Below are 138,645 nucleotides of genomic sequence, written 5' to 3'. Positions count from 1 at the left end.
TTAGGAGGAGATCCCAAGTCTAGCACCCGACATGTTTATTGATCAACAAAGTCAAAAGAACTCTAGGATGCAGATTCGAGGACAGGATGAACTCCATAAGCCCCCAATTGCTAATAGATGTGAGATATCTCCCTCTCTCTCTCTCTCTCTCTCTAGGGCTTCTTGATCAATGTTAAGTAGTATTTAACTTAAGTGACATCCTCACAATTACACTCTAATAAGAAATTTACTTGTACTCCACGAACGAAAGTTAGGAATTTAGGGTTGGATCTCGATGATGAGATTCTTGTGTCTCTTTAAAAACCAAAGGGATTTAGGGTTAAATCACAAAAAAAATTGGAATATTAGAATGGTCGTCTAAGATCTCATGCGTAGAGGAGGAATACTCTAATAAGAAACCCTAGCTAGCCCTTCTTTGCCTTCATGTGTCAGTCTTCTGTTGAAAAGTACCATGTAAAGCAAAAGGACTTCTCCTTCTCATACGACGTCTATTTATTATTATACAGTTTATTGTCTGCTGATTTGAAATCTCTTACAATTTCTTGGTGGTCGGAATGATGGTGGCCGGAATTGTGGTGGTGGGAAGTTATTCCGGTGAAGGTGATAAAGAGGATGAAGATTAGGGGGCAACGTTTGATCAAGTGAGTTTTTGGACTAAAATAAAATATACCCTTGAGAATATAGAAAAATATATATTGATGGAGACCATCTTCCTATTGGGCCTCACGGCCATGGTGATAGTGGGCCTCACGGTCAAGAAGCTACATTAGCGTAGTTTCTATAATTAAGTATTTAGGGTTTCCATAATTATGAGTCTTAGCAATCAAGGAAAGTATTATTAGTAGTTATCTTATTTCCTTATTTGAGTCTATCTAGGAAAGTACAATCTCTATATAAGAAAAGTCTAGTCTGTCTTTGTTAACCAGATCAGAGAATATTATCAACCAAGTTTATTATTAATCAAGTTTATTGTTTATCGTTATTTTATCAGTTTTATTTCGTTAGTTTAGTTTATTAATAATGGTGGATTCCATTACTTTTACGCTTCCGCAACAATCTACATCAGCTGGTATTCAGAGCTTTAAGAATCTGGGAACAGATAAATTTTTTTTAAATACTTCTCATCTTGAATGTTGGAAAAATCTTTCGCGTTTAGGTTGGGATCCTTTAAGAGATGCACAACAACTCTATGTTGATCGAAAAGATCAAAACAAAATTAATGTCGATTCCAAAATTCCTATGTTTGATTATCAATATCATATAGATTTTTGGATTCAACAGATGGAAGATTGGTTTATAAACCAAGAGGTTCGTGATGAAGATAAGGTTTTTATTTTTGAACAACACTTGTCTACAAGAGTGTATGAAAAATACAACGAGATGCAATGGAGACTCGTTAATGAAGGAAAACCATTCGTAGATGATTGGAATAAAGTGAAAAGTATTTTTCGATATGCTTTTCTCCCTTTACATGAATACTTATCTTTTATAGAATCTCAAATCCAATCGAACAAATTATTATTCGAAATTCCTTCGACTACCATGGTCAATATTATTGAAGGAGAGGTTTTTGATAAAAAAAATCCTAATTTTTCAATAATGGAGGAAGAAAATTTCGATAAGACAGATCAAGAAAAAGAAATTCAACTGACTAACACAAACTCGAATAAGTTGTTTGATCCATATATGATTCCGGGAGACGAATTAGTTGTGTCGAATCATAAAATACTTTCTCCTCCATTGATTTCTTCATGGCTTTCAACTTCAAAGAATCATACAAACCGATCTTCATGGCCATCCATGGTTTTTCCAAGAACAAGACAGGTTGTATATGTGATCTCTTTCGTCAAACTAAAAGACGACGGGCGATGTCGCAATTTACTAGACGTATCTACGTTGGTATTGCTTTTGCGAGTATCTTGGCAATATATGTTTCACATTATAATTGGTGATATTGTCAATATTTTTCTTCTTCGGATTTTCGGCAATTTTCGTGAAAAGGTTTTTCCAAGAACAAGACAGGTTGTATATGTGATCTCTTTCGTCAAACTAAAAGACGACGGGCGATGTCGCAATTTACTAGACGTATCTACGTTGGTATTGCTTTTGCGAGTATCTTGGCAATATATGTTTCACATTATAATTGGTGATATTGTCAATATTTTTCTTCTTCGGATTTTCGGCAATTTTCGTGAAAAGTGGGAACTAAGGATTGCCTTCAAACTCGTCGCCGAAGTTACCTTCAACATCGCTGATATATATCCTCATTACTTGGACGATCCGCTTTATGACAACACCAACTTGAGGGCAAGTTGTTCCGCAGCGGGGGAGTATGATGGAGACCATCTTCCTATTGGGCCTCACGGCCATGGTGATAGTGGGCCTCACGGTCAAGAAGCTACATTAGCGTAGTTTCTATAATTAAGTATTTAGGGTTTCCATAATTATGAGTCTTAGCAATCAAGGAAAGTATTATTAGTAGTTATCTTATTTCCTTATTTGAGTCTATCTAGGAAAGTACAATCTCTATATAAGAGAAGTCTAGTCTGTCTTTGTTAACCAGATCAGAGAATATTATCAACCAAGTTTATTATTAATCAAGTTTATTGTTTATCGTTATTTTATCAGTTTTATTTCGTTAGTTTAGTTTATTAATAATGGTGGATTCCATTACTTTTACGCTTCCGCAACAATCTACATCATATATATTCTCTAGAGAATTTATTCCCCGGATATTATTCTTTATTCCCCAAAACCGCGACCATATTTTAAACCAATAAGAAATTTTTCTTCATATATAATTTATATTATTGAATCAATGAATGACATGTGTATCGAGTAGAGTTTTTTGTTTAAATCTCAATTAGAGACGTGTAAAGTTTAAAGATACTCAATTTAACCACATAAGAAAGAACTCTCATCGTGTCTGTGACGCAGTTATAAGTACAACTCTCACATGTGAGATCTAGTTTGCTTGGTGGACATAAGATGTGGCACTATGAAAACGAAAAATATTTAAACCAACTTACAAAAGTCAAGTTGATGATTTAGTGGATTGTAGTAGTAGACCCGGAAGCTAAACGTTGTTTAGTTGTAGTAGAATTGTAGTTTCAACAGGAGATATTTTCTTTCAAGTGGATTTGAGTTTTTCACATGTGGGTTTTGTTTGAATTATATTCCAAAATAAGTTGGCTTCCATTTGCTATTTATGTTTTTATTTTTTAGAAATCAAATTATTTTTCCTCTTTTCTGTTGGAATCGGAGTCGATTTTGGATCGGTTCAAGTCGTCAAACTCAGAAATGAAGCACACCATTACGTTCGTCTCGTCGAGCTCTTAAGTTTAGACTCAAGAATCACTCAAATCCGATTCCGGATGAATGAGATATTCAAGTTTAAAGTTTGATCGATTTTTGGTTGATTTAGGGACTAAAACCGCAATAAGGAAAAGTTGGTTTGGGGGCTATTTACGCAAAGAGGACACGTCCAGATCAGACGGCCCAAATCCCAGCCGACACGTCTGTTGCTAAAGAAGTGACCCGTCACTTTACTTTCCAACAGATGCGTCCCTAAAACCCAACAGAAGTGTCCCTTATGAATGCATCTATTCGAAACCTATTTATAGGACCCAAATCAACTCCAAATTTCAATCCGTTTTTTCCAGAGTGTCAAGCATTGTTAGAAGATCATATTAGAGTATCTAAGAGAAAGATTTAGCAGAGTTTTCAAGGAGTTTCATAAGCAAGAAGTTTGGTCCATTTGCATTAAGTCAGAGGTTAGTATACTTTCAAGTTCGACTGCTTTCTGATTCGAAGTACCATTGAATCGAAAGGTTAATCGTTGTATCCTGGGAGACAAACGCCGGTAACTGTTTGGTACTATACAGGGCGTCAATTGTCTTAAGGAAAGAGGAATACCTCGCCTCGATTAAAAAAAAAAATTATTCTTCTTCTTATCCTCCGATTTTTCTTTTTCTTTTTAGTTTATCTGATTTCTTAATCAAAGACACTCTGATTTTCCAAATCGGAAGTGTGTTGATTTTTTAAAGTAATAAATCAGTAAACACAGAAGGATACAATTCCTCTTTCCGATCTTAAATCGATAGTGAGATTCGACTACGAATCATCTGTTCTGGATAACAGACATTATCGGTTAGAAATACGAAAGATATTGAGTTGTTCTATTCCTTAGTTTTTCTCCATTAATTTGGAAAGAAAGTGTTTTTGATTGATTTACAAATAAAATCAAAGTAGTAACCAGTTTCACCAGTGATTCGGTTATAGACACGCTGAGTCAACTCGTTGAATCGGTACACCGAAACCAACATTTTCTATGAGTATTGGAAAATATTGTTTGCATATTATCCAAATTTCTACTTATTTCTAATATATACAAATTGAGGAGTCCTATCACATGCCTAAGACTAGATATATACCTAAAGGAATTGGGAAAGAAAAAAAGTTCGTTTGATTCAACATATAATAAGAGTACTTTAAGCGTGCACGAGCTGGGACTCTCAAATTCAAATTTAGAAATCAAGTCGTTGAACTCCCAGATTAAGATTTTGGAGCCTCCGGTCATTGGATTCCCAAAAATTAATGGAGCCGCAGTCGTTTGATTCTCAAATTAAAATTTAAGAGCCCAAGCCGTTGTGGCTCCAGCCAGGGGAGGGCTCCCAGTCCCTAATATGACCGTTGGGTGTTGTCTTTAATGTGCTCCTAAAAAAAGAGATCCACCCATTTTGTATTTTTATTTAACTTTTTATTTTTTAAAATATTTGTAGTGCTCTAAATTTTTTTTTAAAAATTCTCTCTAATTTTTGTCTTATTTTTTAAAATTCTATCTCTCTAGAAGAATATCAAATTTTACATTTAGAACTAATAACTTATAGTTGAAAATTGAAATCGATTACACGTACATAATTTGAGATTAGAAACCCGACGTCGGGAATTGAAAAATCAAGTGTTTCTAAAATTGGGTGCCATAGTCCCATACATTTGGTTTGCGCTAAGAATGTAATATACTCATAATTCTTATAAAACTACGTCTAGACATTCAAGAGAAAAGAAAAAAAGATCTTTCCTATGTACTATTATGTGAATTCTTAATAAAAGATTATACTGAATCTTCTATCTCTAATGAGAATTGAACTTGTCACTTACAAATCTTTTGAATAGGTGTCTGACTTCTGCACCAAAAAATTGTAGATTTATAATTATTTTAGTGAAACCTAAAATAAAATATCTTCTTTAGACCTGATGCAGGGGCACCCGGCGTGGACACTTTTACCGTGGACTTAACGATCACGTAGGCCAACCGGCCATATTGATTAGTTTAGGAAGTCCCAAATTTAGTATGATTCATAAAGAATCTAGGTTTAGGAAATTATATTGTTTTAGTATTTCCAATAATTGGAAAGGTCCAGATTTGAGTCTGACTATTTAGGAAGTTGCAGTCTTTTGATTATTTAGGAAAGTCTAATTCAAGTCTATCTAGGAAAGTCCAAAATCCTATAAAAGGATATCTAGTTTGTCCATTATGCTCATGTTGAAGAGAAAATCCCCTTGAGTTTAATAAAGTTTATCAGTTTTAGAGTTATTTTAATCTTTCTTTTAATCGTTCTTCGTTTATTTTATCGTCCTCTTTATTTCCGCTGCGTTCTACATCATGTGGTATTCAGAGCCACCAAAGTTTTTGGCTAATGATTCTGGAAATTTTTTTCCAGACCAGTTACATCAGTATCAATCGTATTCTATTCGTCAAGATGATTATATTCAATCAAATTATACTCATCAAGAGATGACGAATCAATGCTCATGTTCATCATGTTTATATGCGAATAACGACTCGTACAATTATCATTGGAATCCGGGAGAAATCGAACGAGAAACCCCTCCACAACCGTATTCATCATCACCGTCAGCACCCCCACCATTGTCTTATACAGCTTCACATCCATATTCTTCTTATACACCACCACCGTACTCTTATACACCACCTTCGTACTCCTATACACCACAACCACCACAACAGTCTTCTTTTTTAGAAACGCGTCAATCGAACTATTATACACCACAACTGTCTCCTTGTCATTACCAATCGTCACCACCATCAATATCTTATACACAAACACCTCCATCTTATTACTTCTCCACGTCATATTCACCATCACCTCCATCTTCTTATTATTCTACATCTAAGCAAGTTACTACAACTATCGAAGAACGGGAGAACATTGAAAGAGACCTCTTCCCCGTGCCACAATTGGAACAATCCATCAACAACACAGTTCAACAACTTCCAGAGCTCAACAACAAATTTAACGGTATGCTACATATAAGTGACGAAGAGTATTTATCGCTAAAGTCCGATTTGGATAAAATTCTACAGCTGTGTGACGACACCAAAACAATAATACGTCAACCATCTTCACCTATTTTATCATTCCATCAGGAAAAAGAAAAAGAAGAGTATGAAGAAGTTGAAGAAGATGTTCACGAAGAAGTTGAAGAAGAAGATGAATCTTCCTTAGAGGAAGAAGAAGAAATTCGTAGACAAATCTTTCCACCCAAGTCTTTTCCATTCCAAAACGCAATTACTGGAGGAAACATGATTTCTTCGATATATAGGGCAAATCCGTCGTACTCAAACATGTTGGTTGAAGAAGGTAACATGGTGGAGGATGGAAGATTGACAAAAACAATGGAGAATGGTGCGAAAAAGAAGAAGAATTGGTGTTTTGGTGCGAATAACCAAACTGATTCATCATATGAAATCACAATTAAGGGAACACTTAGTATGTTAATGGGGTCTGTAAAATTTAAAGATGATGAAAGAAGAAGACCCACTACTCCTCTCGGTCATGGTGATCCCTCTACTTCTCCCTGTTTTCGAACTTCGAAAGTTTCTGAAGATTCTATTGTCGATTCTCTTCGTTTTACTATGTTTAACTCTTATGCTCTTACTGTTGGTCCTCTTCCTACAAGAAGAGCAATATCAGGTTTTCTCTCTAATAATCTTCCATAGAAACTACCACCAGATAATGTTTTTATAACTCTTAGTTGTACTCAAGCAATTGAGACTTCGTTCACAGCATTAGATTGTCCTGGTTCAAATATCTTACTTTCTAATCCAGGGTTCCCATTTTATGAATCTGTTTCTGGTTTTACGAATCTTGGAAAGTGTTGGGAAGTTGATCTTGATGTTATTGAAACCCTAGCAGATGAAGATAATGTTGGCGTTGTTCTTATAAACCCTGGAAACCCTTGTGGGACTGTTTACTCGTATCAACAATTGAAGAAGGTTGCGGAAACGGCTAGAAAGCTTGGCATTCGAGTAATCTCTGATGAAGTTTATGGTCCTCTTACTTATGGGAGTAAACCATTTACACCCATGGGAGTCTTTTCATCAAATGTGCCTGTTATTACACTTGTGTCTATATTGATAAGATGGATAGCTTCTGGTTGGCGAATCGGTTGGCTTTTTACTAATGATCCTAATGGTTTTCTGAAAGAAAGAAAGGTTGAGTTTTACTTTGGTGATAGTATTCTTCCCAAAGACGAATTCCTCAAGAAAACGATTAGTGAGAGTAATAGATGGAATTATCGAAAAGATGGAGACCGATTTTACCATTTAAGCAGAGAATCATCATCAATGGCTTCATCACTTGAAATTCATTACTTGCGAAACAGGAAATTGATGCCAAATTGGAGATCGACTTTACCATACAAGAGGACACACATGAGGTTGTTCAATGACGCCCCTCTCATGTTCGATAATAAGCTCCTTAGAAAGATCACGGTGTTCAGTATCCTTGTTAAATTCTCTCTTGCACTACATAAACCTGCGACCGACAAAATTCATTCGTGTGATATGATGGTTCGGAAAGTAACTCTATCTCAGAGTATTGATCGAGTTCGAGTCTATAAACTTCATGAAGATGAATATGGGAAGGTAGATTTTGAGTGTCATATCATCATTACATGTATCAACCTCACACCCATAAGTGAACTTGGTCACGTTTATATTTTGGCGCTTAATGACGAATTTTGGGACGTTGACAAGATGAATATTCTTCCTTCCCTACCGTTAATTTTGAAGGATTCATTGGCATATGGGATCGAGAATGTAGTTGGCGATTTCTCGCAAATTAGTATCCTTCACTTCTCATGCACATTTCGTTCGAAGTGGGAATTACGGATCGCCATGGCGGAATTCACAGTATACGGGTGGCTCACATTGTTTTCTTCATCGAAACGGTTCGGGACGAACCTCGTGGGAGAAGGGGAAGCTGATGCAGGGGCACCCGGCGTGGACACTTTTACCGTGGACCTAACGACCACGTAGGCCAACCGGCCATATTGATTAGTTTAGGAAGTCCCAAATTTAGTATGATTCATAAAGAATCTAGGTTTAGGAAATTATATTGTTTTAGTATTTCCAATAATTGGAAAGGTCCAGATTTGAGTCTGACTATTTAGGAAGTTGCAGTCTTTTGATTATTTAGAAAAGTCTAATTCAAGTCTATCTAGGAAAGTCCAAAATCCTATAAAAGGATATCTAGTTTGTCCATTATGCTCATGTTGAAGAGAAAATCCCCTTGAGTTTAATAAAGTTTATCAGTTTTAGAGTTATTTTAATCTTTCTTTTAATCGTTCTTCGTTTATTTTATCGTCCTCTTTATTTCCGCTGCGTTCTACATCAAGACCTCAAATGAATTTGGTTGAAAATGATTTTACAATCAAAATTTCGAGTCTTAAGTTGCATGAAAAACTTCTAAGAGAGGGTGTTGTTAGATTGGCCATGGGCTAAGCGCATGTTCATTGGAGATTTTAAGAGGGTTTAGTAAAAAAAAAGAGAAATATTAAGGTTGATGTAGATGGAAGCATTAAATGTCACCACATGCAACCATGTTTATTACTTCCCCCTTCTTCTTCACCTTTTGGGAAAAAGTGAGAGATTCTTGATTTCTTCTCTCTCTTCTTTTGTCTCTCCCATGCATTGGGCGTTACATCCACAGATTTATGCACCCACGAGTGGAACTGCACACTTGCACGTTTACATGTACATGACTACGTGTCCATACGCTTTTCAATCTCTAACTAGAGGGCTAGTGGATAGAGACTTCAGATAGACACTCATAGACAAATTTGTTGTAGACATTCATAGACAAAGGTTTTGTAGACATTCATAGAAAATCCTAATCGGTCCTTAGTCGAACTTTTCTTTCAGTGGTTCACCGACATACTCAGAGGAATAGGTGAGTCAATATCTTGGTCGGTTTCTTTTTTAGTTTAAAGAAAAAAGTAAAAAATTAGAAAAGAACTAAACTAAGAAAGTTGTGATTCTCCAAAAAGAAACAAAGCGAAATATTTGAACCTTTTTCTTTTTAGAGGTTTGAAGGCGATGTTGTTAGTTCTGGTGTAACGATAGTCGTTATAGTGTAGTAATGGTGGGGCTCGTGGACTCGTGGTGATGGTTGTGGCCGTAGAGGTGTAGTAATGATGGTGGTGGTTGTGCTAGTGGAGGTATAGCGGCGGTGGTGGTGGTGGTGGAGGTTTAGCGATCATGGTGATGAGGGTGGTGGTAGAAGTCTCGTGGTAATGGAGGTTAATGGTGGTTCTAACAAAGACTAGGCAAAAGACAAAAAAATTAGGTTGAGAAACACTAAAACTTTAAAAGAAAATCGAAATTTTAACTTAATTACAGTAAAAAAAATAGGTCAGCGCTTTGGGGAAAGCTAAATAGTTTCCGGGGTGTAAAATTGTAAAGGGAATATGTAAAATTTTGAAAATTTTCCGGGAAAATATATTTTATGGGGAAATTTTCCACCTCACCTCTCTCTCACCACCTCACCTCTCTCTCTTCTCCGACAAGGTCGCCGACCAGAAATTTTTTCCGGCCGGCGACTATTAAACCTTAAAAAAAAACATTTTGCTCTCTCCTCTCTCTCTCTCTATCTAAAACTCTTTTTTTTTTCTCATCTCTCTAGATCTAGAGATAAAGAGATATGAACAGACCTTGAACATACTTCCTCTCTCTCTCTAGATCTAGAGAGAGAGAGAGAGAGGAAAAAAAGGGTTTTTGAGTGAGAGAGGAGAGAGATTTTTTTTTTTTGAGTTTGAAGGTTGGCGGCCGGGTTTTTTCCGCCGACGAGTTTTGCCGGAGAAGACAATGAGGTGGCGAGAAGGTGAGGTGGCAGAGAGAGTGAGGTGGTGAGAGAAAGGTGAGGTGGAGAGAGAAAGGTGAGGTGGAGAGAGAGAGGTGAGGTGGAGAGAGAGAGAGGTGAGGTGGAGAGAGTGTGAGGTGAGGTGGAGGGAAGTGAGCTGGAGGTTTTTATTTCCCTCTAACAACTTACAAGATAAAATTGTCAAACAAAGTTGACCAATTTTTGACCAAGTCTTCACACCCCGGAAACTATTTTGCTTTCCCCAGAGCGCTGGCCAAAAAATATTGGCATTGCCACACTAATGTTTTGAAATTACTTATTTTTGATTGCCAAACGACACCTAAGTAATGCCAAGAAAAGTAAGATAAAATAGTATAATTCAAGAAAATATTATATATTGTATATATATATATATATATATATATATATATATATATATATATATACATACATATATACATATATACATATTTGTTGTTTGGTCAGTCTAGCATGCCTTCTACCAATTGATTTAAAGTAGACTGTTGTTTCTTAATAATTTCTCTATAAAAATAAATAAAGTGGCCCCTCTTATTTCTTTCTTTCTAATTTCTTTCCTCAAGGTCTTTTGGTTATGGGGTCCGAAGCTAGACTTTGCTCGCTTCGCCCCTAAGGCCGGCCCTATTAAGTAGACACATTATTAAGTGAGTTACGTAGGGTAAATATTAACTGATCGGGCTCGTGTGAGATGCCAGGTAGCACTCAAAACCCGAGCTTGACCCGTTGATTTCACCGTGTCGGTCGAGCTGAACCCGCCACTCAAGGTTCGGGAACCCATGGGCTCTAACGGACTCGGGTGTACATGACGGGTTTCGGGTTCTTGGACTATTTTCCAGCCCTAGAGAAAATGTCTTGTATCGAGTCCAGGAGGCGACTTTCAATTCTTTTTTTCTTCTTCTTTACAACCATGCCAACCCTGAATTCTTCTTCTTCTGATCTAGAGTTGCAGACGGTTTGATGGTCACCAGCGAAGGTTGTCGAGCGACCACCTTAGGTAAGGTGGAAGAGGGAGACATAAAGTGGAGGATAGAAGGGAGATGAGGTGGATATTAATGTTGTATCATTTCTTGTCTTCTTGGGAATCAGTTTCATTTTGGTCTTCAAAGGTATTTTTGGAAAAAGTTGAAATATTTTAGGTCTTGGGACCAAATCGAACTTCCAGACGCTTATGGAGGAGAAACGTCCAATTGATCACAAACTAGAGAGCAAAGCAGAATTATTCAATATATATATATATATATACTCTTTAATACAAGTCAATAAATAACTAATTTCTACCTCTGAGTGTTAAACCCTTGCCTTTTAGATTTTCTGAGGAAATGCAGAACTAATTTGTTGAGCAATTGTTGACCCTTGATCACAAAATAATCTCATTTACTTTCTTTATAAAGATTGGAAACCACACTCCCATTCCCACTGCTTTCATTCTTTCAAAAGGTAATACAGAGCTTGTCTCCTATTTACCGGTCCGGACCCAAAGTAGCCAAAACGCCGCTTTGAGTCCCAACTTGACGGAGGACCTGAGGGTTTGGATTTTTGTGTCAGTTTGTCAAACAATAATAACATTCTAAACTATTCTATAACACATATTGAGTTGTAGCTCAATTGATAAGCCGATAAGGCTTCTTATTATGTATAAGAAGACAAGGGTTCGATTCCACTTGTAAGTATTTTTCTCAAAACAATTTCAAAGCGTATAAGGCCCCAGTTTTTAACGCCACTTGGGGCCTCCAAAATGTTTGGGCTGGCCCTTTTACCCTCAAATGGTAAACCCTATATCTCACGGTTCTCACCATTAAATGATATTTGACTGCAACAATCTTCAAATTTAGAAATTGAAGACAAGGGTTCGATTCCACTTGTAAGTATTTTTTTTCAAAACAATTTCAAACCGTATAAGTCCCCAGTTTTTAACGCCACTTGGGGCCTCCAAAATGTTTGGGCTAGCCCTTTTAACGCCACTTGTAATTATTTTTTTCAAAACAATTTCAAAGCGTATAAGGCCCCAGTTTTTAACGCTACCTGGGGACTCCAAAATGTTTGGGCTGGCCCTTTTACCCTCAAATGGTAAACCCTATATCTCACGGTTCTCACCATAAAATGATATTTGAATGCAACAATCTTCAAATTTAGAAATTGAAGTCCTACCAAATGTCCATGGACAATTCCAAAAAGAATGAAGCAAGGTTAATAATTTCTTGTTTTTTCCTCCTTACATGTGACCATCTGAGGCTGAAGTTAAATTACTATATTTCAAGATCGATTAAGTGAGACCATCATCCCAGACAGTCAAAACTTGAAGTTGGTCTATCTTAAGAAGTTTAAAAAAGTGTATATAAGTAGAGGGATCCACCTGAACCCTTCATGCATGTGTTGTAAACTTGTAATTAATATAAAGAAAAGATCAATAAATTAACCTAAACCCTAAGGCAGCAAGAAGGCGCCAATGAGATTATGTATATAGTCCCTACTTGTCTGTACAGTAAGAAACTAGTTTTGAAGTCTAAACTAAGAACTTCCTTTTACCCATTCATATTTGAGTAATTCAGAATAAAGTATATTTTATTCTTTTTAAAAGAATAGATGGAGAACCCCTGATATTCTATTTGTATTTTCACTTCACTTAAAATTTAAATGTAAACAAAATTAGTTTCTCACTAATATATAGTTTAGTAAAAATTTCCAATTAAAATATAATTTGAATATGGAAAGATGAATCGTTATAAGTTTCATCAAACAATATTTCAGAACTATCACAAGGTGTTGCAAGCTTGCAAAGTTATTGCAAATTAAAAAGTGACTAGGAGGCTGAAGACTTATAGAAAGATTTTGCAAAGAAACAAAAAATTTATATGGGTTTTGACCAAATTTTTCTTATTAAAAAGAACCATAACAAGAATTTTAAAAGGAACGATTCTCATAGGGAAAAACCGTGAAGTGTTGACTAAAAGTTGTTATTTTGTATTTTTATACCAATAAGACGTTAGACCATTCCACTATCATTTATTGTACAAAGTTTTATAGCAAATATATAACAAATGAATTCGGAATTGTAATCAAGCGTCGTACTCAGATTCATAAGTGAAAAGCTTCCCTTGCCTTCGCTAGTCGGTGCCAAAACTTCACAAATTAGAAATTCCAAATAGGAATAAGACTTCATGATATTAGAAATGCCTAGAAAACATCATATTCATGAAGCTGAAACGTAGATGCACTCCCGGTACTCTTAGGAATGTGGGAAATATAACGAAGTGGTCAATTCGAATGGAAAAGTGAATTCCTCTGTTGTTTAGCCAAAATACCAATGATTTTTATTTAACCACCCAGTTGTTTTTTGGATGTAGGTCATGTCTTGTTCCAAAATTCATGTAGTGGAATCCTATTTCCACTTGCTTCAATTCTATTTCGATATATAATCCTCAATAAGATAATGACCTATATATTATGATGTTTAGAGCATCTCCAATACAACACTAAGTCTTAAACTTAAGAGTTCCTCATCAAAAAAAAAATAAAGTCTTAAACTTAGAGTGGTATATAACATTTTTTTTAGTTATTTTGTAAAAGAACAAATATAAGTACCAAGCGATGAATTTGAAGCATGAAGATGTTCTTTTTTGAATTTGGGGCATGATCTAATTTCGACTAACTTTATCATCCAAAATAATGATGTCTAACAAACATTAACGATAGTTAACTCTAGTAAAAAAACAAAAGATGGTCCAAACACTAATTTTTTCGAACTTTTATACACTAAATATTAATTTCTTAAATGGGTTATTTCCCAAATAGCCCCCAACTTTGTGACCAGCTTCCTGCCTAGCCCCCTACTTTATCAAAAATATCCAGATGGCCCCCTTTTTGAGTTACCGTTATAACACCGTTAACTAGTCATCACTCTCTCTCCTCCATCTCATCACCTCTCTCTGCCACATCATCTATTACGCCACATCGTCGTCTTCACTGGCGAAGGTCGCCGGCCGGTCAAATTTCCGGTCGGCGACCTTCAAACTTTTTTTTCTCTCTCCTCTCTCAAAATTTTTTTTTCTCTCATCTCTCTCTCTCTAAACACTCCGGCGAAGGGAAACCCTTCGTCGGAGTTCGGTCTGTTCAAGAAAAGACCTGATCTGTTCTTGAACAAACCGAATTCCGGCGAAGGGTTTCCCATCGTCGAAGTGTTTAGAGAGAGAACAAAATTTTGAAGGTTGCCGGCTGAAAAATTGGCCGGCCGGTGACCTTCGCCGGTGAAGATGATGAGGTGGCGAGAAGATGAGGTGGCAGAGAGAGGTGATGAGATTGAGGAAAGAGAGTGATGACTAGTTAACGGAGTTATAACGGTAATTCAAAAAGGGGGCCATCTGGGTATTTTTGATAAAGTTGGGGGTTAGGTAAGAAGCTGGTCACAAAGTTGGGGGCTATTTGGGAAATAACCCTTCTTAAAATTAGACCCCCGAACAATAGTTTACAAGTTTTTACAAATACTCAAAATAAAGATGAAAACTTAATTTTCATCAATAAAATATATTTAGATAAATGAACGAATGAAACCTTCTTCGAATCAAACGAGTAAAAAAGGTTTCAGGTGAAAATTTCATAAATGGTTTCGCTTGAAATTTTAAAACTCTCGAGAGTTTTGAAACCTTGATTGCGGGCTCTGAATTTTTTGTTAGTCAAAAGACATGTGATCTCTCAAATAATAATTTTCTTAAACTTTTGATGCCCCAAACACAAATTTCTTAAATACAGATGCCCCCAACATTAGTCTTGTGATTTAAAAAAAAAGGATCAAAAGAAGTGAATAGTATGATGCCGTTTCTAATAATAACATTTTGTTTAAGGAGAATTCAAAATTTTGGTAAGGAAAAATCTTTGATGCCCACCGTTGTCACTATTTCTTATCACTACTCCGACAAAAGGGAGGGTTGTCCTTCGTCCCCATCGTATGAGATGAAGGGGAGAGGTTTCAAGGGAACCCTCCTCGAGAGTTATCAGAGTTTTAAAGTTTTAAGCGAAATCGCTTTCCTTCGTCTCAAATGAAGGAGGTTTTGGCTAAGCGACGTAAAACCGTGAGAGGAAAGACAGATAGAGAAGGGGAGAGAGTAAGAGCGAGACTCGTGGGGGTTTATAAGGAAATTATCCTCGAGATTTTTAGCTCCCCGATCAAGGATTTCAGAACACACGATAATTGTAAAGCTTCAAGGAAAACCATATATGAGATTTTGACTTGAAACCCTTTCTACTCGTTTTATAACAAGGCGGTTTCATCCGCCGGTATATGTTAATAAATTTTTCATTTTTATTTTGAATATTAATGAAAAAAATTACAAAACTGTTGTTAAGGGGCTTAATTTAAGAAAGTTTCAGAACACTCGAGAATTTTAAATCTTCAAGGAATACCATTTATGAGATTTTGACTTGAAACCTTTTCCATTCGTTTAATATGAAGACGATTTCATTTGCCAGTATGTGTAACAAAATTTGATTTATGTAAATAAACTTTTATTTTTATTTGGATTAGTAATGAAAAGAATTTACAAAACGATTCTAAAGGGTCTAACTTAAATAAAGTTGTATTTGGGGCATAAAAGTTCAAAAAAAATAGTGTTTGGGACATCTTACATTTTTAACTAGAGTTAAATTTTATTTATGTAAATAAATTTTTCATTTTATTTTGAATATTAATGAAAAGAATATATAAAACTATCGTTAGGGGGTCTAAATTTAAGAAAGTTGTATTTAGAGCATAAAAGTTCGAAAAGAATTAATGTTTGGGGCATCTTCCTGTTTTTTACTAGAGTTAACTAAAGAACGTTTGCTAGACTTAATTATTTTTGGATGGTAAAGTTAGATTGTGTCCTAAATTAAAAAAAAACATCTTTACGTGTCAAACTCATTACCCGGGTACTTACTTTTGTTCCTTTCGCAAAAAAACTTTTTTTCTTTTGGAGTTTTTCTTTAAAAAATCATCTCCAGTGTAGAGTATCCTCTTGAAGATCTCTTATTAGTGTCATCTAAGCAATTCAATCAATGTTATAGTCAACATATATGTTTTGGAGTTTTTTCAGTGTCGCATAGAGGTACTTTCTAATAAAATATCTCTAAATAACTAAGTAGGAAATAGACTATTTTAAAAATTCATTTTTCACACTTTGATGTTTCAAATGTTTTGAATTTTACTAGCCCTCCTCTTGGACAAATATATATTTTCAAAATTTAAAGTCAAAATTCACAATGAGGTACACTAAAACAAGAACTTAATGGTGGTGGTCATAATTCTATAACATTATTTAACGGCCATAACTACCTTTTATTGAACTAAGATTGATGGTGATGGCTAGACAGGCTAGTTGGCCTTTTTCTTGGACTCTTGTTATTGATATCTGCACATGCACTCCTTGACCAAATTTAGCTACAAATTATTCACAAAATATCATACTTCAATCATAATAACCAAATATCTCTTCGTACACTTTCTCTGGATTCTTCATTTTCAAATCTTCATTTGTCAAGAAAAAGAACAAGAAAATATCTATAATTATGATATTTTTCTCAACACAATAAGCATCTTCAAACCTCTATAAAGAATATAAAGAAGCCAAGGAGTTCAATTTTTTTTTTTTGTTTGGGTTGGTTTATGTACTTAATTACACTTAGCAATGAAAATCTATTGCAATGAAAGTTTATATTTGGTGTGACTGGCCTATTCTCCCACAGATATCTTGAGTTGGGGTACTGTTTGTTATAGAAAGAGTCTTATAACGACCGGCAACTTCACTCAATCCATTCACGATTAAATTCATTGGTTGAAAAAAAAAAATATCGTAGTTGAAAACAAACATGAGGTTAAACTTAGGTCACATCGGCTTATTAAGTCAAACCGTGAAGATTGTCCCAATTTTTTTTAGCTAGTGTTTTTGACTAATCTGAAGAGGTCCCTTACTTTCAAATATCCTTGATATTATAGACTTCAAAGAAGAGTATTAGGTCCACCAAATGAATGGTTCTAATTTTAGTGATGATAAGTCATGTCAACTTTAGTGAACTAGGACCGAGTAGACTACGTTGATCTCTTTCATATTTTCAACAAAAAGACCTCTTGTTTTGTTTTCTCGTGATTTGAATATGGTTCAACATAATCCGACTTATCAAAATTTGAGTGGGTCGCGTATCACTTATTTTGGTTGTTGTGTCACATGATGGTGTTTGACTTACTCATTCTATGTTTTGTTTGAATAAACTTAAAACTAGTTTAACTAAACTGTCTATTTGACTCAAACTCACAACTCAAAAATTTCAAAGAAATAGAAAAACTTTATTTTATTTTGGCCCCCTAAAGATAACTATCTCACTAAATTGGTGTCCTAGAGGTGACTAATTTCCAACGTGGTTACTTTTTCTTCTTTTATGCTAGTGCCCATATAATAAGTTGTACAATCAATGCCCTAACTATTATCCACAATATCAACGCTTAAAAGGAGTCCCGTGGGAAGCTTATACCCGTTTTGGGTTGCTTATAGACTAAAGCTTTATAGTACTATAACAGCAGGAAGTTTTAGTCAGCTAAGTGAACAATTGTTATTCAGTCTATACAAATCAAGCCAGTTAAGCCTTTATAGTGCTAGTTTTTGGCGTCGATATTGGTGATGGTATAGTATTTTAGTTCTATTTTGAAATGTCTAATTTTGTCTGACTCGATTACTTCCTTTTGAGAACCGAACCCGAGACTTGCAGAATTTTAGAGTTTATATCAATATTATCCACCACTTAGACTACCAGAATGTTGACAAAAAGAAGAAAAAAAAACACACGCTTAGTTATATAATCCTAAACCACAATCCAAAGAATAAGGAAAAAAGAGGTATAAAGACTAAAAGTTAGTGAAGAGGAGAGAAGAGACAAACGTATGGAATTTATGGTGAGAAGGTAAAAGAATTGAAAGAACATGAAGTTATGGGGAGTGTTAATGGACGGTGGTGGGGGTTTTATGTACGTGAATGGAAAAACAAAATGTGCAGTTGGTAGTTTGTCGGCCCCTTCCTTGTAGCTAGGAATTTCTTCTCTCTTTTTTCCCTCGATTTTCTTACTTCAAGTTATTTATTTGTTCTTGGAGTTTCACTTGTTTATTTATTGTGGAACAAACAAAAAACTGTAGTACCAAACTAAAGTGAGAAAACTTACAATTCGCAATTAATACATCAATAATTCAAACGGAAATGCTATAGTACTAAGACAGTTACTCATTGGATGACATGTACAATCATCGAGTGAGTTGGTTGGGAGTTGAGTATTTGATCAAATGTGGTCGTTCAATCTTGAACAACAAGATTTAAGATCGAAATACCCTCAGATAAACTGATCGAAGAACTCAGCCAGTAGACAGCAAGTTCCCTTCCCCCTCGGTTTCTTTTTTCCCCTCCATCTCTCCCTAATGCCGGCCCGGAAAAGTGCGAGGCCCAAAGCGGAATTAAAATATGGGACCTTGTATAGTGTTTGTTAGAAAAAATAAATAAAGTTCTAATGATGCTTAGAGGTGGATTCATTCTCTTAACCTCTCTTACGAAATCTAAGCTCTTGAACAACTAAGCCATAACTTGATGTCATCAATCCGTTTAAAAAACAATAATTATTCTGCAAATAACATACATTATTCGATATATAAGGCCCTTGACTAGGTCGGGCCCAAAGCGACCGCTTTGGTTGCTTTGGGCCGAGACCGCCGCTCCCGCATCTCTATCTCTAACTCACCATATTGGTCCGTTCAAGATTTTAAATTTTGAAACTCAATTTTCTCCCTAATGGCATCATCGTTATTCTCTCTCCTCTAATTAGCTCCATGGCCTTGCAAAAGAATCCTTGTGGTTTTAGTGAAGTAGTTCTTCTGTAACACACCTTGATCGAATGACCCAGATTCAAGGGTATTTCGATTTTAAATGTTGGTCTTTCAAGATTGAACGGCCAGATTTGGTCAAATATTCAACCCCCAACCAATTCCCTTGATGACGGTACATATCATCCAATGAGTAACCCTCCGAGTACCTATAGTATTTCCCCAATCCAAATTCTTCCTGATTTTATGGTATGTTCCATTAGAGCATCTCCAATGGGACATTCTAACAAAAACTCTAAAGTCTAGTTGTCAAGTGTCAAGTAAAGATTCTCTTTCCTAAGTGTCAATATAAAGACACTCTAAATTTTTTTGGTCTCAAATGGAAATCTCTAAAATCTCTCTACTTATTACAATTGCCACTCTTAAAATTGAATATGGAAAAAAGTAGTTGAAAAAAGAGGTTTCTAATGGTTTAAATTTTCAAGTGACACTTAGAGAGTCCCAAAAAAACACTCTAGTTTTAGAGTTTATCTCTCTAGACACTGTATAAAAAATGTGTCCACCTCATAATTGAGTGTCTAACAAAGTGTTCCATTGGAGATGATTTTTTAACAAAAACTCCAAAAAGTCATATGTGGCACTCTAAGTGTTAGAGATTGAGTGTCCCATTGGAGATGTTCTTAATACGGGTCAAAGTATCGAAGTGGTAAAGGCGTCTCCCAATAGTGTTATTAGCACCTCTTTGTTATTGATGTTCCTATACTATAGAAAATGGTTAAAAATGCCCCATCTCAAAATAGACACTCTCCCTTTTCTCGTGGACTTAAAATTGGTGAACTCGAGCCATTTGGTTACAAGCGGCTAAAGTCTACCGATTCTAAATATGGTTGGTTAAAATCGATTTTTTGGTTGAACAATGTGAATTTGAGAAAACGAAGATTGTCCAACAAATTTAGCATCAGAGAAGAGAATTTGAGAACGATGTGAATCATAACAAGCTCGTTCACGAGGATAAGAGAGAACTTCGAAAACGTTGAGGAGCCATTGGAAGGCGGCGGTTGCTTCTTCTTCATAAACTCCAATTTTGATTAAAGCAGAACAGATTTCTTCAGGAGGACAATCTTTGTTTAAAACTAGAACTTCTTAGAGGCATCTCTTCTCTGGTACGCCATTGTTTCATCAATTTGTAACTTTGCCCAATTTTAGGGCTTCATCAAACAAGTGACTGGTGTTCGGACGAACCGGAACAAATGGAGAAAGTGAGAATGTTAGTAAGAGAGATAGTGGGAAGAAGAGAGAGTGTGGGGTGAGGAGAAAGGAAGGAAAGAGGAAGGGGGAAAAGAATTGAAGGATGGTGGTGGTGGTCGGAGATGAGGAAGAAGAAGATGTGTTTGTTTCCCTTTAAAATTTTGTACCCCAGAAAATGTAACAAAATTCACAATTTTCTTTTAAGATTTTGTACTTGTATGGACAAATATTCGTCCGACGAGGTGCCTTTAAAATAATGAAACAACTGCTTCGTAAGGGTAAAATCCGCGAGGCTCGATAACAAGGCTCGACAATGGCCCAAGTCGCTACTCTAGCCGTTGAATCCATACCCGCTTGATATTAAGCATATCCGACACGTGTCACACGATAGCCACCCACAAGTACTAAGCTATCCTACAGCTACAGGGTTATTGCGCGACCCATATCCACACTGGCCACAAATATTTCGTATCTACTACTCAAAGACAGACGTTACCGACCAGTAGCTTATCGCACACGCGATAACATCCTAGCCGTCCCTAAAAGATATCCTAACACTCATCTGTTGGTCAATCCATCAGATCCCTTATCTCTTGATCTCCTCCCACGAGCAACGTTACGAAGCAAATGCTTCCGTTACCAGCTGGTCGTCATCAAGTCGACCTCCTCTCTAACACTATAAAAGGAGGAAGCCACATACCAATCAGATCATCCAATACTCGGCAATAACAGTCTAGCCTACTCCATCTTCTCTTTACTCGCCTACTCTCTAATAAGCATCTCAAAGAGCTCCTCATTCTCCCAAAGTCTCTGACTTATCATCTTAGAAGTTGGGAGATAAGAGCTTGGTAGCCTCAAATCTAGTAGTAACAAGCTAGCCGTATCAACACCATCCTTATACGACCACCACCTTACTGCATCATATAGCTTTCAGGCCTAATCCATCTCTCATGTAGCAGTAACGGGCTAACCGTATCAACACCATTCTTATACGACCAGAACCTTACTGCGAGATCTATTTACGACCAGAACCTTACTGCGAGATCTATTTACGACCAGAAGCTTATTGCAAAACCCACTTACGGCCAGGAGGTTATCGCCACGATACCATTACCATCACCCTCTTCATCCTCATTACAGTAAGCGTATCATTACCGTAGAAATCTGTTCCGACAACTCTACGAGCCGAAGCACCTAAGTACTCTGACGATGGTTACTCCTCTATTGTTTTCTTTGACTTTCTTATTTTATTTTACCGAGTATCTGACTTCACCGTCGAAGCACCCTTAGGCCGGCTTCATCCCGGTGTCTCAGTGGTTTCACGATCTTTTGTCTCTTTTTGTGTGCAGGTTCTTTTCAACACGTAGCCGGTTCCCGCAGCATCCAACCCGATCCGACAAAACTTCTGACCGTCAACCCGTTGACTGTTGGACTTTCCGACCCGTAGACTTTTTACTACCTACAGTATTTCAGAAACTTTTTTTGTTTTCCCAAAGCGCTGTCTATAATACATTCGTCTAATTTATTAAACACATCAGATAACAAAAATCCGTAACTTCGCTTAGGATTTTTCTTTATGGCTAGCAAAGATTTTATGGAGTTTAAGTTATAAACCCAACTCCAACCCAAGAGGGGCTTAGGCTTAAAAAATTACTTTTGGTGCCCAAAATTAAATAAAGGGGCTAAACCTCAAAAGTCAACTCTAATCCAACAGTGGCTCAGTCCTAAAATTTGTGCACTTGCTTAACACATGTGGGGTTATTGTAGGTATGCAAAAAACGTGTGTGATCTTATGTATGTAAGAAACTATTTCTAATCCATATGGCCCGAAAGACTCATACTTCGACAAAAAACAAGAGTCGGTTAGTAAAGATGTTGAACGAGCTTTTGGTGTACTGCAAGCTTGTTAGGCAATTATTCGGGGACCAACACGTTGGCGTTATATAAAGACAATGAGTAAGAGCAACTCCAACCCCAGTCTGTCTTAAGCCGAAAAAATCACTTTTTTGCCCAAAATTTTCAGCCTTAGCTCAGCCTAAAAAATTTAACTCCAACCTCGGGCCGAAAATTTGTGCATGTGGGAAACGCGTATATGGGCTTTTTGTGGGTGTGTGAAAAACGTGTGTGATCTTGTGTATGAGCGAAACATGTATTTGAACTATTTTCGAAATAATGTTTTTCCAAAGTCGAAGAATTATACAGAAATCGGCACGTTGGTGTGATGAATTTTAATTGTTAATGTGTAGAGTTTAAAAAAAATGTTTAAAATAATTAAAATTATATAAAAAAAGATCTAGCCGTTGGATTTGATCCAACGACTATGATCAATCCCAACATGACCATTGGGTTGGGGAACTTCAGTCGACCCTAATCTTAGGGTCCACTAAAGTGGTCGGTTGGGGTCCAGCCCTAACCAATCGTGATTGGAGTGTTCGGCTGAGGCTAAAAATTCAAATTTTTGGGCTCAACCAGGCACAAGTTGGAGCTCTGATATCATGAAGTTATCATAATGCACAACATGATTGTTGAAGATGAAAGACCAAATGCTACAACGAATGTTAAGAGATGTGAAAGAGGCCTGACATATCGTGGAGAAATTTTAAGGGACGAAGTGCTTGAGCGTCTTGCATCGAGTTAGAAGCCAAAAAGTTCATACTTGATTAAAGGCAGATCTTATTGAACACTTGTGGAACACGAGGCCTATCGACGACACCGAATAAATTTCTAAGAGTTTAATTATTAATGTACTAATTAACTAAATATGAGTTTATTTATTAACGTACATTAGATAATTAATGTAATAATTGTAAATATTAAGACAAATTTTGGTCGTCGGATTGCCCCCAAGGGGCCAGCTTTGAGTGTTAGGCTGAGGCCCAAATCATTTCTTTTTTTTTTGTTGAAACTACTGAGGCTCAAAATTTGACTATAAAACTCTCTGGTCAACCCATATAATACTCTATTTTCTCTTTCTCACTTTCAGTTTGTTCTTCTCTTACCAAAGATGGCCTAAGAGCTAGAATAGACTAAAATTTTCCTTTTATGAGACTCATGTGTCTTGCGGTATATATTTAATCAAAAAGATTTTGTATTTTTAGATTAGTAGTTGACACTGAGGCGGGTCGACGCAAACACAAGAACCCTAGCATTGATTAACAACAATAGATTCTTGATCATTATTGTCATATAAATTACACAATATCAATTGAGTTGATAAATTAAAGCTAACGGAGATGTTCATGGATCCCACTGCTTCTTAGTCATTCCGACCTCTATGAAGTAGAAGTTCCGAAATATTTAATCAAGTTGAAGGTAACAAAATTATGAAAATTTTAACCTTCTGAGTTAATACTTGCATGGAAAATTCAATCGGGGTACTTGAGTATCTTTTTCAACGTTTTTAGGACCAAATGGCCAATTTAAAAAATATGCGATTTATGGTAATCATCATGTAATATACTCAATTAAGCGAGTTATCAAAAGGTGCAACTTTAATACGTTAAATTAAATAACTTGGAAAGATAGTACTTTCCTTTGCGCGCGAGTCTACAAGGTAAAAGATTCAACACGAAACCTATCACTTAAAATTAATATATAACATTACGTTGAATGAGAATGCAAATGAGAAAGAAGACATTATTATAGCAACACTGGTTTATTACATGAAGCATTATGAGAAGATAGACATAGTCAAAATCCATTACCATCAATCGAATCTAAAAGCACCTAAGAGCTAAGAAATGTTACATGTTGGAGTATACAGAAATTTCAAAGGAAATGCACAGTGATCTGTTTATGGGAATTTGTTTTCCAACTGAAATCATTCAAGAAGAATGAAGTAGCCATAATATATCCAGCTTCACCATGACCGGTTGGTCAAAGATTGCTACCTGCAACCAAGTGATGATGAAGCTAACATTTTCAGCTTGGTACGTGACCAGTTGGTTAAATGTTGCTACCTGCAACCATGTGAAAATGAATAAACACACATGAGAGGATTTTGAGTTGTAGAAAGGTTGAGAGAATTAGAGAACCATGAAAGGGTAAATTACAATGGCTGAGAGATACTTAGAAATTATAAACAAAAACTAAGAACAAATAAGAGACTAACAAAACCAAACAAGTCCAACAGGTACAACGTATTGTTCTTGGTGAAGACTCCACGAGCTTACCCAGAAGACTATGGCATTACTAAGTTTGAGCGTACACCTATAGTCCAGTGTCTAGACTTTTTCGCGAGCGATGTGGGACTTCACAATCCCCTATCCTCGGGGACGAGCCACTCTCGGCTCTGAATTGTGATACCCCAAAGTCTCAGCAGGCATCAATATTGTTCCCAACTAAGACCATCAGGCCCAAGCCAGGCAGAATGGAATTTTGTTCTAGGCAAAAGCTCCATGAGTTTGCCTAAAAGACCGAATCAGTTACTAAGCTTAAACGTACACTTATAGTCCAATCTCCAGACTCTCTCGTGACCGATGTAGAACAAGTACAATTTAGTAGCTAGAGAATAGAGATTACTTACGATGTCGGGTAATTGTCTCCAACACTCGCAATGAGATTTGAGTTCCCCAAGCCGATGCATGAGAGGCTAAATTTGAGAGTGAAAGTCATAATGATTGATAATTTATTCCTGCAAAAGTAGATCTTTGTTTTGAATAAATAGGAACAACTAGAAGAACAAAGAAAAGTGTGTGTGTGTGCGTGTGTGGGTCTGTGTGTGTATATATATTATATACTTCTATATTACTCTTCGAAAAGGAAGAACAAACAAATCTAAACCCTCAAAAAAAATGAAAAGAAAGAACAAACAAATCTAAATTACCAGAAAGATTTAGACTGATTGAAGGTCCCATCATCTTTCATTCGGTTGGAATCAACAAGTGTTCTGTGAGCCGAGCCGCCTAATTGGTCATAGAAACTCATTGATCCAACATTGTTGTTAATCATCTCACTATCCAATGCTCCTACACAGTTTACCCTTAGTAATTGTGTGGACAAATAGATTGAGAAAAAACAACTAGTCGTGCCATGAACAATTGAATACAAAATTGAAGAAATTCTGCAGACCATATCTTGGAGGAGACATTTGGCTTCATATATTTATAGGGTGAGAACCGAGAACGGAAGTCTTGTCTCTCTGGTTTTGCGAGGAATTATGAAAACCTTAGACCAAAAATGGCAAGGAGATTTATTGGATTTAATGATGATTTTGTGAGCAATAGTTATCTTACATTTTAAATTATTTTCGTTTTAGAGATAAGTAAATCTTCTAGAAAGAATAATTTAAGTTAAGGGAGATTTGTTGTTTAGGAATATATTTCAAATTCTAACATATTAAGAAGAGAAAATAAAATCAACCGTGACAGAATGCCCAGACACAATCCCAGTCGGGGTACATGACAAGTTGATATTTAGAGAAAGAAAGTCACATACCCCGGCCGGGATTGGGCCGGTATTATGGCTAGGCATTGTTTCATTTTCCAAATCAAATACTATACTGGATATGCTTATTATTTGGTGAATAATTATTAATGCTCTTGCCTATTAAGTTTCAAATGGAGTATTTCAACTTTCAAAGATATAGTTGGGGCCTTTGTGTACGAGGACATAATATAACTCTTTTGTTTTTCCATATCTTCTAATTAATTATACAAATATATATACATAATCCTAACTAAATGTAAAAAAAATCAAATTACAAAATCGCCATTATTTGATAGATTTAGGTTATCCAAGTTCTTCATGATGCCCATTGCTCCTTCCAGTGCCTAGTCATTTAGGTTAAATGGAGGTCCCGGCCCCCAAAAACCTGTCACCAGCCAGATGCTCTAAATCACAGTAGCCATAATATTTTTAAGTTTCTTGGCCAGAACATGTCTCACTAGTTCTTTTTTTTTTATCATCTTGTGATAATATGTGAATTAGCTAAACCATCTAGCAGGATGAACAATTCAAAAGATAAAGAAAGTATCGTCAATTTCGTTCCGAACTCGAACTACCATTTCTACAACTAAGAATGTCTTTCCTTGCACGCATGGTTTCTTCTTCATATAGATTGGTATGGAATTTATGGGACAGTTAATTAGAAGTACATTTTGTGCAACAACCCTTCGTATCCGATAGAAAAAAGATCCTGGAATACAGTGATCCTAAATCGATCTTACCTGGAATCGCAAATCCCAAGTTTGTCTATGAAGAGCAAATCAATTGCATTAGTATCTAGAATGGATTTGTTTTGGATGTAATACTAATTGATAGAGCCTCATTTGTAAGTACTACAAGATCTCGTGCATTGGAAACCATGATTATGGACCCGAGATTAGTATGGAACATTTTCTTTCCAATTAAAATCTTCTAATACGTGAAAGAGTGAAAAAATAATTTCGTTGGGGCGGAAAATGAAGTCTTCGTATTTTAATGCATGTATTCAATTTTTCCGAAGCTATTAAGGCATAACCAACGTGGGTGGGGGTTGGGCTGCCAATTCAAATTTGGGAGCCCCGGGGCTGGGCTCCCGGTAGGGCTGGGAGCCCGGGCTGGGCCTCCCAGCCCCAAAATATGGTCGTTGGGCTGCCTCAATGGTCATATTTGGGGTGGATCCCCTAAAAAGGAGATACACCCCACTTCTTTTTAAGTTTCTTTATTTTCTTGTCAATTGATTTTTTTTAATCTTCTTAAAATGTTTTGAACTACTTCTTTTTTTTTTTCTCTTTTTTTGGGTATTTATCTTTTTGAAATTATCACTCTCAAATAATATCACATTTTAATTTATGGTCGAAATCTAATAATTCATAGTCGAAATCTGAAATGTGATATTATCCGAGATAGATAATTTCAAAAAGATAAACACAAAAAAATAATAATAAATAAATAAGTAGTTCAAAACATTTTAAGAAAATTTTAAAAAATCAATTGAAAAAAACAATAAAATAAATAAAATATAAGTGTGGTGATCCCCTTTTTGGGGGATCCGCCCCATTTGTTACCGATGGGTACTCCCAACAGTAACAATTGGGGTTGGGAGCCCGAACTCCATACACTGGATTTGCTCTTAGAAAGAGATCTACTTTTTGGAGAATATAAGTCGAAACAATAACAAAAATATTTCTATATATTGGAGTATCTGTATCGCTCACAATTCTTGTGGACATAGTTCACTAATAGCTGGAAGGTTTAGTAGTTTGATTCATTCACATGCAGATCATAAATGTTTGAAATCCATATTATACAAGGAGACATTGCTTTTGGTGCTCATGCTCTTTTTCTTACTATTTTTTCCGTTTTATGAAGGTAATAAGTATATAACCACTCCGGCCACGTGGTGTTGATATACGATGAATATATTTTAATATTTTAACATTTAAGTTGTCCTCACGTTGTAAGTTTATTATGAACATAAATACTTGAGGATCGAAAAATGACTAATTAGCAATGATAGAAAAACCCTACGCATATGAAACTTCTGTTCTTGCGTGTGGGATTGTTCTAACAAATAATATCACCATATACTAATGTTGAATTTACATTCATCCAAATAGTAAATGAGTGAAGCTACTTAAGGGAAAAAAAAAAACCAAAAGACCCACTATATAAAACTTAATGAAATGAAAACTATGCCATTATATATCCTTAACCAATAAGATGCAATTAAAAGCACAAGTATGTAAGGATAGTGAAAGGCAACTTTGGCCGACTAGATTGAAGGAAAATATTTATTGAGGTTATATGGAAGTGAATAAAACTCGGCGCTTCTTGTATCTGTCTTAAAATATACGAACTTTTCCCACCATATCAATCCACAGTCTCTTCGAATTACAGTATCTCTTCGCCAGAGTGTCAAGTCTAAGAAAAAAGCAACAATGGCAGCTACCGTTGCAGGGGATAAAAAGATCACGTTCACTACGTCGTTGAACTGAAAAGGGTAGAAACTTTGATTAAGTCGAAAAGTTGCTAAAGAAAAGCACTAAAGATTATTTGAAAAGGCTTACCGCTAAAGAACGGGTATGAACAGGCCCATAACCAGCAACCAAGTAATATTCGCGAAAGTATTGTTGCACGGAAAGGCCCATGAAAAGAGAGAAGCCCAGTATGAATTTTGTTCTGAAACTGTTGAGGTTGCAGAACTGAAGCAGACCAATACCAGCAGAAGCTGTTTACACCATAAAAAGAGAACCCATAATTAGAAAGCATTCAGCTTCATTAAATTTTCCTTGTATTCTTAGATTTTATAGTGAGAGATATACCGACATACGCAAACATAATGCAATATAATGCTGCGACGATTGGTAGCGGAATAGACGCAAAAAATGCTCCGAATTTTCCTTATTTAAAACATAAAGTACGGAAAAATTATCAACTTAAGAGTACAGAAATGTAATTTAATATAATATACCAAAGAGTGATCAACTAATGAATAAGTAGTTCATCTAACCGATGAAAATAAATTCTAATACGAAGTTGTTTTGTTTTTTCCAAGTCAAATCTGAATTTTGACTTGTGATGTCTGGGTCGTTTCAATGAAAGATTTGATTTGATTTTAGGTCCATTCGAGTCAGATGAGTGAGAAAAAAAAAACTTAGGTACATTGTTGTACCTAATACAGAAAAGAAGATCATGAATGCCGCTGCTATTTGAACGACTCTTCTACTTCCAACTTGTGTCAAAGCCAATAAACCCGCATTTTCGCTATCAAACATAACAAAATAGCAATAAGATATCCGTTATAGGTAAAAAAGAGGAGCCCTTAATTGGTTTGGACGTCAGTCTACCACATGAATATGTTCAACTGTGCCAAACTCTAGTCTTGGTACTAATGGCCCATAAGAGGGTCCAAGATATGGTATAGCACAGTTAACGTTTTTGGACTTCGGGAAGTGGTATGTCGATATCCTCACAAAGTGACTAAAAAACAAAACAGCTGAGTAACTTCTCTAGATGTTGGCATTACACTGATGCAGCGGAACCCGTTAATGTGCCAAAAAGCCCGTTTAGTAAAATGCCTATACCCTGAAACGAAAAAAAATGTTGTATTAGCCCGAGAAGCAACACCGTAGAGTCCATGGGATCTCAAAGACAGTAAGTAAATCCCTACCTGCCATCCAACTCCACGACTAAGAACCGATGCTGGTATATGTGTGGCACTCCCATATCTTGATATTGCGATAAATGTACCTGTAGACTGTAAACAACAAAGATACAAAGTTGGAACTTCTTAAAGAAGTATTGAGAAATAGGCGTTAACTCCATCAGGTATTTGATAAACATGGAAGACATGCCAAGTTCCGAAAAAGCAAACCTCAATAAGGGAAGCAAAAGAAGCAGCCATCATAGCAAAAGCTTCTCCTGCTTTAAAAGTTGGAGGTCCCCATTGAAATGGATATGGAACTCTTATCCTTAAATGCAAGAAATATAATCAAGAAAGTCAACTTAATGGGTTTTAGAAGACGAATGAAATAACAGCAACAAGCTTTCAAACACGGATAATAGCAATCTTTTACATTGAGCAAGAGAAGGGATAGCCGTGGAAAGAAGGACCTTACCATGGAGAAGCTTTAAGGAGTCCAGACCGATCAGTACGACAACTAAATTGTGTATTTGGAGATCGATGCTTATATGCACCACTTGCTGTCAAAATAAATGCAAATAGCCATATAATTGCCACTGTAAACAACACGGCATAGCGGTCAAATACTGCTCTCTTTATCAAGATCGTACGAGGGAGATACTGCAAAAGAATAGAACCCAAAGATTACTCATTTCCACTACCATCAACTACAAAAAACAATGAACAAGAATCTACAAATTGAAGTGACGAATGTTAAAAATTTGTTCTTTTAAAGGATTTGAGTTGCATAGACAAGGATACCACTTACCTGTGAAAGCAAGATCAGCATAATTAACGCCGGGAGACCAATTTCAACACAACTAGCCAGCTGTCAGTATCAGAGCAACATGGATTCAGGACCCAGATTGATAACACTTCAAACGACCCGAAAAGTTTTAAATACAAACGGATCTACATAACATGGACATCTATACGGGTCACAAACATTAGTATGAGGTATGAGATACTGAAAAAAATATATCAATACTGTGAGTAGAAAAGGCCGTGCACGTATTTCCTTGTCTTAGTTATTAGGTTAGTTTTTTTAACTTCTGGATAAACCACTATCACACAAACAATATCGAATAAAACATCGAAAACTATAAGAAAATAACTTGATTCCAAATCATCTTACTTGTGGGAAACCAAACTGATAGAGACCAAGTCCAACAAGAGTTACAAGAGGAGCTGCTGAGAGAGGACTCAAAAACCTAAATCAACAAAAGAAGTAAGCCGAAAATGAAATTCATAATACGTGTTGCCTATAATAATAACTACACCATTATCTCTCTGAAATCCGAAGAATTTCTCACCGAACTACATTTCTCCAAAACCCTAAGAATCCAATGACCATCTGAAAAAGAGAAGCTGCAATAAGAGCACCTTGTATTCCCCTCATCGTTAAAACGAATCTCTGATTAATAACATAAGAGAAATAAGATTTCGAAAAGAAACTAACTAGAATTATATTGAACAATATGTGAAAGCCATGAATAGAGGAGAAACAAACCAAATGTGGATCTGCAATGAAGCTATATCTATTTGATAAGACAATTGCAAGTGTAGGAAGGATATAAGTGAAAGAACCACCCATCACGGCCGGAAGTCGGGTTCCTAATAAGGATTGTAATAGTGTGTTAATTCCAGCAACAAAGAGGAAAGTCTGAATCACTCTGGCCTTCTCCTCCTGCCAATCACAATGATATTATAAAAACATCAAGCAAGCCATAGATAGAGATAGAGAGAGTAACAAGAAAGTGACTTAGAAAGACATGAAGATATCTTACATCACCACCACCCATTTGAGGTACAATGATGCTAGAGATTAGAACAATAGTGCCAAGCATTACTAAGTAATGTTGAAAAGCTAGAATTGTCGCCTCGTCTGAATTATAAACAAAATTAGATTACTGAAGAACACTTAAATTGCACAGAATAATGACTATAGTAGTGTTTCTTTTTTTTAAGTCAGATCTGAAATCTGAAATTATTTATAAAACAGAGGAAATGCTATAATACCCAATTTAGATCATAAAACCAAAAACCCAAAAGAGAAATCTGAAATCAAGATCAGTAAGATAGTGATTCATCAATTTTAACTGAAGTTGAACAAAACCCAAAATTAATTGCTAGAAATGGAAGCAAAAAAAGAAGAAATTTAAGTAATAATATGATCTTTTAACTGTAATCTTTAACTAAGAAACAGGACTAAAAAAACGCGGGAAAAGAAAGAAAGAAACTGAAAAGGTTGAAGAAAAAGAGAGGAAGAAGAAGATTAATAGAAACTCACACCAATAAGGGTGACTAGTAACACAATATTCAATTCCATGTAGTTGTTCTTTCACCGGATGAGGTCCAAAATCTTCAACCTTTGGAGGTCCTGTCATTCTCTTTCTATCTCTCTGTTATTTCTCTCTCTCTCTCTCTCTAACTTGTGTTTAAAATCCTGTGAAGAAGGAGATACAAATGAGAGAGTGACAGACGTCGTCTTCCCTGCCTGACTAATAATAATACAGAGAGCACAGAGAACCAACAAGACGTTACCCCAAAATACTCAAATAAGCACTTGGAAAAGGAAGCTCAAGTGCTCAAAGTTATAGAGAGAGAGAGTGAGAGAGAAGTGACATATATTGTGTGATTTTTTTCTTTCTTGTATACGTTTGATTATATTCTGAAATAGTGGGTAACTCTTAATTTTAAAGAGAAAGGAAGTTGGATGGATTTTACTCTATATTACTATTATTTGCAGTAGGAATTAAATTTGGATCACCATTTTCTTTACTTTTATCCAAATTAAGGGTAGATTTGTCAAATAATTTTTGGATACACCATTGATTACTAAAGCACCCATGTAACATCCTTGGTCATAAACTCATAATGATCTTTGGGTCTTAGAGTCATGAGAAAGTAGATGCAAAGAACTCTTTCGATTTTAGCTCAGTTTTTCTTTATCTATATAAATTAGATGAAATTTATAGCAAAGTCATTTGACATTTTAATAGAAAATATCACACGTCTGTATGTAGGTGTCGTTTGGCAACCAAAAGTAGAAGTACTTTTGCTTGTAGTAGAAGTTCTTTTGCTTTAAAAAAGTAAAAAAATTTCAGAAGTATATTTGGCAAAAATGTTACTTATAAGTAAAAAAGTCAAAAAGTTAGTTTGGTAACTCAATTTACTTTTGATAATTTTATTTTTCTTTTTCATAGAAATACTTGATTTCAATTGAATTTATTTATAATTTCCACAATTACTCGTGTATGCGAAGTAGTGGTAATACTGGTGGTAGTGGTGGTGGAGGTATGATGGTGGCGATGGTAGTGGAAGTATGGCGGTGGTGGAAGTACGGTGGTGGTGATGGTGGAGATACGGTGGTGGTTGGGATACGGTGGTGGTGGTGGTGGTGGTGGATAAAGTATGTAAGTGATAGTGACAAAGTTATGGTGGAGGTGGTACGGTGATGGATAAGGTATGCAGGTGGTAACGATGGAGGTATGATGGTGGTGGTGAAGGTATGTTGGTGGTGGTGGTGGTGGCGGTGGCTGTGAAGGTACGGTGGTGGTGGTGGTGGTGGCGGTGGCGGTGAAGGTAAGGTGGTGGTAGTGAAGGTACGGTGATGGTGGTAGTGGTGGAGCTACAAAGTGGTTATTGTCGAGGTGTGGTGGTGTATGGTGGTGGTGGTGGTGGTACGAAGGTGGTGGTGGTGGTGGTAGTTGAGGTAGGGAGGTGGGGGAGGTGCAATGCGTGTTGTGGTGGTGGTGAGGGTAGAATGTATGGTAGAAGTTTAGTTGGGTAGTGGAGCGGAGATAGACAAAAAAATAATTCGTCAAGTAAAATTCATGCATGTCTCAAAGAAAAGTTACTTTACTTTGAAGTCAAAAGCTAAAAATTTTAACTTCAAGAAAAAGTCAAATTTTAACTTAAATGAAGTCGGTAATTTTTGCGTACCAAACTAACTTTTTGACTTTTCTACTCAAATAAGTAAAAAAGTAACTTATTTTAGTGTTGCCAAACGACACCGTAGGGATTAACATCTATACAGTCGGATGCTGAAAAACTGAGGTGAAACTAGTTGCTAGATATCTGAGCGGTCTCACCGTTGGGTATGTAAATAGATTATGTCAAATAAGATATGTTTATGAGGTGATCTTTACATTTCCATAGGAGAAAAAAATAGGACAATGATGTTCGTAGTGTCAAATGACCATGGCACCCTTAAAAGTGTCCCATATTTCCTCAATAAATTACTTATCATATGAGCAAGGTAGGTAAGGAGGTTTAACCTATGAAACTTTTTGGTATCATGACAATTGAGCTAGATTTGTCGTTTCATTTAGAAAAGAATATTGCTCTATTCTCTGCCCATCAAGAATGGACATTAAATCAGCTGATGGGTGGCTAGCCAACCTTTGAAATGAGCTCCTTGTTTGCTTTAAAAAATTAAGCCAACTTCCCCTTTTTTTAATTCTCTTTTTCAAAACAGAATATCTCATGGACTCTGTGGATCATGGATGATGTCTGTATTATTTTCCATGGATAAAAGAGTTAAACTACTCATAACAATTTCACCAAGATGGTAGAGTAGGTAACCAATTGAAATAAGAAAAACAACAAAAGAAAAATATTGCATCAAAATAAGAAAGTCTACATCGTTTGCTCAACCGAATTGCAATAGTATTATCCGTACTAACAAAAACATTTCTACCAAAGAGTTGAGATCTATTTGTATGTAATCCGAACTAATTGTTCCGCGCGACTGGTCCTACATGGCTACATCTCACTTGTTATAGATCTCTTAGTGTATTACTAACATGGACTACTGTCTTACTTGCACGTGGATTAACCAAATTTACAGCCCTTACATATAAATTCTTTTGTTGTTTCATGTTATATTTTGTTGAGTGGTTTGTGTATGCTTTTCCTACTTTTTTTTTTTGATGAAATATGCTTTTCCTACTTGAAATACTACTTTTACAAAAAAAAAAAAGTTATATTGAAAATAGATTAAGTGACACCGTGGAAATACACATAAACCATCAGAACAAGATGGTAAACTGCAATGCCTATGAATCAAACTCACAACCTCTCAGTAAGTGTAGAAGGGTGCTCAACATATTAAATTAGGTCGCGGCTTTAGAGAAATAAATCATATTAGGGGTACAAATGTTTATGTAAATGTTAAAACCACTGATACCATTTTGCTTAAATATGGCCATCTACCACTAGGAAATATCACGAAAGAAAAATAAGACTTTAATTTTGTTGTCATTTGATTAATGATCAACAAAACAAATATTTTAAACTTCTATGAATCACTTTTGACATTTTGCGGTAAAACTGCGTGAAGATTCAAATATTTGAAAGTCTTACATCTTAGGATTGTATTTTGCGGCTAACTAATGATAAACAAAAAATATTATGTGGTGCAATTATCATCTAAAAAGATTATCCAGATTTTTAATGGAAAAATCAATATATAGATTCAAACAAATAAAAATCGTGGTGAAAACATCAAGCTCTAATTGTATGTAAACCCCCTTATAATTTCATATTCTAATTCCGCCTCTATGTCTGGATTCCTCCCTTGAAGCCTGAAGGGAACTGCAAAGGCGCCTCTCGCGGCAAACTCAAGAGAAAGTTTATGAAGGAAGGAGGTAACCGTATAACACTTACGAGATGCGCCTGTAAAGCTTGCCATCCCAAAGAGGTTTTGTTATTGCTCGAAGGGAAACATCAACTTGGAATTATCATTGCATCTGCAATATAATGAGAGAAGAGGTGTAAAATCGGATTTGGTAAAAAGAAAGAATCATATTACCCGTACAGGGGGCTGAAGTTTTGAGCGGAATATCACGCCTACTCAGAATGTGGAAATTAGGTATCCAAAATGATTCCAATGTACTACGTAACCGTCATTTTCTTTGAAAGCAAAGAGGGGAAGGAGATCGTGAGAGATTGATTCTTGCTCGGAAAAAAAAGCTAAAATAGGTAGTAATTATTTGCCTTGAGAAACAAAAGCCTCTCACTAAAATGTACGTTTCTTCTACAATTCTAATAAAAGGTTATAAAGTTGTTCCACCCATGGGATCAGAGATGTGGGAGCTGATTCTAATTGTAGTTCTCTTGAGGTGATCAATACATTCAATAAAATAAATTGTACAATGTTCAATAGAGTCAAATTATTATCGGGACATTAATATGCTATATTGTAAATGTTCAATTGAGTCAAACTATTATCGGGACATTAATCTGCTATCTTGTAGGAGTTCGATTTTTTTAATTTAAGCATTTTTTTCTCTTTTCTTCCATTACTTATTGTTTCTTCTTATTCATTACTAGCTACTTAATTTTTAGAGAGATGGAGAGCTTGTTGACTAAATTTTCTCCACTACTACAACTAAAAATCTAAAAAAACCAAGTTGCCAAATTTCGTGACGACTTTCATTTCGAATGACTAAATTTTCGTGGTATTTCATCAAAACTTTTTTATGTTGAAAATATTCAATTAAAACTTGTCCATTCAAAATGGAAGTCGTGGAACTTTGCTTCCGAATCGATAAAGTGATAATTTCACCCCTTTGGGCTTCATGCTCCAGTAGAAACCAATTTTCTCACGAAAAAAAATAGGTATTTGCCGTACCATAGGCAGAATTAACTAAGAAAATTGAAATCCCTGCAAGAATCAATAACACCAAAGATAGCTGAACTTTTACGTCCCATTTAATAATACCCATAGCAAAAAATTCTAATATTTAGTCATATACGTTTATTTATAAGAATATATGATTGGGTGAATTGGGGGAACAACATTTGAACTTGCTCACTACAAAAATGATTAAATCAGTAAAGGGTAGACTAATTAGTATTTCCTTACAAAGTGAGAGTGGTTAAAACAGGTGCATCCAACAATGTTTTTCTTTTGTTTTCTTTAGTTGATTCTAGGCCATATCTATTTAAGTAAAGATATGAAACAATTCATATTAGCATCTACACCAATTTATTCCTTTGGCACTTAAGCAGTTGTATTGTACAAAAATATACAATATTAGTGGATAAATAATTCAAATCTTAATAATGTGACAATCAAAAATATTTTGAACGATGGACTCAATTGTCATATAATAAGGATGCTACTATATGCAACTTCAGTTTTGCTAAGGACAACTATTAGACAAAAATAACTAAATAAAACTAACTAAAATTGTGTCCTAAATTGCTAACCAACACCAACACCAAAAATCAAGTATAATCGAATCTCTCTTCCATTATTACACAAAAGAACTCTAAAAAAATTATTACACAAAAGAACTAAACAAAATTAATTGAATTTTATCTTAAATTGCTAAATCCAACACTAAAAGAAAAAAAAAATCAAATATAATCAAATTTTTTCTCAAAATTCAAATTTCTATTACCATAATTAATTATTCATAAATAAAATGTATTCGAACATTAAACTAAAAAGTTAACCAAATATTAACAAATAACAAAAAAATATTATATTCCAATCAGAGCATTCCAACTATAATTTGAGGTAGAATCCAAAGAAAAAAAAATCAAATATAACCGAATTTTTTCTCAAAAAATATTGGGTTCAAAGAGGTAGAGATAGTATCTTTTATAATCCTAATAACTATGACTTAGTCAAGCTTAGTTTAAATTTTGGTTCCTCATCAACGGGTATATTTTCAACAAAAAAAGAGTCCCAGTGGATATTCATTCATAAAATCACCAAGTATCTTCTATAACCCTAACTACTATGACCTAGTCAAGCTTAGTTTATAATAGTGTATATTTCATTAAATCAAATCGTGTTTATAGATTAGAATTTTGGTTTATCAAGTCTAACGGATATTGTTCAACAAAAAAAAAATCTAACGGATATATTTTCAACAAAAAAAAAATCGCATGGGATATTCATAAAATCATACAACATAAAGTCACTATGTATATTTTTTAAGCTTAGTTTAAACTTTAATAATGTATATTTCATAAAATCATACTGCATATAAATAATGTATATTTTTTTAAAACCTATAACAAGTTTAAGTATTTTTTAAAAATATTAGATAACACTAATACAAGTATACAACCAATTTTATTTTTGTTGGATAATTTAATAAAAGAAAAAATTGTGTCTAGTAAATAATTTTGGGAAGTTAAAACATAGTTATATTTAGCAATCTAAGATTCAAAAAATTATTTGCTAGATAAAACCAATAAATCGATCTTTAGTGTTGTTTAGCAATTTAGTAAAAAATAAATGGTTGTGTCTAGCAAATAGCTTTATGAAGCAATTATGCAGCTTCGTTTAGCATTTGTCTATAATAATTAGGGTTAATTCTGTTTTAACCTCCCAAAGATGACCAACTCACTAAAATGACTCTCCTAAAGATTATTAACTTCTAATCTAGGGTTCTTTCCATTTTTTCGTCCATTAGTCATTTAGATGTTAGTAAACTGACATTTTTTTACCACAAATATCCCAACTCGTATATTCTTGTCAGCCCAAAATGTCTCGAAAATCATTCTAACATGTCAAATTAATTTACTCTTTTCAATTTTCAAAATTTAATTTTTCCCTCACACATCAATACTTTAAATTTATAGTTTTCTACCAAAGTTTTAACTCTCATTACTTCGACCACTCCAAAACCACCAAAAACTTCACAGTGATTTTAATGGAGGGTTTGGAGTTGATTTCATTATAAGGAAAGACTTTGAAATGGATATTAAACATTTAAAAGTGACCCTTGTACATGGATTGTAAAAATCTTATAATCTCATCATACTTTTACATCAATTGGTAAGTATATATAAATTGTAAGGTATTTGTGTAGGAAAATACCCTAAAAAAGCTATCCTAAGCAATCTTATAACCATCTCGATTACCTTTGTTGGAGAAAGAGTTCCAAAGGCACCTGCCTCCAGACAAATGTGGAGGAAGAAAAAAAAAATAATTTTATCAACAATATCCCAATTCTCGTTAATGAGGTGAGTGTTCTTCGTTAATGAGATTTTTATTTCGATTGCAAGAAATAGGTTGGCGCAAATTATTTAGGGATATTTAGTGTTTGGGTCAAGGATAAGTACCGGTTTTAGTGTTTAGGTCACAAGTTTGTCCGTTATAGGGTCTGGGTCACGGACTAACAGTTGACCCCTTGACTAATGACGATAGCTAACTACCGTCATTAGTCAACATGGTTAGTCCGTGACCCAGACCCTAAAGCCGGTATTTATCCTTGACCCAAACACTAAACACGAGCTGATGTGAGCCGTTCTAAGTCCCATTTGTTGCTGCCATGAAAACCGAGTTAGTCCCTTGAAATCCCAAACTCGAGGGTGCTTCCATGAACGTCCAAGCTGCTGCCACCTTCCATGAGCCGAGCTCAACTCCTTCCCGTGTCGGCGTAAGCATTGGCCGGTCGGCCAAGCTTTTGCCGGTCATCTCTCTCTCTTTCCCTATTTTCAAGCTCTCTTAAACCCTAACTCTCAAGAACCCTGGAAAACCCCAAACTTCAGAAAACCCTAGCATTTCCCCCCTTTTCATAATAAAAGGTGAAGATCTGTTCATTTACTCATCTAACAACTTTCGATACAATTGCCATGGATTCACATCTAAAAAACAAGGTAAAATCAGATCTAGAATCTTTTATTAAATTAAAACAATTTTATCATCAATTACGTCTTGTTTGGAAACAAAGCTATCTTCTTCGGTCTTTCATAAACTGGAAAATCATCATTCGTTTCCGCCATGGCTAAATTCCAGAACTACGATATAAATATATCAAATGTTACTGATGATTCTGACCTAAAAATGCTTCTTCTTCAACCAACAAAACGATTAGTTACTTTTATTAAAGATTTAGATCTATATTTGAATGAGAAATCAACATCTATAAGTTTATCAGCAATTTTGAATTTCACGGACGAAATTTTCTCTACTTGGTTGAAGAAAGAATCATGGTGATTACTATGAACAACAAAGACCAAATTGATCCATCAATTTTAAGACCTGAAAGAATTGATGTTCAAATCCTTTTTGTGATTTTAATGGGTTCAAATTTATTTCCGTCTTTGGAACGGCTCACAGCAACGCTATTTAGTGTTTGGGTCAAGGATAAGTACCGACTTTAGGGTCTGGGTCACGGACTAACCATTGACCCGTTGACTAATGACGCTAGTTAACTGCGTCATTAGTCAACGTGGTCAATGGTTAGTCCGTGACCCAGACCCTATAACGGACAAACTTGTGACCTAAACACTAAAACCAGTACTTATCCTTGACCCAAACGCTAAATATCCCAATTATTTATATATTTTCAACAAAATAAATTATTTATTTTATTTATTCTCACCCAGATCGTTTACATGTTTCCCCATAAAAGTCCAAGTATGGTCTTTTATATAACTAAAGTTTTAAAACCTATATAGTGTTTTTTTTTTTTGTTGAAACACCTATATAGTGTTTTTTCTTAATATTCTCTATAAGTTTCTAATTGATTTTCCGAAAGTGAGACAGGGATACATGGAGAAAGAGGGGGACGGATAAAAAAATAAAGGAGGGACTGAGGGAGCGATGAAGGAGAGGAGTGAGACAGAAAGGAAGGGAGATATAGAGAGATGTGTGTCTGACTCGCTGACTAAGAGCATCTCTAATGGGACACTCAAACTCTAAAACTTAGAGTGCCAATTAGGATTTACTCCTTGAGACTCTCTAAGTGTCACTTAGAATTCTAACCAATAGACACCCTTGTTTTTTAACTACTTTTTATCTATTGAATTGAAGAGTGACATATGCATTAAGTAGAGGTATTTTAGAAATCTCAACAAGAATTAGAGTGTCTCTATATTGACACTTGACCGTTAGGATTTTTAGAGTGTTTTGAGTGTCCATTGGAGATGCCCAAATACATGAAGGAGAATTCCTACACACAGAGACCCATACTTCAAGTACTCATGTGTGTGTGTATGGTGACTTGAAGTCTCGGCCTTACCAGTTACAACTATAATCAGTGAAAGTAATGTTTTATGACAAGAATGAACTCCATCTAAATCTCAAATAAGGATCGAAATTGAGATCCAATCCCTTCCAAAGATAGAAGTTGAAATTACCACACACCCTTTCTAAATTTCATAGTTCCAAGTCTGACAGAGTCTGAACTGGATCCACAAAAGAAGTGCTATAATCTTGTGAGTGAGTTTATTTTTGTTGTTGAAATTGTGCATGAATTTACTCAAACAAATATCACTAAATACGATTACTCTCTTAAAAAAAAGAGAAACAGTTTTATCCAAGAAATGATCCAAGTATCCAACTATCTATAGTCATTTTGCACAAGCCTCTAATGTTATAGGCTCGAAAGAGCACGGTGCCTACAACCTACACGATCAGGTCCGATTGACCAAGTATTTTCTCTACCCTTGTTGTTTAGGTACCACGTCCCCGAGTCTGTCTCGAAGGATTTGAATATGATATGTCAAACGAAAAAAAAAAAAACATTTGAATATGAGATTATAAGAAAAAAGTATAATGTCATTATCCTGATAATGGATAATTACCCTACTGATTGGTTCAATTGTTAAACCCAATATAACTCCTTTCAACAAAAAAAAAGAAGTATCACTCTCCTTCCCAAAAAACAATTATTATAACTTGAAAGAAACAAATGGTGAAAGAAAGAAATAAAAAGTTCAATAAGGAGTTCAGTTATGAAAACCTGTTAAAATCATTATTGTCGTTGATCTGATAACTCGCCGGAGATATCATCTTTCCTGACCCATATAGCACCAGCTGCTCCCAATCGCTTTCTTCTGTAACCAGATTTCCTAAAATCCATCCTCTTCTGATAAACCCCATTATTCTTATTATTTGTTGATTTCTTTATATCATCATTAATAGTAAGATCCCCAATTTTTTGCTCAATCTCCACCGTTGGATTTGATAAAACCATGACCTGCTCCTTTAGTGGTTTTCTCTCCCATCGTCCGATTCCATTTCGAGTTGTCTTCTTTCTTTCGACTTTTCCATGGATTTTGTTCACTTCAATCGAGGTTGATTTTTCGATTCCTTGAGGTTCTCGTTCAATCTCCACCGTTTGGTTAATCGGAATCTTAGCTTGTTTAGTTGACGAGTTTTTCTTTCTTCCATCGATTCCATTTTGAGTTTTCAATTTTCCAGTAGCTTGTTCGTCGATTGCCTCTTTCAGATTCACTGCTAATTGCGGCGATTTTCCGATCAAGTCTTCAGTTTTCTTTTCAATTTCAACCTTCAGATTCATCGGAGCCTCAACATTTTTAGATTTCAATTGTTTCTCCCGCTGCCGCCTTCTAATTCTTCTGCTATTCTTCTTCTCCACACCTTTTTCATGAATTTTCTCATCTGTAACGATCCCTAATGGCGGCGAAGTTTCCGATACTCCAATCTCCACCTTCGATTTCATCGAAATCTCAACTAATTCAGACGGCGATCCTTCATTTTGATCGACGATCGTAGTTTCTCCCGAGTTCAGTTTCTTCGATTTCTTAATCCTCAATTTCTTCTTCTTTTTCTGCTTCAATTCACCACGATTCTCATCTGTTACTGTATCAGGAATCTCATCTTGAAGATCCACAACAAGCTTTGGATCTTGTTTCATCAATACTTGATGATTATCATTCTTTTCTTTAATCCGATAACATTTCTCAGAAAATCTCTGGAAATTTCTTCTATATGGACGACGATCGAGAGAAACCCCTAATTTTTTCTCGCCTTGTTGAGATTTAGATAAAATCTGAAGCCTTAATCTCTCTTCTTCCTTTTCCTTTTGCTCTTTCTCTTGCTCTTCTTTTATTCTTTCTTCTTCGATCCTTCTCTCTTCTTCTTCTTTCTCTCTCTTCTCTTCCTGTTCGATCCTTCTTTCTTCTTCTTCTTTCTCTCTTTTCTCTTCCTGTTCTTTCTTAAGCTTCTGCTCTCTGCGCTCCTTGAGTTGTAGCAATGTTACATAGTTTTTTGGGCGAGGGAAAGTCATCGCCGGTTGTGGAAGTGAGGTTCCGATGAGGGTTTTACCTAGAGAAGATTTTCTAGATAGAAAAAAAAGAGTTATGGCTCACCTGAGAGTTCAGACCTAGACGAAATCAATGGTCTATATTTTTTAGTCTAACTCTATTTCTCTCTCTTGATTGATATTTTCACTCTTTATAGATGGTTGATTTCTATTTAAGTCTAAAACACGTCTACTTTTATAGTCTTTCCCATCCTTTTCCGAAAAAAAAAGATTTACCGCAACACAAAGGTAGTGTGGCAGACCGATACTTGTCGGGCTTCTAGAGAGAAAAGTGGTCCAACTAATGTGGGCTAACTGCATCTACTTCGTGTTATGGTCGGACATTTTTTTCGAGTCATTTTGCATTGTTCGGGTTATATTGTGTCTTTGGTCTTCCGAATGAATTTGAAATATTATAAAAGACCTTGTTACCCTCAAATATCTTTAACTATCACGAAATGGTCATACATGTACGCCTCTATCTTGTATATAAGGCAGGGGCGTGGGAGAGGGGGTGCAACCGCCAACCGGTGCCGTCGCACCGGCCCCCCTCTACTAAGGGGCCCCGCACTTCCTCAGGTTAAGGAGTTAGTTTATACCTATAACTTTACTGTCGTAACACCTCAGAGATAATTAAGTAGCTTAGTTGGTGAGAAACCCTAACTAGAACACGGGTTCGAATCTCTTCATCATGAACCTATCCTTTTTTATTCTTTATAGGGTTTAATTGTTAAGGGCCCCCACCAACATATAAAGCCCAGTCTTTCTTAATTTCATGACCTTATATATTCTAAGGCATATTCTAAAGGCCCCATCCATCTCTCTTTCTCTATTGTTTGTTGTTCACTTTTGTAGTTCTCTTTTCTTTTATCTCCCTCTTAGGTACTAATTACAATAGAGTTGCATGTCCTCTTCTTCTAAATGCATATTTTTTCTAATTTTCTTATTAATTTCTTCTACCAAATTATTCATTTTAACAAGATTTTCCAAATCACGTCTTTAAACCATTCAGTTAAATTATTTGTTTAGATTTATTTAATTACATCAAATATACATTAAATATTCTTTCTAGTTACTAATATCATGTAATCATTTTTTTTTTAGATGAAACGAGGCGAATGCCTAAATTTATTAGCTACTTGAGCGAGAAATTATATTGGTTACATCTGCCGCCAACTGGCTTACAAGATAAGAAGGAGAATCATAGATCTCCAATGTTTGCTCTAAATTGGAATTAAAATATTGTTTCGCCAATAAGTGAGCTACAGAATTTGCACTCCTAATACAGTGGTTGAACTTTATGTCCCGAAGTTTTTCCTTTCCCTTTTGTATTTCTCTCATAGTAGTTCGAATTCGCCAAGGAATTTCTTCTAAATTCTTCGAACACGCACTTATGACCGTTTGTGAGTCTCCTTCAACTATACACACATACTCTGGTAACCTGTTTGCTGTCTCAATGGCCAATTTAACTGCTTGAGCTTCAGCTTCAACTGCTGTCGAGATGGGGCACTTCCTGACAAAGGCCATAACGAATTCTCCTTGTGCATTTCGACATACTGCTGCTACCGACGCCCTTCCATCTGCAAACGCTGCATCACAATTTATCTTAAGTTCTGTATCTCCTGGTGGGACCCAATAGGAGCTATGCTCCAATGCTTCTACAGTTGTGTGTTCAATATTCAAGAGAGTGCCCGAGTACTCCTTTTGTAATGTAACAGCTTCCTGTAAAATTCGATAAGGATTTGGAATAACATGCTCGAACACACATTTATTTCGTGATTTCCATAGACACCAAGCTACATAAAACCGAAGCTCTGTGGCTTCTCCATTTCCAATATCCATAATCCATTTGCAGAGTAATTGTGTAAAATCCTCTTCTCCATCCACCCTAAGATGTAATGGGTAGTTCATCCATGTTTCTCTTGCAACTCTACAGGTTCTAAATAAGTGATCAATATCTTCATTCTCTTCTTTACACATATCGCATATTTTCGGAACATGTAGATTAAACTTTAGTGATTTTACCTTTGTTGGTAATGCATCATGCAATATTCTCCAAACAAAGGTTTTGACTCTTGGCATGAGATTATATTTTTTCCATATCTTTGTCCAAGATAAGCCATTCGGTAGCTCCATGTGAGTGGACGAGCTCGGTTGTTCCTTCAAGATAGTGGTATAAAGCGACTTAGTGGAGAAATTTCCTTTTTCCGTGTATACCCAAATTAGTTTATCCTCTTCTTCCTCGTTGTCCAATGGAATTTGTAGAATTGCCCTTTTTGAGAGATCATCAAAAAGTTTGTCTAGCAACCTCCCATTCCATCTTCCTCCATAAGATCTTTCACTAAGAAAATATTTGGTACTTCTTCTTCCAACTCTTTCTTATGAGGTTTGAAACCCCTTATGTTCGGCACCCACGGGTCCTCCCAAATTCGAATATTTTTTCCATTACCTACCATGTAGTACATCCCCTGTTTTATATATGCCCGCATCTCCAGTAAACTTCTCCATGTTGAAGTGGAAGTCGTTTTTACCTTGTAAGTCCAGAAATTTGATGATTTTAAATATTTAGCTTTCAGCAATCTCACCCAAAGAGCATCCGGTTCCGTTATGAATCTCCATGTGAGTTTCCCAACTAGTGCTTGATTGACAAGACCCATATCACGAATTCCCAATCCCCCTTCTTTAATACTCGCTTGCATCTTCTTCCAGTTCAAATAATGTAACTTTTTTGCCTCTGAACTATGTCCCCACCAAAAATCTCTTTGGCGCTTTTCTATTTTCTCAACCACCCCCTTCGGAACTATGTTCGTAGAAAGAAAATAAATGGGAATCGAAGCTAATTCACTCTTTAGTAGGATCGTTCTACCAGCATGCGATAATGAAGACCTTTTCCACCCCGATAGCTTTCTCTCTATCTTGTCGATAATAAACTCATAAGAGTTAATTTTGTGCTTCGGTTTCAACAGGAAGTTCCCAAATAAATATCATTAACCTTCATTTCTTTAACCCGTAACAAGTCCAGAATACTCTTCCTTTTCGCCATCGCACAATTTTTACTAAAGTGAATAGAAGATTTTTGATAATTGATTGACTGACCTGAGCAACTCGCATATAAATCTAGATTAATTTTTAGTTGCTCTATATTATATTCTGAGGTTGTTCCGAAGAAGAACAAATCATCTGCAAACATAAGGTGACTCACACTTGGAGCATATCTATTTATACGAAGTCCATTATATAAACCATTGTTTTCTGCATGACTTACCAGCTTAGTAAGTATTTCTGAGCACAAAATAAATAAATACGGGCTAAGCGGACAACCCTGTCGAAGTCCTCTTTTGCTATAGAAATACCCTTTCGGTCTCCCATTTATCAATAACGAGAAAGAAGCCGTCGAGACACAATTCATAATGAGGAGATGGGTGTTGTCCAGAAAACCATACCTTCGAAGAACCTCACTCAAGAAATTCCAATCAACTCGGTCATATGCTTTTGCCATGTCAACCTTAAGAGCGAAAGACCCTTCTTTTGTCGTAGAATTAGCAATCGAATGAAATAGTTCTTGCGCAACAATTATATTATCAGCAATCTGTCTACCTGGCACAAAAGCATTCTGAGTAGGTGATATCAGTGAATTTAGTAATGGCCGAATCCTATTAGTGAGGATTTTTGTGACTATCTTGTATAGGACATTACAAAGTGAAATGGGTCGATAATCAATTGGAGATTCTGGGACTTGCACGTTAGGAATTAATGCAAGATAAGTATGGTTCATATTACTTGGCAATGTACCTGATTCAAAGATACTCCTTATTTGGTCAGTTACCTCATCTCCTATAATTTCCCAACACTTCTTATAGAAAATAGCAGAGTACCCGTCTGGTCCCGGAGCTTTGCATGACTTCATTTTTTTAATAGTTTGCCATATTTCTTCTTTAGAAGGTACCACACTAATATCTTTATTTTCCACTGAATCAATGGGACTTGTAGGTAATGTTACCTCTTCTGGAAAGTTTGTAATATACTCCGCTCTTGAAGCCCTGTAGAAATGAGACAAAAAAACGTTAGTAATAACAGTAGGGTCCGAAGACCAGCTCTGATCCTCCAATTTTACTGCCATAATGTTGTTCTTCCTCCTCCTATTCAATACGGAAAGGTGAAAAATTTTTGTATTCTTATCATTATCTTCTACCCAATGTTTTTTTGCCCGTTGCCTCCAAAAAATCTCTTCATACTTTCTCAATTCCTCCAACTTCTTTGTAATTAGCTGTTCTTGTTCAATACTCTCACTTGATGGAGGTCTTTGCTGAACTACTAATAATTCCTCCTCTGCTAATTTTATTTGTGAGAATAGTTGACCTACACGGTCCTTGCTCCATCTCGACAATCTTTTCGACAATTGGCCTAATCGGTCATTAAGAGTACCATTAGTTCGTTCCCATCCTTCTTTCACTGTATGTTCAAATTCTTCATGAGCTATCCAATGAGCTTCAAATCTAAAGGGGAGTACACCTTTAATTTTAGCTTTTATAGTATTTAGAATAATCGGTGCATGATCACTGTTCAACCTAGGGAGGTGTTTAACTAGTGCATCTGGGAATCGAGTTCTCCAATCCGGACTGACTAGAACTCTATCTAGTCTTTCTCTGATATGATGTTCTAGTCCTCTTCCATTTACCCAAGTATACGCCGGACCCGAGAACCCTAAGTCAATCAAATTGCAATCCGTTATCATATTACGAAACTGTTCTGCTGCTTTCTTGTTTAAGTCTTTGCCTCCCCATTTTTCTATTTCTCCTGTTATAGAATTAAAATCGCCCATGGCACACCATGGCTCCCTCATCATTGCGCCTAAACTCCTAAGAACCTCCCAAAACTCATCTCTCTCGTTGCTATTTGGAGGTCCATAAACCAAAACTAAGCTCCATTTCTCAACCCTTCCTACTTCTTTAATCCTCGAATGAATGTAGTTTTTAGAAAAAGAAATAATTTCAATGTCTATCTCATCATCCCATAGTAACCAAAGACCTCCACTGAGTCCATTTGCCGGTATAATGTGATAATTCTTATAAATTAATTTCTGTATCCAAATCTCCGACGATCTTTGTGATAATTTAGTTTCCGACAAGAACATAATAGACGGTTTAACCGCCCGTAGGAATGCATTCAAGTGCAGAATTGTCGGGTCATTCCCAGCCCCCCGACAATTCCAACTTTGTACTATCATTGGGTTTGCGGCCTTAATGGGCTGGCCGCCTTAACCCTTTCAACTAAGTTCTCTTCTCCCACTATTTTCCTCTTCTTTTCAGCTTCACCATCTTCATAATCCTCCACTTCTCTATCTGATCTGCCTCTCTTCGTAGTAGATGTTCTAGAATTTTCCACTGTTTTAGGTTGTTTATGTATTTCTCTAGCCGCTTTCCTCCACGAGCCTGAGTTATTTTCTACTACAATTCTATCTTCTTGTGTAACCACCTGTCCCTTCTCACCTCTAATATGAATATTTTCTTCTTTCAGTTGTCCACATTTTTCAATTTCACCTGTATTCACAACAATCTTCCGTCTCATTCCACTGTCCAAATCAAGGTCTTTCAATACCACCTTCTCTGCTCCCTCAATACTATTTCCTGTTCCCTTTGTATCTTTCTGTAATAAGGTTGAGGAATTTAATTTTCCATCTATATTCTTTCCTGCCATAACCTTCATTATACTAGTATTTTCTTTCCTCTTTGAAGTGTCCTTGCTAATATTCAATCGTTTCAATTTTTGTAACTCGGGCAACTTCGGTTCTTCCCTATCTATCAACTTTGTATCTTCTATATCATCGACATTTCTTGTAGTTTGAAAAGGCGACACCATTATTGCTGTGATAGAATCTTCATCAAGTCCTGTAGCCCCCTTTGAGTTCATTGCTTTTGATTGTTCAAAAGTGAATATCCTTGTGGAATCTGAATTGAACTTCAAGATAGGAGACTTTGTATTGGCACTAGTTTCCTTTTCTTTTGTTGAATCATTTTGAGCATTCTCATTACCTATTTTTTCCTTAGTTCCACCTCCTCTTGATGTTCCTGGTAACCGAGCATTGTCGTCCCCTTCTTGCCTTTTTGATCGCTCAACATATGATTTAGTATCATCTTTACTAAGTTTTAACCTTCTAGTCTCTTCTCTTCCCATCAAACTTCCCATCAAGTTAACTATATTATCTAGTTCTTTCTCCATCTTTAAACAGCAACAAAAACCCCTCCACCACAATCACACTCTTCAAATCTCTGTTGATATTAAGATACCGATCAACTGAACCCTAGTTTCAATTTACGGCAAGAACCGATGTTCTTAGAAAAGTCGCCCTAATTGGCGGTCAAAAAAAGTCGCCCTACCTTGTTGTCCAGACTAGTTGGTTGTTTAGTTCTTTCTCCAAACAAGAACATATCATGTAATCATTTAATACATTAATAATTTTGCATATGATAATATTTACTTTAGTTTTTTGGATTATTATCTAATACGTCGCATATAAATATTATTTTCAGTTTTCATATACGAAGGGGCCCAAATAAATTTTTCGCACGGTGCCCCTTAAATCTCAGCCACACCATTGATATAAGGGTGAGGGAAAAGTCGTAAGTTTGAATCTGATACGTTTACAAAGTCCGACTATGTTCATACTCATGAAATTATTTTTGCGATCTATCCTGTATATAGGGTGAGAGGAAAGTCGTAAGTTTGAGGTCTGATACATTTACAGAGTCTGGCTATGTTCGTATCGGTGAAATACATTTGGGATTTAATTAATAGCAATCACATGACAAAATCGTACCAAATAATTTTTTTTCAATACAAAGTACGTTGAACTTTGACTTGTTATAGGTAGAAGTAATTTATAATTTGACATTGCCTCGGGATCTTAATGGCTGCCTAGAATATATCGATTTTATTGTTTGACTGAAAAACATTGAAATCTCTATCGTAAAGAAATTTGAACTTTCACTTGAAAAAAATACAGTAGGAAAAACTTTGTAACTGGGCAGGAGCTTTTGTGGCATCGTTCTACAACAAAAAGAAAGCTTTTGTGGCACAAATGTATGGAAACTGATAATTACTTTTAGAAATATATTAGTATCACATCTCCTTTGTTAAAGTTTGAAGAAGTAAGAACAACTCCAATGCGGGGGGCTCCCAATCCCAAATATGGCCGTTGGGGGTCTCCCAACGGCCATATTTGGGTGGATCCCCTAAAAAGGGATCCACCCCACTTCTTTTTATTTTTTTTTAAACTAATTTTTTTTTCAAAAAATATAAATTGTTTTAAATTTGTTTTTCCAATCATTTCTCTAATTTTTTCTTTTTTTCGTCTTTTCAAAATTCCTTCTCTCTCTAACATAATATTAAATTTCAATTTTATATTTGAAATTAATAATTTATAGTTGAAAATTGAAATTAAAAGTCCGCACACGTACATTACACACGTACATCAATAGATTTGGGAACCCCTGTTAGGAGCCCGACGTTGGAATTGAAAAAAGCCCCGAGGCTCCTAAAAATCAAGGGCTCCCAAAATTGGGAGCCCGAGCCCCACATTGGACTTGCCCTTAGGATGGTTAAACATGTGCTCTTACAGTACATGTTAAGTCATAAGTTGTTGGCCACTCTTGGAGCACCTTCAGTGCGACACTCAAACTCCACCTCTTAGCATGCTACATATAACTTTTTGGGTATTGAAAAGTCTTCTCCAATGAAACAATTTGTTCGACACATTATGATGGGGATGTATTTATTATAGAGAGTCTCAAGAGAGACACTCTAAAATTATACCATCTCCAATAGGGCACTCAAACTGACTTAAGAGTGTCACATATGATTTTGTGGAGTTTTTATTAAAAAACCTTCTCTAGTGGGACACTTTGTTAGATAACCTATTATGAGGTGGATACATGTATTATAAGAGTCTCAAGAAACACACTCTAAAATTAGAGTGTCTACTTGAGATTCTCTAAGTGTCACCTAAGAGCATCTCCAATGGGACGCTCAATCTCTAACAGTGTCATATATGATTTTTTGGAGTTTTTGTTAAAAACATCTTCAAATGGGCACTTTGTTAGTTTGTTAGACACTCTATTATGAAGTGGACACATTTATTATAGTGTCTAGAGAGAGAAACTCTAAAACTAGAGTGTCTCTTCGAGACTTTCTAAGTGTCACTTTAAAATTTAAACTAGAGTGTCTCTTCGAGACTCTCTAAGTGTCACTTTAAAATTTAAATCAATAGAAACCTTTTATTTTCAATTACTTTTTCCATATTCAATTTAACAGTGACATGTATGTTAAGTAGAGAGATTTTAGAGATCTCCATTGGAGACAAAAAAGAATTAGAGTGTCTCTATATTGACACTTAAGAAAGAGAATCTTTATTCGACACTTGACAACTAGACTCTAGAATTTTTGTTAGAGCGTCCCATCAGGGCCCGCCCTGGGCCTAGGCGACCCAGGCGGCCGCCTAGGGCCCCCAAAATTAGAGGGCCTCCGATTTTAGTAACATTATATGTCTTATTTTATGCACATGTACATCACATATGTTTGGATAGTAGCAAGGGCGGAGCTGTTAGTAGGCTAACCTGGGTTGCATCCCGGGTCAACCTACTGACTATTTAACTAAGTTAGTCAATTAGTTTATCAAAAGCAAGAATTGGTATGATGGGCAGATGTCCACCTCACCTTGTTGGCACAAGATCAAGTCCCAGCACCTACATTTTAGTCTTTCTTTTTAGGGTTATTTCCCTAATGGCCCCCTACTTTGTGACCAGCTTCCCGCCTGGCCGCCTATTTTACGAGAAATACCCATATGGCCCCCTTCCGTTATAACACCGTCACTCTCTCTCCTCCATCATGTTTTCTCTCTCTGCCAACTCACGCCACATCATCTGTTACGCCACCTCATCACCTTCTCCGGCATAGGTCGCCGGCCGGCCAAATTTCCGGCCGGCGACCTTCAAACTAAAAAAAAATAATTTTTTATTTTTTTTCTCTCTTCCTCTCTCTCTCTCTAAAATTACTCCGGCGAAGGTCTTCAAGAACAGACCACTCCGGCGAAGGTCTCCCTTCACCAGAGTAATTTTAGAGAGAGAGAGAGGAAGAGAGAAAAAAAAATAAATTATTTTTTTTTAGTTTGAAGGTCGTCGGCCGGAAATTTGGCCGGCCGGCGACCTATGCCGGAGAAGGTGATGAGGTGGCGTAACAGATGATGTGGCGTGAGTTGGCAGAGAGAGAAACACATGATGGAGGAGAGAGAGTGACGGTGTTATAACGGAAGGGGCCATATGGGTATTTCTCGTAAAGTAGGGGGCCAGGCGGGAAGCTGGTCACAAAGTAGGGGGCCATTAGGGAAATAACCCTTCTTTTTACAAACCAACAATACAAGTAGTTTTTTTTCTTTACAAACCAACAACATAAGGGCCTGTTTGGTTCTTTTTTTCTTTATTTGTTGTCGACGTTAAACTTTTAGCCCGGGCTTGCGCTAATTTCTGACTCCGCCACTGGATAGTAGAGTTGGCAGAGTAGTTTATTAGTGAACCTAAGGTCAGGGGTTCGACTCTCACAACTTGCAATTATATTTTAGCTTTTATATTTTTTCGACAAAGTGTAGGGGTCCCGTCGATACGTTCGCCTAGGGCCCCCTAAAAGTCAGGGTCGGTACTGTGTCCCATTAGAGATGCTCTAAATATTTACTTTAAAATCATGACCTTTAAAGTATCCACATTGAAGAAGATTTTCTACTAGAATGTCTCTAAACGATCACATAGGAAAGAGATACTTTAGAGATTTATTATTAAAACTTGATGCCTAGAATTTTTATAATTTTTCTTGAATGTCCCATTGAAGATGCTCTTAGGATGTGTTTTAAGGGCGGCTTATTAGTTTTGAATTCCTTAAACTTTCAAAGAGTCAAGGTTCAATTTCCTCGCTCATAATTTTATTGCAATATCATTTACTATAATTGAAATATTCATAATTTATGATTCAACATGTGCACTCAAACCTATGTTTGAGGCTGTTCAACAAAAAAAGAACCAATGTTTGACGCTTGAAAATTGATTTTAAGATAGTGTTTGGTTTTTTTTTTCTGTTGAAGGTAGTACTTGGTTATTTGGCACTCAATAAATTATGAATCGAGGGGGGAAATATAAAAGTGAATTTGACATTGATTTTCAATTAGCCATCTAATCCTGAATTATTGGTCCAATTATACGGCTTCCTTCAGAAAAAGACAGAAAGTTCAAAAGGTGAAGTCAAATCAAACAAAAAGCTGAACGAGTCGAATCTTAAACGGGTCGCCGCAAATTGCGCCATTTGCAAAAACTTTGACCCACTTGTGAAGCTGCTGATTGTCACCACCCATGAAGTGATAACAATTCCTTTATACCGTTTGGTCCCTAAATTGTGTCCAACTCTTCTATTAGCCCCTGATCATATAGCCTCCTTTTTAGGGCTTTCGTCCATCCAATGTCTAACATAATTGATTTACTCATTCAGATTGTTTCTTTTTTCTGTTGAATACTGATTCAGAATGTTAGAAAAGGGAAATAACCAAACCACTTTTTTTCCCGAGGTTGATTTGAGTGAGAATTTCAAATAAACGATTGAGATTGATTCGTCATTTTCTTCTTTATTTGTGTCTAGGATCACGAGAAAATCTCAAATCACAGATTTCTTCCCAAATCAGCCTGCAATTTCAATAGCTCTCACTAATCGCTAGATTCTTTTGACAATTTCAGTGTCTGCAATAAGAAGGTTGTTTGGAGGGAGGAGATCTTACTTGAGTTATTTCATTAAGATATACATTCTCATACGTTTTAAGAGTAATGATATAAGTGTTCTACAATTACTAAATACTTGTTTTTATTTTGTTTATGAAACAAATAAAAATTGAAGCAAGATAGTTGATATACTTCATCTTCTCGATTGAACCAACATAAAAACATATAAATAAAAGTTTCGTAACTAATTAGAGAACGTAATCCCGTTTTCCACGAACGAACCAAGCATATCGAAATCGATTGCCATTTCGTTCTGGAGAAAATTGAATCTGGTCTTATTAAGACGACTCGCCTTCGCTCCGCCGACCAGATAGTTGACATCTTTACGAAACCACTTGGTTCTGATCCATTTCATCGGTTACTCTCCAAGTTGGGCTTGATTCAGATTCCTTCCCCTGCTCCAACTTGCGGGGGTATTGAAGTATATTGAAGACAAGGAAGATATCCAGAAGATATCTCTCCAAGATAGAAAGAAATAAATATTACAGCAATTGTAATTTAATTATTTCCTCTTTGTATTGTTTCCTTATTTATTATTTCTCTACAAACCCTAATGTATACTCTATAAATATGTATCAATTCTATCGATGAAAGCACCTTTGATAATTATATCTCTTGTGTCTTCTTCAATTTAATATTTTAAGTATCCAAATATATATTGAAATACATTACCTCTATGGAATAATTATTTTGCTCACGACTTCTTTTTGAAATGACCCATAAAATATAGAGAAATTCTTTTTTATGGAAAAGACTTACTCTCAATTTGGCTCAAAAGCTAATTTGTTTCTGTTAGACCCTATACTTTTATTAGTTGCTTTCGAAAATATAACTAACGACTTATTCTAGTAGAATTAAACTTGTGTTATCATTACCCACCACAGAGGTGGGTTAAATACTTGAATCTTTTTCTTTCCCAACTTGCTAATACTATTTAACTTTTCTTTTTTCCCACGTGTCTTCTAACTCCAAAGACACCCTCAAAATCGTCTCTTTTCCTCTCTCTCTCTCTCTCTCTCTCTCTCTTTCCCTCTCTTCTTTCTTTCTCTATCTCTATAGTCACTCCGGCTCCTCCGCACAACAATGGCGGCTTCTTCAAGTTCAAACCCATGGATATCAACTCAAAACCCTAGAGAAACCTTCGGTTTGATCAAGAAGAAGCCGATTCAGAACAGTACATTGAGGTTACCCATAAGTACCGAAATGGGTAGGAGAATCGGGAAGTTTTCAATGATAAAATCTTCCCCTTGTTTGCTTCAAAATGGGTTTAAGAAAAACATGCAGTTTTCTCTTAATTGCAAATTTCATAGTGAAATGAACTCTTCTTCTGGTATGGATGATGAAACTAATTTAGCTAGTAAAGAAGAAGATGAGATGTTTGTAAGGTGGTTTCGTGAAGCTTGGCCTTATTTTCGAGCTCATCGTGGTAGCACTTTTGTTGTCATTATTTCTGGAGAAATTGTTGCTAGTCCTTTTTTAGATGCAATTTTGAAGGTATACCCATTTCTTTTTCAAGTTCATATTTTTATTGGGTTGATTTTATTTTCCTAGTTTATTGGGTTTATTTTTGTGATTAATGGTATAAATAATCTAAGTCTAGTTCAAATTCCTAATGAGATTGAAGAAAAGTATGAGAAATTGTCATATATTCGAAAAATTAGTGTTTGTTCGATTTTTTTTGATAATCAGAGAAGTAAAATTACTACATGCATGGATTCAAGTTTAATTTTCTCTTTGGTGTAAATTGTAGTTCTGTTCTATCTCAGTTTTGAGATGGGGAGATTAATTGAGTTTAGTCATTAACATAGGTACATTATTATTATGCAGGATATCTCTCTTCTTCATGGTTTAGGGATTAGGTTTGTTCTTGTCCCTGGTACACATGTGCAAATTGACAAGCTTTTGGATGAAAGAGGTGAGGAAATCCGTTTCGTTTGTGTTTTTTATTTCATCATTCTTTGCATGTCAAAGCACAAATTTTGTGTAACGATGCCCTAATAGTTACACAGCTTTTTAAAATATTTGTGTTGACATTTGAACGATGCCCGAATTGACAAGCTTTTGGATGAAAGAGGTGAGGAAATCCGTTTCGTTTGTGTTTTTTATTTTCATCATTCTTTGCATGTCAAAGCACAATTTTTGTGTAACGATGCCCAAATAGTTACACAGCTTTTTAAAATATTTGTGTTGACATTTGAACGGATCAAATTGTCATTCTTCATGCTATATGTTCTCAATTTCAAAGCATTTTAGCGAAGTCGATTAAGAAGATTGGGTCACTTGTTGGATTGGCATATCTTTCCTATAGTTTCATCTATGCAGTACGACTCGGCCGAGTCAGCCGAGTGACTCGGGACTCGGCTCGGACTCGGACATACACCGAGCCGAGTCCTGACTCGGATCTGACTCGGGTCGTTACTAGTATATGCCAATTCTTTTTCCTTTATTTGTCACATATTAATTCTGTTTTTGAAAATATTCTAGAAATACCAAAATTTTCCGTTTCATTTCAAAAGATTATTAGTAGTAAGTTGCAATTACAAAGTTTATTAGTAGTAAGTATTTAAACCTTTGGAATAGCAAAAGATTTTCTAGAAATATACCAAAACATAGTTATAGAAAGTTGCAATTTAGTAGTAAGTATTTAAAATCTTTAGAATACCAAAAGATTTTTTAGACATAAAAAGAAAAATTTATTAGTAGTAAGTATTCAAAATATACCAAAGGATTTTCTGAATAAAATATTTAAACTACCAAAACATAGTTTTAGAAAGTTGCAGATTAGTTGTTAATTTTCAGTTTTGAAGTTTGAACATGATTATATTTTGAATTGTCGTATTAATCATATTATATGGAGTACATACATTAGTAACTACTTATGGGAAGCAATGAGATCGACTCTGGCTGACTCGGCCGAGTGACTCGGCTGACTCGCCCCCTGACTCGCCCCCTGACTCGGACTCGGATCTTGGCCGAGCCGAGTCCGAGTCCGAGTCGTACTACTTAGAGTTTCATTTGACATGCTAAGTCCTGTTAATATTGTCATTGAGACATTTATACATCTTTAAAAATCTCTTTGTCAGGTAATAAGGCCAAGTATGTTGGTCAATACCGAATAACTGACTCTGATTCTCTAGAAGCAGCAATGGAAGCCGCTGGTAGAATCCGAATCATGATAGAAGCAAAGCTTTCTCCCGGGCCCTCTATATGGAGTATTCGTCGCCATGGTGACAATAGTCGTTGGCATGACGTTGGTGTGACTGTTGCAAGTGGTAATTTTCTCGCCGCGAAGGTGAGCTCTTATTACTTAAGTAATACTAAGATTTGAGTGATTTTCGGTGGGTATAGCCGTATAGGTCAATTTTATCGATTTAAATGAGATTAAGTTGTTTTTTTCCCTCTTTTTATTTATTTTTTCAGAAAAGAGGAGTCGTTGAAGGTATTGATTATGGAGCAACTGGTGAAGTGAAGAAAATAGACGTTTCTCGAATGCGTGAAAGGCTTGATGGAGACTGTATAGTAATCTTAAGTAATCTTGGCTATTCCAGTACCGGAGAAGTCTTAAATTGCAAGTATGCCATATAGCTTGTTAGGTACAATCGACTTGTTTTCTTGTAGGTTGTCCAATGCTCCTAGTAGTTCGCACAGTGATGAAAGTAATTCACTTTGTGCACTATGAAGTGTAAGCAAAACCCATGTTATTCATTAATCATTAAAGTGTCCTAGCGGTTCACCAAGCAAAAAAGCCATATGGGAGCTAACTTTCTTAGCTATCACATGGCTCGTGTGGAAGCAAAAGAACTCCAAAATCTTTAGAGGTTGGGCAGTGTCAGAAATCAGATCTTTATATATAAAATCAACCGTCTAACTCTAGTTCTAAAGAATTAGCAGGCTTTACTCGTCATATCTTTGTATCTAACTAGATGCGTTGTCAGCATGGGTTCTATTTTCTAATCAAAATGGGGTAGTCTTCTGCCTAGTGGGTGTATGGACATATGTTCTCCATTTGTTATTTGTTGCCTTCGGGCTTATAATAATAATAATAATAATAATAATCACAATAGTTTGTGTTTTTTCAAAAGAAAATAAAAGTTGTTCATGTCACTGAAGAGTCTAGAGCGAGGAAGACATAGGGGAACAATTTAGCTGCATTTTTATTCATGAGTACTCCCCAGCATAAGTTCTTTGGAGTATCAAAACATCTCCTATTTCTTCATTTTCTCATTAGAGAACTAAGGTGAGTATAAGCGGTTAGTATTTGAAGAATGATATATCTATATACTCTTTGCAGTACGTATGAAGTTGCTACTGCTTGTGCATTAGCTATTGGAGCAGAAAAGCTAATATGCATTGTAGATGGTCCAATACTAGATGAATCAGGACGTCTTATCCGTTTCATGACCCTTCAAGATGCTGACTTGTTGATCCGGGAGCGAGCAAAACAAAGTGAGATAGCAGCACACTATGTCAAGGCGGTCGATGAAGAAGATGTCTCTTGTTCTGAATACTTGGATTCAGATAGAATTAGTCATTCTCCTCAGAGTGCTAAAGGCTTTGGAGAAACTTATAATGCAACATTTCATAACGGTGTTGGTTTTGATAATGGAAATGGACTGTGGTCGGGTGAGCATGGATTTGCCATAGGAGGCGAGGAACGACTCAGCAGACTAAATGGTTACCTCTCGGAATTGGCTGCTGCAGCTTTTGTTTGCAGAGTAAGCTCCCAATAACATCACAATATATGGGTTAATTTAGGGTTATATGAATTAATGCCTATCCGTCAAAGATCAAGATTTGTTTGAAATGATCCTGGTTTGTCTCCCTTTAAATGGAACGTTATCCATTCCGGAGAATGAAGTTTTAGTTACTAACTATTGTATATTCGTACAGGGAGGCGTGCAAAGAGTTCATCTATTAGATGGAACAAATGGTGGTGCTTTGTTATTAGAGTTATTTAAAAGAGATGGAGTGGGAACCATGGTGGCTAGGTAAGTACTTCGTCATGAGCTGTTCATTTTTTCGAAAAGAAAAGCAATGTAGTTTGTTCTACTTGCCACTAATTCAGATTTTAGCTTTGGTAAACAAGGCACTAGGTATAGCTTATGCTTCTGTTGATTGCATTACCTTAGCATATCGATGAGAGTAATGAGCCGATACTATTTCATTTAGTTATCTTTGACTCCCAAACTTCCAAGATATTTCAATATGTTCACTATTCTAAGTGCCCTTTTCTTTCAGTGATGTTTATGAAGGAACCCGCATGGCTAAGAATGCAGATCTCTCTGGAATAAAACAACTTATAAAACCTTTAGAAGAATCCGGCACATTGGTCAAAAGGACCGATGAAGAGGTTTACATTCTTTTCCTTCTCTACTTTCTTTATTAGTTCTATTTTTTTCTCTGCATATATTAGAAGTATTTAATTCTCACTATCTTTGTCGCTAACATATCCACTGAGAATGGGTAGAGTCAGTAGACTAATTCGAGTGTGAGTCTGTATCTGTATTTCTTTTGTACTTTATATGAGTCGCTACCTTAACTTTTACGTTCTTCTGTTATCAGCTACTCAAAGCATTAGATTCATTCGTTGTTGTTGAGAGAGATGGTTCAATCATAGCTTGTGCTGCTCTTTTTCCGTTCTTCAAAGAAAAGAGTGGAGAAGTTGCTGCTATTGCAGTATCTCCTGAATGTCGTGGTCATGGACAAGGAGACAAATTGCTCGGTATGATTCATTACGAACTCTTATTTTCTCAAACTGGGATATGCTTTCAACAAGTTGCAATGACGGTTTGAAATGACTGAATTTCAGGTCAAATATAACGGCAATATTGTTATCGTAAAACTGATTTCTTGGTCTATTTCATCTTTTATTTATACGTTTTTGTTTCTAGATTACATTGAGAAAAAAGCAGCATTTATTGGTTTGGAGAAGCTTTTTCTGCTTACCACCCGAACTGCGGATTGGTATGCCCTATGCTCTCTCTCACACACAATTGATATCGTGTTTATTGTTTTCATCATTTTCATCGAATGGTCTGGTCAGGAAAATTGTTTTTCTATAGCATGTTTCAAGCGTTTGATTGAAAAAGTCAGAAAAGTATGTATGCTTGATTAGTTGCATGAACATCGCGCAAGATATGGCCCGTGGACTTCTGCAAATCAAGTAAGTTTTGAAATTGATGAAACAGGTTTGTGAGACGAGGCTTCTCTGAATGTTCAATTGAAGACATTCCAGAGGCACGGAGGAAAAGGATCAATCTGTCCCGTAAATCGAAGTATTACATGAAGCACCTGCAACCAGATCGCAGTGGTATTATAGTCGATAGTGTCAACTCGAAAAGGTAATATTTTTTCGAGTGCACCTATTTAAATTGAGCTTTCATTACTAAACTCTATGTTTTCATAGAATTGCCAAAAGAACTAGTCGTATTAATCTTCTTTCTATATAAATCACATACACGACCCATTTGTTTTGAACAATACTAAAACTTCTCGCACACAAACCCAAATAGGCCATTGGATTTCCCCATTGGCCATTGCTAGGTCGTTAATATTGTCCTTTTGTCAAGACTTAAGCGACTTTGATTTTGATACTACATGATACTTCTTGAAGAGCTTGTTTAATTAATAAACTAATCCAATCAACATTCACGTCAAACGTAGTTTGAGGAGATTAAACTATTTATCCCTGTTTCTTGATGTAGGTTATCGATGATCAACCAGATTTGGAATTGAATAAAGGCTGGTTTATCAATAAATTTCATTTAGAAAGTTGGTTGTTGTATATAAATAGGTTCCTTGTTTTGAATGTTAGTACGAAATTAGACCCAAAAAGATAATCTGTTGTTCTTAATTCCTTCATTGGTTGCAACCAAGGAACTAGATTTTATTTTCAGGTAAGATTGAAGAGAAGAAGGAAATAGCTGAGATAGACCCTTTGATGCCACACAAAACAGCTTTCCTTCCTTGCTTATGATTCAAGTTTACACAGCTTGACCTAATGAGGAATCGGTGGCATCTTTCAACAAAAGAAAAGAGAGTAATAGGTCGTGTCAACTCACGACATCCAAACTTGGGTGTGGTCTTGAGCCTTATTTGCGTTCAAGTAGTTTCAGCCTTATCTTACTCCGAAAGATAGCTCAAGACAGTCAATTCTGCATTGGAACTCAACCTCGTAAATGTGAAAAAAAAAAAAAAAAAAAAAAAAAACCTCGTAAATGTGATTCTTAAACTCAATGTGGGATATTTGAAGGACAAATACTTCCGCTACCGAAAGTCAAAGTCGAGTTGAGAGAGAAATCGAGACCATCGACTTACTTTAATGGTCAACGTAATCATCGACTCACGATAATGGTCAACGTAATCGGGACTATAGACTTAGGTTTCTATCCCCCAATATTCCGTTACTCTAGCAACGCTCTATTTGAAGTCAAACTTGCTCCTAAATGCACCCTATAATGTTGTTTGTCATTTAGCTGTGTTAAGTCTTTTAGGATTTGACACAACTCTGACACTGGTTGTAATTAGCTATGGACATTTGTCATGGGGTGAACACTCTAACCTTTTTCTGAATTTTCCACAATTTGTCTTTTCCAAAAAAAAAAAAAAACATCCATCCTATGTAAACTGTCACCCTTCTATAATTACGTTACAGATGAGTATACCACCAACTTCTCAAGCATGCATTATGCACCTGCAAATACCAACCCTAGCCACGCATGTCCTTTTTTTTTTTCATGATGTGGATATGGTTCAACCGGAATGGGTACATGGGTTTTAGTTGTCCATGTAGATCAACTTGGATCTAACCGATTGGGTGTTTCATTTTTTTTGAATATTGATTATAATGGTCATTACAAAGACATGATACATTGATGCGATGTGAAACACGATAACTGTCGAATTACTACTGGTCTAAAGCTCAAAGACACTAATGATCTAATGTTCGACCAAATCAATGGCCTAAAGTCCAAAAATATTACTCTATTTATACCCAAGTTCAATACTCTTGGATTTTCCATTTCTACAAAATCGAACCTCAGACCTTCGTATTATGGAACACATGCACTTAAGAATTGAGCTAATGTTGGGCGATTGGGTTTTTCATTGACCCACGTTAGATGAAGGTTATATTAAGAAGATTCGATCAAACGTCGGTAAGTAAAATGAGTAATGAGAAGTGAGGGGGGACAGAACACCATTATGGTGGAGAAACCAATCCTCTTATGTGTAATCTCGCATGGTGTTGATATCCACACGTGTAGATAAAGAAACTTATTTTCTTCTTTGGTGTTGATGCCACCCCCCACCCTCAGACCAACACACCAATTCATCTCCCCTCTCCCTCCCTCTCTACAGGCCACTAGTCGGTCACTCTCTCTCTCTCTCTAAAAGTCTCTCAACCTATCACGGCATAGACAGACAGAAGATTTTAAAAGTTAATTCAAGGAGGGAGGGATCCTCCTATCCCAAAAAACCAAATTCCTCAACATCTGCCCTTGTACGTGTCTACCCCATCAAACCTCTACTACACGTACCCACCACACAAACCCCACTTGTCAGTTTTTCCTTCTCTCCTCTTCATCTCTTCCTCATTGGTAATGCATATTTATACTTCCATTACTCACCTCCAAACAACTTCCCTCTTGTTCTCCATTTTACACAACCCATTAAACCCATCTAGAACAAGAAACCACCATGATTCTCAACACTATCAACCCTCATTCTTCCTCCAAGCTTGATCAAATCATGTCAAGATACAGACCCATTGCTCCTAAACCTCAGATACCCTTAAACCCTGAATTGGGTGATCCTCACACACCTCCACCACCAACTCATCAAATCACTACTACAACCAACCTTCTCCAAAGCAAGAGAGGTAGAAAGAGAGGTAGATATGGAATCTCATCTTATGCTACTCGTAAGAGAGGAAAAACCACACTTCCCCATGTTGGATCTTCTTCTTCTTCTTATGGTTTTGATTCTCTAGCCACCACAACAAATACCCATCTTGGTCTTTCTTTACAGAATTTTAACCATGCTTATACTCATCATTTCCCACTCTTAAATCCTTCTTCTGTAAGTGATTCCAATTCGGAAAAACACCCTTTGAATTTTCTCTCTCTTCCTCCTCTTGTTCCATATACTTCCTCCCCACTTCCTTCTCCTCAAGGAATTCATGGGAACCAGTTCATGGACTTGAATCACTCCACATCTGAAACTACTCCAAAGGAAATGGATCTCTTGCAAAATCTGCATGCATCATCTGTTTCAGGCCCCCCTCCTTCAAACATTATAGCTCCTCAGCCAGTCAGACCAATTGGGTCAAGCATCAGTGTGGGTTGCATTAGTGAAGACCCAAGTTCAAACTCAAATGCATGTTTATCCAAGAAAAAACCTGAAGAAGTTGAAGCAGAGGCCGAGTCAGATGCATTACCTGTGGTTGTATCTGACTCAAATAACAAAGTCAGATTGGCAAATTCAGCTTTCAAAGAGATGGTTGGACAACCAGAATGTCTGTGGCTAGATTCCATGGAAACCTGCAAAGAACAGACAAGAAGAGGCAGTGCATGCAAGAGGATAAGTGGGGAAGTGATGTTAGATCTATCGAATAATCGGGTACCTGTTTGGTCCAATGGGTTTTCTTGTAGAGTGAGAATAGAGTGGGGAAACAATGGACAGAAGAGCTCAATTAGTGCTCCTTGTAATGTGATGAAATTGTTGTGTGAGTCTAAGGATTATCTCTTTACATGGAGAATTCATACCAGAGAGGCTTCTGAGACTAATGCCAGAGCTTAAACCCTATTCTTCTTCTCCTTTTTTCCTTATCTTGTATAATTTTCATATGATGTTAATATATATATGCAACTTTTACTGTCCATCTTATAAACTAAAGAAAGCTCATTTATTTTATTTTTTTGAACGGCAGCGGACACGGTGTCTCAAACCTTAACGGCACGACTCGGTGTCTCAAACCTTAACGGCAGGACTCGGTGTCTCGAACCTTAACGGCATTAACGGCACGACTCGGTGTCTCGAACCTTAACGGCACGACTCGGTGTCTCGAACCTTAACGGCACGACTCGGTGTCTCGAACCTTAACGGCACGACTCGGTGTCTCGAACCTTAACGTCGCCGAAGGCACGCGGGACCCCGCGTCTCAAACCTTGATGGCACGACTCCGTGTCTCTCGGCACGACTCCGTGTCTCTCCTGTCTCTATCCGAGCATGACTCCACTCCGTGTCTCCTGTCTCTATCCGGGCCGGGCACGACTCCTGTCTCTATCCGGGTATGACTCAGGTGTCTCAAACTTTTGCCCTAACCTTCGATTTAGGGACCGTTGATACCAACATGGTAACCCTTCCAATCCAAACGTGGTGGAAGATATCTCAGTTTTAAGAAGTGTTTTAGAAAGAAATTGGCTGGCAAGTTATGAAGTTTGGGGGATTCCCAAGTTTAAGCTCTAAACAGTGGCACAGTTTGATTTTTCAGAGAAAAGAATTGGGCTAAAATGGAGTCTAATCTATCTATCAATCTTAATCCTAACTATCTAATTTTAAGAAGATATAAATATCTTGTTGGATGAAAATATAGAGTTTCAATTCCAAATTGAGCCCACATTTCAACTTCAATTAATCAATTAGGATGAAATCAGCCCTATATTGCGATTCTTCCAAAAACCCTGGCAATCTTATTCTCTAATTGAACTGTAATTACTGTTTTTTTTTTTTGTTAACTGTAATTACTGTTAACAAAGAACAGTAATACCTAATTTTTTTCGTTAAAGTTTAATTCAAAAATTTGATCAGAAGTTTGCCTCAGGTGCTGTTTGTTTTTTATTTATTTTCAGATCTGAAATCTGAATTGGGACTAATTCAGATTTCAGATGTTTGTTTTTCTTTTTTAGAAAATCTGAAATGTTATCTGAATTAACTCAATGTCTGAATTGGCTGAAAAAAAAAACAACATTTTTCAGACTTTAAAACAAGTCTGAAAAATAAACTCAATTTCTGAAATGGGCGACATGACGCTTGTGCCCTCTATTTTAGAAAAAGTTTCCCCCTACCCAGATTTCTACCACCAAAGACCACCACCACCACAACAAAGACCACCACCACCACCACCAAAAACAAGATCGCACCACCACAACAAAGACCACCACTACCACCACCAAAAACAAGATCGCACCACCACAACAAAGACCACCACCACCACCAAAAACAAGATCGCACCACCACAACAAAGACCACCACCACCAAAACAAGATCGCACCACCACATATCAGACTACAACCACCACAAATCAAAACCACCATCACCACTACAAACCAGTAAAAATAGTATTGGTAGAAGTCGAATCCGACGAAAACCTTCGTCGGATCTATGAACCCTAAAATCTTAACAAGAAGTTCTTAGCCCTCGTTGGATATGGAAAGGGTCGTCTTCTGATCTGCGAGAAAACAAAAACTTCTGATCTTCGACAAAGAGAGATAGCTTTTGATCTTCGAGAGAGAAGAGACAGAGATAGGTTCTAATCTTTGAGAGTGAGGGAGAGATCGTCTGCTGGGGTTTAGGGTTTTCATTTTCTTCTACTCGAGAGAGAGCAGCAGTTGGAGAGAGAGAGAGACAGAGAGGGAAAAATAGATGGGGAATATAGGGTTTTCATTTTCTTCTATTCAGAGAGAGAGAGCAGCAGTTGGAGAGAGACTGGACAGAGAGACAGAGAGGGAAAAATAGATGGGGAATATAGGGTTTTCATTTTCTTCTATTCAGAGAGAGAGAGCAGCAGTTGGAGAGAGACTGGACAGAGAGAGAGAGAGAGAGGTTGAGAGGGAGAAAGAGATGGAGAATTTAGGGTTTTCATTTTCTTCCATTCAGAGAGAGAGATCAGTAGTTGGAGAGAGACTGGACAGAGAGGGAGAGAGAGAGGCCGAGAGGGAGAAAGAGATGGGAATTTTAGGGTTTTTATTTTCTTATTAGAGATAAGGAGTCTAGGGTTTTGGTCCAAAATATCAATTAGGGGTATAAAAGTCAAAATTTTAATTCAGATCTTATCATTCAGATTCAGAAAACAAACATCAACTTGTAAAAAAATTCAGCCAATTCAGATTCAGCCAATTCAGTTCAGCCAATTCAGATTCAGCCAATTCAGATTCAGACATAAATAAAAAAACAAACAGCACCTTAATGTGACGTTTTGGGGGATTTTAATGGAGACAATTTGATTACCTCTCGCCGGAGATGTTCTTACTGAAATCTGGAAACGATCCCAATCTGACTGTCTCCGCCATGGAATCTGCTAGGAACAACCTCGAGTCCTCGACCAAGAAAACGAAGAGCGAAATAGGAACTCACACCATTCCAATCTCAAGCCATGACAACAAAAGCTCTAGTAGACACAAGAATCAACAGAGCCCATATTACTAAGCTTGTCATCCAGGCCCAATCTCAATGCGCACATAGAGCCTTATTCTTGGGGAAGAATCGGTGAGCCCACCACCCTTAAAGCCCATTACTGAGCTTGAGTTTGCACCCAAGCCCTAGCCGTTAGTGATATTGTTCCGCCTGCGCCACCAAGACCCAAAACAAACAACTACTTAATTTTGTTGTTGGAGAGTGACTTTGTGGTTGTGTTGGCGTACGGGAATGGAATGTGATTCCTGGGAATCACATTCCCGTAGTTGGATGTTTGGTTTGACCAGGAATGAGAATTTGATTCCTAACATATTCCTAATTAGGTGTTTGGTTCGCACAGGAATATGAATGTAAATATTTGTAAAAGTTTCACTTTTACCCTTACTTTAACTACATAGAATACACATCAACTTTGTTAAATATTAAAATGAGTATTATTTATTCAAATTTGTAGATATGAAATAATAACACGATACACCAAAAGGTTAGAATTTAAAGATCTATTATATAAAACAGAAGGGAAAACGATGACTGGGACAAACATTCTTTTTTAATAAGGGATATTGTTTAGAAGTCCTTCTCAAAAGAAAAGAAAACAATAATTGTTTCCTTCTTAGAAATAAAATAACCAATTTAATAACAAAAAAGAAACAAAATAAATTTCAAGGTTTAAAAAAAGAAATTAAAATATTTCTCTCTCTCTCTCTCTCTTTCAATAAACTAATAACTAACTTAAGAGAAAAAAACAAAACAATTAATACAATAAAATAATAACTAATAAAAATCTCTCTCTCCCTCTCAATAAATATAACAATAAGAAAAACAGAAATTAAAATCTCTCTCTCAATAAAATAATAACTAATTTAAGAGAAAATAAACAAAATAATAATAACTAATAAAAATCTCTCCCTCTCAATAAAATAATAACTAATTAAAATCTCCCTCCCAAGTGTTCGTGCCCTATGGCACGGGATATACCCTAGAGGCCCTTCTCAAAATTTAAAATAGAGTGCTTAAAAATAAAATAATTTATTTAAAAAATATGTGTCTTTCTTAGAAATAAAATAAATAATTAAAAAAAAGAAACAAAATGACCTATTTGAAGAAAAAAAATAACTGTGTACTTAGAAAAAATAACTAATTTAAAAAAAAATATATATATCAAGGGTTGAAAAAAGAAATTAAAATCTCTCTCAATAAAATAATAAATAATTTAAGAAAAGGAAACAAACGAAAATAATACCCTAGAACAATATTTAATATAGAAAGTTACATGTTTGGAGAGAGCACCTAAAATAATACCATGGGGCGACTCTACAAACACTTGGTTAGAATTTCGTCACATTGTTGTCCGTGCCCTGGGGCACGGGATATTGTCTAGAAGTCCTTCTCAAAATTTAAAATATAGTCATTCGTAGAAATAAAATTACCTATTTAAAAAACAAGAATCCTTTCCTTCTTAAAAATAAAATAACTAATTTAAGGAAAAAAAAAAAAGAAACAAAATAAATTTCAAGGGTTAAAAAAATATTAAAATATCTCTCAATAAAATAATAACTAATCTAGGAGAAAAGAAACAAAAAAATAATAACTAATAAAAATCTCTCTCTCTCAATAAAATATAACAATAAATTTCGTAACATTTGATTGATACAAGTGTCCGTGTCCTAGGGCACGCGATATACGCTAGTAATAAATAAAGATCTAAAAAAAATTATCTAAAATAAAATTATGTTTGTAAACCTAAATAGAAATTTATTTAAAAATTAAATTTTGTTTATAAACTTAATTAAATACTTATTAATACCAAATCCCACAAGACCTTACTTCCATTATTGCACTAACGAAAGAGAGAGAAAAGGCGAGAAGGCGTGTGGTGGTTTGGGTTTAAAACCCTAGTTTAATCTTGATTTATAAATCACAAGATAATTTAAAAATTGGCAATTCAATATTTTGTTAAGGATATATTTGTCAATAAATATTAATATATGTGATTATGGGAGAAATGAGAATCACAAACCCACCTCGCTCTTGAGTTTGCTATTCCCGGACCCGCGCCATTCCCACAAGCCAAACAATGACCTGGAATTTGATTCTCGGGAATCACATCCCATTCGCACGCGCCAACACATGGCCTGTGAGTTTGAGTTCGTATCTATAACCCAAGGTATAGTACAATTATTCTCTGGATTTTAGTATCGGTGAATATCCTCCTTAACCGAAAACAGGAATACGATATGCACAAATAGTACTTTCCCTTATTATTTTATATATGATTTCAATTCTATACATCTTCTCTCCATCTCTTTTTTATAACACTCTTTACTATAATGTATAGGGAAGTTTTATAGGGCCCTCCTATTTTTGTTAAAAGGCCTTCCCATGAATTCATTGACTTGGTAAAAGTCATTGACCTTGTTTCGTTAAAGGATCCCCATGCAATAGTTTAAAAGCACCCACTTTAAGGGTGTATATCACCCACAGTAGCAATCTACATATCTCAACCTAAATCTCTCCAAAACTCAAATCCCTAAACATTCTTCTCCTTCCACTTAGGTGATAATTCAAAATACTAAACCTAGGGTTTGAGGAAGATGAAAGAGGAAGAGATGGAGATGAAAAGAAGGAGAGCGAAAGAGATAACGAGAGAGAGAGAACGGGAGATAAACTGAGAAAGAATGAGGGGAAGATGAAGGTGAAAATGGCAACAATGATAAATGTGATAGATTTTACAGAGAGAAAGAGAAGATAAACGGAAGAAGAAGATGAAACAGAGCTACTGGCTACTGGCCCAATTTTTGGTGGACTCAGGCCGAATTATGCAACATTTTACGGTGGGCTCAGGGCGAATTATGCAACATTTTACGGTGGGCTCAAGCCTATTATGCAACATTTATGGTTCGACCCACCGTATTTGCCACAAGTAGCTTTTCGGGTTGGTGCAACCAGAAAGCTCACTTGAGGGTTTTCTTTCTCTCTCGATTTTCACCCACTTTCAGACGAAATGCTTCCAAATAAGGTTTGCAAATCTTCTTCCTTGTGTTGCTAACCAGTAGATTCAAGTATTCAAACAATGTAGTTGGAAAATCGAAAAAAAACTAAACCTAGGATTATGAGGAAGATGAGAGAGGAAGAGATGAAGATGAAAAGAGGGAGGGAGAGAGAGAACGAAAGAGAAACCGAAAGAGAATGAGGGAGAGATGAAGATGAAAATGGCGGTAGTTATAGAGGTGATAGATTTTACAGAGAGAGTGAAGATAAACTAAACAAGAAGAAGATGAAACAGAGGTTACGAGGAAGATGAAAGAGGGGTGCGCTTTTGATCTGTCCAGGGAGTTTTTATTGGTTTGAATAATTTTGACCTAACGACGTTAACTTTACCTTTATGTCAAACTAGAAAAGGGAGAACACATTTTTCTTGAAGTACTTTTCTAACCAAAATGAGAGATTTGGGGAGCGTTTTTAAAGGAGCGGCCTTTTTAACAAAAATGGACGCCCCTATCAAATCTTCGTAATGTATAAGGAGGTAAATGATTTTCTCCACCCAAACCAAAATTTAATATGCTTTAATGTGGTGAGGTCACTCGGATATTTAATTGGCAATAGTTGCTGCAGCCATGTAAGTATAAAGGAGAGATTAATGAAATTGTGTTTTTTTTGAGAAATCGATTGCGATCTACGTTAGTCGTTACAAGGCAAGATGTGATGAGCACGATAACCGTTTAATTTAAACCATAACGAAAGAGGCCTAAAGCCCGAAAAATTATTATATTATTTACTATATATATTGTCTAAATTACATGAGATCATTCTTGATGGCAAATTGCTTCCACCGAGACTCGATCCACGACCTCATGGGCTTAAGACGTTTGTTTTTTCAAAGCATTTAGGCATGGTTGAGTGAAATATTTGTGGGGTGCGAAATAATTCAATCGAAATATACACAACCTTCAGAAATTGCCTATACATGTTAGTTTTTGCTATTATATAGTCTGACGAAATTTTAGACTAGTCCTAAATAGTTCAAATCCTGACTTCCCCCTACTTACATAGGCATCGAAACTACTAGCATAAAACCAGTCTAAATACTTTATTTATACTCACGTTTAATAATTCTGCATTTGTATTTCCATGAGATCGAACCTGAGGTCTTCTACTGGGGAGAAGATGCACGATCGACTAACTACCAATTGTTGCATAGAATAATATGGGAGACTATCCAATGACCTCTGGGCTGGGGTCTTTGAGTTCGGAGAGATGAACCACCAGTTGAAGTACAACCACATGTGTCAATCGTGCATGCTTAAAGTTTAACCGGTGTCTTACGCCGTAGAAATCAGGAACCACGTCCAGATAGAAAGAGAAAAAAAGAACAGATAAAGTGTGACGATATTAAGAGAAGAGGGAGAGACGTTTGGCCTGAAAGACCGACCTTTTTGCTTCTCAATAACATTCCCATCTACCAAGGTAAGTTCTGGAGCTAATTCAAAACCTATCTTTCTATTCTGTATCTTGTTTGATTTCTTGGCTTATTAATTTCTTCCTGCCTTTTAATTTAGTGGTTAATTAGATTGTTAGGAATCAGTTTGTCATTAATCAATCGAACAGTTCCATATGTATGATTATTGTCGCATCGTTGTCTTATGGATCTCACAATTATTGGTTTTAGGGTTTCGTATATTCTTATTTGGGGAAGTTGTATTTATGATATGTAAATTAGGGTTGTCGATTTTTTTAGCATCTGGAATTAATTGAACTTAACTGGGTAGCTGCTCTTTTTGTATATAAATAACCTAAAAATTAGTACTTTATATATCTTACTTGTGGGTTTTGCCCCTTTTTCTTATTTTTGGTTATTATCTTTCACTGAATTCATAAACTTGTTCATTTGCTCATGTTTTGAAAATTTGCTGATAAAAAAGTTAAGAGGATTTGATTTTTTTTGTTTGTGATTTATTTGGGGGTTGATGAGCACTGACATGAACTTGGTTTGGCTTCAGATTTTTTTTGCTGAGCTTTGTTAATGGGTGCTCCTAAGCAGAAGTGGTCAAATGAAGAAGAATCTGCCCTGAAAGCTGGAGTTGTTAAACACGGTGCAGGCAAATGGCGTACTATACTGAAAGACCCGGAATTTAGTGGTGTATTGTATTTGCGTTCTAATGTCGATCTCAAGGTTAGTTACTCATAGTTTCTTTGGGTTGAAAGCTAAACATGATTGGGGTAGATGCCTAGATGTTTTAGGGAGTTAGTAAAATATGTTTAGATGGACCTCAATGCAAAAATTTCATGTAACATGATGCTCTTCCATGATTCAAATAAAAGTATTCTATTCTTTGTTTTTACAAATTCAAAACACCTTCTACTTATAGCATCCTAGTTTATCTTCAAAATCTGAAACTCAAGCCCACTAGTTCTTTGAGTCGAGATGCTCATCGTTATTTTTTATCTTTGATTTCTTTGAAAACTCTTCTTCAAATCGCTTTTGTCTTTTCACCCTTCAAAGATTCTTTTGTTCTTCTATATCTAGATTTTCCATGGAATAGAAAAACATAGTAATCTCAATTTAGTAGATCGTTATTCGTACTATCCATGTTGAATTTTGCCTGCTAAAAGCTGTCTTCGGTACTCTATATCCTATAGATGGTGGGTACTTATGCTACCGTGTTTCACTTTGGGGTAGGATAAATGGAGGAACATGAGTGTGACTGCCAATGGTTGGGGGTCAAGGGAGAAGGCTAGGTTAGCATTCAAAAGGAGTCAACAGATGTATAGACATGGCGACAACAGGTTGACCCTTGGGGATATGGTTCAGAGTGATGAAGAAATTGTGGATGCTAGACCACTTGCTGTGTCTAATGAAACGTTGCAGATCACTGGCCCGCAAAAGTCAATTTCAGGGTAAGTTTTTTGTGAATAACTTTGGGTATTGCATGTTTTTTTCCGAGTTAGTGTGACAGTATGACTGATAAGCTGTGGAATTGTACTTTTAAATATTTTCTTGCATATAGTGCAATTTGCACCTCATCTTTTCTTTCAGAGTTGTGTTTTTTTTTTATATATTTAAGGGACAAACGTAACTATGTATATTTAAGGAATAGAACTAGCATTTACTCTTTTGTATATTCTTTTCCTCTTAATTACTTAAACTTTTCAAAAAAAAAAAAAGGTTTTTGGCAGTTCTCTTTTTTGCAAATTCAATTTATCTACTGAATCTTTGGACAGTCAATGTGGTTGAGAGTTAGTTCTTGACCCAAATCCCACACGAGGCCATATTACCCCCCTAAATTAAAACTTTGGTCTCAGGTAATTGATATGTATATTTTATACCATCTGAGTTATGAGCATGCCTAGGTTCTAAAATTTTCTTTCCCTTTCCAATTGCCGTTTTTTTCATGTCAGTTTACTTCTTTCACATCATGTATGGCTTATAGAAGTTCACAGCTAAATAATTCTCAATTTGTCCTGACCTTCTTCATAGGTTGAGGAATCTCATACTTGAAGCTATAAGCAATCTGAAGGAGCCTACTGGGTCTAGCAAGGCTGATATTTGCGAATTTATCGAGGTATTTTTCTTTTGTCTGACTTAGTTAAGCCCTAAGAACGCTCACTTTAAATAAGCTACCCATTAAAATGTTCTACATGGGTTATTCGTCGGCATTATTCCTTTTAAGTGACACATTTTCCATTTTTTCAGATTTAAGGTTTTAATTGATATTGGTTAAACTGTATCAACGTTGTAATGTTCTCTTTATGCAGGATCAGTATGATGCACCTGAAAACTTTGAAAGAATCTTGTCAGCAAAATTAAAGTCTATGACGGCAAATGGAAAATTGATTAGGGTAATAACTTTTATACTTAAGGATGATGAATGGTGGATTGTTTTGAGATATCTATATTGCAATTTGTTACATATTATACTTAATTACTTATCATAGTGCAAGATACATCTTTAACAAAGTTAGGCTAGATGTTTTGTTTGTTAAATTTAGCGAAGATTTTACGGAAAAGGTAAATGCTTGATGACAATCTAATATTGATTACAAGGGGAGTTGTTCTGATATCCTGGAAGTATTAATAGTTCCCTGTTTTGGCGTTTTGCCACTCATTTTTCCTACAACTTTATAATGGTTTTCGATACCGATACCCATATCTAGTGGCCATGTTACATAGGTTTCTATCGCTCTACTGCCTCTTGTGGCAAATGGTTATCTTCGTTCCTTTGCTCGAGGTATTCTTACTCTCCGTTTTCTGTTCTGGTGGTGGAATCTTTCAATAGGTAAATCGGAAGTACAGGATTGCCCCTAGATCGAGGTACTCAGATAGGAGAAACTCGACTATGCATTATCCTGAAGGATGGCAAGCAGAGTCTCCCAGAGTTGAAAAGCCAGATTCCAGGATACTTATGGAATTCCTGAGTGATGCTGAGCTGGCGAAGATTATAAACATGACTGAAGAAGAAGCGTCTGCAGCTGCTGCTCGAGCAGTTGCAGAGGCAGAAGCTGCCATTGCAGAAGCTGAAGAAGCAGCAAGAGAGGCAGATGCGGCAGACGCTGATGCAGAAGCAACACAAGCTTTTGCTGAAGCTGCGGCTACGACTTTGAGAAACCGAAATGCATCAGAGCTGGTATAAATCTATTCCTCCAATTATTATCTTTGCATTTTCTGCTTCTCTTGGATTTGGGTATATCTAATACATGTATATATATACCCTTTTCGTTAGTTTTATTTAGTGTTTTTACTGGAATATGCTATTAATACTTCCAAATTTAAGAGAAGTACCAAATGAGGTATATTGCGTAAGTCAGATGACGTTATATCGACCATTGTAATTATTAACATTTTGTGTGATCATCCGAAAATGCTCTCTTAGTGACCATTGGCTCATCATTGCTCACTGGTACTGACTGTCCTTATTGAATTCTTTGTCAATGGTCAGAGAAGGGACACAATGGTGGAAGTTCCAAGTGAAGTTCAAATAAGATGAATATGCTCGTTCTTTTTAAGAGATCTAGGTTGAACTGTTTGGTGGTACTTTAGCAAATACATGGCGATGAAAACTACTTGAGCAGATTTTCTGCAGCTAAGAACACAATGATCGTTAACCCTTTCTCCGTTTCAACTTCTAAATGCCTCTTCAGATGTCCTAATATTTCGGGGCATATGAAGGTTTTATCGTCGTGCAGATAACCCTTGGAACTATTTGATTTTGTTACAGCTCCTGGATATTTATTATAAGACTCGGCAGTAGAAATAACGGCTTCTTCCCTTTCTAATCTATGTCTCTTGAATACTTTAGGTAGGATTTCATATTGGGATGTGTTGTAAACTGAAATGTACTATAAAGTTGTTGGTTTCCTAGGATTTATTTATCTAAGATTCTATGTTATTAAAGACTCATGGTTCGACCAAGATATTTTCGTGGTGATGTAATTTTCATGCTTAAGTATAACATTTTTAAAACCAGAAAGGAACTGGGAAGTGTATAATTAGATGTTTTCAATGGGAGATGGTTGATGATATCTTCTCAAGATGTTGCTTGTCAAGCATGTACGATTCTGCATCAGAGAAATATATGGTGCCAGTGATTTGCAGGATTTCAAGGCAATATCCATAACAGGGTATCACGCAAGAAGACCCAATCCCATGTTGGTCTTGGTTTGAGAAACATGTCATTAGATTTCTGTCTTTTGTGCAAACTAATACTAATCTATGCTGATCTCAAACAAGGAATAAAATTTCGATTTTTATGGAATTTCGGAGAGTCTCAAAATGGAAATATTTTGTAGAAATATTTTGATTAGTGTGGAAATTTGATTAACTTCTTGACAATAACACCCGGAAGATAACATTCTTATTGTTAATAGTTTGAGAAGGTATTGTTATTTCATAGTTATATTAGGTGTGTTACTAAGATATAATTAATTTCAACAGTTAAGCCAGTGTGCAAATCATTCAAAATTAGGAGATATCTATTAGAAATGAAGAAGAAAATGAAGATTAAAAAGAGAAAGGAAGAGATACGTTTTTAGGTTTAGTTTCTCCGAATTTTTAGCTAGATTTCCATTATGTCCAATTGTCGATTGAATTTTCCATCACGTAAGTAGAAATTTCGATATTTTCAACAATTTTGGTCAAAATTCCCCTCAAGTCGGTGGAAACTATGCTGGAAATAGGTGTAAGTGTGATTTCGTGCACCTAATCTTAATTTAGAAAATATTTCGCGATTCATTTTCCAAAATTTCATTTCTTGATCTCAAACATATGTAAATCAAACAAAATTTTTACACTTCGTAACAAAAAAAAGCAAAATTTCACACCTTTCAAAGTGCTAAATATTTTACTCTCCTATATTTTGGAGACCAAAAACTTTAAGGATTCTAATGTAATTTCTAAGATCATATACTTCTTTCTGCAAAAACATCCCTCGAGGTTCTTTTTAAGTGACAGGGAGTATGTGTGGTCATCCAACGCAAAACCCATTAACAGTAAGCGAAGAATACCTAAACAATATATTATTGGTTGCTAAATATCTCTTCTCTCATGTGAGATTAAATATCCCTTCTCCCGTGCGAGACTATTCAGTGGGGGTTATTCGTTCAGACCTTTTAACAGATCCTCAAAGTTCTTAAGACTTTTGAAGTTTGGCGTTATTGGTTTCAGCCTTTTTTTAAGAGCTTCGAAGTTTTGTGTTATTGGTTCAGACCTTTATTTAAGAACTTTAAAGTTTTGTGTTATTGGTTCATATCTTTTTTTAAGAATTTTAAAAGAATGCGTTATTCATTTTTTATGAATAATTAAGAACTTTTCATCAAAGATCTAGCCCAAGGACTTTTCGAGACAAATTTACTCATAAATTAGTCAAATTCAAAGATCCACCTAAACAGGTGGATCTTTGAATTCCTACTTTGGGTGTACCTAAAAATGTTTTTTTTTCTTATCTCTTTAATGTTGTTGATTTCTCCTTATCTCAAATCTCTCTCCCCCCCCCTTCCCTCGAACTCCTAATATAATTTGTTTGTCTCCATAACATCCCCCCCCCCCCCCCCCTTCCCTCGAACTCCTAATATAATTTGTTTGTCTCCATAACATCCCCCCCCTTCCCTCGAACTCCTAATATAATTTGTTTGTCTCCATAACATCCCCTTCTTATAAAAAAAAATTATTTTTTTATATAAGCAAATGATTTTTTTTTACTTTTATTCTTTTTACGCGAGTCGAAGACGTCTATATGTTTAGTATTTATTTTGGGAGCCACCTTTTTATTTTCTTCTTAAATTCTAAAATAATCTATTATACAAAACAGATCAATATGACTGGGACAAAATGAATGCACTTACATGCTGACTAGATTGCCACGTAGACTTATGACTGGGACAAACTCTACAAGGACAACATTAATCTATTATACAAAACAGATCAATATGACTGGGACAAAATGAATGCACTTACATGCTGACTAGATTGCCACGTAGACTTATGACTGGGACAAACTCTACAAGGACAACATTAATGACCGTCTATTAAATGAAACTCGATCCTTTAGTTAATCCAACGGTCCAGATTTTACCCGTTTGTCTTCCTCACCTTATCACCTCTCTTTCTTTATTAGCCGAAAGACCAAAAACGCTCCACTCTCATGGAGATTGGTTCATTGAATCTCTCTTTCATTGAATCTGTACTGTTATTGAATATTTTTTTTCACCACCATCATTCCAAGAAAACCTAATTTCATTCATTGATTTATGTCCATGTTCATTGAAAAATTATTTTGCAGAGTTCATCTTTTGCTAAGAAGGATAGTATGATATCAAGGTCCATGTGATTTGAAATTGAAATTGAAGATGATATGATGCTCCATGTGATTTCTTTATGGTTGGAAGAGGTATTTACAAATTTAGATTTCTAATTCTTCCTTTACTGAAATCTTAAATCTTCTATCAATCATTTAAGTCCTCTTTTCCTCTTCTTATTTAAGGTTTATAATTGGTATAAATCATTATAGCTTTGATCCTTTTCGTTGAATTTGGAGTATATGTTTGTGTCTTACATCATATCTAGAAGAAAAATTGAAATGTTTTCGATAGAGAAATGACAGCCTATTTTAATCTGGTATTGCAGAAAACTATGCTATTTGACCGACTACATTAACATGTTTTTCATAAATTTTGGATACCTGATCCCAGTATGGTGGCATTTTTTTTAATTTTTTTTAAAAATGATTGTCCGAATCGGATTCAGCTAACTCAAGATCAAAGATCGCACCAAATTAGTCATTCAAATGACGGAGTCAGACAAAATTTCTTTTGAAATCTGACTTGATTGAACTGACAACTCACATGCACATATTAGCATATGTTTTTTTCGTTAATGTTAAAATGAAAAAAAAATTATATGTCGTGCTTGTTGTTTGAGATGACGTTCTTATTCTCATGAAACTTTTCGTATGCAGGTAGGTGCCTAAGAGAGCGGTTAGAAGATGCTATCATGGAGGCTTGATCTAAAACTCATGCGCGGTATGGACTATGATAACAATTTTCTTACCCAACTTATTTAACTTTTTTTCCTTAGTTGTTTCTGTACATCTTTAATGTTATGCAGATCTTAGAATCATCCTGTCATAATCCATTCTACTCATGGAAAGGTATAGCTCGAATCCTTGTGACATCTTTTTTTGCTTTCACTTACTAAAACAAGATGATTGGAATCTATTTTTGAATATGAACATCATCAAACAAGTTGTGTGGTTGGTTTCTATGGAAATTGGAGAAATGGTGCTTGCTTTCAGTGTTCAAAGAGCACCATTTTTTTTTTGAATCCTTGTAACATCTTTCTTTTCTTTCACTTCTTAAAATTTAAACAAAATACAATATGATTAGAATCTATTTTTAAATATGAACATCATCCAACAAGTTGTGTCCTTGGTTTCTATGGAAATTGGAGAAATGGTGCTTGCTTTCAGTGATCAAATACCACCATTTTTTGTTGGTGCCCAGTAAGCGATATCTCACCTTTTATTAATACCTTTATACTATTATTTGCCAGCATGTCACGCATAATCGAAGATAATTGTTTTATAAATAAGAGATTGTGCACAAAAAATGTATACATTCTAGCTACCCTGCATTTAAACAAAATGACTTTTTTGCTTTTTTTAGGAAAATTTTAGATGTTATAATTTTCTGATTATTATAAGCGTAAATGTATACATTCTCTAATTAAATAGGTCATACGAACAATCTCACCACCAAATTTTAGCCATTTTATTTGTTTGTGACCTAATTTTGTTTACATAGTGTCCATAAACTTTGATTCATTACTGAAGTATTAAAGTTTTTTATTCATGTCAATGACCTAATTTTGTTGATGTTTATGACCTTGCAGCCCTTCAGGCTTGGGACAACAGGTCAAAGCTTCATGAACAAACAACTAAAAGTGGACAAACAACTTCAGTTTAGTATCTGGGCACTTATACAGGTAAATTTTCGTCTTGATCACCAGTGTTGCAGTTGTTAGTAATACGTTCCAACAATAATTTCATGTTCATAGTAGGTTAACCTTGCTTTCAACCTTTATAAAGTTTCAGTTATTGCTTATCTTGCTGAATGGAGGAAGATATATTGAGTGCTAATATCTGGACCGCCTACTCAACAGTTGGTCGGAATGTTGCTTATCGATGGTGACACTTGTTTATTAATGACATTTAAGACTATATTTTTGGGAATATGTTTATAGTAATTTTGTATTTGATCAGTTTTTTTCATCTTTAATCTGTGGGTATAGGTGAATATATTGACACACACTGCTGAAGTTGTTCCAACCGAAGAGCAGCTTTCTGTGATAGACATATTGAAAAGGAAATATGTTGAACATGACACAAGGGAAAATCTAATTCTACCACCATTGAGTGAAGATTGTGCAGCTAACAAAATTTATAATCCTGAGAATGGGGTTGCGACAGATGATGATATCTTAGGTACCAATTTCCCTGGACTTGCCTCTAGATGAAGATGAGGAATCCGGTGCTGCTTTATGGGATATTTTTAGGATAAGAGATGTACCTAAGCTTCAAAAGTACCTCAGAAAGCATTCAAAAGAATTTAGGCACACAATTTGTTCTCCAGTTGATAAGGTAAGAGCTGACTTCAATTTCGTATTGAGTGATTCAGTGCAAACAGAGTTCAACAAATAATTTCGATGCTTTTGTACCCAGGTAGTTCATCCGATTTATGATCAAGCTTTCTACTTGACTGTAGCGCATAAAAGGAAGCTAAAAGAGGAATTTGGTATGTTTCATAGTGCTCTTTAGAGTTTTCAAGTCCCTTCTCTCAAGGGCCATCCGCTCAATCTGGTGTAACTTCATTCGACAAAATTTCTGACCCATCTTCCAGGTATTGAACCGTGGACATTTGAGCAAAAACGTGGGGAGTCGGTTTTTATTCCTGCAGGGTGTCCACATCAAGTCAGAAACCTTAAGGTGGTTATTGGTCCCATCCCCCTCGCATCTATTATTTAAAATTTGGTGAGCCTACCAATATAGGGGAATCTTCTGTACATACCGTAACCCATGGGCAATATTGGCTTATACAAGTTGAGAGATGCAAACTTTTCAACAATTTAACTCTTTTTTATTTGTTATCACAGACGTGTACAAAGGTTGCGCTAGACTTCGTCTCCCCTGAAAATAGTGGCGAATGTTTCCGCTCGACAGAGGAGTTCCGACAACTGCCAAAGAACCATAGAGTTAGGGAAGATAAGCTCGAGGTAAGTTAATCGCAGTTTACAAGTTTCATAACTTCTACTATCTGAACCTTATTTGAAGTGTTTCTTTCTCAAATCAAATAAATAAAGAAAATGACTCTTCATGATATCAACCAAGCTCTAAAGGATTTGGAAGATCTCACTACACTTGCAAGAGATTAGCCGACACACGTCAGTGTCGATGGAGATATGGATCTTCCTTGGAACAACATTAGAGAAGCGCCTGCTATTATCAGTTTTGGAGTTATGTATTTATTGGGAGTAATTAACCTTGCCTTTATCTGTTGTTTGCTATTCAGCCCTGTAGTTATGGATAGAAGACGTAAATAACCTAAGAAAAGTTAGTTTCTTCGTGCGGCATTAGGTATATGAGTAGGTGTAAACACTTTATGCGTCACAAAATCATGGAGGATGAGATTAGCTAACACATTTTTCCTCATAGGCGTAATGGGATTGCATTATTAGTTGAAATTTGGACAAAATTAATGTTAGTATATGGTGACCGGACAGCTGCGCAGGCACATGTCTAGGACAAACATTTCTCATTCAAATCCAATTGTCCATTTCTTTTTCAGATTAAACTTAATTGTCCATGTACACTTCATTTTCCCTTTAATTATCTCTTCATTGTCTCTTCAATTACCTCATTCCCTTACTAAACATGGAACCCCCCCCCCCAACCCACCCCCATTTTCTTTTCCCCTCTTCGAACTCCATTCTTTCTCTCTGAAAATCTAGCCCTTTGAATTGCCAACTTGAGTTAAATATGGACCCCTACATTCTCTTAGGACCCTTCTTACTCTCTTAGGACCCCTTCATTCTCCTCTCTCTCTATCCCATTACAGATGCGTTCAATCGGTTCATTTCTCTCACCATACTTCTTTTGGTTTTTTATCCTGAACATTTGCATTCTTTCAAAAGGTTAGCTTTATCTCTCTCTCTCATTACGTCATTTTCTATCATCTCTCACTACAACTTTGTATGTCTGTCCCATTACACCGGTTTAGGACGATCAATTTTAGAGCTTTCATCTTAATTTTGTTAAAACTTCCAAGCTCAGGGTACGAAGGTTTACAGGTTTCTAATCCATTCTTTATACTTCTAATGAAACAGATTTAGGGGTTATGTGATTTTATAAACATAATTTTCATAAATAGGGTTTATGAGTTGTTGGGTTCTTTGGTGATGTAAGTAGTTTTTCTTTAAATATGGTTCTTATGGGTTTTAGAGTGTCCATTTTGATATCAGTCAAAAGGCTAGAGGTAATTCTTGAGTTCGCTCACTTTGGTAATCTTTTCACCTACCATCTCTTTAGGTTCGATTTAGATGTTTACTAACTAGTTTTTGTATCAAAACCGATTCCTTAGGAAACATTTAGATGTTCATTTTAGGCTGAATGGAATCAGATTTTTGGTTAATTGTTTATATCATTTCCTTGACATCTTTTTATTTTGGTTTAGATGCTTTAACCAAACTAACTATGTTTTGGTAATTTACTAACTGTATTTTGTACCAAACTGATTTCTTTGTTTCTCATGTACTTATGTATAGTACATACATATCTATCTAAGCGTAGAGGTTGATTATAAACTACCCGATTGTATTATACTACAACTGGACGCTAGGTTGGTTGGTATTTTTCGTTCGCAGTCAACAACTAAAAATGTGTGGATAAGGTAAATTTTGAGCTTCTACAATAAATAGTTGTTAATTTTAATTTTGTGCAAATGTAGATTGGTGCAAGATTGTATTGTAATTATAGTTTTATTTTAGGTTCAATTTTTTTATAGAATTTTCTTCTGGCCAAGTTGTTTGGTGATTTTTAGGTCAGAAGATGAAAATCTAAGTTTTATTCCCATTACGTCAGAGTATACGAATATATGACACGGTGTTTCATGTGTACAACTAATTTAAAGAGATGTTTATGAGCATACGAAGTCATGCATATCATGTTGTAGCATAAAAGTGATTTGGTTCGTTCTTTCACCACTATTTGCCTTTATCGTTTTTTTAGCTCTTGCCCACAATCTTCCTTCTTTTTCTTACTTTATGTGTTATGCCATTACTTTGGTTATTTACTTGAAGATTTTACAGGTTGACAATAATTATTTTGTTATTGGTTGGATTTAATATGACCTATTTGTACTGTCTCCAGACGTATAACATGTATGTAGCTAAAAGGAACAAAAAGAAGTATAAAGAATGAATAAGCATTGAAATTGATCACCCCAAAGGGATTTGAATTCGTCAATCATGAGAAAGTTGGCATATATGTAGTTAAAAGAAACAGCACCCAAAGGTATAATACGAGCATATTATTTGATTTATTTTCTTTATGTTATCATTCTTTATTTGAATATTCATTCGAATACAAAGCACAGTTGAATAAAATTAAATTCGTATGAATGTTTGTCTTTAAGGCTTATGGAAGGTAAGATGTCGAGTCGATTTTGAAGAAGAACGTGTCATACCGATCCCTTCGGGTTTACATTCTTTTTTCAATCAATCCCAGAGTCTGATCGAGTTCAGTTAGCCGCAGCCCCATCCCTGATGACATATGGACAGTAATTCAAAACATGGGCTCATTTAAATCGCCCGAACCGGATGGTTATCCAGTATTGTTTTATAAAAAATGTTGGGCATTAATTGGTTCAGATATATGTAATTACATTAGTAACATCTTTATTACTGCTTCTTTACCTCCATCTTTGAATCATACCTACATCACTTCATTCCAAAAAAAACTACCCGGAGAAGGAAACAGATTTTAGACCGATTTCGTTATGCAATGTAATTTATAGGGTCATAACTAAAATAATTGCAAATCGAATTAGACCTTTTTAGAGGAAAGAATCTCTGAGTTTCAAAATGCATTTGTGTCATCACGACAAATCTCTGATAGTCTCATTATAGCAATAAAATTAATTCATTCAATGAAATTATCAAAGCATAAGGTTGGGGCATTCGCATTAAAGATGGATACGGAGAAAGCGTATGATAGGGTGAATTGGGTTTTCTTGAGTTTCACCCTTACATGCTTCGGATTGTCAGGCACAATTCATGATTTAATTATGAATTGTGTTACATCTCCCTCATTTCAGATTATCTGTAATGGAGTTCCTCAAGCAAAATTCATAAGTGGTAGAGGGCTAAGACAAGGTTACGTATCTTATATATGACTATATTCATCACATTGCAATTTACATGTACTAACTGTCGTTAAATCGAGTTTGAAGAAGTACTAAATGTTTTGTCTATAGTTGAATTACAATTCGAATGTCAATCTCTTAGATAATCCCATTCTTTTCTTCGCCGATCAAACTACACGATTTCACTTAAATGACGAGGATTATTGATAATGGTCTTGCATAAGAAATTGGTGTGATTTTTGCCTTCTAACATATTCATGTGAAAAGAAAGCTTTGACACGTGAAACTCAGGGCAGACTTGTCTGTGTTATTTTGTAAGGTAATTTTCTTTGAAGTGTTTTTGATGAATTCATCATTTTATAGTTTATGATATGAAAATTCAGTATTTCTTTTTTGTTTAAGATGTTAATCTTACATGTATAGAACAATATATATACGACTTTTGGTAAAAAAAAATTGTTTCTCTCACATGGGTTTGTTTCAGTTTGGTGCTTTTGGTTTAATTTTGTTTTTCTTATCTAGGCTATAGTTACGGAGATGCTACTTTACGTCGCAAAAACATTTGACATTTATTTGTACCTTTGGCTGAATTTACACTCTCTAAGTTACTTAGTACCATTGCAAGAACCAATGTGGGGTTATTAGATGGACAGGGTGCTATTGGACATTCTGCCTTGCTTTTGGTATTAATTCATGTGTTGATTTATCATGGTCGAGCTCCTAGAGCATTGATGTGCTTTAAACTCAATTAAACAGCTGGTAAGTTTCACTGTTCATGGTTCTCATTTCCGACACTACATTTGTTTCAAGACAACAATAAATTGGTACATATCATAGAAAACGTTTACCATGAGGCGGTATACTTCCCATCCCAAATGAGGAGGCATTTACTTAACCCGTCTATTTATAACCATGCATCAAGGTACGTGTCTTCAGTGTAAATATGTGAATCTGAAAATTTACATTCATCTATTGTATTCGGTAATAGGAAAAAACACACGACATGATCAGTTCACACTCCATGACATCTGTATGTCACTATGGGAGTATGCAAACGGTCAATTGTCATTCACAAAATAGGTTTAATCAACTCCAGTTGAGCTATTTATTTTAGCACATCCTGCATGGCAATTGTTGTATTGTTTTAAATGATTGAATCAATCATTAACTCTATGTGTTTTTTTGTGTTTGTGTAACTGGAATGGTTGATATGGTATGTAGGTGTGTTGATGTTGTTCATAGTAAAAAATTGCAAGTGGACATGCAAATGAGGCATGGTACGTCTTGACTTGTGAATGTTTTATGTCAACTTACAGAGAAGAGTCATGCTAGATTTGTTCAATCAATGATTGAGTATCCTGTCAAACAACAAAAATAGACAGGAAGAAGAACCAAATGAACAGTCTCGAGATGAGATATGCAAATTCTTTTCGCCTCAAGTTAGTATTTTTTATCCTCGGATCTCATTTAATTCACTCATTCCTCATTTTTGTTGGATTCTCAGTTAGGATTTTCACGAAATTTACAAGTAGTTTCAGGGGAGCAGGAAAAAGGCCAAGACAATAAGGATCAAGACAATTCTTTATTTGTTGTATTCTTAATGAGGATTTTTTTTTTTTTACTCTACTTGAAGTTATTTTTAGTTATTTGTTTCTTAGTCTTTATTAAAGAACATTAAGTGATTTTTTTCCATTTGTGTAGGATGAGGAAGTGAGAAACAACAAGGCTTGGAGATGGTTGGTAGAAAATCCAAGATGAACTACACTACCTAACATACACAAGAATTGTGTCTCACAATTGTGAAGATCTTGAACAAACATTGACACAATAGTGAAGATTTTAGGCAAATGTTCTGGATGTCTTCTTTTAAAACTTCTTTTCATTTATCATTGAATGGTATTTCTATGAATTTCTTGATTAACATAACGGTTTGTTTTTATTTAGGTCATTACTTGATTCAATAATCGTTAATTAAATTATTCTAAAAACTTTTTAGGTAGTTCTTAAGTTAACTTCTTCGCGCTGCGTAAAGGGCATTTCCCCGCCCGTAGGGCGGGGATTATGCCTATACTTTGTACATAGAAATTAAATTTTATTTATTGGAATATTATAGCCAGTAATATGGGAACGTCCTGAGCTTTCATTCTAAAATCAAGTTTAGCTCTTAAAATAATATAACGTTCATTGTAATATCAAACATTAGTTTGGACGACTAAGATTTGAAATAATTTTATTTTGTTTTAACAAAAAAATTCCTGATTTTCAAAGTTTTTAATGAAAAGGTTTCCGAACTTAATGATTAAAAATTTTTAATGTCCCGGACTTTTAAAAGTTTCAAACTTTAAAGTTTCTGAACCTTTAAAGTTTTGAACATTTATGTGCCAGAACACTTAGAAGTTATGAGATCTTTGGAAGTCCGGAACAAAAAAAATCTAGTAAAAAGGTCTGAACGAATAACAGGCCCTTCAGACACACCATGTGATCGCAAGTTTGCAAGAGCAACTACAAGGCAGGAAAGTCAGCGGAAGTCTGTCCCAAAGAAAAAAAACACACAAAACCCGTACCACTGGCTAGGGGTGGGAATCGGTCCGGACCGGTCGGTATCGGACTCTAACTTCATCGAACCGGTCGACTCGGACATAAACTGTTGGTGACCACCTATTTACTCGGGCGGACTCGGACGGTCACTCTCAAGAATTCTTTGTCCATTGACCGTCCAAGACCGTTTATTTTACCGGTCCAGTCGGACACCGGACGGTCTCGGTCCGGACTTTCCAATAAATTTACTTAATTGAGAACTTTATTTTTATTACCACAAACAAAATTACTTACAAATGAAGATGTTTAGCCAAGAAATCAAAATTAAATATAAAAAAGAAAAAACACAGTTGATCATCATTTGACAAGATATAATTAAGCCATTCACTAATGTTTGGTCTTCCAGAGGACTATATGACTATAGCCAACGATCATCATATATTTATATGTCTATAAAATTCAACGGTCAACTTGTAAAAATGAGGACAGTTTAGTCGGTTAACCTATTCGGTCACTCGTACCGGTCGGTCCTTCGAGATAAAATTTTGACCGTGACCGTCCGCCAATTCTTTCGGGCCGGTCGGACACTGACCGTTATGACCATCGGGTGTCCATGGACACTTTTTATCTCGGTCGAACGGGTCGGATAGCGGTCTTCCGGATCTTTTTCCCACCCCTACCACTGGCTGTTAGTTTTTTTTTTTTTTTTGTTTGTTGGGAGTGTTTGGGTGTGTTAGTTTTTTTTTTTTTTGTTGAAAGGTTTGGGTGTGTTAGTTGGTAGTAAATCAAACATCTCAATTTCATCGCTGCTGCTAGCCTGCTAGTATTAAAAAGGGAACGAAACGAATCTCCCGCAACAAACGCAAATATCAAGAGAGAGAAAGAAGTATGAATAACATTAACACATATTCCATCTTCTTCTTCTTCCCATCCTCTCTCGCAGCTTTCATCCTAAACAATCCTCATATCCAAAATGAATCTTATACTAGTTGCTAATCCTCCCGATTTATCATTACAACTTCTTTCTGATTTCTCTCACTCTCAGGTAACTTCTCTATTACTTCGCATCCAATTTTTTTTTCTCTCATAGTTCGTAGATCTTCTCTTGATTTTGCTCCCGAATCGACTTTTAGGGTTTCATTTATTGTAGTTTAGGTAAATTTTGTTTACGGAAACAAATACGCCTTCGAGTTTAATAGCTGCAATTTGTAACCTTAAGTTTTGAATTCATTAGAAATATAAGCGTGAATTTGACTCAATTATCACTATGTTATTTGATTTGTATTTCAGTCATGGAAAAAAGAACAATAAATGATAATGCATCCTTGATTCATCGTATTCAACAAGTGGAACGAGGTATGCTATTCAAATTTTGTAATCAAAACTCTGAAAGGTTTTAACATATTTCCTGATTGATTTGATTGTGATTTCAATCCAATGTTTTAAAATACGTTTTTACACCTCAAGGTGGTTTTGCTCTCACAAGGTGAGGCTCCATGCTGAAAAGGTGTAAACTTTTTGTCTTTGTTTTTTAATCACTGTTCTGTTCGTAGAGCGTGATGAGCTGCGAAAAGATATTGAGCAACTGTGTTTGCAGCAATCTGGTCCGAGCTATCTAGCTGCAGCTACTCGATTGCATTTTCAAAGGTTCAATTTGCAGTCTTATCCGTCTCTGATTTTCATGAACAAGTGAGATGAAATTCTCAGTAGTTTAATTCAAACCGTATTACCTATTAGGACAGCTGGTCTGGAGCAGGAGATTGAGATCTTGAAGAAGAAGCTCGCTGCTTTCACAAGAGATAATCATAACCTTCAGGAGGAACTTTCAGAAGTTTATCAAATCAAAGTAGGGTTTCCAACTCTGCATTTAGAGACTTCTATAAAAGCACAACCACATGCAAAGACATGTTGTATATGTAACTGTTCATGTTCTATTTCTGTGAACAGAGCAAGCTGGCAGATCTACATAGTGCAGAAGCATCAAAGGTAATTGATTACATTTACGTTTATTCTTTTGTAAAAAATTTGTTCTATCAATGATTATATTAGTTCCTCACTGACACTCTCATTGTTTTTTTTTGAGAGACACTGATACTTTCATTGTTATTGCAGAATCTGGAAGCTGAAAAGCAGCTTAAATTTTTTCAAGGTTGCGTTGCTTCGGCGTTTGCTGAACGTGATAATTCGCTGATGGAGGTTTGATACTCAATCTCTAACTGAGTTGTCCATACAAATGTGAGTGTGGTCTATGGGTCTTACTTGCCCCCAAATGGTCTCGTGTCTAATCTCACAACTCTCGCCCCAGAAGCTAGCTTAAGATGCGAGGCTTTCCCTCACACTTAAGTGAGCACCACTCCTCCCATAGCCAATGTGGGACTAAGACCAACAATCTTTTCCTTCACATATTGAACCTAGAAGACTTTCTTCCCTTCCACAATGGACCTAATATACTTTGGTAGAACTAGGCTCTGATACTATTTGTGGGTGTGGTCTGTGGGCCTTACTTGCTCCCAAGTGGTCTTGGGCTTATTATCTCACCCCGAAAGTTATTTCAAGAGGTGAAGTTTTCCCTCTCACTTATAAGGTGACCAACCCTCCCACAACCAATGTGAGACTAACACCAACGATAAAATCATCAAAATTTTCAATCTATGTAAAAGCTTTTGCATACTCACTTCCAGAAAGGTTTTAAGAAGTTCTTGTTTTCTTATGCTTCTTGTGACAACAGGCTGAAAGGGCAAAGGAAAGAGAGGAAGTTATGTCAGAGAGAATGAATGACCTTCAGAATAGGTATTTGTCTGCCAGGGTAAAGTTCTTGAATTGATTATGCAGATAACTGTTATAGGAGCATATTTTATTTAAAAAGGGAGTCTGGTTTGCCAGATGATGTTACAGTTTTTGTTAGTCACTGAAAAATGTTGGGGACACCAGCTTTCAGTTTCAGGTTTAAGAACTTCACTAACTAATCTAAATGGAGGACTTAGGGATCACATATACACATAGTATCTTGTACATATTTACATAGCTCCAAGCCTCCAATGACATATTCTCGGAGAATGTTCATGAAACTATCCCGACTGTATCATTTGAAGGGGGTTTTCTCATTGTTCATATTTGTATATTGTTATTACTTTTTATTTGAGTGGAATTCGTAAGCGTTTGAAAGTTTTTGAACTCCACTTACTTCCATAATAATACATTCAAGCCTTCCAATTGATTTCTTCTGTAAGCCATGCATTGGACGGTAGCTAACATATCAAGGTAAAGTGACACCTATGGTAATGATTGTTGCTACTAGGGGTTCAAAAGTACTTTGGCATCTGAGGCATTCACATAATATATGCCCGGGATCTGCTTCAATAGGTAGGGTTGCAATATTTAATAGGTATTTGATGTTCGAGGAAATAGCCAATACAACTGTTGATTACAGTGTAAACAGTAAAATGTGATGCTTTTCTAGCATACATGTGTAACTACTTGATTTCTTAGGCTGTATCATTTTATGCATGGGTCTCTTCTTGTTCTCGCAGTCTTATTAAGTGGAGATTGTATTTCAGACCTGGAATGTTGTTACTCTAGTCACTTCTTTGTACATAATTGTTACCTTACTAATTGTGGATATTCAAATATTTTTTATAGAGTACAGGAGCTTACGTCGAGTTATGTGGAAGAAAAGACACTAAATGCCAACCTGCAACTTGAGTTGGGGAAGCTAAAAAACCATAATGAACTTTTCGAAAAGGTAATTGTTTTGTTTTCTCTTAGCTTAAATTTTAAAGGCCACCGCTTTGGGGAAACAAGAAAGTTTTCCGGTGTACAAATTTTTGGGTGGAAAGTGGCCAAATTTCTTTGTTTCTCCAAACCCCCTACCGTCATTTCTTCTCCACGCTGGTAAGGGTTACCCACAAACTGCCACTGCCAGCGACCTTTAATATTTTTCTTCAGTCTCTCTCTCCTCCTTTGACCACCACCATTTCCTCTCTCTCTCTCTCCGTCTCTCTCTCTCTCTCTCTCTCTCTCTCTCTCTCTCTCTCTCTCTCTATCTCTCTCTCTCTCTCTCTCTCTCTCTCTCTCTCTCCGTCTCTCTCTCTCTCTCTCTCTCTCTCTCTCTCTCTCTCTCCGTCTCTCCCTTTCTTCTTCCTCTCCCCCTCCATTGCTCTCTCCTCGTCACTCCCTCTCTAACCCAAAGGCAGCCGGAGTTCTGGCAAAGGGGCCCTCCCCTTCTTCGGAACAAATAGAGAGAGAGAGGAGGACATAGAGCGAAAAAGATGAAGGAGATGAGAGAAAGAGGGGAAGGAGGAGAGAGAAATGATGGGGGTGGCCAGAATGGTGGTTGGAGATGGGGGGAGATGAGGAGGAAGATGAAGTTTTGTTGCCCCGGAAAATTTGACAAAATCCATCATTTCTCTTTAAAGTTTTGTACCCGGGAAATTTCTCGTTTCCCCAAAGCGCCGACCATCTAAAATGCAGCAAATGATCGTTACTGTGCTAATCTGGTACTCCATTTAATTGCAAGTTGCAATACCTTGAGGACCTAAAAATATGTTCAATATTTTTCAGGTTATTTCGAAGTTTTATGAGATTAGGCAAAGCTCTCTTGGTCTTGGTGATATTAAAGATTGTAACTGGGAAGATAAGTGTGAATCTCTTCTGCGAGATGATTCAGAAGTGTGGAGTTTTGATAGTGATAAGGAAACTTCAACCTCTAAGTACATAGTAAGTTTGTAAAATATTATATGACATGGTTTATGTGGTTGTTTTGCTTTTCTTATTTGTCAATTTTAGTTAACATGAAAGGGTATGACAGTGGTGTCTTGTTATCTCTGTGCCTATTGTTGCCATGTGGCATCCCAAGTTTGAGGTTTTCTGACGTATTCGTGCTCCATGAGTCATTGTTTAATTTTATCTAGAGCTTTTTGTTTTTCCTTTTTATGATTAGGGAGCCTTTTGTTCTGTCTCAACTACTTAGAGCCCACGCCTTCCTGTATTTTCATGCTGCCTCAGCCAACATGTGAAACTCTTAAGCCCTCAAATTGTGAAGATGTGCTCATAGTCACTTAAATGATTTACTCAAAGCCTCAAACTAATTTAAACAACTTCGAGTAGTTATCCCTAATTGGACATTTATTCTTTGTCCTAAATTTGTATCTTCCTGGAACTGTTTCACTCAACCAAGTTGGCCAAATATGCAGATTTTATTTTATATCCTATCATAGCTTGCTGGCGGTCAAACCTATAGTGTTGCTGGAAGAACTACATTAAGATTTATGTGACTTGTCGAACAAGCTGAATTAGAAGCTGCTCTTTTCTTTGGTTCAAGCTTTCTTTTCATAGATTTGATGATGTTTCGTAATCTTAGGTTGCGTTAGAAAGAGAGCTTAAGGCGTTGAAAAACTCTGTCAATAATCTTAGAGAACAAGCTGCAGTGGTAAGAGTTCATCATTCACAGTGTACAAGTTCTATTGAGTACTTTTTTTTCTTTCTGGGGCTTACTAATTAAGAATCGCATTTTTGAGTACAGGGATTGCAAATTGAAGATCATCTGAAAAAGAACATTTTTGAATTGGAAAGAGAGAAGGCAAGAATATATGTTCTAAGAAGTTAAAGTGGGGCTTTCAGCATTTGTATTCACTCTCTCTATCAACCTTATTGCAGGTTCTTTCGTATGATCTGATTAAAGATAGGATATCGGATTTGCGTCATTTCCACATGCAGAACAGATGCGAAATCACGAGTTTCCTTGAGCAAGAGAAGATTCAGTTCAAAATAATGCTTGATGAGGTACAAGAAAGGATTGGACAGCTCCATGTAAACATGGCAAACACCTCTGAGTCCCTGCAGATTGATGCAAAGTACGACGACATTGAATGTTGTGACGTTCATATTACTACAATTCCAGATCAGAGTTTGACACAACAGGTTTCTTTTCAATATCCTTTTCCACGGGTCCTTTTCCCATACTTGGGTGCAGTCTTCTTGGAGCCTTTTTTAATTTGAGATTTTTTGTTTTACTACAGAGGAACGATCCTCCCTCATTAGAAACTATGGCTTTTGAAGCAAGGGATACTTCAAAAGCGCTTACCCAAGCATTACAAGAGAAGGTGTTGCACATTTTCTAGACCTTATATTTTTCTGTCTTTGGATCTATATGTTCAACATTATGAAAAGCAACTACTGTAATGTATGTATTGGTAATCTTAAATGAAGTTTCGTTTGTAAGTGATTACATTCCCATTCAAAACTTGTGAGAGCTAACCCCATCAGAAGTATATATTGCAAATGAACAGCAGAAAAGTTGCCTAAAATTTTGCATTTATTACGAATTTCTTAGGCTGATTTTAAGTTTGAAGATACAGATGGTGATGAGATCATCCTAGTATGGGTAGTCGGAGTGCGATCATGCACTTCTTATATTACATTACATGTGGTTGACTATTATATTTTCCAGGTTTCTGCGCTGTTGCTCCTGTCACAAGAAGAAGAAAGGCACTTATTAGAGAGAAATGTCAATGCAGCTCTTCAGAAAAAGATCGAGGAGCTGAAGAGGAACTTACTGCAGGTAGCTTCCTGCTATATCATGAAGTCATTGTGGTTTTTTTCCTTCTATTCTTTTTTGAATGTATATATGAATGTATTCTGAACAATTAGCTTCAGATGTAGCTCCAATAATACAAGATTTTATGTGCTATTGCATACTGGGTTTTTGTATATTTCTTTCCTTCATGTTGTTCACATCGAGATAAAAAAATTCAGTCATTCTCTCAAAGCTTACGAAAGACTTTCATCCTCTATTCTTGCAATGCAGCAAAATACTGTTTTTGTTTGTTACTTTTGACGGTGGAATAGGATACATTTTGAAAATCCCTAAGGCGTGTCTGAGAGATAACTCCCTATTGTCGGGGAGAACCTTGGGGTGGATTCATAATGATAAATATATAGCTATAGTATTTAATAATTAGATTGCTTATTTGTTGTTCCTTGGGCAAACAGGCCATCACATCAACTTTCGCTAATTAAGATGTTCTGGATCTGACTATAAAAATGTAATTAAATTGGATTAGGTGACAAATGAGAAGGTGAAAGCTCTTTTGGAGTTGGCACAAATACGGCAAGAGAATCAAGTGCTGCGAGAGTATATTATCTTATCTCTAAGAAAATGAATATGATCTTTTGTGGTTAAGATTATTTTTACCCCTCGACGTCATTGTAGTGTAATTTATGATGTGATTGTATTTTATTCAGAAACATTAGTCATGGGATGACGCAAGCAAATGTACCTGCCAATACTGGAGACAAAAGCATTACTCATGAACGAGAGGAGGGGAAATTGAAAAACCTGCTAAAGAAAACATACCTTAGTCGTTGGGTTGGAAAATCAGATCAAAGTGGAAATGAGGCTGGCAGACAAACGAATAATAGTGAAGGAGCCAATCTGCCGAGCAATACGGCCAACTACTCCATGGATTTCGCAAGGTCTGTGGAACTATAGATTCCAGAAAACTGCATTTTGTGAGGTTATTCTTTTCCTATCATGACCATATTAAGGCCTGAGAAACTGCTACAGAACTTTAGTGATAGGCCCTTTTCAATCTTCAGACTCTTCGCCAACTTCACATCCCTAGCCATTTGGAGATATACTAACAGAAATGGACTGATGTTTCTTCGACATGATAATTGTTATATACCTTTTTGCCAAAAATGCCTATTAGTCTTTTACTCATTTTGTATGCACTTTGGTGCTTTTTGGTCATGTGATTTAATTTGGGGTGCATAATGATACCTTAAGCTTGTCCTTTTTCGTCACTGGTGTTCCTATTACTCGAAACTCAAAAGATGTTTCTTGACAGTACCTTTTTATGATTTTGCTGCTCTCTACTTTGTATGTGTTGCAGGATGAGAGTAGAAAATGCAACTCTTAAAGAAAGCATAGAAAGTTTGGAGCATTTAACATCTTCCGTTCACAGGCTTCATTTATCCCTTGTAAAGGTTAGTCTCTTGCACCAGTTTTCATACTACATTTTCCATCAGTGAATTTTGGTTTCATTTCCAAAAAACCAGCTTCTCTTTTTTTTTTTGAAGGTAACACCGTCGATAGGCCATTCTCATGTTACATACTTTTTTGTTATGGGCATGATGATTTAGCTACTACATCCTTAGAAAGTACTTGGTGTATAGTCTATTGTGGAGGAACGAGGGTCATCTAAGCCAAGACGCTCATGTGATATGCCTCTAGTCTCGCATTGCCTTGGAAGACCTTCTAGGCATGGGTTATAAGACAACAATTTGTTGTACATATCGCCTAGGGCTTTTCGGCATGTTTGGCGTCTAGGCTGGTTAGGTGCAGGAGCCTGGCATAGGCTGGGACAGGTACCTGGCAAGGAACGGTCATGTGCCATGTGGAATTGGGGTGATGGGCCTTGGCCGAGGAGCCTAGTCATGCCTATATTGGATACAGTGGTCTAGTATTGAAAATTGAGATGGATGGTCCATATGAGGGTCCCGATGTTCCTCTTGTAATTTATATAAGCTTTTCCGGTGCTGTCATAGTCAAACTCGGTTTTATATCAATAGCCATCTTTCACTTAGATCTTGCTTACTCGTGTTTGCTTTTAACTTGCCCAACAACAGGCTAAAGACTCAGCAACATCATCAGACCAGGGAACAATTATTATTCAAGCTCTAAACGATATCATTAATGAAGCCATGCTTATCAAAACAGCTCTTGGAAGTTCTCTTCCGGTGAGCTTGTCACCTGAAGCTGAAACTGTATCTTTAGGTGGTGGAGTTGAGGAATCAGAATCGGGCGAGGCTTCAACTAATGAGAAAGTCGACTTTGTCTCTGCTTCAGGGTTGGAGATGGTTGAGCTTCTGATACTAGCAGCTCAAATTCTGGAAGAGAAGATAATGGAGAAGAATCTAAAGGATGACGATAACTGATTTGAGGGATTGGTACTTATGTTATTTTTTATTATGTTCTCTCTCTCTCTAATCTCTATATGTGTGTGCGCGTGTGTTTTTGCCGTTGTAAAGAGAAGAATGAATCAAAAGTTTACTTATTATTATGGAGGGTGTAATTTTTTTCTTCAACTTTCTCTTCTGCTTGATTAATACATAGCTGCCCATCTCCAATTCTTGTCCAACGATTTTAACTACCTAGTAATCTAGAGTGAGATTAACTACAAACCTAAGAAATGGCGGTGGTTGTTATGATTAACTATCGAAATAGGATTAATTTTGTTTTAGAAGGATACAAAGCAAAAAACATATAGTATTACTGTATTATTATATTAATAATAAACGATACGTTTTATTGGAAAAATCACTAATTCATTAGTATTACTTTCTAATTGTAAAAGTGTAAAACAGTTGTTGTACTAATAATAATAAACGATACGTTCTATTGGAAAAAACGGACGTTATCTTACTGCTGATCTGAAATAACGGGAATACTATTATGAATGTCAAAATGAAGAATCAGAACAATTCCCTTCTGATCCCAGGTATCTTCTTCTACTCTTATTACTTCGATACTTCTATCTCTCTCTCTCTCTCTAAAATCTCATACATCTTTCTCTCTCTAAAATCACTTCTTCAAGCGTTCTTCACCAAAGTTATTCAATTTTCAGTTCACCTTCTCTGAACGAAATGGCGAATTTGAATAATCAATGTTCTAGAAATGAAGAAGAAAGTTTATCAGTTGAAGCAGCAATTTCGTTCACAGATTTCCCTGAAGACGTTCAATTCTGCATCCTCTCATTCTTATCACCATCTGAGATTACTTCCTTCTCTTGTACTTCCAAACGATTCTCTTCCCTTTGTGATTCAAATAGCAAGCTCTGGTTCTCCATGTGTGATAGAAGATGGGGTTCTAAGACTCAAATCAAAAGATGGGGAAGTGGGTTGATTCAATTCAAGCTCCTTTATAAAACCCTAGATCGTTGGGAAAATTTGATTGGTTTTTGGCGTCGAAGTGGGCAAGGCACTGTTGGTGTTGTTTCACCTCCCTTGGTTTTCTTCGAATGGGGCGAAACTTTTATTACTGGTTCTAGGGTTTCTCCTTCCAAGTCAGGTACTTATCAGATTACAAAGACACCATTTTTATGGATGGGTATCTCTTCTCAAGGCGAATCTTTGAATTTTCTCGACCCAGAATGCCGGTTTGAATCAGCCAACGATTTTATCAAAGCAGCAGAATTGGGGGTTTCCTCAGATGCTGATCTACTCCATGTGAGTATTAGTTTTATGGGCAAAAATCATGTTATTGTGGAAGAAAGTCATAATTTTGCTGCATCATATTCTCCAGAAAGCCGGAATCTAGGGTTTCAAAGGAGTCCCAATGGGGATGATTTAGGGATTAGGGAGGATTTAATTGGTTTGTTGAGTACATCTCCAGGGAGTTTACCAGAACATCAGACATCAGAAATTTATCAATACTTTGCAAATAGGACAAGTCCTATCAGAGATAAAGCTTCAAGGAGGCAAAGGAAGAAGGACAGAGAAAGGAATGGAAAGCAAAAATGGGAAGCTCAGCATTTCGTGAAGATCGTAAACTGTTGTCCGACGAATTTGCGCCCTTTACAGGGACTCTGGAAGGTATTGATAGTTATCTGCTTCTGTTTTCGTGTTTTGCTTCGTAAGGATTTCTGTATATATGATGGTTTATTGGAACTTCCCACATTTGTAGAGATTATTTGGGAATCTAGATTTAGGAATTAGATGGCTTTAATAATCATATTTGTGTATCTAACTGGTATGGGGGTCTAGCATGACCATTGTCTTCTAACCCCATTGGGGTATATCTTCGGCTGGCGGATGTGTGAAAAATCTGGTTCCACTTGTTCGTTGTATTCGTGCTTTCCAATTTGCCTTCCTAAAAGAATAGGCATCACGAGATAAAACATGAGTTTTGTTTATGATCGTTTTAAGGATAATTTGCAGGATTTTCTTGGTTGATTCTATGGTTAGGAAGGCTTTTAATAGATTGTAGAGTTAAACAAGTTATAACCTTTTTGAGGTGAATATCATGTTTCCAGGAGCCAGAAGGCATTAGTGTGTCATGTACAACAGTGATAATTCATTTACGAGAAGTGTTGTAGCTTCACGGCTTACTTGTCCTTAATTGTGAAAGTCTACCTTCATCTCCGCAGCTCTAAGTGTTCAGGGATGGCCATGCATATCCGATATTTGCTTATGTATTTATTGTTGAAGATGTTTCCATAGGCTTTCTAGGTGGCCTTGCTTCATATAGCTGCTCCTGGCTTGTTATTATGGAGTTCTTTTCTCACTCAATGTCCATACAAGTAATCAAGAGGTCGAGGCTGTAAAGAAAAACAGTCCCATATCCTTACTAAGCAGTGGGATATGTGAACGTCTTCTTCTTAGATCCTTACCGTATTTATAGACTTGACCTAGTACAAGAGCCGGATCTTCAGTGGGTCAGCTCAGCGCTGCCCAAACTCAGTGGCTCGGAGGGTAGCAGATCCATGCCTTCTACTTCTTAGATCCTTACCCTATTTATAGCAACTGATCTAGTACAACAAGGTCCACACATAGATCTTTGTGAATGAGGTCAGATTAACATGTACTCCATATTTCATACCAGTCATTATCATTAGTTTATCTACTATTCGTAGTTTAAGTATGACCACCAAACAAATGTTGGTTCGCAGTGGACCTTTATTTTGTTGTGATTGTTATAGGTTTCTCTCCATTATATTCTCTCTATGAATTTTTCCTCGTGATGTTATCTGAAGGGTCTGAGAGTCTTGAAGTTGGGATAGTAAGATATGCTTTGATGATCTCTAAATCTCTTTGTCCCATGTTCAGGGCATTTGTGATGACATGAGCTTGGAATTTTATCTTGTGGCATACGATGACATTGGAGGCATAACTTGCCGAAGGGTGGGGGAAACCATGGAACCTTTGTCTGGTTATTCTCCAGTTTTCTGGACCTCAAGCACTACATTTATCGAGTCCCCGTTATCTGTTGAAGAAGAAGATTTATATGATAGTCGAATGCATCTCCATCCACTTACTATTAATGCAACTCATGGGCACTCTTCTTTCACCGATAATGAAAAAGTCATGCGGATTCTGAACATCAATTCAAGTTATGATCTTGTTATTCCTGATCTTACAGGATCAACAATGAACAACCGGCACGTGGAGGGTAGGATTTGGCAGTATGAAAGCGGAGAGTTTGGATTCGGGTTTCTTCGAAACAATTTTATCGTCGACTTGAAGAAAATCGCTTTGAATGGCCATCTTCTTGATACAGGAGAAGATTGTAAGTGATATTCCAGTCAAATTCCTTCTTTGTACAATACATTGTATGTTTTATTTATGTACCAATGTCATCATGTTTTATGGTGTACATCTTTCAATGAGTATCTTTGAAAGGTTAAATACCATTAACCTGTATCAACTTCCAATTTGTTTTATATGTTCACAATTCGATTCTTGGCACTAATAAAACATATATTATCATGACATATCATCTTTGTCTGATCATTGGCGGTTCTTTTGACGTGTTTAGTTTTTGTCGTATGATCGTATCGACATTTGTTATATTATACATAGAACTATATATAAGACGTTCATTTAAATGTATATTTATGGTCCTAAAAACGATTATGTGCAATTACATTCTAGATTAGATGCAAGATCTTTGCATAATCTAAATTGTCATAAAAAGGTTGAATATAGAAGAGTTACTTGTTCAGGTTGGTGGAATTCTAGAGAGATCTGATTAATTTAACCACTAATATCATAATTTAAAGTGGAGATCTAGTGAGTGGTCACTCCCAACTCTTTCAAGATTAAAGAATCTTCTCCACGAGTTATGTTGGATCTGTTTCAGGCTACCTGCCCTTTCTCTCTCAAACAACCTACTAAAACCAGTGGAGAGTACAAAATACATGAAATAGAGAAATTCACTCAGTTTATTCAGAAAATTGAACCAAACAAAAGTAAGAACTAAACACTGCAGAGAATGAAGAGAATCTTAGCTGAATTCACCATAGAGTTGATAGAAGCCAACAGAGAAAAACAACTGATCCACAAATATAACTCAGAAACATCCATACTTCAATCTTATAATCGAAAGTCAGAAATCCATTATCAAAACAATAAGCTCATAAGAAAATCTTTAGGAAACCACAACATCATGAAGAGTGAAGAAAGAAATCGTTTTCCCATTTGACTTATGACTCGGTAGTGACTTCTGTTGCATTCCTCATAATTTCGCTGTCTCCTTCAAGTTGACTGTAGTTTCCTTTCTCCTTGAACAATTGGATATGGTGGTGCTTGCAGTAGAGTTTCCCTTCATGTGCAATGTAATTTGATGGGCTTATAGTACATCCGCCTCGTGTACATTTGAAACAACTCTTGTGATAAATCGTTCCGTCTACTGCAACCTATAAACACATATAAGTGCTGTTAGTAAATATATGTTTCGGCATCTTTTAGAGGTGAGATGGATATGGGTAGATCGTTTAAAAGGAGAAGGATTCGACCCATTTCTTACCTTTTCAATTGGATAAACAGTCTTCTTACAGCCTAGACACTTATCTCGGGTACCACCGAACATGTTAGCAACTTTGTTCTGTTCAACAATTTTATGATTAGGAGATTCATCAACTTATTTTGCATAGTATAAGATTGAAATATTTCTATAGAGTTAATGGAATTTACCTCAGTTTCAACAGTTTTTTCTGGTTTTACTACCTTGGGTGTTCCTAAAAGAAATGGAAGAAATAAAACATACTAAGTTACGAGTACGAAGAACTGCCTATATACAAGTAACAAGTAAAATGAAATCTTGATATGTTACCTTCGAAACTCTTGTCCAGACTACCAGTTCTTTTGAAAGTTTGATCAAAATGGGGCCTGCAATATAAGACTCCTTCAAATGAATTGAAATTTCCAAGCTGCAAACAGAAACATTTCATCAGTAAGTTATTGTGTATGAAATCATTGAGGTTATGTCTCAATTTTGAGACAAACAGGAGAACTGTAAACGACCCGTGTTTTATAAGTAGGCATGATCGCCGCCTGGCACTCACGGACGATACTTAAATCCGACAGTACCTATCCTGTAAATCAGACTAGTTGCACCTGTAAAATTGTGATGACGTTCTCATCCTGCTCTTATACCCAATACAGAATTCTAGAAAGAAGGTCAATTCCATGATGATAAAAACAGAGATACCCATATAAGGAATGAATGAGTACTGAGTGATAAGAAGATTAATATGAATTGCAAAATACCCATAAATGGAATTTAAGAGATGAAAGGAAGAAGAGTATACCTTGAGAGTGCCTTTACAGTGATGGCATCGGAAGCAGGCTTTGTGATAGATTCGATTATCAGCTGTAAGCTTATCAACAAGATATACAGTTTTATCACAGGCTTGGCACTTCTGGGTTGTTCCTGCAAATGCCATTTTTTCTTCCCACAAACTCAATATCTTCTTTCTCTCTCTCTCTCTAAGAATAACTTGTAAAAGCTACAGAAGAAAAAGGGAAGTGGGAGGAGGAGAAAAAATAGAGAGAAGTGAAAGGAGGGGGAAAAAAGGTATAGAGAGAGAGAGAGGAAACGTGGATTACAGAGAATTGCGGAGCCCAAAGGCAAATAATAGATGATTTGAAGTGGTGGGTATTTCCCCCAATCTTGTCCTCCAATTCTTAAACACCAACTCCCATCCAACCTAATGCCTCAATCTATTATCTGTCTACCATTTTTTGTTCTCTCTCTTTTGGAGTAGTTAAAAAAGAAATTAGTTGGAAATTAACTGTTTCATCTCCTATGGTTAGTTATTTCACTTTCCCATACATCCCATTGTACTTGTACTATATGGCTACTGGATTCTTGCACATTTTAGAAGTGGGTGCATGGAGCAAGAACATGATTTTGTCATATTAGTTCAAGAAAATGATTTTGACCTAGTGTGGGTTGAGATGGTATATTTTCTCAGTTTATATTTCGTCTAGTTACGTCTTAGTAGCTTAGGAAGTCACGATTTCAACACATGTAGCCAGTGTGTTCAAGAATTATTTCTTTTGTTTGATCGATTACTAGACCAAGGTAACATTCCATGAGAAAAAAAAAAACCTATAGAAAATCTTTCTGTATTAAAAAAAAAGTGAAGGCAGAAAAACCCATCCACATTGTGGGGCAAGGGGGTTAGATCGCCAGCATTCATGGTCCACCAAAAAGGTGGATTTTCCAACTCCACTTTAGACAACTATACATCACCTTTATCTACACACATTGATGTAACAGATCTATTGGATAAATGGTTTCATGGATCCATAATGATATGAAAGAAACATCTAATTGAATTTAAAAAAGTTTATGACTTTAGATGGTGTGTTTATATACCATATTCTTCTTATTCTTTAGATTTTAGCACAAAATATAAGAAATAAATTTAGTTGAATCCTAATATTAAAATGAATCTTCGTCATCACAACAAATTCTACTTATTAAGTTTTTATTTAAATGCAATTTTAATTTCATTAGAATACAATTTTATGCAAAATTATTGCTATTAATGGTTATTCTATCTTCCTCAATCTCCTTTTATGCTTATTAGTATTTAGTAACGATCTTGACATTGCAATGACCGACTACTTAAAAAGACTTCTTGGGCATCAAAATGACAGGTTATTGAAGATATGATGACAAATATGACTCTAGAAGATATTTTGATGCTAGAAGTTTGGAGTATAGTGGAAGGAAACAATTTCAATTCTACTCCATCATGATGGGACATTGGAAATCAATACCCAACTCAAATATATATCTCTCTCTCCAAAGCCGCCTCTCGAATTTGCTATACTTAGAGATCTTACGGGAATAGGGATTACCGTATAAGAAACTTATTTGTCCACCTAATGGCCGCCGTTTTTCTATCAATTTATATCATTATCACTACCTCTAGTGTTCAGTATTTAACACTAGCACATTTTTTAGTATATTACAGAACTATTCGTAGTAAATCATTACAACCCAAATTTTGTTGGTTACACCATCTTCCTCTTCATTCCTCTCTGAAAAGATCCACTTTCATGATTAGGATGAGTAGCCAAGAAGTTTACAGAAAAAATAAAGATTTCGATAGAGAAGGAAAGTGGAGTTGTAGAGATAGAACAAGAAAAGTGGTAGCTAGAAAAGAAAATACTCCGTATCATCTATTCACTTGTAAACTGATATCTTTAATTTGACATTCCCCGGTGGAAGGTAGTCCCCAACACTTATTTTTGGTATTCTATTTTGATTAATTTGTATGCTCTATTTTGTTTTTCTGCTCTTGTAATTTGTGTATGCCATGCTTTTGGCTAATTTATTGTCATCTTAAATATCATCCGCATATAAGAAGTTCAGCACACAAAGCTGACAACAAGGGCATTTGGTCTAGTGGTATGATTCTCGCTTTGGGTGCGAGAGGTCCCGAGTTCGATTCTCGGAATGCCCCCTTTAACTTTTTATTTCTCTTATTTTACTCTCTGTCTCTTGTTGCTGTGTTTATTTGAAGGATGCATGCACGTTATAATACGTTTTGGCCTAGTCAGGGTCTTGCTCTTTTAAACTAGTTATGACATATATATAGTCAATTTGACACATTACAACCGATAAAACTTAAATAAGACTAGTTTTAAACCATACCACACTCACACAATACAAGCACAATATGATAAACATACTAACATAAATTTGTAGACTCTAGTCATGTTCTCATTGTAGAAACGTCACTATATTTTGTGCATTTTATCTTCTGGATTACAATATAAAGATTGTCAATAAGTTCTAATACCGTTAAAAAAGGTATTTAAATGTACAAAACGAACAACCAATCTGTACACTTACACCATCATATGAAGGTATGAGTTGGAGGGTTGGGTTTAGTCTAACCCGTAAACCCTGCTATCCATGCCAGGGTATAACCGTCTAGTCGTGTCGGGGCTTCTATACAATAAGTATATCTCCTTAAAAAAATAAGTATATTTCCTTTAAAAAATGAATGACTTTGAATAAGTCATCAGAGTGTTTCTTAGTTGACAAGTAAACATCTTCAAACCCACAATCATAATCACATCACTATAATAATCTTATACTTAGATTATGATATTAATTAGACAATCATATGTAATGACCTCATTAAGCATACAAATCCTGAAAAATTCAACTTCCTACATCATGAAATGGGATAAACAATCTATTGTGAAATCTCCTTGACTATGTCTAGGATTTAGGAAATTTACTAATTAACTATAAAGTAAAAGCTCGCAAAGACTAATAACAAAACTTAATGCAAAACTAACAACCTGTAAACTATAGTAACTTAAGAAATAAATATGTTCTCTTTTTCCAAAGTGAAACCTGATATATAGGACTCCACAGTCTAATGATAGAAAGAATTGTGGATTGACACCGTGACACGAACCTCAACAAGTCATCAATCTGATGTTGTTTTCACTTGCCCTCATATTTCTGTTAAGACATAGATTTCAACTCATTCTTAAGAAAATGTCTTTGCAGGGAATCTCTAATTAGTAATGGTCAACCAAAGATGAAATCTAATATTCCTAGATTTCTTTGTATTTTTCTTCAATTTCCATCAACTTGGAAGGTTCTTTTCCATCGCCACTTACAAGATCATCACAAAGCTGCTTGCTACGAGATTGAGGCCACTTATGGAGGGAAATGTTAGTTGGAACCAGAGTGCTTTCGTACCAAGAAGACAAATTACTGACAATTTGGTTATAGCACATGAGAGCCTACATTCAATGAAACTAACAAAATCGCAAAAAGGTGCGTTTGCTTTGAAAATTGACATGGCTAAAGCCTATGACAGGGTAAATTGGAGTTTTCTGAAATCAATTTTATATTCGGTTGGTATTCCAGAATCTATTGTTTCCCTAATAATGACATGTGTCTCAACTCCAACTTTTAGCATACTTATAAATGGGAAACAGTACGACCAATTCAGATCATCTAGGGGACTACGACAGGGATGCCCCCTATCCCCATTTCTCTTTATACTTTCCTCACAGGTTCTATCTATTCTTATGGACAAGTATGAACGTGAGTCTCTCTTTGAAGGGTATAGGGTCAATCGATATGCGCCTAGAGTATCACACTTGCTTTTTGCAGATGACCTACTTATCCTTGGTGATGCAACAACGAAAAACCTGGAAGCAGTCAAACATATAATGCAAGACTATACTGGATGGTCAGGGCAGACAGTTAATTTTCACAAGTCATCACTCCATTTCAGCACAGAAGTGTCTCCAGAGGTTAGAAATCTATTTCAAACTCAACTAGACACATCCATTATGCAGGATACCGATAAATATCTGGGCACATTTCTATTGAAACCTAAGTATCGGATTCAATCACATGAGTTCCTAGTTGAGAAGTTCAAAACAACGCTAGCTGGTTGGAAGAAAAGATTGATGTCTCAGGCAGGGAGAACCACTCTTATCAAAGCAGCACTCAACCCCATTTGTACATACTTTCTCAGTCTATCTTTTATCCCAAAAGGGACCATTACTAAACTCGAAAAACTTGAAAGAGACTTCTGGTGGAATCAGGAGGAAGGTCAGCACCAAATGCACTTTTTACCCTGGGAAGTCATTCAAAAACCTAAGGATCTAGGTGGATTGGGGATTAGGTCATTGGCCAAAGTAAATGAATCTCTCGTGGCTACATTAGTCTGGAGATTTCTAACACAACCACAATTACTATGGGCTAGAGTTCTACGAGCTAAATATTACAACATGGAAGATTATTGGACTACTAGGAAAAAACAGAACTCATCATCTATCTGGGTTTCAATGCTTTCGGTCAGAGATACCATCAGAAAAAACTTTTGTTGGGAGGTGGGAGAAGGAACTTCAATTCGAATTGAAACTGATCCCTGGGTACCTACCATAGAAGGGTTCATTCCAAATGTTAAACATCACAGAACAGGACAAAAATACTATGTATCGGAACTTATTATCAACAATACATGGAATGTGAGTCTCATCAACAACTATTTTGAGGAATCATCATCAGCAGCAATATTAAAAATCGAGTTGGATCCACAACGTGCAGAAGATAGACTTATTTGGACCCCCCACACTAAAGGAAAGTTTTCGGCAAAATCATATTACAGAGGGATAATAAACAACCAGCAAAGTCCGAGAGCTTCGACAGACTTCCCATGGAGTAAACTTTGGAAATTCAAAACATTGAGCCAAAAGTAAGTTTATTCCTATGGAGATTAGCAAGTAATGGGTTACCTCTCAAAGCCAATATCAGCAACAGGATTATGCAAATCGACCCAAAGTGTGTATTATGCAACAGTGATGACGATGAAACCTCAACCCATTTGTTCCACCGCTGTCCTCAGTTCAGAGAACTCTGTAGATTAGCCTCCTTATTTGAAACTCCACCACCACATGTGAATGAAATACAGTTGGTAAAAGATCTTATAAATGATGATAAGAACGAAAGAAGAACAGTATTCTATAGTTACCTTCTATGGGAGTTCTGGAAAGGCAGAAACAATAAGGTGTTCCGAAATCAAAGAATAGATTTGAGTTATATGGTGTACCAATCGAAGCTAAAAGCAAACCAACTGGTCAATCGAGGTTCAACAAGCAGGGAAGCCACAAATCTACACTTGGAATGGATTCCACCACCGGAAAACACTCTGAAAATCAATTACGATGGAGCTTTTAAAGACAACAGGGCAGCCATAGGTGTGGTGGTAAGGAATCACAACGAGGAAATCATCATCAGTGAAGGCAAGAGAATCCTAGCTCAGTCAGCCATGGAGAGTGAGATTCAAGCAAGCTTGCTAGCTTTAGAACTCGTTACGACATCAACATATTATATATGAAGGAGACAGCCAATTGGTCGTTTGCTTGTTAACCGACGGTCAAGAGGATCCCCCCTGGAGAATCAGAAGGAGTGTTCTAGAGCCAGAGGGTACCTTGAAGCTCAACCCAACAACGAATTTAAGCACTGCCGAAGAGAAGCTAACGAGGCGGCCCACTCGAAAGCCCAACAGTTTATGTATGATTGATTTTCGGCACCTCTAGTTGGAATGTAATCTTTGTTTTTTAACTTCTTGAGTATGTAATTCACCTGCTGTCTCATCAGCCTCATCAATGAAGTTAATTTTCCAAAAAAAAAAAAAAAAAACAAATATAAAAGATAGTTATTAAAAATAAATAAATAAATTTGTTGATTTATTTTTGTTAGCGGGACTTTTTTCAACAAATTTTGATACTATTAGAAAAACAATAATTTAAACATGTAGAATAACTTTATCTAATAAATAAATATGTTGTTGTCGTGTATAGGTTTCAATTAAATGTGATTGACGGTTGAGATTGGAAGATAAGCTCATGGCCTATAGTTTTGTGTGGTAAGGATTGAATCAACAGTATCATTTGTGGGGCACGCACTTTCATACCTATGAATTTTCAACCTCGTGTGCCTTAAAACAGTCCCATCAATCAGTTAATACGTCAGTCTTGTCTAATTTAAATCTTGAGATATGTACATGTTTAATCCAACGGCCACAAATTTACGCGTAAATACCAATCAGACAAAACGTACGACAAACTTGACATAATCTATTCCGGAAAGACCGTTGACCGCCTATCCTTCTGACCATTATAATCAGATTTCTACCCAAATGAGATCTGTGGGTAAGATAATCAAAGAGGTGATAGTAAGGGTTTTTTTTTTTTTTTTAGCCTACCCCTCAACACTAATTAGTAATAAAGTTTACCCCTTCAGTAATTGGTAGTCGAGTTTACCCCATTGAATTTAGAATTTTTTTCGAAATTATTAAGGACGTGTTTTGCATGTGATAATAAAATCGTAAATTCAATAATGTAAAAAAAAAAATATTTACTGATTATATTCACGATCAAATAAAACAATAAAGAAGGTGGAATAACTAATAGGAATCATATTGAAGAATAATTGTTCTTGGTAGTCATAATTATTTCATATATGCCAAACACAAACTTTGTATTTTTGTCAAAAATAATAAATCTAAGGGGGTAATCTCAACTGCCCATCATTGAGGGGGTAAACTCAATTACCAATTAGTGACGACGGGTAAGCTCAAAAAACCCTTTGTAATATATATGGCTATTTACATTTATTTTCGAAATACTCAACAATTTCCTAATTGTAATATGGCCAGCGCTTTGGGGAAAGCTAAATAGTTTCCGGGGTGTGAAATTTTAAAGGGAATATGTATAATTTTAGAGATTTTCCGGGGAAATAAATTTTAAGGGGAAATAAAAAAAAAACACTCCACCTCACCTCACTCTCTCTCCACCTCACCTCACTCTATCTCCACCTCACCTCACCTCTTTGTCTTCTCGGATTTGGTCGCCGGCCGGAAAATTTTCCGGCCGGCGACCATTAAAAAAAAAAAAAAAAAATTTTTTTCACTCTCTCTCTCTCTAAACTCCGGCGAAGGGGTTTCCCTTCGCCGGAGTCCCGGTCTGTTGAAGAACAGACCGGAACTGGTCTGTTCTTCAACAGACCGATCTGGCCTGTTGAAGAACAGACCAGATCTGGTCTGTTCTTCAACAGACCAGATCGGGTCTGTTGAAGAACAGACCAGATCGGGTCTGTTGAAGAACAGACCAGATCGGTCTGTTCTTCAACAGACCGGAAGTGGTCTGTTGAAGAACAGACAAGTCCGGTCTGTTCTTCAACAGATCCGGCCTGTTGAAGACCGGATCTGTTGAAGAACAGACCGGACTGGTCTGTTCTTCAACAGACCACTTCCGGTCTGTTGAAGAACAGACCGATCTGGTCTGTTGAAGAACAGACCAGTTCCGGTCTGTTCTTCAACAGACCGGAACTCCGGCGAAGGGAAACCCCTTCGCCGGAGTTTCTAGAGAGAGAGAGAGTGAAAATTTTTATTTTTTTTTTTAATGGTCGCCGGCCGGAAAATTTTCCGGCCGGCGACCTAATCGGAGAAGATAGAGGTGAGGTGGAGAGAGAGAAGTGAGGTGGAGAGAGAGAGAGAGATGAGGTGGAGAAGCTATTTTGCTTTCCCCTAAATAAAATTGTCAAACCAATTTGACCAATTTTTGACCAAGTCTTCACACCCCGGAAACTTTTTAGCTTTCCCCAAAGCGCTGGCCTTGTAATATATGTGTTTTTGTTTGTAACTTTTTCACTCATTAATAATTGTATAATTGTCCCTAACATTTATCTAGACTTACTTTCATGGAATTTTTTTGATTGAGTGATATAGATTTACATTGATTGACCAATCGAGTTGGAACACTATCATCTTTGTTTCACTAATTTTATTTGTTTCTTGACCTTCAAATAAAAAGGAAAACAATAAATCATGTTTGATTTTTTTTTTTTTTTTGTTGAAACAAGATCTTGGTACATTGTTTCAACAACAAAAAAGAAGATCTTGGTACATAGTAAAGGAACCTTTCTAGATTAACTTATCTAATTTAATTTACAAGTCAACCAACATGTATCCACATGTAGAACCTTCCATAACATGTCTTTATTATTCAAACCCTCTTTAGATCTTGACTTGTAAAACACTCCCTCTCTAGCTCCTTTATCTCTAGATTTCTTCTCTCTCTATAAAAAGCTCAAATAGTCCAATTCTCACAATCAATAAGAAACAAAGGGCTTGTTTAATTTAACTAACTAGATGTTGAATCACTTCATTTGTGGCAGTAATAGTTTCAAACATCAAGATCAAGAACAAGATGAATATGTGTCATGGAATATTAAATCTTCATCACCAAAGAAATCATCAACAAGAAAGATATGTAGATTTAAGAACAATAAATCAAAGAACAAGAACCCATATTCAAGTCGTGGGCTCGATAAATTTGCAACAGTCTTAGAAGATCTTGAAGATAAAAGAAGGAAGATCATTGAACAAATGGGTAGTACTCAAGATATCTCAGCTTTGGTTAGATTTGGTTACTCTTATACAAATAGTAGTTGGATTCCAATTGTGATTAAGTTGAAAACCCAAAAACAACATAAACCTAATCTTATTGGTTCCAAGTTTAACCCAAGATCAGTACCAAAGGATAATTTAGAGTTACAAATAGTAGAGAAGTCTAATAAGATTGAGAAGACATCGATATCGAAAGAAATCGAAGAAATACCAAAGAAAAATGGTTTGGGTAATGGAAAAATATTGATAAAGAAGAAAAGTTTGTTAGATAGAAGTGTAAGTTTAGAAAGGTGTAGGGTTCCTTATTATTGGGGTGTTATTATAATCTTAATCTTGTTTTGTTTGGCAATTTACGGGCGATCTTTTGCCATTATTTGCACTTCCATCTTTTGGTATTTGATGCCTAAGATTATGAAGAATAACAAGAACTTGAATATTTGGAGATCAACAATGAAGAAGAATGAGTCTTTTGTGAAGAAGATGAGTGAAAATAAGTCTATGGGTAGTAATGGATTTACATCATTTAAGACCAAGAATGTGAGTACCATGGATAGATGATCATGAAAATTCCATTCAAAAATCATACTTTGATTTTCTTTTTCCTTTTTGTTTTCAAATTTTCATACTTTTGATGGACTTGTACATGTAATTTATTTATTTTTCCTTCTTTTATTTCTTTTGTTTATCTTTATTCATGTTAAGCTGGGTTGGAATTCAAACTCTTGACATGTTCATTAATGTAAATAATGTGGGATTAGGTTAGAAATCATCAATTAAATTTGAATAGTACATATTACAGGTACTCTCAGTTTCTCACTCACCTTTTTCGTTTTATGACTCTTTTTACAGCTTTCTATGTAATGTTTGTGTATCATAGTGAATTTTTATCAGTTATGTAACAAATAAATCAATGAAGTAAAAATATAAAATCAGAAAGAGATACTCTTATCTAGGATTATATTTTCGAAGTCGAATAAATGAAGGAAGCACACACACATTAAAATGGGTTAATTTTAATTTGGCCATCAATCTGTGACCAACCGGAAAATTTGGCCTCCATATTTGTCCAACATTTCAATTTGACCGTAAAATTATGTTTCACTCACAGAGAGAAGTAGAGAGACGAAGGGAGAAAAAAAGTAGAAAAAGAGAGAAAAATTGTGGTGGTTTTGATAGTAGTAGGGATGAACAAAAGGCTTTCAACGAAAAAAAAAAAAGTAATGAACAAATGGAAGAAGAAGAATATTCAACAACAAAAAAAATGGAAGAAGAAGAAAGTTTAATTTTAGTATTTTTATGTTTAAGGTTGTCGTCAATAGCCATCGACAACCTATTGGTGATTTTTCCTGCAACTCTTAAAAAAGAATATGATAAAGAAATAAAGACTTTTGAAATAGACACTAAAAAAAGTCTGACAACCAACTGTGACTGACAAACAGAGGCATGAGAGAGGAGGTGCTATAGGTGCGATGCCAACATACCTCCACAAGAAATAGTTGAAGATTGAGAATGTAACATGAGTTGTATGTTTCTGGGCTAAGGATTTACGAAACTTACAATTCATGTTACATTTTCATTTTATTTTTAGGTGTTGATTCTTAAATGTTTTTTTTTATATTGTAAGTGTGCCTCGAATCCTTGACTTATAAGGTGAAAGACTAAGCTTCTTGCCGCTCCAACCAAGGTTGTAGGTTGTTGGCATTCCTAAACATGTTATTTATATAAAATTATAATTTAATATTTTCTCGTGAAAAAATGTAAGTCGGTTAGTTAATTATTTTGTCGATAGTATTTTGAAGCACCAAATATATAGTTAATTACAATGATCATTAACATTCACTTGAAATATAACACAAACATTATGTAACCCAAGTGGAAGTGTTTTTGTTTATTATAATGTATAAGAATATTTCGTCCTATATAATTGAAGGGGCCCGAGCAAAATTTTGTTGTAGTCCTTTTTTTTTCAACAACACTATTGTTTGGGTCCAGATTGAAACACTAGATGATATAAAAGCCAAACCCAAATTAAGACTAACTCAATAAATGTGAAAAAAATATACTCCATTTTGAGGACCAAATTGAAACACATATGTCCCAAACCCAAATTAGGGTTAACTCAATAAATGCTCAAAGAATACCATCTAATGCCCCAACCAATGGCGGGGGATAAGGCATGTTAAATGGAGGAGAGTGTATGAACTCATTATTTCTCAATTTCATGTTATTATCACTCTCATTTATTATCATACCAAACTTCTAGAAGCATCATGTACCATATTATAGTTAGTTTTTTTTATGTTAAAGAACTATTGTCAGTCCTCACACCCCAATGTATAAGTAATAGAAGTGATGCAATATGAGCCATGCATGAGATTTGGTCAGTCTCATTAATGCACAAAAGGCATTCATACAATCTCTATCATTACTTCTATCTCCTTACTTTCTATTATCCTTCTACCAAACTACATTGGTTGTATGCCTAAACTCAACACTAAAATTCAAAAAAATCTTAACTGTCTAACAAGTGAAATTTTAGTTGAGATTTTTACTTTTAAGAACGTATCCGATTGAAAACAAAAAAACTCTAACTACATTAGTTTTATACGTTAAGTCTCAATTAAGATTTTCATTCTTATGTTGCAAAATAGATTTTTGTTTAGAGATTATTTTTTTTGAATTGTTTATTGAGTCCATGGGTATATAGACCAAAATCATTTTCATAATAGGTATATAGACCAATCTTCCTAAAATATGGACATTTAGTCCTTTTACAATAAGGGCATAAATAACTCATACTTTATTGATAAATACCCTCCATGTCCCTCGTCTAAAAAATCCGGGGTTTTTAAATTTCGGAATGAATCCGGAAAGTTTCTCAAACCAGGAGGCGTGATTTGGGGGAGATCTTTAGGTTATAAACTGAAAAGATTTAATAGGAAGTAACGGATCAAGGATATTTTCCAAAACAAATTTTCCAAAACAAATTTTTCAAAACAGATTTGGAAAACGGATATTTTACAAAACAGATTTTCTCTCTCGTCCTTTCAGATTTGGAAACCAAATCTATATATCACTTTCTCTCACTTAATTTTCAGATTTGGAATGAGTATATTTTCTGAGATCAATTAGCGTGATTTGGGGGTTAATATTCAAAACATATATATCAACTTTCTCTCACTTAACTTTCAATTTTTACTCATACATAAACACACAGCGAATACAAATTATGAAACAAGTTCGTAAATTATGTGTTATTTATGACGAGGAAATCATCATTTGTCATGTATACAACGTAATTTATCATATGTGTGTGTGTCATCCATTATGTACCATTGAATACTTAGATTATTTTCTGACATAAATTACTTGTTTTTTACGCGTACATGTCCATTATTTACCATAAATTATAGTAACTTGTTAGGAAATGTAAATCTGAAATCATGTTTTTTGTTATAAAGTATGTGATTTATCATAAATTATGTATACTGTATAGTAAATAACACAACCTTTGTACGACTGAAACAAAATTTTATTGAACAATAATCTGTGTTTTATTGTAAATGAAAAGAACATAGTAGACTAGGTAACTTAAAAACAAACTCCGTCAGAATGTTGCCCGAGCTCTCGATCCTTACTGTCTTTGGTCTTCCAGGTTTACGGCGAATAAAACATGGTAGTGTTTTTTGACTCTTCATTAAATGTACAAGGTTCATCAAAGTTAGGGCCAGGGTTTATATGTTCCTTGTAGGTCTTCACGTAAGACTCCGTTGTCCGAAAAGGATCATAGAAACAATCTTCTTCATCGTAATTTATACTTCTATAGTTTATGTGATGATTCTGTAAGAAATTCCATCAGTGCTGGTTTACTACAAGAAAAAAAACATATATATTAGTTAAAAAAATTTCTAATCAACAAGAAGATTAAAAAAAAAAAACAGGAAGGGAGAGAGAAAACGGTTATTCATTGGTGAAGAAAAATACAAACTTCATCACCGTTTATTGTGTTGGTCTTTAGGACATTTGTGTGTGTTTTTGTTTGCTTTGATTTTGTGCTCTACTCCTAGTTTCCGTCTCTGTTACCGTTTATCTCTTCTTCACCAAACCAGTCAAGATGGAATCAAGAGATACAGATTTTCTGGAACAACTTGCAGCTTTATCAACAGAGGAACCAGAGATTCAAGTGGTACAAGGTACACAAGAGGAGATAGAAACCTTCGACTACAAACGACACTGTGTAATCAAGGTACTATCTTATAAATCCTTTTCACTTGAACTTCTAAAGAGAAGACTAAATGGAATATGGAATCTCCCATTCCCTTTCGAATTCAGTGACATTACCACAAACACCTTTTTAGCAAAGTTCGGAACCACAGGGGAGGTCGATTACATCCTCGCAAAAGCTCCATGGATCATCAAAGAGGACATTTTCCTCGTGGAACGTTGCGTAAAGGAAAAATCGCCTTTTGAACATAAGTTTGAAAAAGCATGGTTTATGATACAATTTCATGATCTTCCTCATTATCTTCTAAATGCAAAAACCATAAACATGCTAGCTAAAGGAATGGGGGCTTTTGTGCCGGCGACGGCAGAGGAGGCCCAATCGTGGAAAACCTATGGAAGAGCAAAGATTGAGGTATCAATCAATCAACCTTTACCCAAGACAGTCGTATTGCAAATTGTTGGTGGTACTACCAAACAAGTTTCATTAAGATTTGAGAGACTAGGCAAATTTTGCTTTTTTTGTGGATTCTTAGGGCATATGATGGGTTTTTGTCCAAAGAGATTGAAACTACTGGACTTCATGAAAGACACTGAATCACAAGAGAAAAAAGAAATTATTTTGGATAAAGCCAAAGCAAAGTACCCAGATAATTTCAAAGTTTCTCAAGCATGGGGCGACAGAGCTCGAAAATCCATTACCAGTGGTACAGATCTCCCACAGTGGGAAGACACGGATGAACCAGAAGAGGCGGCGCACCACCAGACAGGCGGCGAATTCAGTTCAAATATCACCCCACCTTTGTTTCAGGAAACGGTTCCAAATTCTCCCTCACCTCTAGTGGGTGGGGCCCTCAAAGGTATAGGAGAACTGTGCCTAGACCACTTCCCCACTACAGGCTGGCCCCACAACATGTTACCTCCCAAAATGCCAAGGAAATTTAAACCGGCGTCCTCTAGTGGGTCAGATACACCACTCATGATAGGTGACGTGGAACCTCCATTTCAAGTTGAATCTTCCAAGGTAAATCTGAAAAGGATCGATAGAGGCCAAGGTAATGCGGAACCACATAATACTAAAGTACTTAAAAACAACATCCAGGATGTGAAAAGCAATGAACGGGTCGTGGCGGCTGCTCCCAAAGAGCCGCAAGGACGATGTTAGTTCTATCTTGGAATTGTCAGGGATTGGGGAACTCTCTGACTAGCCACACACTTCATCAGTTCCTCCAGTCAGTCAAACCAAATATATTATTTCTGGCTGAAACTAGACTTCAGGTAAACTCCGCGGTATTTAATCTTGATCGATTCAATTTATCAAACAAAATTATTGTTCCTTCTCTGGGCCGTAGTGGCGGCTTAGCATTGTTCTGGACAAATGAGGTAAATCTGGCTTTGGTAAATCAGGACCCAAATCTTATCCACATGCAATTTCACAATCCGGAAGGTGAGCACGTGTGGGACTTATTATGCATTTACGGACCACCAAGACTGGAACATCGACAATCTTTTTGGAATGGTATACAAGAGAAAATTTTGTCTCTCCAAACCCCATATTGTTGTATTGGGGATCTGAATGCAATCAGAATTTCGGCGGAGAAATTTGGGGGATCATCTTCCATTACTTTTTTGAATCAATTCAACTCCTTTATGAACAACTCAGGACTTGTGGACTTGGGCTTTAATGGACCTGCTTATACCTGGTCGAATAATCGTCAAAATGGTGCCTTGGTGCGAGAAAGACTAGACAGAGTCCTCTCTTCGGTAAACTGGTTAGATCTATATCCAAACTTGGGTGTTTTCCATTTACCTAGATATAATAGCAATCACTGTCCAATTCTACTCAAAACAGAACTACAAGGTCCAGGTCATAGAGGAGACAGTAAATTCGAGGCATTATGGCTCAAACACAATGACTACAAGGAACAGTTGAGTATGCACTGGTTACAAGATGAATTAGACATTACAGATCGACTGAAAGGGGTCAAAAACAAACTCAGACAGTGGGGTAAAGACTCCTTTGGGAATCTGGACAGAAGAATTGCTATACTCCGCTTCAGACTCAAAAATGTGCAAACCCAACCTATTACTAACTGGACTTTATTGCAGGAGTCAAAAATACAGGAGGATTTGTTACACCTCGAAGAAATCCAAAGGACAAAGTTAGAACAACGGACTCGGCAGTTCTGGGCCTTAAACGGTGACCGGAACACTAAAGCATTTCATGTAGCGGTTTCTAATCGAAGAAGGAAAAACCGGATCCAATACCTAGTGAAGCCAGACGAATCCAGAGTTACAACGGAGGAAGGGATTTCCGAGATGCTGATTGCTCACTTTCAGAACCTTTTTACTGCAGAAAGGGTAAACTCTCCACCTCCTGATGTTTTAGCTTATGTGAAACAATTTCAAGTCGATAGTCTACCGGCCATTTCGATGGTCCCGACGGCTGAAGAGATTAAACAAGTAGTTTTCAATATGGGGGCACTTAAGAGCCCTGGACCAGATGGCCTTCCATGTCTCTTTTACCAAAATGGCTGGAATATTGTGGGACCTGAAATCATACAGTTTATCCAAGAAACCTTCACTCATGGTCACTTCCCTCAAGAACTCAATGATACTAATCTTGTTTTAATCCCCAAAACCGAGCATCCTTCGAAGGCGGCCGACTATAGGCCAATTGCTTTATGTAACACTCTTTACAAGTTCATCACCAAGATCATAGCAAACAGACTCAGACCCTTCCTGGATTCATGTATTAGTTGGCATCAGAATGCGTTTGTTCCAAACAGACAAATAATTGATAACATTATAATAGTTCAGGAGTCTATGCATTCTATGAAGCAGTCCAAAGCAAAATCAGGTGCGCTTATGTTAAAGCTTGATATGGCAAAAGCCTACGATCGAGTTGATTGGGGTTTCCTCAAACAGGTCCTTATGTATATGGGCATCTCGGGCCCGTTGCTGAATTTGATTATGTGTTGTATAACAACCCCAACATTCAGTGTGTTGATAAATGGAAAAAGAAGAGGGAATTTCAGATCAACGAGAGGGTTGAGGCAGGGGTGTCCCCTCTCGCCTTATTTATTTATCTTGGTATCGCAAGGCCTTTCTATTCTTATCGAGAAATATGAGCGGGAATCTTTGTTCGATGGATATCGTGTTAACAGAAAAGTTCCTCGTGTATCTCATCTCCTCTTTGCAGATGATCTTATTCTAATGGGTGAGGCTTTTCGCAAAAATCTCAATGCAATTAAAGCAATTATGGAATGCTACACCAGATTTTCGGGTCAGGTAGTAAACTTTTCCAAATCCTCTCTATTTTTCAGCTCTGGTGTCACTGCTGAGATCAAAGACCTTTTTGCAAATGATCTCAACGCCCCACTCATGGCCGACTCAGAGAAATATCTGGGATCTCTTATTCTTAAACCAAATGCTCGTATTCAATCCCATGATTATCTAGTGCAAAAATTCATAAACAAACTTGCAGGGTGGAAGAGGAAATTCATTTCCCAGGCAGGTTGGACAATGTTGATTAAGGCTTCCTTGAGCCCTATATGCACATATTTCATGGGCCTATCACTACTACCTCAAGGAACCATAAACCAACTAGAGAGGCTAGAAAGAAACTTTTGGTGGAATCAAGAAGAAGGGATGCATAAAATGCACTTTCTCCCATGGGAAGTGATCCAAACTCCGAAAGAGCTAGGTGGGCTTGGTATTAGGGCTTTGGCCAAGGTCAATCAGTCTCTGGTGGCTAAGATAGCGTGGAGACTACTAATCCAACCTAATACTACATGGGCCAAGATCATTATAGCTAAGTATTACAACACAAATTCTTTTTGGAATGAAGAAAAGAAAAGAAATTCAACTCCTTTGTGGTCGGCTTTAATGAAGGTGAAGGATGACCTCCAAAAACAGTGTTGCTGGAAGGTGGGTGATGGTTCTTCGTTGAGTATTACTGAAGACCCATGGATCCCTGACGTTCTAGGTTTCAAACCTCATTTCACTGCCCCCTTACCTGCAAATATTCATTGGGTGTCAGATCTGATCGATACTACGAACATGGTATGGAAAACTGAAATATTAACTCAGTATTTTGAGAATACTACAGTAACGGCAATTCACCAAATCAAGTTATCAAGATTTACTCCTCTAGATCGACTTATATGGATCCCTACAGCAAATGGTGTTTTCTCTTCTAAGTCCTTCTTCAAACAAATCACATCAAATCACCCTAACACAAGGGCTGGTGGGGAGTTTCCATGGTCAAACTTATGGAAGATAAACTTTATTGATCCTAAGGTTATCTTATTTATATGTAAATTAGTAAATAATGGCTTACCAGTATTAACCAACATCGTCAAAGGCAACATCCACATCAATATTGAGTGTGGCTTATGCAACCAGGGACCCGAGTCAACCAAGCATCTCTTCAGCGACTGCCTAAAATTCACAGAGCTATGGTCACTTGCACAGGCTCATGAACCACTCGCAAAAGAAGAACCAGAGATGTTAATAAGAAACCTGATCAAACTGAGTAAATCTAATCCCAAAAGGGTTAAGTTTTATGCTTACCTTTTATGGTTCTTTTGGAAGGAAAGGAACAACACACAGTTCAACCAAACTCGGATCTTCTTACCAGGTATCATACTTAAAGCCTTGCGTGAGACCACTAACATGTCTGCCACAAACATGTCTGCCACAAACATGAACATGAATGGAGATCTAAGGTGGACACCTCCAGAAGAAGGGATGATAAAAGCAAATTTCGATGGAGCTTTTGGGACTCAAGGGGCTTCAGTAGGTATTGTGTTTAGAAATAGTGAAGGGGTGATACTATATCATGAAGGAAAGATAATAAACCCAAAATCGCCGCTAGATAGTGAAGCACAAGCTTTGCTGCTGGCTTGTAAGAAAGTGGAGGAACTAGGGTTTCGGAGGGTTTTATTTGAAGGGGATTCCAGATCAATCGCACATGCGGCAACGGACGGCGAGGATCAAATCCCGTGGCGCATCCAAGGTACCATTCTGGAGATAAGAGCACAGTTGTCCCGTCTTGATAAGGGTGAAATTAAAGCAGTTTCTCGAGAAGCCAACACTTTAGCCCACAGTATTGCTCAATCAGTCTTTAGTACCTAGCTTTTGCTTCTTTGTAATTTAGTCCTTATTTTCAGTTAGGTCTAAATTCTGTCATTTAACTTCATTGTATCTCGAAGCAGCCGTTAGTGGCAATTAATGAAGTTATTTTTTCTCCAAAAAAAAAAAAAAATTCCTAATCAAATTTACATACATTAATAATAAAACATTTAATAAAAAACAAATGAGATGGATCATAAATAACAGGTACAGATCAATAAATTATGTATAATGTATGGAAAAGTACAATTGTTTATTAGGTTAAGAGAAGTTTTATATGCTTGTCATGACCACTGTTCTGGTACAAAAGGACGTGTAATGTTGGATAAATTTTTCATACTTTACGCACCTTTGTTCATTAATACTATCATCTTATGTGAAATGTATGCAAATTGTATCAGAAAGTATGGTAATTTATCGTAAAGTAACTGTAATTTTTATTCTGTTACAAGAATCAGAAAGGATAAACATCAATATATTATTAGCAAATTGTATCAGAAAACATTGAAAGTTATCGTAAAGTACCTGTACTTTATGCTAAGATTGTTATGGTTAATCGGTTACATTAGATAAGGAAGGTTATATTCGGTATTAAGAAAGATTAAGTATTATAGAGATTTGTGTTTTCTCTCTAGATGGACCTGATGCAGGGGCACCCGGCGTGGAGACTATTTCCATGACCGGACCCGGTCATGGACCAACCGGCCAGAGAGAGTAGATTTAGAAAGTCCTTATTTTAGTATGATTATTAATTAATTTAGGTTTAGGAATTATGGTATTTTAATATTTCCAATAATTGGAAAGGTCCAGATTTGAGTCCAGTTATTTAGGCAGTTGCAGTATTTAATTATTTAGGAAGTCTAATTCAAGTCTATCTAGGAAAGCCCAGAATCCTATAAAAGGATATCTAAGTTTGTCTATTATTCGGAGATTGAGAGAAAAAACCCCATTGAAGTTTTAATAAAGTTGAGTATTTAGAGTTATTTGTTCTTTATTTTCATTGTTCTTATTTATTTATTCATCTTCTTTAATTCCGCTGCGTTTCTACATCAAGTGGTATCTAGAGCCATAATTTTTTTTCTTTCTTTCTTCATCACTTTTATCATCATGGTTAATACTACTATCTCTACTACACCAACTAAGGAGAAAACACCAACTTTCTCCTCTGAATGGGAAAACATTAAGGAAGGGCTATCTGCAGGTAAAAAGTTGGAAGAAGGGTTCAATGAGTACAAGAAGGAAACAACAGAAAAATTCGATAAAATCGATCAAAGATTCGATCAACTCAATGACTCCATCACCATCATCTCCAAACAACTAGAAGGTATGTGTAAAAACCAAACTCCACCTCCCACCACTATCACACATCAACAACCCTCACAACTACCGGGTACCACCAACACCACCCGATTTCCTCCTCTCGGTTTCCCCCCCGAGCCCACGACACCACTATTCGGTCACACCATTAGCCACCCTCCACCGGTTATCACACCACCCTTCATCTCCTCCTATTCACCAAACACACCTTTTCAAACACCTACGTACCCCCCCTATACCCACACGTCAACACCACCATCGTTCTCCTTCCCCGAGCCAACAACAACACAACACCGACCACCACCTGAGAGCCACTTCTCGGCCGATCACAACTTCCTCACCAACCACCAAACCAACAACCGAAACATCACTAGCCAAACCCAACCAATTGCCCCTTTAGGAACCATCCCAACCTATCAAGACCCACGTCCCCTATACCCGTATACCCGATATCCTTCATTCACTACGAACCAAACCGAAACCCACCCACCATACCAACAACATCACAACCACCCCAACCCCCATACCGAAATACGTTCCACCACCACGGCTATTGATTCGGTTACACCACCTCTACAACACCGTCGTCCACATGAAACCGAGACAACCATCAACCTCCCTCTCCAACCCGACAACACCACAAACCCACGTCACCGAGACCAACCCCACTCGCTCAACCGAAATCGAGAACATAGCTTCAACCATCCCCAAACCCGTGACCCTACCACTCCTATCACCCGTCCAACCAACATACCGCAACGACACCCCTTGGCATCTTTTAATTCCGCGGCGTAGTATTTAGAGTTATCGTAAAGTAACTGTAATTTTTATTCTGTTACAAGAATCAGAAGGATAAACATCAATATATTATTAGCAAATTGTATCAGAAAACATTGAAAGTTATCGTAAAGTACCTGTACTTTATGCTAAGATTGTTATGGTTAATCGGTTACATTAGATAAGGAAGGTTATATTCGGTATTAAGAAAGATTAAGTATTATAGAGATTTGTGTTTTCTCTCTAGATGGACCCAAATGGACTAGATATCCATTTAGATTATTATTTTGGTTTTCAATCTCTTTATTGGATTAGAGAGGATTAAAAGTCCTATTAGGGGTCGTTTTTTGGACTATAAGCTCAAAAATTATTGTTTATTTAGAGATTATTAGTGATAACCCCAAATTCAAGATCCTAAAAAGAAAAAAAAACTCATCTAAAAATAATAATGTAAAAAAAAATTATTTTTTAACACGTTTTAAACTGTTGACAACATATATAATTATGTTGTTATCAAGAGAGTCATATTTTTCTCATAATTTCTTTTTTTTATCCTTCTATTTTAACAACATATATAAATATACTGTTATAAACGGTTGACGACATATATAACTGAGTTGTTATAAACTGTTGACACCATATAAAATAATGTCCCGACTTGTTATAAAATGTTGACAACATATATAATTGCTCTGACTTGTTAATAAAATGTTAACAATATACATAATTATGTTGTTGTTTTTTGTCAAATACAAATAATTTGCGTAACATTTTAATTTCCTTTGCCAAAAACTATCCTTAAAGTTAACTCAGAGTGTTCCATATATTAGATATATATCATAGGCCACCACACCAACTTCATGTACAAAATTCTACATCTCTGTTCTATTTAAGAGCGTGAAAGTTCTTCTCTCACTATATTCAACTTCATTCAATCAAATGCTTGTCCCCAATGTTTCAACAACAAAAAAATGCTTGACCCCAAAGCCAATTACCAATTAACTTCTAAAAAGTGACAGTATTTTGGCCTTGTATATTGGGTATCTTGTGATTTATCTGTATTTCCTCAAATCTGGCCCATGTTAAATTATAAATTTTCTCAATTCAATAAGAGCTCAAAGCCTTTATGGCATTGTACAGATTCTAGTCTAGTTAAGGGAGAGTCTACGGGCATACTCAAGTTTTGTCATTGGCCAGCCCTTCTCTTAGAATTCAATGTGGATCCGCATATGGAAGTCTATAGAAAAAACAATCTGAGGGAACTCGTATTGGGCCGAGTCCAAGCGCTTCAAACCCAGAGTAGAATAGGCTAACCCTGAACTGCCGATCCGAAAAATACTAACATGGAGGGTGGTTCTAGGGCAAAACGTGGGAGCACCTGCCCACACTCCCTCTAGTAAAATACATGTCAGAAAATAGAAGAACTTCTCAAAACAACACTTTCATTGATGTCACATCACAGATTCACAAGCTTAATGTGAGGTGGATAAGGTACCAAACTGGCGACTGTGAAGGTTGGATTTCATTTCTTAACAAAAAAAAAAAAAAAGGTTGGATTTCATGGCTCTAATCAGGCCACCTCGTTTCCTGTCACTGTTTCCTTGTTTCTTTTTCTTTAATTTAGTCGTTTATTTCATTTTTCTAACTTCTTTATCTCAAAGTCAACATTTAAGAAGGACTGGAGGCCGGAGCTGAAGCTTGAATTCTATAAAACTCCCTCTTCGATTAGAGCATCCCCAATGGTTAGCACCAAATTAGTCACCAAAAAGAAATCTTCACCAAATAATTTGGTGTTTTCAGATTCTTGAACTCAAAGGCAAACACCAAAACTCCCACCAAATCATTATTCATCACACTAGATTTCATTTTTATCATTTTTAATATTCATTTTTTTTTAAAAATAAAATATGATGACAAATAATTTATTGAAATAGTAACTAAAATTATAAGATTTAAATTACAAATTAAGATCATTACGACATTTTATTGTTTTATGGGGACCAAACAATAATATTTTATGGGACCAAATACAAACATTAAAATAAATGAAGGAGTAAATGGAAAAGAATAATTCAAAAGAGGATGAATTATATATTAAAAATTATGGCGCCCACCACATCACCAATTTGATGAAGGTGAAACTGATCATGGCACGGGAGATCTTTGGTGATCTCCAGTGCCATTGGGTGCAAGATGACGTGGAGATCACCAAAATTTGGTGATCTTCAGGGCCGTTGGGGATGCTCTTAGTGGTGCTCAAATTAAAAGGACGGGTCAAGCCCGGATTTGCCAGCCCAGGTTGAAATAGTTTCGGACCGGGCTTCCAACCCGAGTTGGCTAAACAAGGCCCAACACGGGACTGAAAACCGGCTCCGCCTTTTGAACACCACTACCTTCAATTATATGAGAGACAAATATATCTTTAAAGTAATCATTAAAACCCTGCTTGAATGTCCAAAAGAGCTATTGTATCTGATATAGTACAGACTCCTAATCGAGACACATAAAACATCAATGAAGAAGATGAAACACTTCAATAAAACAAGCCTATGCGTATCCCATTCACTGGATAGCTAGCTAGAGACTACCAACCAGCAGTCAGAGTCGTGGCTGACAATTTGAGGACCCTGGGCGTTTGAGACTTTTGTACAATAAAAAAAATTGGGAGCAAAATGATAAAAAATAATACTCCATAATTTCTTTGTAGAACGTATAGTGTAGAGTCTAAGTGATTTTTTGAATATGGTATCTTTTGCATCATGTTTTTCACATATGTATTTATGTATTGTTGAATTTTTTTTAAACACTAAGATTTCTTAAAAACACCTCAAAAGATGAAAGAAATGCACCCAACGATTGTGGAACAATGGGATTCGAACCCGGGTCATTTGCGTGGAAACTTGCTGCGCACCAAAAGTTTAGAGTATCTCTATTTTGACACTTAGAGCATCCCCAGTGCGAACAGGGACGGCCCGAGCCCAAAGCGGCCGCTTTGGTTCCCAACGTAACGGAGGGCCTAATGGTTAGATTTTTATGTTAGTTTGTCAAGTATCCACTCAGGAGTTCATTTCTTATATTTTGGAGTGTCCCATTAGAGATTTTCTTATACTCTCCTAGTCAAGTATCCACTCGGGAGTTCATTTCTTATATTTTGGAGTATTCTAATGTTTGAAAAAAAAGATCATCATTCTCTAAACTTCATAATCTGCTCTAATGTGATACTTTCTTCTCAAATAATTCAAAAAGTCAATAAATGACCTACACATTAAACCAAATTGGGGTTTAACACTCACCCAAAATCATCTTACCAAAAAAATCGTTGTCTAAGAGACTTCGAAAAATCTTACAGGCACTTTGGATTTAGTTATAGACACTTCAAAGAGCCTTTGACTTTGAGTACCCACACACCACCAAATGACTTGGCCGAAGGCGCTCCAAATAAACAAACTAAATCAACAGGAGCTGGAAGTAAAAGTTAATTAGGGTGTTTATGGATGATCACAAAATGTACATAGAATCTCCCTAAAACTTATTTACTTTATAAATTGTGGCAAAAAACAACCAAAGTGGTTGATATGACCCTAATATTTCTAGCTCACAACAAAACAAGCATCTATACAACTTACCTATAGAAGAAATTGTAATATTCTATACAAATGGTTTAAATCTACACATTATTAGAATCAAATCCATTTAAAATAAGTAGTAAGTTGACCTTTTAACAACTAGAAATAACACCCTTCAACAAAAAAAAAAACAACTAAAAATAACACCACCAACAACTAATGAATATTTAACAAGAAAAGAAATATGGGTGAACAAAAATATCAGTCAAAAGTTAAACTTTGAGAGTCATAAATATGCCACTTGTTGTTTTTCCGTTATTGGGATCACTAAAAAGTTAGATCTTATCACTGAAAATTTTGTGCCACTTGAAGGGTTGAGATTTATTCTTAAGTCTGAACAACTCTGAACCATTAAGGGGCAGACATGCCGTGTCCTTACTGGTGAAATAAGATCTTAATTAAGGATTTCTGTTCTTCACCGACTTATCATCAATCATATTGTCTTCATCCTACACTACTACTAAGGGAAAGAAGAGAAGAGACTATAAATAGATTTTAGAGAGAGAGAGAGATTAATGGTGGGTCTGCTACCAAATTTACTACTACAGTAGTATTTCTCATTGAGACATCTTTGGTTACAAGTCTTTGATTTTAGGTAAAGATCTTTGGGTTTAAGTAATCAATCTAGACTAGACTAGAGAGATCTAAATCCATATCATTACTCAAATAGAAATAGACTAGCTACCCAATAACAGAGACTCTCTCTCTCTCACTCTCTTGTGATTGGGAAAAAGAAGAAGAAGAGATTGAGAAGAGGGGAACTTGATCTTATTAGTTGGGGGTTTTGGTGGGTCAACGGATGTTGCAGAGAGTAATATCAATCATACCCATGTCTGGAATTGCTACATTCATGATCAAGATCTTAACAGGCAAGTTATTCATGTCTTCCATTTTTGTTCATCTTTGACTTGTTCTGTTTTTGCCCAATATCTAACCAAAGGAAAAAACCTTTATATTTTGTTATTTGAGTAATTAGTGTGCCTTTTGCTATGTTGATTGATTTTATTGTTTTCCCCTTCAAAGGTTTTTTTTTAATTGAATCTCAAGTTATGTACTTGTGAATTTGAGTTCTAATTGATCTTCTTGTATATGGGTTGTATTTATATTTTGTTACTAATCTTTGATTAGTTATGTATTCTGTTTTGACAACTCCTACTTTCCTTTTTTTGCTTAGAATTATTTTAATTTGGAAGAATCTTTTCCATTGATGACTTCATTAGGTTCCTTATTTCTTTTTGTAAGTGTGGTTGACAAAAAGAATAATTAGATCAAAATATATTATATACAAAGAGACTAATTTGGAATTTTGTATAGTTGTTAGGGCACTTTAGTGGTTCATATTCTTTCCATAATCCTTTTCAATTATTCATATTTGATGATTATAGAGGAGACCCAAATGAGCAAAATTGCTTCTACAATTTTTAGGTTTAGGGCATTTGAACCTAATATATTGAAGCTCGGATTTCGTTTATTTAGAACTCTACATAGATTCTCTAGCCTTGACCCTTACTCTTTGTGTTTGCTTTCTTTCTTGAACTTTTGAAATTTTCAGTTACTTTGTATTCTAATTTAACTTCGACTTGATCGAACAAATCTATGTAGGTTGTGTTTTCTTAATATCAGCATTGTCTTGGGGATAAAGTAAGCTGGAGGATAATGAAGATTAGGAGCAAAACAAGGAAACAAGCTCCTTATTGTTGTTGTCCAGGAAGTAGATGTTCGTTATCTACGGCAGTTTGGGGTCTTGTAGGTTGTGTTTTAATTCTCCATCTTTACTCACTTGTTCATCATAGAGATGGGGTGGGAGAAGAAAGCGAGTTAAGGTTGAATCATTTCTCCCTGGTTCGTGAACTTGAAGAGATAGAAGAAGAAAGTTTCCGAATTCCGCCACCTAGAAGACGATCACCACGAGCTGCAAAACGAAGGCCAAAACGACCCACCACAATTATCGAAGAATTCCTTGATGAGAATTCACAAATCCGGCATTTGTTCTTTCCTGACGAGAAAACTGCTATAAACCCGAGAAAAGAAGCGGGAAATGATAGTTTTTATTTCTATCCTGGGAGGATATGGTTAGACACAGATGGAAACCCGATTCAGGCTCATGGTGGAGGGATTTTGTATGTTGAGAGAACTAGGATGTATTATTGGTATGGAGAAAATAAAGAAGGTCCTACCTATCATGCTTACGATAAAGGACCTGCACGGGTAAGTTGGAAAATCTAACTCGTCGGCTTTTAATAATGAATATTGTGGATTATAATGCTGATTTTACTGTTTTACTACCTTTATATTCACTTATGCTTACATGATATTACGTCCGTGTTGTTTTAATGGTTATTTCTGTAAACTAAACGTACTACTCATTCTTACACATCCACACGTTAGTAATAACTAGTGGAACATTATCAGCATTACAGAACTGAAATGTAGAGTTATGAGAACATTTGAAACTTGAATATGTGGTAGATGTTACTGCTGTAGCTATGACGTTCCAAAAAAGACTGCCGTGGAGAAAGAATGAGATTGAATATCAAAAGGTGCAGTTGGAACAGGAAACATGTCTTATGGTCTTACTAAGCGGCGCTCTCTGCTGTATATTACACCATGCTAGATATGAACTGAATGTTCTATGAGTTAGTCTTAATGTCTTATACTAGGTTTATGTCACTGTGTGGACTACAACCAAATCCATCCCGAGTCTTTAAAGCTGCTGAACTAGGATAAATGCGAAAATTTGAACGACAGATATGTACCAGGAATGAGGTGCTTCATTTGGGTATTCTTAAGAAGCAAAGACTGTTATCATCTTATAATGTGGATGATAGTTCTTTTCATTTCTAATAAATGAAAATGTGAAATTTCGTTACTTTCATACTTTTAAGTGAATTTCATTGAACATGTCTGGTGAGTTGAAGGAATAAGATATCAGATGCCATTCATACTTTAACGGACTTGATTTTTCTAATTGTTTCAATTAGGTTGAGCCTCCAAAATCAATACTTGACGGGCAGAGTGTTGCTTATTCTTTTCTATTGGTCCTCAGGTTGACATTATTGGAGTCAGTTGCTACTCATCCAAGGACTTATGGACATGGAAGAACGAAGGAATCGTGCTTGCAGGTCAAGAAAACAACACAGATCATGATCTTCACAAACTCAATGTGCTTGAGAGACCCAAAGTTATATACAATGACAAAACAAGAAAGTACGTAATGTGGATGCATGTCGATGATGCTAATTACACCAAAGCCTCTGTTGGAGTTGCTGTTAGTGATTTCCCCACAGGTCCTTTTGACTACCTCTATAGTAAACGACCTAATGGGTTTGAGAGCAGAGACATGACAATCTTCAAAGACGATGATGGTATTGCTTATCTAATTTACTCCTCCGAAGACAATAGTGAACTTCACATTGGGCCACTCACAGATGATTATCTTGATGTCTCCCGTGAGACGAGAAGGGTTCTCGTGGGCCAACATAGAGAAGCTCCTGCCCTATTCAAGTATCAGGGAACTTATTACATGATTACATCAGGTTGCACTGGTTGGGCTCCAAACGAAGCACTAGCTCATGCAGCTGAGTCGGTGATGGGCCCTTGGGAAACGATAGGGAACCCTTGTTTAGGAGGGAACCCAATCTCTAGACAAACAACATTCTTTGCTCAGAGCACATATGTACTTCCTCTACCGGGCCTTCAAGGCTCGTATATATTCATGGCGGATCGGTGGAACCCGGCTGATTTGAGGAATTCAAGATATGTATGGTTACCATTGACAGTAGGAGGAGCAGCAGATGAACCTCTAGAGTATAGCTTTGGATTTCCGTTATGGTCTAGAGCTTCCATTTATTGGCATCGAAAATGGAGGCTACCTGATCGATGGTGGGTTGTTTAGTAAGTGATTCTTTTTTTTCTTTTTTCGGTTTCTATAATCCTAGGATGTTAGATTTCATTATTTACTCTGCTAAAGATGATGATGATAATATGGCAGTTATATTGCCTCTGTAATCTATTTTACATTTTCATTCTTCACGGTTACGAGATTTCACCAGCCCACTTGCACAGTTTCTCTACTGATCAGAATATCAATTTTGTACCCACCAGCATATTATCGAATGGAACTTAAATTTCAGGTGATAAGTTCATTGGCGGGTTTCAGATGGAGGCCCGTTTTGCTCCATATAGTGTTTTTATTTGATCGTAGAGAAGCCCATGGGCCATGCCACAGGTGTTTATCATAGGTGTGAGTATAACTATGGACTTCCAATCATGGTCGACCGAACAGTCTATATGGCAGGAAGATTTCAGGGTACAAAAAGCAATTAAAGATTGAAACAAGAAAGGTTAGTAGGGTTTCTTTTCTAAGAGGATTCTGGTTGTCTGTCTGAATGGACCCAAGAAGAAAGTGAGAAACATCTCTAAGTCTGACTTTAGAGTGTCCTGATTTTTCTGGGCTGCCAGCCCATGAGTTTTGGTCCTACTGCTTTTATTATCATCCTACTTTAGCACAGAGAGAAGTATTGAGGAATGAATCATCAATTGACAAGAAACATTTCTGAGGGCAGGTTAGGGTTTAGTCTTCCAACCTTTTTTACTTGACTTGATTCATTGACCTAGTAATTACACCACACATTTGGGTTGCCTTTCCTATGTACAAATTTTTACAGCAAAGAAAGAAACAACATATGGATTTATAAGATCAACAAGAGCTCTCTACTATCAATCCAATGTGTTGAAGATTGTTTTACTTTGAAGCATACCATGTATAAGTGCCATCCTAATTATCCCATGCTTAGAGTGCTAAGAGTGGTTGGCCAAAGTGGTGCAGGCCACTTGGTTAAACTCATGGCCTCAAAAGCAGTGGTCAAAACTCTCCATGATATTTATCTTTTCGCAGCTGGTGTTATATGCGCATCTATAAAGCCACTATAACGGTGGAGAAGTTCTCGATAATAATACTAGAGAAAACAAGATATTTTCGAAATCTTATTCATACAAAAGTGAAATGACGGACTCGGTTTGTATTTATTTCAACCTGATTTTTTAATTGGTTCAAAGGAGACGTGCTTTACTAATAGTATGGCACATAAAACATAATATCTTGAGACATTTCAAACTCGTATAAACCTGTGCAAGCGTATATAGATTGGTAGGGTAGTTCAAAATAAACATAATAATAATTTTTTTTTTTTTTTTGGAAGTCGACTACGATCTACGTATGTCGTTACATTTGGCATTGATACATCAAAGATGTGATACGCTCAATAACTGCCCACTCAAACTGAAACAAGAACCCGGCCTATAGCCCAACATGACAATGGCCTAAAGCCCAACTACATTATTTACACCCTAATAATCTCAAATCAAATAACCAAAGATTCCACCTTCTCTGGGATTCGAACCTGAGACCTCCAGGGATTTCTGGAGTTTAATAAGTTTAACTTCTTACGGAACTATATTCACAAGTCTAGGTCAATCTATCCATTAGATTAACTTCAATAAACCAATCTTTCTCTAGATAAAATCATCAATTGCTTTTGAATGGTCTTGCATCAATCATTTTCACTCTTTGGAAAACATGTAGCATTATATGCTTATATAGAGCAATAAAACCAAGTCTACCTTCAATGAGGAACATTATAAATAAGTATTAAAAAAGGAGCAAAAGGTAAAGATCTAAAGATAGATAGATAGATAGAAAAAGCTTTAAAAGGAAGAGTGGGTGAGGAGGGGGCAAGTCTAATCAAAAGATTAAGATGTGGAAAAAGAAGAAACCCTAAAAAGAAGTTCCCACTATCTCCTATGTATTTTATTGATCCATATATTTCCTGTGCACCCCATGTGAGCCCCAAAAAAGTATTTGAAAGGTATTCTCTAGCTCTTCTCCTTTAGTAGTGGGGTTAAACTTCTTTTGCTAATGGTGGCCCTAGAGATATTGAAAATGAAAGATAGATAGAGAGAGAGAGAGAGCTTCACCACCTTAGAGAGAGAGAAGTGAGAACTAGAGAGAGAGAGAAGAATAAAGTAAGAGAAAGACCCACATTACACAACCACACCAATACTACCACCACAAAGTGTGCAGGCCACTAAAACATTTTACCAAACCCAACCCTGAATGTTAGATTCTCTTTACCACCCAAATCCCTTTTTATGGTCATTGTTATGGCCGTCCTAAGATTCCATAATATCTCTTCTCCTATCTTTCGATTATGACCTCTTTAGTTACATATTATTTTTTCTTTTTAATTAACCATTAATTTTGGATAATGACATCTTTAATTACATATTATTTTTGTTTTAATTAACCACTAATACCTTAATCTAAATTAGCTGATATCACATTAATATGTACTTAACACCAACTCCATTAGATCAATTAATATCTATTTTTATTCCAGATAAATAATACACGCCATCTAGATTTAAGTTAACACACCTGATAAAGTTTTTGCCCGACTCTCAAAACAAAAATATATTAGAGCAAACTAATTTATATGAACTAATCAAATAGATAAACTAACCCAAATAAAATAATTATATAACTCCCTCTAGCTCTATATATAGCTTACTTTGTCAAAATAAATCAAGAAATTATTTTTTAAACTACTTGACCAAATTGATCAAATGGTTGACTTGACCATTAATCAAATTAGGAAATCTTGAAAACCTTTATATCTAGATAGGATATCAAATACTAAACTCATAATTCATAAAAATTTACCAAAACAATAATAGAAAGGGTAGAAAGTGTTACATTATACTTGTATTCCTTGAATAATTTCTCTATTCAAATTCACCAACAAATCCACCTTCTCTCTCTCTACTTTCTCTCTCCACCAAGTACCAACTTTTTTTTTTTGTATCATCAACTCACCAAACAAATCCTCTAAAATAACAAGCACGTGATATAACAGACAACTCACGTGATTTGGTGATCAAGGCTTCCAAGCAGAAGCCCAAACAACCGGTTGATCTTTCCACCCCAAGAAAATTCCGACCACGTCAGAAGTCTGAGTCATCGTCCACCCCTCTTTGTACCTTCTTAAAAGAGCTTTGACGTCATCAGACACGTCATCACTATATCCAACTGGATTAAAACCAGCTGCGCGTAGCTTATGAGACCAACGCGCAGCCGATTCTCTCCTCTCAACTGACTCACCTGGTGAACAAGCTAATAAATCAACAAGTGCCCTACCAACTTGTCTTTCTAACATCAATCTTTCATTACTTGTCCGAGTAAAACTCTCATCTAATGCTTCAAAGTAAACCCTAAAAAATCTCAAACTTTCTTGGAAACCCTTGACAAAGTCAAACCCATCAACTCCAATATCTAAATCAGCTTCTTCTTCAACAACCGTTACAATCTTTGGATTTAACCTTCTAAAACCCGATAAAACAATATCACGTTTATTTCCGATATTTCCAACTGAATGTAACGTTCCAACACAATTAACAGCTAAAGCTTCATCATCTTTAATATCCAATTCGGAAAAATTCAACTCCGATAAATCACCGACGTGATGAATCACATTAAACTTAAATGGAACACCCATTAGTCTAGCAAATTTTTCCATTCTTGTTCCAATCTCTTTCATTACTTTTTGAACCGCCGAAGTACTAGTGGCGCAGGCGATCACGGTGGTGAGACGGAGGTGGGGAGTCTCATCGGTTCGGGTAGCTAGGGCTTCGAGTAAAGTAGGCCATTGAGTACAATAAGTATTACTTATATCAATTATATGTAATTTACTTTCACCTTCAAAAGCTTCCATTATAGCACCATTAGAAGCAACATGACCAAAAGTAGTCCAAGGACTTACTTCTTGAAACTTCAATACCATTTTTCGTGTAGATTCAAATGAACAAGTTTTCTCCGAAGCGGATCTTAATGTTCGATAGCATCTTTCACCCGAATCAGTCATTCGACTAAACAAAGCTTGGAGATAATAAGAAGCAAGTTTTTGATCAGTATCACCATATGGTGAGCTAAGTTCATTTAGCATCCACATAAGTTGTTGAACACGACCGCTATTTTTATCGGCTATAGCACGAGCGGTTTCGATAAGAAGGTTTGTTGACCAATTGTTACCTGATAATTCAAGAAGGTTAAGATCAGAAGGAGGTTGGTGGGTGTAGTTGAATTGATCATGGTTGGAAGTAGTACTAGTGTTGGGAGTGGTGGTGGTTGTAGTGGTGGTAGGGGTGGTTGTGGTGGTGGTGGAAGGGTAATAAGGGAAGAAATGTCTAGAAGAAGAAGAAGAGAAATTGTCTTCATCCATGAAAAAGTTGCTGCATTCTTCTTCTTGAAAGTAATGAGTTTGATAGTTTTGATGTTGTTTTGAAGAAGATCTTGAAGTGGTAGAAGTGGTGGTTCTACTAGTTGTATTGATAGATTGATCAGAAGATTGAAGACTTACTAATCTAAACAAAGTATCCATTAAACCAAAGATAGAAGACTACCCACATCAAAATTAAATCAAAACCTAGTTCTAGTTTTTTGTCTATTGGTTTTTGTTGTTGTTGTTGTTTTGATAGATTTGAAGTATGGGTTTTGAACAAGAATAGTGAAGTATAAAAGAGAGTCATGAGGAGTGAGAGGAAATCTTGGGATTGTATTTTAGTTGTTGTATGTGTGTTTTAGAGAGAGAGAGAGCTAGAGCTAGAGAGAGAGAGAGGAAGAGAATGGAGGAATCTGAGAATGTTTTCTTTCTTTTGGTGTAATCGATGAGAGATGAGTGGGTGTTTGTAGCTAGCTAAGCTTAGCTTTTGTGGGTTTATTTCAATTTTTTGAGTACTTATAAAAATTGAAGGAATAGATTGACTGATGTGGGTATTTCTGTTAGACAGAATACCTGGTAATGGAATTCAATCTGACACTATGGCACAGTAAGCAAAATTAAATATAGATAGAGAGAGAGAGAGTTTTAGAGAGAGAAAGTGGAGTGGGGGGAGCAGGCGTGCCAATTGGGGTTTGGGAGAGAAGAGAGAGAGAGAGAGAAAGGGAAGGTCAGAAAAGCTGGGGGCGTGCATCATCCATGATCATCAACACCACCATCACCAAGACCACCATCTCCAAACCACAACTTGTTTCACATTCTTTGCCTCCTAATTACTTCTCAAACTCTGCCAAATCCTTTCTTACTTTTTTCCCTTTTCTATATTCATTTACCCATACATGTATAAACATGTAATCATGTTTGTTTCTTGCATGCTTTCTTCTACCCTATTTATTCAAATATTATATATATATATACTTTGATGATGATGGTGATTAGACCATCTATAGACCAAAGGTACTTACTACTCATCTCATCTCCAAGTTCAAGGTCATGCCCTTCTATCTAGTTAGCCTTTATTTTACATTTTAATTATACATATCAACTACCCTTCTCTCACTAGTTCTCTCTCTCTCTCTGTCTAAGCTACAAACCTAACTAAGTTCTCTCCTCAATCCAAGTTCTAGTTCCCATGTAACCAACTAAGAGTCCAAGACATTTTGAGTAGGTTAATTAGGTTTTTACAAGGTTACCCATGATCTTTTTGTGTGGTTTTTTCACACTAAATCATATATCTTCTCCTTTAGTAACTAGGGTTGTATTTTCAACAAAAAAAAAAAAAAAACTAGGGTTGTAAGCTAAATTTAGAAGTGGGGAGTATATAAGTCATAGTTTCTTACTATTATAAATTCTTGTTTTTGTGAAGTTGGTTTGGTATTTCTAGGGTATCCTTCCTTCATCAATGATTATGTGAAAATTCCATGGTTGATGTCTTTGTCCTTTGTGTTCCCAAAATTTGGTATTGAATTTTGTTCCTTTGAATGTCATCATAATTGTCAAAAGAATGTCTTTTGCCCAATCCTTGAATCCAAGATAACACCAATACCAATTTATTTTCTTGTTTTAAGGGTATTTTTGTCACCAACAAAAAAAACAAACATTGAGAGGACGGCTTCTTTGTCCTGTCTTGACTATTTTTAACTAACTCCATCACCACTTAAGAAAATATATGTGATTTGGCTTACCTACTAATCTCAAGCTTAATTATATAAAATCTAACCTATAACCAAGTACTAACTTTTGATCAAGAGATGAGATTAATCAAAGTTTGTGTTTTATTATTTTGTTTCTAGGGGTAATTTTGTTTCCATCATCTCAAAACAAATTGATATAACAAATTGATATCATCTCTGCTTTTTGTTTACAATCAGAAGAATCACGTGCTCCCTATACTAAGGCGTAACTTCACTAATAGAAATTTCAAAGAAGTATCGAGGCTTAAGCTATGTGTCTTTGTACGACTGTAATGACATATGGTTCGCTAAGAAAAGTTCACATGATACTTTCTTCGAAATCCATTGCCACTCATGACTCAAAACCAAAAATAACTCTCAACAACTAACAAAAATATATTTGCAGGGGCTTTGGAGAGTTCTAGTCTTTCTGACCTAAAAGGACTATAATTTAGTTATGACCAGTGTTAAGTAATGGGAAGTGGGGAAAAGTTTGAAGAGAAGTAATTTCAGGGATGGTTGAAAATACAGTAAGAAGTTTGATGGAAGTTAGATTTGTCCTGCCTCTTTTCTCTTTTTGATGCTCAAGACATGTTGTTGTGTGTTTTTGAGGTCCCCTACCTTCCTCATTTTCCTAATCCAAGACTGAACTTCTTGGTTGCTTAATTTGAACTTCATCTTATTATAATGCCAAAATAAGTTCCCAACATTGGCTGGTATGCAGCAGATTCAAACAGATAAGCACTGCCCCATTGTACTAATACGAACCAGATCAAGCTAGTCTAGAAGCATACATCGGTGAACTCAATAGTATCAGCTTGGTCTAGCACGACGAGTCAAGACTGGGACGAAATGGAATTGTGAAGTGATGAACCAGAGAAACCAAAGTTAAGTCAACAGTCTTGAGGAAGTTTTAACATGTGAAAACTGAAAGATTTTCAGGTGTTACTGATTACACCAAAAATGGTAGCAAAACAATGAAACTGATAAGAACTTTTAAGGTGGACCAAACTCAAAAATGGAACTTTACGAAAATCTGCAGTACTACTTGTCCTGCATAAGGAAAGCAAAAAAACATCGAACGTACGCCCTTTTTCTTTTTCTTTGCGGTAGTGCGAATTTACAGCTTACCAAAGAAGATACCATCCAGCGGAAAGCAAAAGCAACTAGTACCTAAATGGGCCAATCTAGTTTGATATACAGTCGGCAGGAGTGACCTGATCATCAAATGATAATAAGCAAACTGTCGATGCAGTTCAATTATTAACATGGGCCCTCTTTTGCCAAAAATAATGAGGATCGCGAACTTCCTATAATGGCTTTCACACTAAGTTTTCCATCCTATTCAAAACCATAGGGCTTAACTACTACAGGAACGTAACGATAACAAGCAGTATCTTTCAGAATATTTCGGGTTCGGGTTGGTTCAAATGCGTTCAGATTCTTCACAACTAATGTAACTAATCGTGGATGGGAATTGACTAAAGGAGGAAACTCAGTCTTAAGATTTACAGTACCGAAAGACGTAATAACAATTTGTAACGCAAAACTTAGACAGTAAACTATTTGAAGCTTAACCTCTCACTTTCTGATGACCACAAAGAAGAGTATTATTATTGGAGAAGATAATGTGATAGAATTATACTAATCCGAAAAACTATAATAACGAAAGGATTAATCATTTGATGCATGTATTTACAAATAAAAGACAGAAGAAACTTTCTGTAATACACTTAAATCGTTCCCTCTACGAGGGACTTTTAACATTGGCAAACCCAACTAAACAAACATTTGATTTAAGATGGTAGTACAAATTGTGTAAGGAAACTCTTACCAGCCAGAGAAGTTTGAGTATTCGACCTTTGAACCACTTACTTTCCTTTTCTTAGGAGCACCATTTGCATCTGAAATATTACTTGCTGGACCAGCTTCAGTCTTAGCTTTCAAATACTTGCCTACTCCACCTGTAGCTACAGGTTCTGTTCCTCCAGTGCCAGGGTTGCTATACCAAGAACCCACCTTCTCCTGAACAAGAATGTAGAACAAGAACCACCAAATTAGTGACTAACTGAAAAACCTAATCCTTCTACCATTAAGGTGATATGGAGCTTACATTTTCCTCGTCAACAACAGTATCCTCCTTATCCTTGTTTTTATCTTCTTCCTCCTCGTCAGGTTCTAAATAGGGATTGACGAATACAGTAACACTTGTTATCTTAATATCTTCCTGCATGAATTTGTTGCAAAGAAACATAGAATATCAGAAATGAGAAACATGATGCCTGATGTTGAAACGGACGTCTGCGGAGATGATCAGAGTGCTAGTCATGTCAGAAGTATTGATGTTGATATATGATGCTAGTCATGTCAGTATACTGTTAAAATTCACGAAAGAATATGATCAAAGAGCAAATAAAAGAAATAACAAACTCAGTAATCAGGTCTGGGCTGGGCAGTCATATGGACAAAGAAGTAGGAAACGTAGCAATAAAAGTCGAAAACATGCCACATGGTTTTGCGAACATGTATCAGTAGCTGTACTAACAAAATGACAAAAATGCAGATCACGCCTTCAGGTAGAGGGTTCTGGGCCAAAGACGAAGTCCCAACATTCTAGAACACCCTGATGGGCAAACTGCACGATGCAGAACACTCGAGCTCTTTCAATCCAGCTGGTTCATGGTATTATTTGGTTGACATATATGCGACTAATCTTGCACGATGGGGAGTCTTATTTATCTGAAGGTATAAGTAGCCACTGGCAGAGATCCTGTGGCGAGGCTATAACCCTATCTTTCTGACAAGTAGAGTACAATTCACCATTCATGGAAGAATTCTACAATTTACCTTCACAAGACCATCATGCATACAGTTTATTGTGCAAAATGAAATGCGAAAGAAAGAATGTGCAATAGATACCAGATATCTCAAAGCATAAAATATAAGTATGAAACTATCATTCGAACGTAAAGTAGGCTGATGTTGCGAACATACCAAAGGCCGGTCATCGTCGTCGACAGGAACCTTTTCCATCACAGCAAGAGTAGTTAAGCCACCCACAACTCCACCAAAAACAGTGTGTTTGAAGTTGAGATGAGTCGCGGACTTGTAAAGGATAAAAAATTGAGAACCATTTGTATGAGGGCCGCTATTTGCCATACTGACCACACCTCTTCCCGAGTGAAGCAATTTCGAGTTAAGCTCGTCATTGAAGGATTTGCCCCAGATAGACTCGCCCCCTTTCCCCGTACCAGTAGGGTCACCACCTTGAATCATAAAATTCCTACAGTAGGTGACAACAAATACTTATAAACTTATTAGAAAATCACATAGCAAGAAAATACTTAACAATCTTATTTGTTGAAGAGACAGCTTAAAAAAAACCTTATGCTACGATGGAAAGCTACTCCATTATAGTAGCCACGCTCGCAGAGAGTGATGAAGTTCTCGCACGCCCTAGGTGTAATGTCACAGTGCAGCTCAATGTTCAAATCACCATGTGTTGTATGAATTTGAACATAGCCTTTCTTCTTGGGATTTTTCTCAACTTTAACGTATTCAAATTCGTTTTTGGTAACTGGGTCATAAGACGTAGATGTGAAGGATCGTGAAGCAGCACCTGTAGTATAACGACTCTTAACCTGCAAAAAAAGAAACAGGGTCACCTTTCAGTGAGAACGTTATGACAGTTTTTCACGTAATTTGTGCAGAGGAGATATGAACTAGAATGATCACAAGACATTCTTCACAAAGAAATATATATATATAAAGGAAGAAAAATAACCAAATTAATAACAATGGATCCAACTATTTGTGTCACTCACAGGTGAACAGTAAGAACCGAAGAGAATCATTTATTAGGAGAAACTAACCATTTTTGCGTTCACTGGTGCTCGTTCACCTGCCATGTGCAAAGCTATACGAGCAGCAACTTTATCACTTGATGCAGCTTTGGCTGCTGCAGCACTTCTTCCATGCACAGAAGCTGATGCAGCATCCACAATACTGTAAGACTGGGTACTTTTAGCTTCTCCATTAGCTGATTCTTTACCCTCTTTGATGCGAGATCTTGCAGCTAAAATAGCAGTGAGGGCTGCAGCTCTTTCATTTTGCGCTTTGTCACCACCTCCTCCGTGCAACGCAGTTTCCCTCCCTTTCTCAGTTCCGAGCTCCTTCAGCATTTGCTTAATATCCCCTGTTACATTTATGTTGTAGGCTGGATCTGCACTCATCTTCTTAAGTTCTGGTCAGACAAAAAGCAAAATCAGTAAGACGAAATCATGAAATAGAGCAAATGAAATGGTTGCAGAAGTAAAGAACTTATAGCCTGCCTTCATCATCCAGTTTCAGGTTGTTCTTTACGTGATCAAACTCCACAAGGGCCTTGCTCTCAAGTGCATTTGGATTCTGCAAGCAGAAAAGGCAATGCGAAAGGTATAACGGCAATCCATATTTTCAAAAATTAAGCAAAAATAAGATATCACACATCAATTACCTGAATTGTTATCAGGTCATTCCTAGTAAACGGTTCATCTGTGAGAAGCTCTTTCCAGTTTTTTGTTTTCAGGTTAAGTTCTTTAATTGCCTTAATAAGAAATGAAAGTGGTGTTAAACTTGCAGGAAAATGAAGTATTCACAGTCAGCAAATAGTAGGTGAAAAAATATTAGTAGTCAAAAGAAGTAACATACCTCATAGCAGAACACATTCCCTGTCGTTCTCACAGCAACGATATGTGTAAACTCGGTAAAGACTTTGTTCAAAACCGGGCAATGGAATTCTCCTATAGTGACAACAAGACCATATCTAGCAATTGTTATTGCAAATCAAATACTTCAGAAGCTAAGACATCATTTCGAGATAATAAGTAGAAACATCTAAAAACATTACCCCATTCAGATACTACGAAAAGTATTATGATTTTATCAACTAACCCAGAGTATGATCCAGTAGTGGTTCATCAAGTTATTCTGAAAGTAAAGACGCAGAGGACATGAAAGAACAGTTCTTTGATTAATCACAAGTAAACATAAATTCAAATTTGACAGGAACTACATCGAATTTTGGTACCAGCATTTCGAAGTTCAGCGATGTTAATTCTATATCAAGGCCTCAATACTTTCAAGGACATTCTAATCTTATTCATGCCCGAGAAAAAAATCCACTTGAATTACAATCTTTCACTAATCTCTGAAGGTTTCATGATAAGATCTTTCGGTTAAGTCTTTTTGAGAGTCCTTATGGGTGCCCTAGGTTTATTTAATTTCCTCAGTTACCTAACATAATCTGCCAGTAGCTCACCGAGAAAAGAACCATTTTTCATATGCCCATAACTTCTAAATCCCAAAACAGTAACCGATACAAGTCTACTAAAGTTACACCAAAGGATGAAAGTTCAAAACATGGCTAGAGTAATTTCAGAAAATTTGGAACCTTAAAAATTTGGAAGATGTCAGATGATGACCAACCTTCAGAGTTCTTGTGGAAAGTAAGTGGGATAAGATCCTCTTGCTTGAGT

General features: G+C 36.2%; 12 protein-coding genes, 1 non-coding gene and 1 pseudogene across 21 annotated transcripts in view; 10 read left to right on the top strand and 4 right to left on the bottom strand.

Annotated features, from left to right (window-relative positions):
* Positions 1-6,700: 6,700 nt before the first annotated feature.
* Positions 6,701-9,444, top strand: LOC147533377 (tyrosine aminotransferase-like; annotated as a pseudogene).
* An 18,271-nt stretch (positions 9,445-27,715) lies between these two features.
* LOC147533376 (nucleobase-ascorbate transporter 7-like) lies at positions 27,716-32,054 on the bottom strand. Of its 2 annotated transcripts, none has more exons than XM_086649151.1 (14): positions 31,677-32,054; positions 31,174-31,271; positions 30,897-31,073; positions 30,700-30,800; positions 30,522-30,597; positions 30,156-30,215; positions 29,823-30,007; positions 29,579-29,675; positions 29,375-29,461; positions 29,231-29,289; positions 28,877-28,968; positions 28,527-28,604; positions 28,272-28,432; positions 27,716-28,195 (listed from the first exon to the last, which is right to left on the bottom strand). In XM_086649151.1, exons 1-14 carry the CDS (start codon positions 31,771-31,773, stop codon positions 27,977-27,979), a joined length of 1,587 nt encoding a protein of 528 aa, XP_086505277.1. In that variant the 5' UTR covers positions 31,774-32,054; the 3' UTR covers positions 27,716-27,976. The 2 variants fall into 2 exon arrangements, with proteins under 2 accessions (XP_086505277.1, XP_086505278.1); XM_086649152.1 differs by having other exon boundaries at positions 28,535-28,604; positions 31,677-32,011.
* A 22,129-nt stretch (positions 32,055-54,183) lies between these two features.
* Positions 54,184-60,184, top strand: LOC147533375 (putative amino-acid acetyltransferase NAGS1, chloroplastic). 2 transcript variants are annotated; one of them, XM_086651031.1, is made up of 11 exons: positions 54,184-54,713; positions 55,047-55,134; positions 56,303-56,511; positions 56,640-56,791; positions 57,511-57,934; positions 58,110-58,207; positions 58,458-58,569; positions 58,782-58,941; positions 59,111-59,183; positions 59,408-59,560; positions 59,924-60,184. In XM_086651031.1, the coding sequence occupies exons 1-11, from the start codon at positions 54,303-54,305 to the stop codon at positions 59,952-59,954; spliced, it is 1,911 nt and encodes a 636-aa protein (XP_086507157.1). In that variant the 5' UTR covers positions 54,184-54,302; the 3' UTR covers positions 59,955-60,184. The 2 variants fall into 2 exon arrangements, with proteins under 2 accessions (XP_086507157.1, XP_086507158.1); XM_086651032.1 differs by lacking the exons at positions 54,184-54,713; positions 55,047-55,134 and adding an exon at positions 55,276-55,293 and having other exon boundaries at positions 59,924-60,094.
* Positions 60,185-61,049: 865 nt separating this feature from the next.
* LOC147533374 (uncharacterized) lies at positions 61,050-63,097 on the top strand. The gene has a single exon (XM_086651030.1). It carries the CDS (start codon positions 61,917-61,919, stop codon positions 63,015-63,017), a length of 1,101 nt encoding a protein of 366 aa, XP_086507156.1. The 5' UTR covers positions 61,050-61,916; the 3' UTR covers positions 63,018-63,097.
* Positions 63,098-69,735: 6,638 nt separating this feature from the next.
* On the top strand, positions 69,736-74,101 carry LOC147533373 (single myb histone 5-like). The gene is made up of 7 exons (XM_086647562.1): positions 69,736-70,100; positions 70,634-70,806; positions 71,314-71,531; positions 72,112-72,196; positions 72,390-72,473; positions 72,911-73,258; positions 73,571-74,101. Exons 2-7 carry the CDS (start codon positions 70,657-70,659, stop codon positions 73,616-73,618), a joined length of 933 nt encoding a protein of 310 aa, XP_086503688.1. The 5' UTR covers positions 69,736-70,100; positions 70,634-70,656; the 3' UTR covers positions 73,619-74,101.
* Positions 74,102-85,008: 10,907 nt separating this feature from the next.
* MEE13 (myosin heavy chain-like protein) lies at positions 85,009-94,166 on the top strand. 7 transcript variants are annotated; one of them, XM_086645470.1, is made up of 19 exons: positions 85,009-85,117; positions 85,817-86,124; positions 86,370-86,435; positions 86,633-86,726; positions 86,822-86,925; positions 87,027-87,065; positions 87,192-87,275; positions 87,808-87,869; positions 88,719-88,821; positions 89,640-89,795; positions 90,439-90,507; positions 90,601-90,657; positions 90,735-90,998; positions 91,097-91,180; positions 91,528-91,638; positions 92,141-92,211; positions 92,322-92,552; positions 92,972-93,065; positions 93,708-94,166. In XM_086645470.1, the coding sequence occupies exons 7-19, from the start codon at positions 87,270-87,272 to the stop codon at positions 94,014-94,016; spliced, it is 1,617 nt and encodes a 538-aa protein (XP_086501596.1). In that variant the 5' UTR covers positions 85,009-85,117; positions 85,817-86,124; positions 86,370-86,435; positions 86,633-86,726; positions 86,822-86,925; positions 87,027-87,065; positions 87,192-87,269; the 3' UTR covers positions 94,017-94,166. The 7 variants fall into 7 exon arrangements, with proteins under 7 accessions (XP_086501596.1, XP_086501594.1, XP_086501598.1 ...); XM_086645468.1 differs by having other exon boundaries at positions 86,817-86,925; XM_086645472.1 differs by lacking the exon at positions 85,009-85,117 and having other exon boundaries at positions 85,752-86,124; positions 86,677-86,726.
* Positions 94,167-94,527: 361 nt separating this feature from the next.
* Positions 94,528-97,570, top strand: LOC147533371 (F-box family protein). Its single transcript, XM_086651027.1, has 2 exons — positions 94,528-95,672; positions 96,906-97,570. Exons 1-2 carry the CDS (start codon positions 94,725-94,727, stop codon positions 97,371-97,373), a joined length of 1,416 nt encoding a protein of 471 aa, XP_086507153.1. The 5' UTR covers positions 94,528-94,724; the 3' UTR covers positions 97,374-97,570.
* Positions 97,571-98,002: 432 nt separating this feature from the next.
* On the bottom strand, positions 98,003-101,830 carry LOC147533369 (LIM domain-containing protein WLIM1-like). Its single transcript, XM_086651028.1, has 5 exons — positions 99,389-101,830; positions 98,911-99,007; positions 98,772-98,815; positions 98,605-98,682; positions 98,003-98,494 (listed from the first exon to the last, which is right to left on the bottom strand). The coding sequence occupies exons 1-5, from the start codon at positions 99,521-99,523 to the stop codon at positions 98,282-98,284; spliced, it is 567 nt and encodes a 188-aa protein (XP_086507154.1). The 5' UTR covers positions 99,524-101,830; the 3' UTR covers positions 98,003-98,281.
* On the top strand, positions 101,486-101,557 carry TRNAP-UGG (transfer RNA proline (anticodon UGG)). The gene has a single exon. It is a non-coding gene; the product is annotated as a tRNA-Pro (tRNA).
* Positions 101,831-102,776: 946 nt separating the features above from the next.
* On the top strand, positions 102,777-104,971 carry LOC147533368 (uncharacterized). The gene is made up of 3 exons (XM_086650036.1): positions 102,777-102,938; positions 103,137-104,329; positions 104,434-104,971. The coding sequence occupies exons 1-3, from the start codon at positions 102,777-102,779 to the stop codon at positions 104,969-104,971; spliced, it is 1,893 nt and encodes a 630-aa protein (XP_086506162.1).
* A 2,770-nt stretch (positions 104,972-107,741) lies between these two features.
* LOC147533367 (uncharacterized) lies at positions 107,742-108,842 on the top strand. The gene has a single exon (XM_086648640.1). It carries the CDS (start codon positions 107,789-107,791, stop codon positions 108,602-108,604), a length of 816 nt encoding a protein of 271 aa, XP_086504766.1. The 5' UTR covers positions 107,742-107,788; the 3' UTR covers positions 108,605-108,842.
* A 14,462-nt stretch (positions 108,843-123,304) lies between these two features.
* Positions 123,305-127,174, top strand: LOC147533366 (uncharacterized). Its single transcript, XM_086651026.1, has 3 exons — positions 123,305-123,992; positions 124,726-125,331; positions 126,170-127,174. Exons 2-3 carry the CDS (start codon positions 124,780-124,782, stop codon positions 127,016-127,018), a joined length of 1,401 nt encoding a protein of 466 aa, XP_086507152.1. The 5' UTR covers positions 123,305-123,992; positions 124,726-124,779; the 3' UTR covers positions 127,019-127,174.
* A 2,631-nt stretch (positions 127,175-129,805) lies between these two features.
* SHR (GRAS family transcription factor) lies at positions 129,806-132,584 on the bottom strand. The gene has a single exon (XM_086651025.1). The coding sequence runs from the start codon at positions 131,556-131,558 to the stop codon at positions 130,059-130,061; it is 1,500 nt and encodes a 499-aa protein (XP_086507151.1). The 5' UTR covers positions 131,559-132,584; the 3' UTR covers positions 129,806-130,058.
* A 2,137-nt stretch (positions 132,585-134,721) lies between these two features.
* PUB49 (plant U-box 49) overlaps positions 134,722-138,645 on the bottom strand; it is a 4,657-nt gene continuing 733 nt past the window's right edge. Inside the window, exons 3-11 of the mRNA XM_086651024.1 lie at positions 138,596-138,645; positions 137,819-137,910; positions 137,625-137,714; positions 137,461-137,536; positions 137,002-137,372; positions 136,514-136,770; positions 136,124-136,412; positions 135,243-135,356; positions 134,722-135,154 (exon numbers count right to left, since the gene is read on the bottom strand). The exon at positions 138,596-138,645 is cut by the window's right edge and continues 54 nt beyond it. Coding sequence (XP_086507150.1) covers positions 134,960-135,154; positions 135,243-135,356; positions 136,124-136,412; positions 136,514-136,770; positions 137,002-137,372; positions 137,461-137,536; positions 137,625-137,714; positions 137,819-137,910; positions 138,596-138,645 — 1,534 coding nt within the window. The 3' untranslated portion in view covers positions 134,722-134,959. The remainder of the gene's footprint in view (positions 135,155-135,242; positions 135,357-136,123; positions 136,413-136,513; positions 136,771-137,001; positions 137,373-137,460; positions 137,537-137,624; positions 137,715-137,818; positions 137,911-138,595) is intronic.

This window comes from Eschscholzia californica, unplaced genomic scaffold (assembly GCF_041429995.1).
Source record: "Eschscholzia californica isolate CP2 unplaced genomic scaffold, dmEscCali1.0.p SCAF_6, whole genome shotgun sequence".
Lineage (NCBI taxonomy): Eukaryota > Viridiplantae > Streptophyta > Magnoliopsida > Ranunculales > Papaveraceae > Eschscholzia > Eschscholzia californica.
This window is presented reverse-complemented; position numbering and strand designations above follow the sequence as displayed.

Excerpts from the sequence above, each read along its gene's own strand:
- LOC147533368 (XM_086650036.1), top strand. The coding sequence starts at position 102,777 with ATGGAGGGAAATGTTAGTTGGAACCAGAGTGCTTTCGTACCAAGAAGA. Across the intron at positions 102,939-103,136 it reads TGGCTAAAGCCTATGACAGG|GTTCTATCTATTCTTATGGA; the intron begins GTAAATTGGAGT and ends CTTTCCTCACAG. Across the intron at positions 104,330-104,433 it reads TTCAAAACATTGAGCCAAAA|TGATGACGATGAAACCTCAA; the intron begins GTAAGTTTATTC and ends ATTATGCAACAG.
- MEE13 (XM_086645468.1), top strand. The coding sequence starts at position 86,372 with ATGGAAAAAAGAACAATAAATGATAATGCATCCTTGATTCATCGTATT. Across the intron at positions 91,181-91,527 it reads CCCAAGCATTACAAGAGAAG|GTTTCTGCGCTGTTGCTCCT; the intron begins GTGTTGCACATT and ends TATATTTTCCAG. Across the intron at positions 92,553-92,971 it reads TACTCCATGGATTTCGCAAG|GATGAGAGTAGAAAATGCAA; the intron begins GTCTGTGGAACT and ends TATGTGTTGCAG.
- LOC147533369 (XM_086651028.1), bottom strand. The coding sequence starts at position 99,523 with ATGGCATTTGCAGGAACAACCCAGAAGTGCCAAGCCTGTGATAAAACT. Across the intron at positions 99,008-99,388 it reads ACTGTAAAGGCACTCTCAAG|CTTGGAAATTTCAATTCATT; the intron begins GTATACTCTTCT and ends TTCTGTTTGCAG. Across the intron at positions 98,816-98,910 it reads TCTGGACAAGAGTTTCGAAG|GAACACCCAAGGTAGTAAAA; the intron begins GTAACATATCAA and ends CATTTCTTTTAG.
- LOC147533366 (XM_086651026.1), top strand. The coding sequence starts at position 124,780 with ATGAAGATTAGGAGCAAAACAAGGAAACAAGCTCCTTATTGTTGTTGT. Across the intron at positions 125,332-126,169 it reads ACGATAAAGGACCTGCACGG|GTTGACATTATTGGAGTCAG; the intron begins GTAAGTTGGAAA and ends ATTGGTCCTCAG.
- LOC147533373 (XM_086647562.1), top strand. The coding sequence starts at position 70,657 with ATGGGTGCTCCTAAGCAGAAGTGGTCAAATGAAGAAGAATCTGCCCTG. Across the intron at positions 70,807-71,313 it reads GTTCTAATGTCGATCTCAAG|GATAAATGGAGGAACATGAG; the intron begins GTTAGTTACTCA and ends ACTTTGGGGTAG. Across the intron at positions 72,474-72,910 it reads CAAATGGAAAATTGATTAGG|GTAAATCGGAAGTACAGGAT; the intron begins GTAATAACTTTT and ends ATCTTTCAATAG.
- SHR (XM_086651025.1), bottom strand. The coding sequence starts at position 131,558 with ATGGATACTTTGTTTAGATTAGTAAGTCTTCAATCTTCTGATCAATCT.
- LOC147533374 (XM_086651030.1), top strand. The coding sequence starts at position 61,917 with ATGATTCTCAACACTATCAACCCTCATTCTTCCTCCAAGCTTGATCAA.
- LOC147533376 (XM_086649151.1), bottom strand. The coding sequence starts at position 31,773 with ATGACAGGACCTCCAAAGGTTGAAGATTTTGGACCTCATCCGGTGAAA. Across the intron at positions 30,801-30,896 it reads TCATTGCAGATCCACATTTG|AGATTCGTTTTAACGATGAG; the intron begins GTTTGTTTCTCC and ends GTTATTAATCAG. Across the intron at positions 28,605-28,876 it reads GATCTTCTTTTCTGTATTAG|GAAAATTCGGAGCATTTTTT; the intron begins GTACAACAATGT and ends GTTTTAAATAAG.
- LOC147533375 (XM_086651031.1), top strand. The coding sequence starts at position 54,303 with ATGGCGGCTTCTTCAAGTTCAAACCCATGGATATCAACTCAAAACCCT. Across the intron at positions 54,714-55,046 it reads TTTTAGATGCAATTTTGAAG|GATATCTCTCTTCTTCATGG; the intron begins GTATACCCATTT and ends ATTATTATGCAG. Across the intron at positions 58,570-58,781 it reads TCAAAAGGACCGATGAAGAG|CTACTCAAAGCATTAGATTC; the intron begins GTTTACATTCTT and ends TTCTGTTATCAG.
- LOC147533371 (XM_086651027.1), top strand. The coding sequence starts at position 94,725 with ATGGCGAATTTGAATAATCAATGTTCTAGAAATGAAGAAGAAAGTTTA. Across the intron at positions 95,673-96,905 it reads CTTTACAGGGACTCTGGAAG|GGCATTTGTGATGACATGAG; the intron begins GTATTGATAGTT and ends TCCCATGTTCAG.
- LOC147533367 (XM_086648640.1), top strand. The coding sequence starts at position 107,789 with ATGTTGAATCACTTCATTTGTGGCAGTAATAGTTTCAAACATCAAGAT.